This window comes from Phaenicophaeus curvirostris, chromosome 1 (genome assembly GCF_032191515.1).
Source record: "Phaenicophaeus curvirostris isolate KB17595 chromosome 1, BPBGC_Pcur_1.0, whole genome shotgun sequence".
NCBI classification, from domain to species: Eukaryota; Metazoa; Chordata; class Aves; order Cuculiformes; family Cuculidae; genus Phaenicophaeus; species Phaenicophaeus curvirostris.
This window is the reverse complement of record NC_091392.1, coordinates 206,068,175-206,205,931: the sequence shown is the minus strand read 5'-3', so window position 1 is coordinate 206,205,931 and position 137,757 is coordinate 206,068,175. Positions and strand designations below refer to the sequence as shown.

General features: G+C 42.5%; 2 protein-coding genes across 9 annotated transcripts in view; both read left to right on the top strand.

The window, feature by feature from the left end:
- CFAP300 (cilia and flagella associated protein 300) overlaps positions 1-16,892 on the top strand; it is a 22,565-nt gene extending 5,673 nt beyond the window's left edge. Inside the window, exons 4-7 of the mRNA XM_069883545.1 lie at positions 2,229-2,395; positions 4,634-4,806; positions 11,241-11,307; positions 16,559-16,892. Coding sequence (XP_069739646.1) covers positions 2,229-2,395; positions 4,634-4,806; positions 11,241-11,307; positions 16,559-16,696 — 545 coding nt within the window. The 3' untranslated portion in view covers positions 16,697-16,892. The remainder of the gene's footprint in view (positions 1-2,228; positions 2,396-4,633; positions 4,807-11,240; positions 11,308-16,558) is intronic.
- Positions 16,893-20,597: 3,705 nt separating this feature from the next.
- Positions 20,598-112,630, top strand: YAP1 (Yes1 associated transcriptional regulator). 8 transcript variants are annotated; one of them, XM_069883514.1, is made up of 9 exons: positions 20,602-21,134; positions 26,120-26,367; positions 68,326-68,441; positions 77,008-77,121; positions 90,790-90,983; positions 92,467-92,514; positions 105,281-105,411; positions 107,783-107,895; positions 108,515-112,630. In XM_069883514.1, exons 1-9 carry the CDS (start codon positions 20,847-20,849, stop codon positions 108,751-108,753), a joined length of 1,491 nt encoding a protein of 496 aa, XP_069739615.1. In that variant the 5' UTR covers positions 20,602-20,846; the 3' UTR covers positions 108,754-112,630. The 8 variants fall into 8 exon arrangements, with proteins under 8 accessions (XP_069739620.1, XP_069739621.1, XP_069739622.1 ...); XM_069883515.1 differs by having other exon boundaries at positions 20,603-21,134; positions 90,790-90,971; XM_069883519.1 differs by lacking the exon at positions 77,008-77,121 and having other exon boundaries at positions 20,598-21,134.
- The last annotated feature ends 25,127 nt before the right edge of the window (positions 112,631-137,757 follow it).

Sequence of the window (137,757 nt, the reverse complement as noted above, 5' to 3'; positions counted from 1 at the left end):
TAGATCAGAAGGTGGCATAAAATATGGGGTCCCCAAGGAATGCATTTGATGCATTCCAACTTATGTCTCAATTCTCTTGCTTTTAAATAACTGCAATGAAAACTAAGTAGTATTTTTTCCTTGGAGATGTTACTGGCCTTGCACCTGTCAGCAATCTTGGGGAGGCAGGACTGTGCCTGGTTAAGATCAATTAACACTCAAAAAGTTATCTTCAGAGGGATAGGGTTAGTGTCTTTTTTGATAAATAAAAACTTAGTATTTGCCTAAGAAAGGGTCTTGAGTTGCCATGTGTACTCGAAGCTCTAACAATTGCTCTCTTTGGAATGGGGTTTTAAAATCTAGAAGGTAATCTTAAATCAGCAGCTTGTTAGGCTACTGTTCCAGGATATCATTTGCAAAAACTGTAGATATCATTTGAACCTATAAGTCATGAACCTGCACCTTTTAATTTTGAAATACCAACTTTTTAGTACAGAGAACTGAACTTATAAGATGTATGTTCAATATAAACTGTTCTATAAATTGTAAATTGCAAGAGGTTTCCCTGAGGTAAAAATTGTTCTTCAGCTTTGGGAGAATTCTAAATATACCTAATCTGAGGTTTATCGATACCATACTAGATATGCAAGGTGTTCATTTCATAGAATCATAGAATCATAGAATCATAGAATAGCTTGGGTTAGAAGGGACCTTAAAGATCATCCAGTTCCAACCCTCCTCTCATGGGTAGGGACACCTCCCACTGGATCAGGCTGCCCAAGACCTCATCCAACCTGGTCTTCAACACCTCCAGGGATGGGGCAGCCACAACTTCCCTGGACAACCTGTTCCAGTGCCTCACCACTCTAATTGTGAAGAAATTCTTCCTTATGTCTAGTCTAAATCTGCTCCTTTTCAGTTTATACCCATTGCCCCTCATCCTGGCACTGCAAGCCGTTGTAAACAGTCCCTCTCCAGCTTTCTTGTAGCCCCCTTCAGGTACTGGAAGGTCGCTATAAGGTCTATCCAAGTATATTGGCAGCACTTTATATATATTCCAGAGGTAGCTGTTATAAGAAGGTTAATCTACTTAAGTATCTTTCAGCTCTTTTTTTTTCCACTTGCAGAGTTAGAATCGTTTGAGTTGGAAGGGACCTGAAAGATCATCTAGCTGTCATGGCATTTCTTCTTCCTATTTTACTGCTCACTTTTACAGTGTTATTAAAACCAGTCACACTATTCCAGGAAATTCTGAATCTCCAATATCAAATCTCACCTCTCAAAGGGGGAATAGGAGCTTCCACTTATATTTAAGCTTTTCCATTTATAGTTTGGTTTTCTGAGCTACTGAACAGATTACAAAGCTCTAGATTTTTTTCTTTTTTTGATGAAAGATTTCATAAAATCTTGTTTCAGAGCAAAAGTGTCTCCATTCCTCCCCCAGTAAAACTCTAACAATCTGAAGGCCTATAAATAGCTTAGTTTTTTATACTTTGAGCTTTTTTTTTTTTATACTTTGAAAATGTAAGATGTCTCTTTTTTTTTTTCCTTGGGTCATGTAATTTCTGATTTTTATTAGACTTGACTCAGGTTTTTATTAATATCATTTACAAAAGAATTTCTGCATTGGATGCTGATTTAGTGACGGGTGACAGGACAAGATAAAATGGCCTCAAGTTGCACCAGGGGTGGATCAGATTAGACATCAGGAAAAATTTCTTCACAGAAATGGTTCTCAGGCACTGGCAGAGGCTGCCCAGGGAGGTAGTTGAATCCCCATCCCTGGAGGTGTTTAAAAGACGGGTAGATGAGGTGTTCAGGGATATGATTTAGTAGCAGACAGGTACGATTGGACTTGATCTCAAAGGTCTTTTCCAACCAAACGATTCTATGATTCTATGTTGAGTTTACATGGTGTTTCATCTATTCTTTGTTTCGGTTGATAGTATTACCAACAGGGGGAGCAAACACATGAGACTTAATGGAAGGCAGCATTCAGATGAATTTAGTATTTTCTTGACACTTATTTCTTTCTTAGCTTTCTTTGGTTTTTGATGGACTGTGTGATTGACTCATGCATAGATGAACTGTATTTTTTTATGGGATATGCCACACACAACCCTTTAGAGAAGCTAATTATTTCCATACTGCATTGAATTACAAATGACCGTAAAGCCATTAGTATGTGGAAATTCTCCTGTTTTATTTATTGCAAAAGATTTGGAGTGAAGCCTTCCTATATATTCCAGGTTCCAAAGTGACAAAAGTTGAAGCTACAGAGGTGTCCTGTACGCAGATTTCCATGTCATTTTTTGATCGGCTCTACTCTGAAGGAGTTGTTAGAGAAACCGGAGAAATTGTGAAATGTTACAACGACTATTATGACGACATTCTCATCTCTGATGAATTAAGGAAGGTCAGTATCGCAATGAATAACTTCCTATAACCTTCCATACTCTGTTAGGTATCGTAAGGACACATTTTTCAGTCTTTTTTTTCTTCAATACATACTTTTCATGGTAAAAATAGGCACTGATAGCAATGCGATAGAAATTGATGAGGCACTGCAGTATGTGCACGTGTGAAAGAAATGGCTGTTTTCCAGGTGGGCCCTCTTTCCTATTCACGTGGGAGAAAAAGGTAAAACCTTCTTAAACCCATTCTTGTCACAAGTGCTTGGGTGGGAGGTGATGCAGCTACTCATTTGCCTAGGAAGGAAAAACAAGTGGTACTAATGGAAAGGTCCCACGATACGCAGAGCTGTGCGTTCACCTAACCTTCCTGGTCATTGATGAAGTTAAATGTACTCAGTAGCTACATCCTGAAGCATTCCTGGCTAGGAATGCTGACCATATCATACATGAAGGCATTTAAGGAAAGGCATCTTCATATATTTTCAGTGAAACAAAAGAGAGTAAACTATGAAACAGGAAATTATTTTTCAGTATAACGCTGGAAAAAGGACTAAATATAACTCCTGAACAGGCCTGCAAGGTAAAACCTGCTTGCTATATTCCAGTGGAGGTGTTAAAGAGCAAATTATTCTGAAAAAAATTCTAACAGCAGCACCTTCTTAATCAACATATGTCTTCATTGTGTTTCTTTTGACTTCATAAGCTAAAGCATTTTCTTTTTTTACTTGTGTTTGTTTAGCATTAGCAAAGCATAGTGTGGGAGAACTGGATTTTGCTCTTCCTTGTATGTATAATCATCATAAGTACTTAATAATTATAGAGTTGCACTCATTTGCACTTGGCAAATCCTTTGAAGGCTATGCATTTGAACCAGTGACACTGGTTACAGGATGTGGCCTGAAATACTGGTCTGTCTTGTAAAGTTCTGGGAAAAGGAGACAACTCAAGCTCAGGTTTGAATTTCAGATGTGGTTTGTAGCCTAGCAGTTCAAAATACTGTGTATTTATTTATAAGCCGGGTACATGAGAAATGTTTTCTGAAAATCAAGTATATTGGATGTAGGAAAGTTAGAGGCAACATTTAAAATAATAAATCATTGGAGTATCACTCTCTTTCCATTTCCCTGCCCTCAGAAGGGATGTCTGTGTCTGTATTTGCAAGCTGAAGGATTCACATTTGTTTGAAATGAACGTGATTCCTATTTTTAAGACCTAAGATGGCAGAACGAAATAAGAATCAAAATCTCCCATAAACAACATCAAAACTTCAGACTGAACGAGTCAGTGCCCCAGGATGATAGATTGCAGGGGGCAGCAAACTGTCTGTCACCTGGTGTCAAAGGCTGGCCCTCTGCTGCAAAACTCCATGTTTCTTTTCCAACCTGCCAGTTCATCTTCTTGCTTCAACCAAGAGGGAGGTTGGGATACGTATGAGGTGGCCACCAGCAGAGTTGCTGCCCTGATCCATTTTTACTCAGGTTGTGAAGTGACGTTATAAAGAAAGCCAGAGAGTGATAAGCTCCTGTCTGGCTTTGACTGGTTTGCCTGGGTTGGCCCCTGCAGTTTGGGTGATGCGGTTCAAACATCTTATAGCCATACTGAGTTACAAGTCCTGTCCCCCCTCACAGACCGTGGTGTTCGGAGTAATCTAGCAAGTCCTCTGTATTCACATAATATTGCAGCAAAAGGTGGGTGAGATGCAGCTGGATAGCGTGGCTGGTTTATCCAGGCTACAAATGAAGGCTCATTAGAGTTGGCAGTAAAGAATGATGTGGGTTTGAGTGATCTTCTCTGGGAGATCTTTGGGACTCCTTTACTTATATAAGATAACTGTGTAAACTTAGAGTTAAAAAGTAAATGTAGGCAAAGTTAGTAAACACAAACTAATTGGCAGTGATCACTATATCAAATATAGCTGGGTTATTTTAGGATTACTGATTGTTTCATTACCACGATGAGCAATTAAACAGTGAATAGGACACCACTGAAAGATCTTCCCTTATGTCTTGTGCACACAATTGTGACAGTGATTATGCTTTATATTGTACCTATAAATTCTGAACATAATTGCATCATTGGAAGAAGGATTTCGAGAAAAGTACTTTTTTATTAACATCCCTAGTTTAAATACTTTATATAAATGCAAAATGTGACATACAGCAAATTAGCTGCATTGTTTATAAACTTAAACAGGGAATGTTCATCTATTTGATCTGTTTGTTGTTTTCTTTTTCCACAAGGTCTTGCTTCTGGAAGATTCAGACCATTATGACATATTCAGTCAATTGGATCGCAAGGAATTTCTGTTCTGTATTTTTAAGCATCTTTGCATTGGAGGAACACTTTGCCAGTTTGAAGATGTGGTTGGCCCATACTTAGAAACAACGAAAGCTTTATATAAAGACTTGGTGAGGTAAGGATTTTCCAGTTTATACATTTGTAGATGTATGTGCTGTGCATAGATATTTGGTGTCTGTGTAAGCAGCAACGTGCACTCAGAGCCCAGAAGGCTAACTGTGCCCTGGCCTTCATCAAAAGAAGTGTGGCCAACAGGTCAAGGGAGGGATTCTCCGATCTTGTGAGATGCCACCTTGAGATCTATGTCCAGGTCTGAAATCCCCAACATATGAAGGATGCGGAACTGTTGGAAGGGGTCCAGAGGATGGCTATGAAGATGATCAGAGAGCTAGAACACCTCTGCTATGAGGACAGGCTGAGAGAGTTTGGGTTGTTCAGCCTTGAGAGGAAAATGCTGCAGGGAGACCTTAGATCAGACTTCCAGTACTTGAAGGGGGCCTCCAAAAAAGCTGAGGAGGGACTTGTTACAAGGGCATGTAGTGATAGGACAAGGGAGAATGGCTTTAAATTGGAAGGGGGAAGATTTAGATTAGACGTTAGGAAGAAATTCTTGTTGCTGATTGTGATGAGACACTGGCACAGGTTACCATGAGAAGCTATGGATGCCCTCTCTCTGGAGGTGTTCAAGGCCAGGTTGGATGGGGTCTTGAGCAGCCTGGTCTCATGGGAAGTGTCTCTGTCCATGGCCGGAGGGTTGGAACTGGATGATCTTTAAGGTCCCTTCTAATCCAAACCATTCTATGATTCTATGATTTTGAAAATTTATTGTGCACTAATGCTTCAAAAATAAGGCTGTTATTTAATCAATCTGCAAGGTTATTTGTGTTCTGCAGTCAACATACCATGTAACAATGGTATGTTGGTATGTATTTAAATGGCAAAATATATGCAATTTTAATGGCACCTTTCCCACATAAAAAATTGTTTTACATTACCTACATGGACATTTATTTTTTATAATTCGCTGCCACGTAAAGATTTTTGTTTCTGTATTTGTTTACTGAAATCAGATCTGTTCCCATTGCCATTGATGTCATTGATCAACAAGTCTTGGATGTATGGCTTTGGACTACTTTGATAGAATCATAGAATCAGAGAATGATGGAATGGTTTGGGTTGGAAGGGACCTTAAATATCATCCAGTTCCAACCCATGTGACATAATGTATATACTCAATACTGCACTACAATGTACACAAAAAATCCTAACCCTAACCTTCCTTCCTTCTCAGCTCTGTTTGGAATGGTGTGATGACCAATTCCTATTTCATCTCCTATTTTAACTATATTAGGAAAAAAAAAAATTAAGGTATATTCATAGTTAAGGCATTATTAAATAAACTTAAGAGTAAAATTTTTATGCCTGAACAAAGATACACTGAAAGGATTAGACCCTGTGATTCTTAATAACCTGAATATTTCTTTCCTTATGTAGCACTTGTGCACAGATTGCTGTATCAAAATATTTAAAACAAAATATTTTGCTGTTTTTTGGATTTTTTTGTAATACTTAAGCAAAGAAGCTTACAAATCTTTAATAACCTCTACGCAGCTTTCAGATTTCCTTCCAAATGGTTTGTACTTTTCAGGGTGCAAATTGATTTAGTCGGGTGCTGTTTCCCAGGGTCATCTAAAATAAATTATTAAACTAGCAGCAGAATAGTTGATAATTTCAGAGAAAGCACTGAAACAGAGAAAACAAGTGTTATCAATAGTCAAAGAAGGTTTTTAGAAATAATGAACTTAGATGGCTGCACATATGAATTGGAATACTATGATTGGTCACCAGAGCTTTCTTCTTACTATGATCAATCTGGATATTTTTGCATCATACATGGATGGAAATCAAGTGGGTACTTCAAAAATACTGACTTCAGAAATATGACTTAAAGGGATCCATCTGTGCTTCAGTCTACTCTCCCTTTTCTTTTAAATTGTTCACTTTGCACTTGAAACAAGCTGTTTGTTACTCTAATCCTTGGCCTTAGTTGACTCTGCATTGACTACAGCTGCTTCTGTTCTTGTGTTGTTGAACTGACCTAGGACAAAGCACAAATCCCATCAGTTCCTTCACCTTATTAGTTCCCTTTGCTGTTCAGTTGTTTTCTCCTAAACACATTCAAGTTTTTTGTTCTAAGCCACTTTTTTTTTTAACTTATCTTAAACCTTTACCCCTTCTTTTTCCTTTTCGTGCTATAAAGGAGTCAAGTAGCTTTTGTTACTTAAAAATAGAATAGAATCATAGAATAGAATCATAGAATAGAATCATAGAATAGAATCATAGAATAGAATCATAGAATAGTTTGGGTTGGAAGAGACCTTTAAGATCATCCAGTTCCAACCCCCCTCTCATAGGAAGGGACACCTCCCACTAGATCAGGCTGCCCAAGGTCACATCCAACCTGGTCTTCAACACCTCCAGGGATGGGGCAGCCACAACCTCCTTGGGCAACCTTTTCCAGTGTCTCACCACTCTCATAGTGAAGAAATTCCTCCTTGTATCTATCTTAACCTGCCCCTCTCCAGTTTTTACCCACTGCCCCTCATCCTGGCGCTACAAGCCTTTGTAAACAGCCCCTTCCCAGCTTTCTTGTAGCCCCTTCGGGTACTGGAAGGTCGCTCTAAGGTCTCCTCAGAGCCTTCTCTTCCTCAGGCTGGACAAGCCCAAGTCTGCCAGCTGGCAGCTTGCTTTGTATCTTCCAAAGTTCCTGTGACAAAACTGATCTTCGACATTTATGTACCATGTATCTCTCAATTTCTGTGCCTATAAATGGCTGCTGGTTTCTCATGGCCAGTGCAGCTGGTGTTAATGCTGACAAGCATTTGAGACAGAAAGTCACAATTTGACTAAATCTTTTGTCTTGCTCCTTTGATATTAAGTTCTCTGTCAGTCCGGTGAAAACAGCTTTTGATCTTGACATTTCAGACTTTCCCTCTCTCTTTACAATCACAGTTGGCTCCTGCTTTGTCTCATTTCTCCTCCTGCCTCCAGTTTATCCAAAATGACCTTGCTGTTTGGTCACCACTATCTTTAGAGAGAAAACACCAGTGAAAGGATAAGAAATGCAGCTTGAAAAGGGATATTCATGCCACAGTCTTGATCTAATTTCTAATTTCTAGTCCATGCTGTGCACTGTTTTACTTCATTTTTGCACAAATTACACCACAAAATAAAGCAATAAAAATTACTTTCTTATGGCCTCTTATTTTCAGTAAACAATTGTTAATGAGAGCAGTGGTCTCTTAAATTCTGTTTACCAAACAGTTCGCCTTCAAATTCCTGTTGAAAACCATCTATTCGTTGAATTCTTCTTTTCTAGACTGCTATCCTCCATCTGGTTTCTTTTCATCTTGGATTGCAGTCATATTGGATACTTTCTACTCTTTGTAAAATGATATTAAAAACTTTTTGTGGTATTAAAATTTCTGTAAACTGTACTCTTCTTAAGCTTTAATTTTTACATCTTGAAGACTCAGAAGGCTTTGTGAAAAACAATGGATATTATAATAATTATTAGCCACTAGAACCACAGAATCACAGAATCATAGAATCATAGAATGGTTTGGGTTGGAAGGGATCTTAAAGATCATCCAGTTCCAACCCCCTTACCACGGGCAGGGACACCTCCCACCAGACCAGGCTGCCCAAGGCACCATCCAACCTGGTCTTCAACACCTCCAGGAAGGCGACAGTTCTGCAAAAGGGTCTTCAGTGTCGGGAATGGCAAACCTAATATGAGTTTTTCCCCACTTCTCTTTCTTACAGCCTTTCTTTTGGCCTTTCCTGAGTTCTAACTCCAAAGCACTAGCATTCAAAAAACCAAAAGGTTTGAGGTTTCTTTTTATTACAGTATTTCCGTGTATACTGCTTAATTATGAGAGAATGCAATAATCTTTTGAAAGTAACCACTCTCCTCACTCTAGATATTTTACAAGCGCATCTAGGGACTTCTAAATACAGTTGCTAGATGGCAGACATTTTCTCCTTTCTAAAAAAAAGTAATAATTACTTCGTAACGAATTAACAAACAACTTGTCTGTTCCTAATCCAGCAGTAATTAGTCTGTGACCAGTTGAAACCATCCATAATTTTATCATTGTGTCCTATCTTGTGTAACCTAAATCATTTAGAATTCCTTGTTATAGTATTTTTGGTTTAGTTAAATACATTTACCTCACAAAAACTTGTTAATTAAAATATAATCTATGAACCTTTGTTGCTAAATCTTGTCTTCTATATTTAAGCCCTGATTTTTCTGACAGTGTCTCTCCGTGGTGACAGCTGCCATTGTAGCTTGTAGTCATCATTCTCTTTTCCTTCCTTTTTTGCCATTTCCACGCTTTCCCCCAGAATGAATGAATTGATGCAAAAGCATTGAGTTTTTCTTTTAATGTCTGGAAAGCCTAATAAAATATTGCCAGTAAGGTTAGGATATAAATAGAACCCAAAGTGAATTGAGAGAGTATGAGGAATTTAGCTCTTCTTAAAAAGAGAATAGATACATATTAATGTGATGAAGGAACTACAATATACAATGAATAGTTTAAAAGTTAACAATTTGAAAGAGCAAAGATAAGGTAATACCCTGTTCAAGAAGAAAAGGTAGGTTTTTTTCTAAAACCTTTTAGGAAATAGAGCAAATGAGCGTGTCAAAGGCAACCTCCTGGTCTCTTTCAAGTCAGCAAGGGAAGAATCTCATCCGACTTTGGCAGATACATTATTTTGCCTTAAAAATTAACCAAAGTACTAGAAATAAACACTCGGTCTGAAAAATTACTTACAGGAAGCTAACCACAAGGAGAAAATTTCTCAAGGCAATGGAATAAATAGGAAGACTTATTCTCTGTCACCCTTTATTTTGATATCTTAGATATATATAACATAAAAACTAAGAAACGAGAAACTGAAAGCATTGTTTTCAGACACAAGACTATGAAGCCAGAGTAGCTTAAATACAACAAGCTTTTGGGGTGTTGATATGTGGCAGAAAGTGCTAACCTTCTATAACTTTTTTTGAAACTTGTCGCTCTCTGAAGCAGAGACGGTCAAACAGTTTCTGAACGGCTACACTTCACAGCGAGTACGTTAGCATAAACTGACGTTCACTTCAGTTTATCTTAATATGCTGGTCTGTAAACTGCAGTGGTTCAGAAGCTGAGTCATGAACCAGTTGAGCTGTCCTGCTGGGAAGGCAACAGTCTCTAGGGGGCTGGTAAGACGGACAACTGGGGCCAGTACCAGTTTCAGCAATGCCATCTTAATCCTCTGTTGAGCATATCAACATTTCAGCTGCAACAAAATATGCTGAGAAAGCCTTGCTACTGAGTCACGACCGGAAAGATCAACTTCACAGCATAGTCTTAATTCATACACAACTATGCCAGTCCTCTACAGATGAAATCAGTTAATTGGAGAGCTGATTTCTTTTATTGGTTGGAGAGATTGAATCAACAAAGATCATATTGGTTGGGTTGGGTTTGTTTGTTCTTATAATAAGAAGCTTTGCAAAAGCAGTGGTAAGAGTGGACTCAGAGCTGGTGCTGCGTACAACTGGGCTTTGTTTAAAATGCACCTTCTAGCAACTCGCCTATATTGGGACCTCTCCCACGAGCTGATTCTGTTTGTAACAGGCAGGTTTGGAGCTTTGCATTTCTTGGAACTGTCTAAGTATGGAATTGATAAGGCTCAACTGCTCCACAGTGAGTTAATGTAACTAGGAATCTTTTAAATCAGATGAATAGGAGTTACATGATCGAATTTATGAAGAAATGTAAGCATTGCTTAAAGCAGACCCAGGGAAAAATGACACATTTAAAAATACCTGGATTTAAAATATGTTGAGATGCTCGGGTGCTTTGCAATAACATCTTAGTGTTGTTCGTAAATGTGACAGAAAAGAAAGCAGTCTTCACAACAGTCTAGAAATATAAAAATTCAAAAGTAATATGATCCTAAGTTGTGCAGCTGTCTATATATGTAGCATTCCAAACGAGGAAAAATGAACCTACGCTATAATTCTATGGTAATTTAAAAGGAGCCAAAGTCCATATTTCTTCACCAGTACTGCTGCTGCTTCTTGTAGTCTGTATCGAGATGCAGTTCACTTCACAGGTTTTTTTTCTCAAAGAATATGTGCAAGTTTTTTACAGAACGTTCAGCTGAATAACATCAAAATGCGGACTTTATATTGGAGTCATCTAGGGCTTGGTAATATTGCTGTGATTTAGGAGTTGAAAAAAGTGAATCCAACTCAGATGAAAAGATGCCTATAATAGTTTTCAGTAAAATGTCATAATATAATGTCATAATAGCCAATGTCCCTTTCCATGGTCACTGTGACATCAACTGAATTTTAACTATTGAACCGAACTTGACCAAATTTGAGTGAGAACACAGTACATATATTAAAAATGTGTTCATAAAATGAACGATGCTAATAATCGGTGCTTACTGTATGTATTAAGTATGTGTTATTCCCCTGTATTTCAGTGTTCAAAAGAATCCTGAAACAAAAGAAATACATATTACTTCTACAGTCTTCAGAGTGTCCGCATATGTAAGTATGAATAATTTTGTGGTACAGGATTTTACTGCCAGTAACATGCATAACATAGAATCATAGAATAGTTTGGGTTCAGTTGGAAGGGACCTTAAAGATCATCCAGTTCCAACCACCTTGTCATGGGCAGGGACACCTCCCACCAGACCAGGCTGATCAAGGCCCCATCCAACCTGGCCATGAACACCTCCAGGGATGGGGGAGCCACAGCTTCAATGGGCAACCTGTGCCAGTGTCTCACCACCCTCATCGGGAAGAATTTCTTCCTAATGTCTAGTCTAAATCTTCTCCCTTCCAATTTAAAGCCATTCCCACTCATCCTATGACTCCATGTCCTTGTAAAATGTCCCTCCCCAGCTCTCCCGCAGGCCACTTTCAGGTACTGGAGAGCTGCTATAAGGTTTCCCTGGAGCCTTCTTTTCTTCAGGCTGAACAACTCCAACTCTCTCAGCCTTTTCATAACTATGAAAATAAATGAATTGACGTTTACTCAACGAAGGCATAATATTCCATTTTAAAGGGTTATCTTTCCACAGTCATCATCATTTTTTATTCATTAACTCTTTTCCCTGATCTCACCCTGATTTCTCATCCTCTTTACTAACTCTTCATCAATAACCAAAGTTTTATTTCATAGCTCACAAAAAAAAGATTTACTGGATTACATTTGAAGTCATCATAGTCATCCAGAAACTAGTTTATGAAGAAAATATATGTTTAGGTCAGAGTATCCTGGTGTGTTTATGTATAATTGAGATAGCAGTAGGAATTAAGAATCCACTCTTGACTTTGTCTACGTCTGTTCCTAGAAACGTTGCTAGAGCTTTCTGAGTGGGCTTGTATTGCATCTCTTTCTGTAAAGACTGCAAGGAAGTTTAGTACCCAAAAAGGCTGGGGTGGTAAGACGACTGCTAAACTCTTTTTCCCTCCCTTGTCAATCGTCACACCCTGCTGTTACTCTTACAAAATCATACATTCATCGTCAAGATAAATATAGGAACTAGCTGCGTGTTTACTAGATTCAGCGTATCTGTCATTTAATTGCTGCAGTAGGATGAACTACTCCAAATTCTTCTTGAGTAACCAGAATATGTGATAATTAAATGTCAGGTAATGTACCCACGTTCAAAAGAACCAGCTGATGTCATTTCAGCTGGTGCTTAAACTTCCCTGTATGTTGCCTATAGCCCAGTTGTTCATCTGTGGGTCACCACCTTTTAAGTGCTTCGTGTGATTCATAAAAGGCTTTTGAAAGGTTTTTGAACCTTGGATACACTTTATGGGTGTATCAAAATTTACCTTTCTAGTGGGCTGCAGATGTGGTATTTGGATGCTAAGTGGTATTTTATCATCACTAAAATAAAACAAAAAATCAAACCCCTGATAACCTGATGTTGTTCTGTTATTGCGGTTTCCTCCCATCTCTGAATCAAATGTATTGATGTGAACTGTCCGGATTTCTGTTTAGGTAGATTCATGACATTTAGGACCTCCCTTAATTGTCTTTGCCACATAGGGAAGGGAAGGGAAGGGAAGGGAAGGGAAGGGAAGGGAAGGGAAGGGAAGGGAAGGGAAGGGAAGGGAAGGGAAGGGAAGGGAAGGGAAGGGAAGGGAAGGGAAGGGAAGGGAAGGGAAGGGAAGGGAAGGGAAGGGAAGGGAAGGGAAGGGAAGGGAAGGGAAGGGAAGGGAAGGGAAGGGAAGGGAAGGGAAGGGAAGGGAAGGGAAGGGAAGGGAAGGGAAGGGAAGGGAAGGGAAGGGAAGGGAAGGGAAGGGAAGGGAAGGGAAGGGAAGGGAAGGGAAGGGAAGAAGGGGAGACTTAAGCAACATTTTGAAAACAAAGAAGTAAACGGATTAAAGCAAATCCAGTGTAAATACAGAGTGTGCTACTCTCCCTGGAACCTTGGGGTTTACTGTACATTCTAAAAATTTGTGAGGCGGAGGAGATCTGATATTCTGGTTTCCATTAAAGATGATCCTGATGAATTTTCTCTCAGAATAGAGAAAGGATAAATGGGCTTGTCTGGATCGTTTGATGGTTCTAAACGCTTTAAACTCTACTTGGCAATTACAGGAAGGGCGCCTGCTGAAGCAGAAATGCCTTGTGCTTGCACTGAAAAGTTTCTCTCAAGGAGATAACAACATTTCTACAGTACATTTAGTTTCTGAATTAATTTGGTAAACAATCATAGACTGTGTTATTATTATCTTAATGTCGAGCTGACAATTTTTAAGCCATGTTTTCTTACTTGGTATCTAAAAGAAAGGACATAACCTCTTAGCCTGATATAAATATTCTGGTAAAAGTGACTTGAAGAGCAGTTGAGAAGTTAGGACGTGTGCTATTGTGAGCTGGATTAATAAATGAACAAACAAATATACTTTTATATCTGCACAAGTACAAACCAGAAATTAAGAACTTTGTATGACACCATTGTAACAACATCCCTTCCTTTTTATTTGGTGTTTAAGATGTCCTAAGAAGCCCTTGTTTTGGTAACAATATCTAAACCCCCACACTATTAGAAATGTAAATATTTCCAGGTATTAAAGCACAGTTATACATGTCTGTAAATCTTTTTAGCATCAAAATTCACTATACCTACGCATCACAAGAAAAATAATTTTAAATCTTGCAACCAAGTACTCTGTTGAACTCCGAATACCCTTGAGAAGTTTGGGGCTTGCATGTTATGAAAAGTTGTTACAACAGAAGTATGTGTAAGCTAACTGGTATTTTAGAACTTTCTGTACCTGAACCTGAGCTATGGCAGCATTAGAGCCAGTGTAATACATAGTTTATTCATTTAAAAAAGTTGTTGATTAAATGATGCAGTTTTGAGAGATGCTCAGAAGTATCTTTATTCCTCTGTTATGCTCTGCATTATCCTACGCATATGCACTCTTAAACCATCAGCTGATGACCTACAAAGGAAAAATAAAATCCTCCTACTCTAACATCAGTAAATCAATCATGCCGTGTCTGAACCGAAGTCCATGCTGCAGATGGAATTGGTATCATTCTTAATTCATGTCCGTGGACCTTATTGCTCTAAAAACTAGAGTAAATCTGTGTAAATCCCAGAGCCTTTATGCTCTCATATTTTAGGGTTTTAATGACCTCTTATGCCAATTAAAAGAAATTTAAGAATCCTTTTAATTTAATTTAATCATATTTATTATTATTTTCCCAAACCCAAGTCTGGTATATTCTGGAGTATCTTGAAATGCCTCATCACCAGAACTTCATCCATTTTTTGTTCCTGAGTTGTTGAACAAAGTGTTAGTGTGCTAACACTGCCTTTAAACAATCAAAATCTCAACTGACTCCGTTGATCCCATAAAGACTGCAGGAGTGGGATCTTCAGTAGCAATGGGAAAAAAGTTTAACTAGAAACCACATCTAATGTTGGTCTTCTAGGTTTTGGTTTCATGCGTGAGCCTAGGTTATCTTTGGATCAGACTCCAAAGGCATTGTGATGTTGAGTACTGTAAAATCATAAAGCTTGCTCTCCTTACTGCAATTGAGGATCCAGTGTTTATTACACATGTATCCCTAAAAAAAACACCTGAAGAGAGCTAGGCATCTTAAAATTGGAGCTACAGAACTTGTCTGCTGCGTTGCTTAAAAATAGAAGGCTATTTTTAGCCTTTGGAAAATGCTATGAATAAACATTATCAACTCTCTACCTGTCTCGAGCAATACTTTTATGGTGGTGCTTGTCTTAGTTTAAGATTGATGGTGTTGAATAATCCCTCAAAGAAAGACACCAGAACATATAGTAGAGGCCTCATCCTCTTAGAAATAACGAGAAAAAATGGGGTGTCAGTAACAGCTACTGGATAAAATTCACAGATGATCCTTGGAGTAGAAATTGGAACCCAGATCTTTTCCTTCTAGGCTGACTGCTTTCAGCCACTGAGAGAGGTTACAGTTTTCATGTTTCCCTGTTCCAAAGGAAAAAAAAATTATTCTTTACAACGGAAGACAGCTTCAACAAAAGAATCCTGTGAGAGATGCACCTCTAATCTGGAATAGTTTGGGAGTTTAAAAACTTTCCTGAAGAAAATGGGCAATATATGAACTACAGAAATTTTCCTCAGACAAGAAAGTGGAACAGAACCTACATCTCTTTAGCTGATGTATAAAAGTGATGGAGAGCAGGAGGAAACTGTTGTGTGTTGTACAAGAAAGAAGGTGTCAGCTATGCATTTGTTGATCTTTTTGCACGTTTAAATTACCAGACTGAACATATAAAAAATCAGCCCTACAAAAATCCTATCCCCCCATCTGGTTTCTGGATCCCTACTGGATTTGAAGCACATGTCAAGCTATGCTGCCCTGTCAATGCTGACACTTTTATTGACATGGGCAGACGCAGGATGTTAAATTGAAAAGCCCAATTCTTGTAGTGGTTGTCAGCTGAACGTGCTTCATCAGAGTGGAGATTTTGGAGCTGGGTGCCTACATTCCCTTCAAACCCTTTCTGAGGATTGGCACACACACTGTTTCCACTAACAGTTCAAAGTTGTTAGTTAGAATCGTAATAAGGGTTTTCCTTAAAAGTGAGTATTTGAAACTGAACAGATGCATTAACAAATGGTAAGAGAAAAAGAATTACTGACAGAACAGCTTTATGTATAGTGTCACTCAATGTTTTTCTGTTTCAAAGGAAGTATGAATGGACCCCTGTATGTTTCATCATCTGTATGCTAGGCTGTAATTGTATAAACACATGCTTACGTGTTTAACTTTACATTTTATATTAGTAGGACATTTACCTCGAGGTTATTGGAACTATTCAGATAGAACTACTGTGCATGTCATAGCATCAGGATCCTCATGGAGACAAAATGCTGCTTAAATAAACTACGGCATATTTGTTCTATTTTGCCACGAAATAAACTCTTACAATTGGAACAAACGAGGGGGAATGGCTTCAAATTGGAAGGGGGGAGATTTAGATTAGATATTAGGAAGAAATTCTTCATGATGAGGGTGGTGAGGCACTGGCACAGGTTTCCCAGGGAAGCTGTGGCTGCCCCATCCCTGGAGGTGTTGAAGGTCAGGTTGGATGGGGCCTTGGGCAGCCTGATCCAGTGGGGGGTGTCCCTGCCCATGGCTAGGGGGCTGGAAATGTATGATTTTTAACGTCCCTTCCAACACAAACCATGCTATGATGTAGTTTTTATTAATTCTCTCATGGGTATCCATGTTGTCACTAATACTGTGGTTTTTACTTCCTCTCAGGATAACAACGGCCTCTGTTACCCTTCGAGAAAAAGCCATGATCAGAGTTTTGCCTACTTGGTCGTGGATCCCTGCAAGCGCCACGTGAACGTTCTGTACCACTGCTTTGGTGGAAGCTTGTTTACTGACCAGTTATAAACCTGGCTGTTCTCCAGTTTTATAGAAAAGGTGGCCTTCTCTCTGCGCAAATTGAGGTTTTTCTGAATTCCTACTTTCCTTAGGATGTGCTCCTCGATTACATACACTGAAAAGCTACATGTCCACATCAGTCTGACTGCGTGGTTACAGTTCCATCTCCCTTCTCTGTTCACCTTAATTCAACTGATTTGTTACATTTTTGTGTCATTTCTCTGTTGAGGTTGATGTTTTGCATCCCTTCTCTGTTCACATCAGTTTTGTGTCCCTTTTCAGTCCACGTCAATGTGACTGTGCGGCTACAATTTTGTGTCCCTTCTCTGTTCAAACCATTCATGTTGATGTGACTGTGTGGTTAGAGCTTTGTGTCCATTTTCTGGCCACATCAACGTGACTGAGTCGTTATAGTTGCGTGTCCCTTTTCCATTCACATCGATGTCACTGTGTGCCTACAGTTCTGCGTCCCTTTTCCATTCACATCAATGTGACTGTGGTTACGCTTTTGTGTCTCTTCTCCATTCTCGCTGATGTGACTCTGGTCACAGTTCTGTGTCCCTTTTCCATTTACATTGATGTGACTGTGTGGTTACAGTTCTGTGTCCCCTCTCTGTTCACCTTGATTTCACTGCTTGCTTACATTTTTGTGTCCCTTTTCCATTCACATCGATGTGACCGTGGTTACAGTTTTGTGTCCCTTCTCTGTCCACGTCGATGCGACTGTGTGATTAGAGTTTGTGTCCCTTTTCTGGTCACATCGACGTAACTGTGTGGTTACATTTTCGTGTCATTTCTCTTTTCACATCAATGACACTGTGGTTACAGTTTTGCATCCTTTCTCTGTCCACATCGATGTGAGTGCGTGGTTAGGGTTTTGTGTCCCTTTTCTGATCACATCAATGTGACTGAGTCGTTACAGTTTTGTGTCTCTTCTCTGTCCACATCGATGTGACTGGGTGGCTACAGTTCTGTGTCCCTTTTCCATTCACATTGATGTGACTGAGTGGTTACAGTTCTGTGTCCCCTCTCCGTTCACCTTGACTTCACTGTTTGCTTACATTTTTGTGCCATTTCTCTGTTCAGGTTGATGTGACTGTAGTTACAGTTTTGTGTCCCTTCTCTGTCCACGTCGATGTGACTGTGTGGTTAGAGTTTGTGTCCCTTTTCTGGTCACACTGATGTGGCTACGTGGTTACATTTTCGTGTCATTTCTCTTTTCACATCAATGACACTGTAGTTACAGTTTTGCATCCTTTCTCTGTTCACATTGATGTGAGTGCGTGGTTAGAGTTTTGTGTCCCTTTTCTGGTCACATCAATGTGACTGTGCTTACACTTTTGTGTCTCTTCTCCATTCATGCTGATGTGACTCTGGTCACAGTTCTGTGTCCCTTTCCCATTTACATTGATGTGACTGTGTGGTTACAGCTCTGTGTCCCCTCTCTGTTCACCTTGATTTCACTGCTTGCTTACATTTTTGTGCCATTTCTGTGTTCACATCGATGTGACCGTGGTTACAGTTTTGTGTCCCTTCTCTGTCCACGTCGATGCGACTGTGTGGTTAGAGTTTGTGTCCCTTTTCTGGTCACATCGACGTAACTGCGTGGTTACACTTTCGTGTCATTTCTCTTTTCACATCAATGACACTGTGGTTACAGTTTTGCATCCTTTCTCTGTCCACATCGATGTGAGTGTGTGGTTAGGGTTTTGTGTCCCTTTTCTGATCACATCAATGTGACTGAGTCATTACAGTTTTGTGTCTCTTCTCTGTCCACATCGATGTGACTGGGTGGCTACAGTTCTGTGTCCCTTTTCCATTCACATTGATGTGACTGGGTGGTTAGAGTTCTGTGTCCCCTCTCCGTTCACCTTGACTTCACTGTTTGCTTACATTTTTGTGCCATTTCTCTGTTCAGGTTGATGTGACTGTAGTTACAGTTTTGTGTCCCTTCTCTGTCCACGTCGATGTGACTGTGTGGTTAGGGTTTTGTGTCCCTTTTCTGATCACATCAATGCGACTGAGTCGTTACAGTTTTGTGTCTCTTCTCTGTCCACATCGATGTCACTGGGTGGTTACACTTCTGTGTCCTTTTTCCATTCACATCAATGTGACTGTGCTTACACTTTTGTGTCTCTTCTGCATTCACTCCATTCACGCTGATGTGACTCTGGTCACAGTTGTGTGTCCCTTTTCCATTCACATCAATGTGACTGTGCAGTTACAGTTCCGTGTCCCTTCCCTGTTCATGTCAATGTCACTGCTTGGTTACAGTTCTGTGTCCCCTCTCTGTTCACCTTGATTTCACTGCTTGCTTACATTTTTGTGTCCCTTTTCCATTCACATCGATGTGACTGTGGTTACAGTTTTGTGTCCCTTCTCTGTCCACGTCGATGTGACTGTGTGGTTAGAGCTTGTGTCCCTTTTCTGGTCACACTGATGTGGCTACGTGGTTACATTTTCGTGTCATTTCTCTTTTCACATCAATGACACTGTGGTTACAGTTTTGCATCCTTTCTCTGTCCACATCGATGTGAGTGCGTGGTTAGGGTTTTGTGTCCCTTTTCTGATCACATCAATGTGACTGAGTCATTACAGTTTTGTGTCTCTTCTCTGTCCACATCGATGTGACTGGGTGGCTACAGTTGTGTCCCTTTTCCATTCACATTGATGTGACTGAGTGGTTACAGTTCTGTGTCCCCTCTCTGTTCACATTGACTTAACTGCTTGCTTACATTTTTGTGCCATTTCTCTGTTCAGGTTGATGTGACTGTAGTTACAGTTTTGTGTCCCTTCTCTGTCCACGTCGATGTGACTGTGTGGTTAGGGTTTTGTGTCCCTTTTCTGATCACATCAATGCGACTGAGTCGTTACAGTTTTGTGTCTCTTCTCTGTCCACATCGATGTCACTGGGTGGTTACACTTCTGTGTCCTTTTTCCATTCACATCGATGTGACTGTGCTTACACTTTTGTGTCTCTTCTCCATTCACGCTGATGTGACTCTGGTCACAGTTTTGTGTCCCTTCTCTGTCCACCTCGATGTGACTGTGTGGTTAGAGCTTGTGTCCCTTTTCTGGTCACACTGATGTGACTGCGTGGTTACATTTTCGTGCCATTTCTCTATGATTCTATGAGTGCAGTTACAGTTCTGTGTCCCTTCTCTGGTCACATCAACGTGACCGGGTACAGTTTGTGTCTCTTCTCCATCCACCTCCATGTAACTCCGGTTTCAGTTCTATGTCCCCTTTCTGCTCCCAGCGCTGTGACTCTTGGCTACAGCCCCGTGTCCTTTCCCTGTTCCACCACTGCTCGCTCCCGGTTCCCTGTCCCCTCTCCGCCTTTCAAAGCCACATTTCCCGGAGCTCCTTTCCTGGCAGTTTGGCCTCCCCCTTCCCTCTGGCGCTTTATCCAATAAAAGCCCAATTCTCTACTTCTCATCCCTTTTTTTTCAGCCGGGTTTTCACACCCACGACGCGTGAAGGCAAGGAAAAGCCTCTTAATTCGAGTGAAATCCCTGCGGAAGGCGGAGAACCCGCCTCGCTCCCAACCTCCATCCCGGCTGGAAGTTGGGAGAGAAGTTCGGGACGAGAGAGAGGGGGGTGGGGTAAATCTTTTGGTTGGCGGCACCGCTTTCCGTCACTAAGCAGTGCGGGCGGGCGGGAGCCGGGAGAGAGGCGGAGAGGGGGCGGCGGGGCGGGCGAGCGAGTCGAGGTGACCGCGAGCTGAAGAAGGGGGAGAGTCCGGGGAGGGGGGGGGGAGGGGGGGGTCGGGAGGCACCCCCGCCCTCGTGTCGCGGGAGGCGGTGCGGGCGGGCGCGCGCAGGAGGGCGCGCTCGGCCGGATCCGGTGCGGGCGGGCCCGGCGGGGGCGGAGCCGGCGGCGGCCCGAGAGTGATTCGGGCGGGCGTAACTGCGAACTTTTGTTTGCAAAGTGTTGTGCGAGTTCGGTTTCCGCCGCCGGGACGGAGGCGCCGGCCGGGCTGGGCCGAGCTCAGGGCGAACCCCCGCGCGGCTCCGCAGTCGTTTCAACCCCCCCCCACCGCCCCGGGGCCGCGCTTTTTCAGGACCGGTGATTTTTGCGGAGCGGGGTATGCGGGGTCGCGGATCCGCGCTCTGAGCCCCGCGAGGAGAAAGAGCCCCGGGGGGGTCCCGGCGGAGCCATGGATCCCGGGCAGCCCCAGCAGCCGCAGGCAGCGCAGCCCCCGGCCCCGCAGCAGCCGCCGGGGGCTCCGCCGGGGCCGCCGCCGCAGCCCCCGGGCTCGGGGCCCCCCCCGGCCGGGCACCAGGTCGTGCATGTGCGGGGCGACTCGGAAACCGACCTGGAAGCGCTTTTCAACGCCGTCATGAACCCGAAAGGCGCCAACGTGCCCCACACGCTGCCCATGCGGCTCCGCAAGCTGCCCGACTCCTTCTTCAAGCCGCCCGAGCCCAAGGCGCACTCCCGCCAGGTGAGGGGCAGGGGCCCTGCCCTCCTCCAACTCTCCCCTCCTGCCTCGCGTTCTCTTCCTCCCTCTCTGCCCTCCCTCTCTCCCTCCCGCATTCCTCCTCCTCCTTCCCCCTCCTCCCTCCCCCCCTTCCTCTCCCTTCTTTCCTTCTTTCCCTCCCTCTCTCCCCTCCTTCCCTTATTCCCTCCCTCCCTTCCTTCTACTTCCTCCCTCTCCCTCCCGTGTTTCCTTCTCCCTTCCTTCCCTCTCCCTTCCCTCCCTCTCCCTTCCCTCCCTCTCCCTTCCCTCCCTCTCCCTTCCCTCCCTCTCCCTTCCCTCCCTCTCCCTTCCCTCCCTCTCCCTTCCCTCCCTCTCCCTTCCCTCTCCCTTCCCTCCCTCTCCCTTCCCTCCCTCTCCCTTCCCTCCCTCTCCCTTCCCTCCCTCTCCCTCCTCCCTCTCCCTTCCTCCCTCTCCCTTCCCTCCCTCTCCCCTTCCCTCCCTCTCCCTCCCTCTCCCCCCTCTCCCTTCCCTCCCTCTCCCTTCCCTCCCTCTCCCTTCCCTCCCTCTCCCTTCCCTCCCTCTCCCTTCCCTCCCTCTCCCTTCCCTCCCTCTCCCTTCCCTCCCTCTCCCTTCCCTCCCTCTCCCTTCCCTCCCTTCTTCCTTTCCCTCCTCCCCGATTCCCTCCCTCTCCTCCCTCTCTCCCCGCTTCCCTTATTCCCTCTCTCTCTCTCCCTCTCTTCTCACTTCCCTTATTCCTTCTCTCTCTCCCTCCCTTCCCCACTCACCTCCCTCCCTCCCTCTCCCCCTTCCATCCCCACTCACCCCCCTCCCTCTCCCCCTCCATCCCTTATTCCCTCCCTCTCCCTCCCTCCCTCTCTCTCCCCCTTCCTTCCCCACTCACCCCCCTCCCTCTCCCCCTCCATCCCTTATTCCCTTCCTCTCTCCCTCCCTCTCTCTCCCTTCCTTCCCCACTCACTTCTCTCTCTCCCTCTCCCTCCCTTATTCCCTCCCTCTCCCTCCCTCCTTTATTCCCTCCCTCTCCCTCCCTCCTTTATTCCCTCCCTCTCCCTCCCTCCTTTATTCCCTCCCTCTCCCTCCCTTATTCCCTCCCTCTCCCTTCCTTCTCCACTCACCTCCCTCCCTCTCCCCCCTCCATCCCTTATTCCTTCCTTCCCTCCCTCTTTCTCTTCCTTCTTTTATTCCCTTTATTTCCCTTCCTTTCCTACTCCCCTCTCTCTCCCCCTCCTCCCAGTGGAGGCTCTTTGGGGCTGGGGGAGCGCCCGACTGGGGCTGCGGCGTGGTCACTGCCTTCTTTCTCCCCTGCATTAGAATAACAGCCCCTTTTTTTAAGCCATAATACACGGTAATTTTGCATAAATCATGGGATCGTAGAATGGGTCGGGTTGGAAGGGACCTAAAGATCAAGCTCATTGCTTATTAATTTCATCTCATGTGCATTTCTCCAAAGTCACCCTATGTTGTGGTAAACATCCTGGAAAACCACCCTCAAGTTTCCTTCTGAAATGGAATTTTCCTTTTTCTGCACGGAAATATCTTCTAAACTCCTCAAACACAGCATCGCTCTCTGTAAAGGCCTCAGTACTCGCTGAATTTTGTATTTGATAACCCCAAAATGGAAACTCTGTACAATCCCATTTGATAAGAAGAACGGCCAACGAATACAGAAACATAGAATGGTTTGGGTTGGAAGGGGCCTTAAAGATCATCCAGTTTTAAGCCCTTTGCCATGGGCAGGGACGCTTCCCACCCGACCAGGCTGATCAAGGCCCCATCCAACCTGGCCTTGAACACTTCCAGGGATGGGGCTGTCACAACTTCCCTGGGCAACCTGGGCCGGTGTCTCACCACCCCTGGAATCAAGAATTTCTTCCTTATGTCTCATCTAAATCTTTTCCCTTCCAGTTTAAAGCCATTTCCCCTCATCCTGTCACTCCACACCCTTGTAAAAAGTCCCTCCCCAGCTTTCTTGTAGCCCCTTCAGGTACTGGGAGGCTGCTATGACATCTCCTTGAAGCCTTCTTTTATCCAGGTTGGAGAAGGGGGGGAGTAGTGTCCTGTGCGCCCCTGACTCCTCAAACTTTGTTCTCGCTTTGCTTTGGAAATTGGGATGGATCTTGCTGTGGGGTCCCAATCCTCTTGGCTGCCTGTTGAGGAGGGGGAGTGTGTGTAACCATGGAATGGTTTGGGTTGGAAGGGACCTTAAAGATCATCCAGTCATAGAACTACTGTCACTGCTGTTCCCTGCAATGTCAAGTCGTATCGTTGCCTTTTCCAATGGATTCTACATGGCTCTGTCCTGGGCAGCTTCAAACAGGGTTTGATTTATTTGTATTGTCTGCAATAAGGAGTGTTCTTCTGTTGCTCGTTGCAAACAGATTCGTTGTGATTATCAAACGCAGTCGTTCCAAGATGTTATGCCAGTAATAAGGCGTAAAGTTTATTCTTGTCTGCCTCGCATTCAAATTCTGTTCCTTTTGCTTTTTCAGTTAATCTCTACCCACACCACAGCAGCTGTGATAATGCTCAACAAAACTATTTAATCTAAAATTCAGAGTCGATTGCAATCCTCGAGAAAATACGCATTAAAAGTCTATCGTGTTCTAGAATCGTAGAATGAGTTGAAAGGGACCTTAAAGCCCATCCAGCTTCAACCCCCCCGCTGTTCCAACACCTCCCACCAGCCCAGGCTGCTCAAGGCAAACCTCCCTCCCATCCCACAATATGGATGTGGCTTTTCCACCATTTCATCACTGCGCTGGGTTGAGGAGGATTAACCACCTCCTCCCCCTCCCTCCACCACACACACATCTCTCAGAACTGAATTCTCGAGTCGAGTTCACCCCCCCCCCCCCCCTTCTCTCCCCCCCGGGAGTGGCATGGGACGTCCCGGGGCCACACAGGGCATGGGGCTGGCGAGACCATTCCCCGGGACTAGGGGGGAACGAGGGGGGGGGCTGAGGTTTTGGTCTCTGAGCAGAGTTTCTTGTGTGCCAAGCCCCAAGTGTTGGTGTGAATACGGCTGGAAGTTAATGTTTAGGCTGCTGTTCCCAACTTTTGGAAGGAGGCTGTGCCTACTCGAGCGTTTTATTAAGTAATGAACTTTGTTGCGAAGCTATAAAGTAGGTTTTATTATTGGCTATTGTCACTGTATCTGCATAGTCAGTAGGAGTGAAACTTGCTGGTGCCTGGTACTCTTGTTGTTAAGGGTCTGTCAACATTTCCATTAATAAACTTCTCTTTTGAAGGATTTATAACTTGGCTTCAGAAGTTCACTGCAGGCTGAACCTTGGCATACACTCCTTCAGCCTAGGAGTTAATTCATTTTCCAAATACTCAAAAAAATCGACCTGGCCTTCGTATTGCAAGACTGAAAAGAAAATTGAAAGGGGTGGGGCTGAGTTGCTTCTATACTTTTGTTTGCTTCTGACTTGCAGACCTTCAACTGAAATCTAGCAAGGAATAAGGTTATTGTGTGTTTCTGAGTTCAAGTTTTATCGCAGTTCCATTGTGCGCAAATGCAAGCTGGTATACATTCAGCTAGCGCTTGGTACCGTGTCTTGTTCAGTACAGTAACTGTTCTGAAATGCACTTTACGTGGGTCACGTTCATACAACTTGTACTTCTAAACTTAGCGTTATCTTGTTTGCATGTGTTATTCTTCATCTGTAATGCATATTCACTTGGATCACCTTTACTTGTGCTGGTCAGTGATTCCTAAAACGTAAACTTGAAATCCAGCTAAAGCCAGAGAATCATTCGCCTAATTCTGGACTGATTTAAAATAAAACTGTTTTCATTTTCCTTTTTGTTTAGTTATGCCACAGCAATATTCTGTTTAACAGAAAAGGTCTTTAAGTTTCTGTAATTCCCTGTTTCTCAAGAATGAAGCTGTTTCAAATTCAGTTGATTTACAGCTTGAGTATTTTGTTTAAATCTAAATGTTAAATTAGTTATTTCTAATTCAATAGATGAAACTGTGTGTGCTTGCATACAGCCGTAGTGAAACAGAATTGTCGGTCTCCATGGGGCTGTATAAATGGGGCCTCATGTGTGGTGCAATGCCTCGCGTACAGAGGTGTGGCAAGGGCTGATAGCTGCATCTTATTACAGGTGTCCATGTTTGGGTATATCTACAAAGTCAATTAATCCATAAACACATAAGCTAGAAGTCAATATTGCCTTAATCCAGTTTTCGGAGCTGCTTTTTCTGTTTCACAGCAGACACGTATTTACTACTGGCAAAGACGTTCTGTGTACTTGTGACTGATGAATGGTTTTGTGAGTCATTTTTGATTGACTGGTTCAACAGTTTGTTGAAGCTTTGCTTTGGATAAAGTACAGGCAGACTCTTCATGAGCTCCTGATGCGCTTAAGAACGATTGTGTGTGGGTTAAGAAATCTCGTGTGCAGTCTTGTAAAAGGTTTTTTTTTACGATTGATTTCAGGAGTCTTCCTCCATTGGAAGTCACCGCTGTTGGCTGGCATTTCTTTGTTGCTCTTCTCGTTGTGTAATCATTTAACCCCCTCAGGAGGGTGTATGTGTGGTGTCCTTGCATCCCCACACCTCCCATTTCTAAACGAGAGTGGGAAATTATGTCCTCTTGCAGAAAGTGTGATGGCAGTGGGTGGGCACAGTCCAGCAATGAACCATGCGATTTGCTGTGTGAGGTCTGCTGACAGGAGACGTGGTTTTTGTTTTTTTTCTTAACCCTACACCAAGGAGTAATAACTTTAGTTTTGAAAATAAAACTGAAGGCATTTAGCGCATACTTGTAGTTAATATTTCTTGACTTACACAAGGGCTGTTGCGATGCTAAAGTAACCAACCTACTTGGAGGCCCTCTTGAACAGCAACAACTGGAAAGCACGCAGAACTTTAGAACTTCTGAATTTCTTCTGAAGGATTCATTTAAAGTGAAATGTCTTCTGACAGCTGTGTTTCTGCTGAAATGTAAGACTCTTAATGGGAATAATTTCACTCCTGACAGGCCAGCACTGATGCAGGGACAGCAGGAGCCCTGACCCCTCAGCATGTCCGAGCTCATTCCTCTCCAGCATCGCTGCAGCTCGGAGCTGTTTCTCCAGGGACGCTTACACCCTCTGGAGTAGTGACTGGACCTGGAGCTCCATCCTCTCAACATCTCCGCCAGTCTTCATTTGAGATCCCTGATGATGTACCTTTGCCGCCAGGTTGGGAGATGGCTAAGACACCATCTGGACAGAGATACTTTCTTAAGTAAGTACAACTTGTTAGCTGTGTGTCTGGTGTTCTTTGGAGAGTGTTTTTATTTTTGTTTTTTTTCTTTTCATGTTATTTTGTTTTGGTTTTTACAGTCTTTGAATGTTAGTAAATTTTGTTGTGCTTAAAATGCATATTTTTAAGAACGTGCTCCTGAGTTTAAGTAGGAAAGCCTAGCACTTCAGTATTTCTCCCATATCAACTCTCTGCTGTTTCTGAAAACTGTATGGTACTCTGTATATTTACCCTATCTTCATCTTGGCTGATGAGTGTTATCCATTAGATTGTATACTGAAAATACATGAAATGTGCATAGTGATTTTTAAACAATGTGACTTTCAGATTTGCTGCATGTTGCCAGAGTCCTCATGCAGGTTGAAATACATTTTACCTCATTTATATTATACAGATGTAGAAATACGGAATAACTTCAGAAACAATTGCAGTGAGAATATATCAGGACTTACTATTTTTTGAAGAGGGACAGTTGTGAAAGCACACAATCAACATTTTTGCCTCCTCTCTATGAGGAAATTAACATCTGTGTTTGATGGCAGCATTTGAGTCAATAACTCTTAACTCTTCTACATTCCCTGCAGTGAAAGGGAAATTGCAGAAGGTCTAACATTGTTTCTTGTTCCTCCAGCTGTAGCTTTTTCACACAGTGAAATTAGTATCACCTTTTCTATAACTAGAGAGAGGCTACGCATGCCAGCCATCTGACACCTAATCCATCAGAGTGCAATTTCTTTTATGCTCTGTAGTTTTCTAAAACAGCAGGACCTTGTCCTTCTTTCTGAAAGTGTGCCCACCAAGACACATAATTGGCCCTCAAATATTTTGATTATATTATGAAGATTTTTTTTAACTGCAAATCTCTAAATTACCCATTGAATGTCATTTTTGGGGCCAGGAGAGGGGAGCGGCAGCACAGTGTCTTATTTATGTAAAACTTGTTTCTGCCAAGAGAAACATCTTTATCCCTACCTTTATTGCAAAAGCATAGTCACTAATGTGCGCATTTGATTGAAGAAGTTGAGTTTGTGGCTTCAAGAACAAATTTACATTGTCTACAGGAAAAATGGAACTTGCAGAACTACTTAAAACTCTTCCTTGTTCCTATAGTGATGGCGTTTCCTTACAGAGAAGTTAGCACCGCTTTTTTAACAAAAAAGAGGTTACAGCAGTTGTCTGACGTGGTTTGAGCCTGCAGGTTACTTAGTGAAAAGAATCTTTCTGTATTAGGAATGTGAAAATGAGCACTAGCTATAGATCTTGAAGATGTGGTATTTTCTTTGGAGAAATGGAACAAATCAGGGTATTTTAGAATGTGATCTCTTCAGTGGGCAAAAATGGAATTGGTTTTGAACTGTGTAAGTTTATGCCACTTGAAAGCCGTAGCTCGTTGGACCTTGAGGAAAGCACAGGCTGAGTTTTGAAATGAAAAGCAAACTTTGTTTTGACTGTGCTCGGGAGAGCTCTTGCAGAGCAGCTTATGAAGCATGAAAAATCGATGCTTGATTTTTAAGTTTTAATTCTTAAGTGTGTGTTTTTGATAACACTGTCAATTTTACAGAAGATAGAACAGATTGAGATGCAAAATGTCTTCACGATCCTATAATTGATTTTTAAAACTATGCTCATTCAGGTGAAATCAGAGTGAAAGGTTTGTTCTTGGAAAGTTTTTCGGCAGTTTCATTATTGCCACAAAAGAATCTCTTCGTTGTTTTTTTTTTTTGCAAGTTTTTTTTGTCCTTTCTTGCTGTCCTGGTATCCATTTCAAAGGGTCAGGTTTCAGCGAGAACAATAAAGAGCCTGAGACTGGAAAGTACACACAAGTCTGGCAAACTCATCTGCATGAGCAAGATCGTTTGTTCTCAACTAGACATCCAAAGTAAATGATTGAAAGAGCTGCTAGCTGTGAAGGATGTGTCTTGAAGGGGAAAGGAGTGGAAACAAACCAGGTTGTTAGGAAGAAAAATAAAGGCTGTACTTTTTGAACCTCTCCCTGCTGGGTCACATGCTGACCTTGGGGGATTTTAAACAGCTTAATGGGCTGTTTTCTTTTGGCTTTCCTTGGGTGATACTGTGGTATGGGAGAGTCTAATGAGGACAGTTGTGAAGGCTCTATTCACACTTGGAAGAACATTTGTCGTTCTTAAAAGATGGTTTAAAACTACAGGTGAGATCCATTAGCTTTGTTTGAGTTCTTGAACATTTGTAAAGAACGTTTTGTGTACTAGCAAAGTGTTTGCTTTGTATGTTTAGGAAATCCAAAGAAATATAAGAATAGCAAGTTTCTATTTCAGAAGCTTTTTTCAGTGTTGAATGATTATTTTTAGATCATATCTACAAACTTGTTAAAACTCACATCTTGTCTAGTTATACCTTAAACTATTGCTTGAAGCATGAGTGCTAAGATTCCTGATGCTAAATACAGTTAATGAGATTGCTCCTACTATATATTCTGTTAGTAGTATATATTCTATAATATATTCTAGCATGGCCACGTGGTTGAGAGGGGGCGATTCTCCCTCTCTGCTCTCTTGTAAGACCCCGCTTGGGGTACTGTGTCCGTCGTGGAATCTCAAGCATAAGAAGGATATCAGGCTGTTGGAATGGGTGTCAAGCTCCGTCAGGGGAGGTTCAGACTGGGCATCAGAAAAAAATTTTTCACAGAAAGGGTCATTGGGCACTGGCAGAGCCTGCCCAGGGAAGTGGTGGAGTCCTCATCCCTGGAGGTATTTAAGAGACAGGTGGATGACGTGCTCAGAGACATGATTTAGTGGTTGATAGGAATGGTTGGGCTCGATGATCCTGGAGGTCTTTCCCAACCTAGTGATTCTGTGGGTCCAGAGGAGGGCCACAAAGATGATGAGAGGGCTGGAGCATCTCTGGCACAGGGACAGGCTGAGAGAGTTGAGGTTGTTCAGCCTGGAGAAGGCTCCAGGGAGACCTTATAGTGGCCTTTCCAGTGCCTGAAGGGACCTACAAGAAAGCTGGGGAGGGACTTTTTCCAAGGGCATAGAGGACTAGGATGAGGGGGAGTGACTTTGAATTGCAGAGGGGCAGATTTAGACTAGACATAAAGAAGTTCTTCAGGATGAGGGTGGTGTGGCACTGGCACGGGTTGCCCAGGAAAATTGTCGCTGCCTCCTCCCTGTAGGTGTTGAAGGCCAAATTGGAAGGGGAATTGATCAGCTGGTCTGGTGGGAGGTGTCCCTGCCCATGGCAGGGGGGGTTGGAACTGGATGATCTTTAGGGTCCCTTCCAACCCAAACTATTGTTTGATTCTCTGTGCAGATTTTTGGTGTCTCTTCCAAGTATTCATCCTTTTTGTTGGGTTGAGTACATTGCATTTTGTTTCCATTTGCTCTGTTCTGTAGCCACTCCATGAACAGTCTGGTAATCAGGCTCTAGAAATATCTTTGCAGAATAGGTAACAGTAATAGATTTTTTCCAGATGTCAGTAAGCCTTATGGTTATATAATATGCTTATACTACAGTGCAAGCAGAATAATGTAAAATTGAGTACCATACTTAGAATGGCTTCCATTCGTCAGTAGGTCAAGCACTGCAATTATAGTAGTTTGCGCAAAGAAATAGAAGTAGTACGTATGGAAGAGAAAATTCTTCTTTATATGTAAAGATACATGCACAGAGTTATTTGGCATATATTTTATATACGCACACCATACAGCTATCCATGCATATTAACAGAGGGTGAGAGTGGTAGTGTAGGGTCTGAACCAGAACTACTCTTGTAAATCAGTCTTTTGTCTAGAAAATAGAGTCTTTTGTGTACGAATACCCAACATATGATTTGCCAGAATTCATAGAATAGTTTTGGTTGGAAGGGACCTTAATCTAGTTCCAACACCTCCCACCAGACCATGGTGCCCAAGGCCTCATCCAACCTGGCCTTCAACACCTCCAGGGATGGGGCAGCCACAACTTCCCTGGGAAACCTGGGCCAGCGCGTGAACAATTTCTTCCTAATGTCTAATCTCAGTTTTCTCCCTTCCAATTTAAAACCATTCTCTCTCATCCTATCAGTCATTAGCGTTCATCCCACAGTTACGAGTAGGACTCCGAGGAGTTGTACTGATAGCAGGACTAATCTTCCGTTAGTGAAAATACAGGTGATTTTGGCCAGTGAGGTAAGACATGCTTGCTGCACAACTAGTTAAAATAATTCTGGTTTCTACTGAAACTGCTATTTAAATAGAACTCATTAGTTAAGTCTCGTCTGGTTAGTAAGTGGTCACGTCTGAGTCATCTCAGCATTGCAGTGCAGTAAGCTGGAGCCCATTCTTAAACATGCCTGGCTTGGTTTGTGTGGCGATGTCAACTGCGTCGCTTTTTAACCGCTTCCTGTCAGCCAGCTGCTGGTTGACATTTCAGTGAACTATGGAGAAAGATAGGAGATTGCTCTCCAAGCAGAAGATAATATGGCATGGGAGGGGCAGGACAACAACTTGCAGGAGGAAAAAAAAGGTTTTGCTCAATTTTAGAATTACTTTCATATCATAACTTAGCGTTGTGCTTTTAAATCTTACCAAGCCTTTGTAATGCCTCTTCTCATTTTGTAGTGTGAGGAAAAGTTATCTGATTGTCCAGCAAACAAGTCTGGTAATTATTTTTCCCACAGGAAGTAGTTCTTGCAAGCAGTTTATCAACAACTTCCTATTTTTTTCTGTGAAGTGTTGAATGACTTCCTGAAGGAGGCCAAGGTGGTTTTCATTAGTATCTCTGGGTGTGTTTGAGGTGTTTACCCATCTGGCAGAAACCTTAAAAATAGATTGCTGTTAAATGTTTCTTATATGCCCTATACAAAGATATGGCTTTGGATGTTATAAAAATGAATCGTTTTAAGATAACGGGGAGGTTTGTTGCTGTGCCTTTTTTTTCCCCTCATGTCACACATGAAAAATACGCAGGGATGCTATTAATTTTCTCTTGCATCCCCTTTTTGCCCCTGATTGGAACTATCCACTACACCAGTATCACATAGAATCATAGAATAGTTTGGGTTGGAAAGGACCTTAAAGATCATCTAGTTCCAATCCCCTGCCATGGGCAGGGACATCCCACTAGATCAGGTTACCCAAGGCCTCATCCAACCTGGCCTTGAACACCTTCCTCCTCTTCTCTTCCCCACCCTGCCAAAGTAATCTTAGTCTTCCAGAGCAGATGATGTTTATTGGAAAAACTGCTCCTGCAGTTGCATATTTTATTAAATACCTTAATTTACTGCAGAAATGCGTATTCAGGATCACCAGGCTGAGACAGTTGGGGTTGTTCAGCCTGGAGAAGAGAAGTCTGTGGGGAAATCTTAGAGTGGCCTTCCAGTACCTGAAGGGGCTACAAGAAAGCTGGGGAGAGACTTTTACAAGGGCATGGAGTGATAGGACAAGAGGGAATGGCTTTAAATTGGAAGGGGGAAGATTTAGATTAGATGTTAGGAAGAAATTCTTCACACTGAGGATGATGAGGCACTGGCCCAGGTTGCCCAGGGGAGTTGTGGCTGTCCCATCCCTGGAGGTGTTGAAGGCCAGGTTGGATGGAGCCTTAGGACACCTCCATGGTGGGAGCTGTCTCTGCCCATGTCAGGGGGGTTGGAACAGTATGATCTGTAAGATCCCTTCCAACCTAAACCATTTTATGATTCTATATTTATGGTTCTGTTAGTTCAGGCTAGTTTGCTATTAAAAGAGCTTTTATTGTTGGGAGCAAAAACTGCACCCGCTGCTTTTTATGGGTTTGTCACTTTTTCATGATTTTTATACTAAAAAGCAGTTGAAGATTTTTGTTTGCAAAGTTTTCTATTTAATATATCACATTAATTTAAATTTCATATTGAGGAATTCTGAATATTTATGAAAATATTTGTAAGATCAATGATTTGACAGAAAAAATGCCGTCAGATTTGTATAGGAGAAAAAAGGCATTGTTGGTTTTGGAACCTAACTGGAATAAAAAGGTGTTAGTTTAAATGCTTTTAGAGTAAAACACACTGTGATATGTTTTTGGCAATTTAAGATGTTTTGTCTTGAAAGACAGTCATGGTACTACTAAGTGTGCATCTTTTCTGAATCCTGTGAATGATAATACAAACTACTTGGAATATGGAATCGTTCTAAAGATTTCTGTATCTTTAAAAGGGCAGAGGAAGAGTAAGTGCAACCCTGCCTTGTTTGTGTTAGCGCTGTGAGGAGGAGTACATCTTCAGCCCTCTGAAGTCACAGAACTTGCAGCCAACTTAGTGGGTGGGCATCATGGATGCAATGGCACATGATGCTTTTCTTTTGTTTAGTTTCACTTTACTTAAGAAAAGTTGCAAATGGTGGTATCCATACATTCAGTACCCTGGCCTGCAAGGTAATTCTAGAAGACTATTCCAAGAACATTAATAAGTTTGAGTTCAGGTAAACCAAAAACATCCTCTGTGGTTTTCGCTATAGTATTTTCCTTGTATTTATAACCATACTGGCATTTATTATCTTCAGAAGAAACTAGAACTGGAGAAAAATACTGGATCTGTGACAGTTGTAATTTAATAATTAAATTATCCCTAAGGGTTTTCTCATTTATTTATTTATTTATTTAAATTTGCTGTTGGTCTGTACCTTCTTTCCCTCCACAAGTTTTGTCTTGCAATATCTCTCTCAAAACCAGTCTTTGTGCCTTATAGGGTGCCTGCTGAAGTCTTTCCATTACTCTAAAAAGTTCTGGATTAAAACTTCACTGAGAGCTTCTACTGCCAGCTGTAGGAAACATAATGTGAATATAATTCTTACAAATCTAAAGAGGAGCTGAAAATGCGTGCAGTGGAGAGATATAGCAATGGCATACTTGGAAAAAAAAAGGTTGTATTAATGCAGTGCTCATTAAGGAGTAAAAATGCAATTGTTTCAGGTGGCAAATACATAAACCTAAACCTCAACTTCTGTTATGGAATGGGTCAGAATTATTGTTGAGAACACTGGTGTAGTTTTGATTTATATGCGTTAAATGCCTAATGCTGTTTTACAGCAATACTTTCTTATCTCCTGAATCAAGTTTGAGATCAGTTTTATCTTCTTGTGGTCTGAAATCTTCATATTATATTGAAAGCTATAATTGTGACTGAGATCTTTATTCACTAGTCTTTTATAATGAGAACTCTTAGAGTCTTTCAGATCAGTAATAGGGTGCTTCTGATAGAGGTTATCAGAATTTCATGTTTAGAAAGATTTTTTGTTCTTAAACTCTCCTCATGAAACGTTTTGTCAGTCTGTGTTTGGTTAAAAGCAGGAGCATCAAGCTCTCTGGGAGCAATTACACTGCTATGGAACCACTTCTGTTTTCTCAGGTCTTGACCTCTTCTAGAGACAAACAAGAATTTGATATAAATCAAGATGAGTGTCTTCTGGACTCTGCTATCCTTTCGCCTTTCTTCTTGTGAACAGCAAAGAAAGTAAAGAATTACAGTTGTGGTTTTTTTAGTAGTCATCTGCTTTGTAGCATAGGGTAATCTGTAACCCATCAGTCACATTGTGGAAATTCCCACTTGATAGAAAGCAGTAAAATAGAAAGAGGATGTAAATTTGAAAGTTCCCTTGAAAGTAAGAGAGCTGCTACTCCACCAGTTGTTGCAAAACATACTTGTAATGGGGAAATGCAGTTGAACTGGTCGGTGGCGTACGTGGGCAAAATCATACCTAATTTCACCAGATTCATCTAAGTCTCTTTGCTCTGTTGGGCATGAAAACAAATCCATAGCTTTAAACGTCCAAGTATAAAATCTCAATTTATAGTTTGCTTCGTTTCTGTCTGCAGTCATGGCACAACAGCTGTGTGAGAGCTGACACAGTGCAAACAAAGTATAATTTTCACTCAGTTTATCCATTTTTACAGTGGGCTTTCAGAGAAAGTAACTTATTAGCACTGGAAATGCTAAAAAATTTAACTGCAGGACCTATATCAGGTCACAGGTAAAATTAAAGCAGAGTTCCTAGTTTTCTCCCAAATAAACATTTTAACATATTAGATGTAAACAGTTACTGGATGGTGCCTGAGAGAGCATAATGTGTTACTCAAGGCTGAGATACAAGCTTAACTGTTAAACCTAGTCTGATATTAACACCAAGCAGTTCCTGTCAGAACTGGGGTTAGAACTGGATGCCTTTCCCCACAGCCAACCAAGTCACAAAATAAAAAATGAGGTAAACAGCCATAGAGAGCTTTCAGCCAAAACTAGAGATGTTTCTCTTCTTTTTATATGCGGCCAGACCACTGCATATGTTTATCTTCATAGCTGGGAACAAATTCAGATGATGTCATTTGATTTAGTTTAACCTTTTGAAAGCGATAGCTACTTGGTTCTCTTGATTTTGTATCTGTGTGTTTTTATAAATTCCAACATCTTTGCATTTATTGTTTGTACAGGCCAACTCTCTGCTTTCACTGTTTGTGTAAAGGCGATCCCCTCTTTTTAAAGTGTGGGTTTTTTGGTTTTTTTTTTTTCAATTTCTTTTCTTTCCTCCAAAAACGCTGCTCATGATTATGTAAACCGTAATACTTAAGATGACTTTTTTTTTTTTCATTTGTAAATTCTAATTAAATTTTGTAGAATCATAGAATGGTTTGGGCTGGAAAGGACATTAAAGATCAACCAGTTCCAACCCCCCTGCCATGGGCAGGGACACCTCCCACCAGACAAGGCTGCTCAAGGCCCCATCCAACCTGGCCTTCAACACTTCCAGGGATGGGGCATCCACAGCTTCCCTGGGCAATCTGTGCCAGTGTCTCATCACCCTCATTGTGAACAATTTCTTCCTAATGTCTAATCTAAATCTCCCCCCTTCCAATTTCAAGCCATTCCCCCTCATCCTATAACTTCATGCCCTTGTAAAAAGCTTGAGAGAGCTCCCTGGCTTTCTTGGAAGCCCCATTCAGGTACTGGAAAGCTGCTCTGAGGTCTCCCTGCAGCCTTCTCTTCTCGAGGTTCAACAACCCCAACTCTCTCAGCCTGTCCTCCTAGCAGAGGTGCTCCAGCCCTCAGATCGTCTTTGTGACCCTCCTCTGGACGTGTTCCAACAGTTCCATATCCTCCTTCTGCTGAGGATTCCAGAATTGGACACAATATTCCAGCTGGGGTCTTAAGAGAGCAGAGTAGAGAGGGAGAATCACCTCCCTCTCCCTGCTGATCACGCCTCTTTTGATGCAGCCTGGGATATGATTGGCCTTCTGGGCCACGAGCACAAATTGCTGGCTCGTGTTGAGCTTCTCATGAATTAGCACCCCCAAGTCCTTCTCTGCAGGGCTGCTCTCAATCACATTGTCCCGCATTCTGTACTGAAACCGTGCATTGCCCTGACCCAGGCGTAGGAACTTGCACTCCACCTTGTTGAACCTCATGATGTTCTCACAGCCCCACTTTTCCAGCCTGTCCAGCTCCCTCTGGATGACGTCCCGTCCTTCTGGTGTGGCAACTGCACCACTCAGCTTGGTGTCATCTGCTGACTTGCTAAGTGTGCACTCAATCTCGCTGTCAATATCATTGATGAAGGTATTAAACAGCACTGGTCCCAGTATGGATTCCTGAGGGACACCACTTGTTAGAGATCTCCATCTGGACATCGAGCCGTTGCCCACTACTCTTTGAATGCAACCATGCAGCCAATTCCTTATCCATTGAACAGTACACCCGTCAAATCCATATCTCTCCAATTTAGAGAGAAAGGTGTTGTAGGGGACCATGTTAAAGGCTTTACAGAAGTCCAGATGACTGACATCCATTGCTTTTCCTGTGTCCACTGTTCAACCCATCATAGACAGCACCTGTGAAATTTCCACTTTGAAATCTTCAGGAGTTTTCTGTGAGTAGCAGTCCTCTGGCAGTTGGCTCCAGGATGTGGTCAGGATGGCATCTAGTTGTCCCAAGGCGAGAGAAGGCTCTGGGGAGACCACAGGGTGACCTTTCAGTACCTGAAGGGACCCTCCAAGAAAGCTGGGGATGGACTTTTTATAAGGGTATGGAGTGATAGGATGGGGATGAATGGCTTTAAGTTGGAAGGGGGCAAGATGGCAGGGGATTTGGAACTGGTTGATACTTAAGGTCACTTCTAACACAGATTATTCTATGATTCTATGTAATGGCAGGACATCCTCTTACAAACCACTTGCCTAACCCTCCTTTTGATGCAAGGTCATAGTCGGAAATTAAGTAGGAATCTGTAGCATGGAGGAAATGTGGCTTTATTAGGAAAATGATACTTAATAGCTTTTTTTGGTATATAAAATTAGAGTTTTATTTGGAGAAGAGGACTTTTATGAAAGGTGCGACTAGGCTGTATCACTGTTTCATGGCCTCCTGAACTAGAATACTTCTTGGAGTATGTTTTTTGGGATTCACTGTGCTGGTGTTTTATTTGGCTTCTCACTAAGTTACTTCAGGCTGTGTTTTAGGTGAGCATAGGTAGGTTTGCTAAATTGCTGGTTAAGTCAAGCTACCTTGAAAAGCAAAACCTTTCCCACTGCAATGCCTGTCAGTCACACCAGTTGCTACAGAAACAAAGCAATCTTGAAAACAGTTTTGGACTTTGCTTTAATATCACTGCTGAGACTTTGCTGTGTCATAGTGAAAGCCCAGCTCTTTGTTGTTGGGTCTCTGTCTCAGTAACTTAGATTAGTGGTTTAGTTATTCATTATTACCTTGAGGTGTCACTGTGTTTTTTTCTGCTGATCTGTTTTACAGGAAAGTCGAGTGAAGGTTATTTACTGATGCTAGTTTATCTCTAATGGGTTCTGATTTATGGAGAGCTTCGTTGGAAATCTGTCTGCACTGCACAAGTTTATTTAAGTAGTGTTGCTGCTTTAAGGACGCCTTTCCCTTTCTAATTGCCTGTTGTAACTGAAATGTTAAGTAAACTTTTTGCCTTTTTCAGCTATGTTGTAAAATTAGACATTTATGACGTAATAAAACCTTATCTGAAGAAAACGAGCATAGGTTGTATAGGCAAAATGGAATTCTTTGGATAAAGAAATGTATTTCAATCGCAGATATATTTTCTTATATGATCTCGCTTCTCAACTTTTGGTTTTCTAATTTGTTCTTGTTTGAAAACCTTAGTGGGCAAGGCCTCTGAAATTACTTTCATCCCAATGTTTATATTGTGAGAAGTAGAGTAAAAGAGAAATTTCTTTCAATAGTCCCTAACTGTTGATGGTATGGTTCATATAGTTGGTAGACCTAGATATCCGACGCATGCGTAATTCAGTGGTGATGTTCTTTTTAATTACAAAATATTTGTCATTGTCAGAGTAATCAGCTTTGTATGAATTAAGGCTATTTAATATTATTGTTGATGGTATAGACAGTGAGATGGAGTGCACCCTCAGCAGGTTTGCAGGTGACAGCAAGCTGATTGGTGCAGTTATCACATCAGAAGGATGGGATGTAATCCAGAGGGACCTGGAGAAGTGGGCCCGTGTGAGCCGCATGAGGTTCAACAAGGCCACATGCAAGGTCCTACGCCTGGGTTGGGGCAATCTCCAATTTCAGTGCAGTTTGGGGATGATGTGGTTGAGAGCAGCCCTGAGGAGAAGCACTTGGGGTGCTGATTGATGAGAAGCTCAACGTGAGCCAGCAATGTGCACTCGCAGCCCAGAAGGTCAACCGTGTCCTGGGCTGCGTCAAAAGAAGCATAACCTGCAGGGCGAGGGAGGTGATTCTCCCTCTCTACTCTGTTCTCATGAGGCTCTGCCTTGAGTATTGCGTCCAGTTCTGGAATCCTCAGCAGAAGAAGAATGTGGAACTATTGGAACAGGTCTGGAGGAGGCTCAGTGGGCTGCAGCACATCCTGTATGAGGACAGGCTGAGAGAGTTGGGGTTGTTGAGCCTGAAGAAGAGAAGGCTGTGGGGACACCTTATAGCAACCTTCCAGTACCTGAAGGGGCCTCCAAGAAAGATAAGGAGGGACTTTTTACAAGGACCTGGAGCGATAGGATGAGGGGGAATGGCTTGAAATTGGAAGGGGGAAGATATAGGTTAAACATTGGGAAGAAATTCTGTGATGTGAAATGAGAGACACTGAAAAAGGTTTCATCTGACGTACAAATGGCTGTTATAAAGAAAAGGTGAAAGGACTTGGCAGGATAGTCTCTGGCCAACTTCATAGGCCCTTTTTTTTATACATATGGAAAACATGTTTGTAGGAAACCAAAAAAAGTAATGCTGTGCTTTTACTGGGGGTTTGCGTGTCCATTGACTTCTGTGCTGGTCTTTGGGTCGGAATGAATTATGTTCTTTTAACAGCAAGAAGTTTTAAGTACTTTCAGCCTTCAGTGAAAATCGTTTATAGCACGTTTCATGGTTACAGGGCTTTGTTTGCATGAGCCTAAACTAACACTGCCTGCGATCTGGTTTGTATATGGATAGATTTTTGAGAGCTTTTTGTTACTCTGCTATTGACATGATTATACGTATGTTGTTATTGGTGTAGAGTTATGTTTCATTTTCTTACCTTCTGTCCCTAACCACGTGCATGCTTAATTTCCATCTGTGTATGTCACTTCAACTCCTCTTGCCAGGGAAGTTTAACATTTAGACTGGAGTTGTTCTGCTTCATAACTGGTCTGTCAGGTTTTCACTTTTTATGTGAGACTTACTCTGAAACTCTCCCAAAGCAGGCTTAAGATATTGGAACCAAATAATTACTAACAGAGTAGTGTTAAGAGAAGTCTTACAGTCTTAATCACTGTAGTCTTTTGTTTTAGTTATTCACTTTTTTAACCATAATGACTGATAACTGGAAAAAATCTATTGGTTATTTCACAATATCCTGATTATTTAGTCACTGGCTGGGCATATGGAAGAGGAAAGCCCATGAAGTTTAACAAAGGCAAGTGTCAGGTTTTGCACGTGGGACACAGGATCCCTGGATATACAGAATGGGGAGCAATAGGCTGGAGAAAAGCCCTGTGGAAAGGGATCTGGGGGTTCTGGTCCACAGCAAGTTGACCGTGAGCTGAGAGTATGCCCTGGCACCCGAGAGAGCCAACCGTGTCCTGGAGTGCATCGAGTACAGCATTGCCAGCTGGTCGAGGGAGGTGATTGTCTCGCTCTGCTCCACGCTGGTGCAGCCCAGCTTTGAGCATTGTGTGCAGTTTTGGGCACCGCAGTATAAAAATGATATCAAGCTACTGAGAGTGTCCAGAGGAGGGCCACAAAGTTGGAGGAAGGGTCTAGAGGGAAAGTCATATGAGGAGCAGCTGAAGGCGCTTGGGTCTTTTCATCCTGGAGAAGAGTAGACTGAGGGGGGACCTCATTGCAGTTTACTGCTTCTTCACATGGGAAAGAGGAGAAGCAGGCACTGATTTCTTTTCTTTGGTGACCAGTGATAGGACCCAAGGGAATGCCAGGAATCGTAGAATCTCACCAGGTTGGAAAAGAACTCTTGGATCATAGAGTCCAACCATTCCTATCAAGGAAGATGTGCCAAAGGAGGTTTAGGTTGGATATTAGGAAAAGATTCCTCACTCAGAAGGTGGTGGAGCACTGGAACAGCTCCCCAGGGGAGCAGTCATGGCACCAAGCCTGACAATATTCAAGAAGCATTTGGACAATGCCGTGGGATACAAGGTGAGAATGTTGGGTTGTCCTATGCAGGGATAGTAGTTTAACTCTATGATGCTTGTGGGTCCCTTCCAACTCAGGTCATTCTGTGATTCTGTGAAGAAATGTGAAACAGAGCTTAGCGTATACAGTTAAGAATTAACACTTTTGCATCCACTTTTGACAACAAGGTCAAAGAAAATCATAATTAAATTATTTTAAAACATAGCTTGGAATTCAAATCTGTGCCCCTATTTTGTTGGACTGTTAGATGGGTCTTGACACGATCAGCATTTTATTACAGAGATTTGGTGAAGAACTTGGATAGTTTATTGTTTTCTTAATGAATTAAATGTGAGTTGTACATGGTATTGTCTCCAGGAAAAATGAGTCTTAATTCAGTTTCATAGTTGTGGTACCCATTGTCCAACTTTTGCTTTTAAGGTTGCGTTGGAATAGGGAGGGAAGAAGCAAGAGGGAGACTTTTTTTTTTTCTTCTGGTGCAACTATTTGTGTGGCTTTTGCTCAGGGCTACAATTTGAATCATGTTTATGCTGTGATGGTGAGCAACTCTGAGATTGCGTGTGAACTTTAATTTCTCCACTCTGTAATCCTGTTGGAGTAGGAGTGTAGACCCTGGTTTCTGCCAAGTTTTGCACTCTTAAAATGGCCTCAGATGCTCTGTGAGCCTGAAGGTGGAGGGAGGATTTTAAGTGCTGTCTAAGACGAGGTAACAGCTGAATTAGAAAGAGTTGAGGGAGTTGCAATAAAGTGAAAATTGTTGGGTTTTGTAATGGATTAATTTTATGTAAATAAATCTATGGGAAGAAGCCTTTGTGTTCACACAAAGCCATTGAGCTCGTCTTGTGCACATAGAACAAGTTTGTTTGTATGGAATTAATTTGAAATGCAGGAGATTCTGGTGCCAATACTTCTTGCCTGGCCAGGATCTGCACATAATATGCCTGTAGCTTTGCAAAATTCTTGATGTGAATGATATAAGCAAGCCTACAATTTTGATAATGCATGATGCTTAGACTTCATTAGTAGTTGTAATAACTCTCTCCTGTCCCATTTCTACAGGTAAAATGTATTTGGTCTATATTGCCCTTACCTGCACTTGTGATATGAAGTTTTGAGAGCTCAGGATAAGAACCATACATTTCCATAGCCACTGTTGATTAAGATGTTCCAGCCCCACCTCCCATATGTAGATAGATATGTGTCTCTTTATGTATCAATATACTGTGTAGATCAGTCAGCACCTGTAAGTCCTTCTCTGCAAAGCTGCCTTTTATCTTGTGTTTTAAAAAAAACCAACTTGCTGTTCCTAATCAGATATTCTGCTGTTTCTGGAACTTGATGCTTACTCTGATTGTTATGTCTCCAGATGCTGGGTCTTCTATATGAACTTTGGGATACAAATACTTTTCTTGGTACATTCACCTCAAAAGGGAAAGGTTGTCACTTGCTTGTGGCGTGTGTCTGGTAGCTACTCTAACAAACTTTTATGATCAAATGATGCTTGTGTATGCCATTAAAAAAAATGTAGAGTGGTATTCATTTCTAGAATAAAATACCTTGTGGCTGATACTATGAATGTGTGTGGGTTTTCAGTTGAATTTAGAGAAATAAGCAGTGCCAAGGTGTTACCTCTGCTCTGAGGACAGGCTGAGAGAGTTGGGGTTGTTCAGGCTGGAGAAGAGAAGGCTCCAGGGAGACCTTAGAGCAGACTTTCAGTACCTGGAGGTGCTACAAGAAAGAAGGGGAGGGACTTTTCACAAGGATATGTAGTGATAGGACCAGGGAAAATGGCTTTAAATTGGAAGGGGGAAGATTTAAATTACACATTAGGAAGAAATTGTTGATGCTGAGGGTGATGAGACACTGGCCCAGGTTTCCCAGGGAAGTTGCGGCTGCCCCCTCCCTGGAGGTGTTGAAGGCCAGGTTGGATGGGGCCTTGGATCACCCTGGTCTAGTGGGAGGTGTCCCTGCCTGTGGCAGGAGTGTTGGAACTGAATGCTCTCTGAGGTCCCTTCCAAGCCAAACCATTCTGTTTGGAAGGATGGTTGTGTTTCTTCATATACTCAGTTCCAGCGCGTATCGATCTCAGCCTTAGTTTGGAATTGTCATGTCATATTCTTCTTCTAAGGTTAGTTACAGACTCGATTCTGTCAATACCGTGCCTTACTCGCTAGCATCTCGGTACCAGATGCTCACACCATACTTTTCTGTGGCATGCAGTATGTCTACATATCACAACAGTTCAGTAAGCAACAGGAAGGTATTGGCTCTCCATATTTGTGAGTTTAAGTTTGTCAACCAACTGTAACTGATTTTGTGATACTGGTATTTGTGATATCGATAACCAGTGATGTTGTGATAATGTTGTTTCAAATGTAGCTATTGGTAAATAATCCAATAATAAGGGACAGTAGTCTGAGTCTAAAAAGATATTTGTATGGTTCGCATGAAAGCTTTCTTCTACCAGCAGAAGAGACTGAGAAATTCTGCATAGGAGCTTCAGGACTGTTAGCATCTTAAGTTGACTGGAAGATTCAAAAATCCATGAATTTACTGGGGGATCTAGGCATGTTTTTTTTCAAAGTTCATAAAGACAACTGTTAGTGTCTTTATTATTATCTAGACAGCCTAGTGTTTAGTGAGGATTGGTCATCCGGCCAGCCTTTTGCTGAAAGCACAAATGTTGCCAAAACTAAATGAGGTCAGAAGTGACTGTTCCTGCAAGTCTGGAAAACCTCCAAGGATGGAGATCCTACAACCTCTCTTCCTCCTATGAATATGTGCATTTAGAAAATGGTTCTCTGCAGCAGAGCAAAACATCTCGTGTAGTTCCTGATGGGCAGCTCACACCTAATGACTTTTTTTATGTCATCTGTTGCTTCTCTACTAGCCAAAAAACCCATGCTTTAGGTAGGATTCTCTTAGGAATGAAAAAAAAAAAACAATTAAGAAACTTTCTGAGTCTATAAGATAGTCAAGTGTGGTGACATCTTGTCTTACGTTGAATAATTTGTCTGAGTGACTGTGCTGTGCTCTACAGTTTCATATGTTTTCAGTTTTGTGTGTGTTCAGTAGTTCATACAGGAACTTGCCATGCTGGAATGGTGGGTTGGCGTGTATCAATGATGTGTATGATGACACCAAGCTGAGTGGTGCAGTTGTCACACAGGAATGACGGGATGTCATCCAGAGGGACCTGGGCAAGGTGGAGAAGTGGGGCTGCGTGAAACTCATGAGGTTCAACAAAACCAAGTGCAAGGTCCTACACCTGGGTTGGGGCAATCCACAGTTTCAATACAGGGTGGGGGATGATGCATTCGAGAGCAGCCCTGAGGAGAAGGAGTTGGGTGTGCTGGTTGATGAGAAGCTCAGCACGAGCCAGCAATGTGCACCCGCAGCCTAGAAGGCCAACTGTATCCTGGGCCATGCTGAAAGAAGCGTGGCCAGCAGGTCAAAGAAGTCGATTCTGCTCCTCTACTCCGCTTTTGTGAGACCCTTCCTGGAGTATTGTGTCCAGTTCTGGAATCCTTAACAGAAGAAGGATATGGAACTGTTGGAACAGGTCCAGAGGAGGCTACAAGAATGATCAGAAGGCTGGAGCGCCTCTGCTGTGAGGGCAGGCTTAGAGAGTTTGGGTTGTTTAGCCTGGCGATGAGAAGGCTCCAAGGAGACTTTATTTCTTCCAAGGGTGTGTAGTGACAGGATGAGGGGGAACGGCTTTAAATTGGTAGGGGGTAAGATTTAGATTACACATTAGGATGAAGTTCTTCAGAATGAGGGTGGCAAAGCCGTGGCACAGGTTACCTAGGGAAATTTTGGATGCCTCCTCCCTGGAAACGTTGAAGGCCAGGTTGGATGAGGCTTTGAGCAGCCTTGTCTGGTGGGAGGTATCTGCGTCTGTGTCCATGGCAAGAGTGTTGGAACTGGATGATCTTTAAGGTCCCTTCGGATCCAAACCATTCTATAGTTCTATGGTAAGTAGAATAACTGGATAAGTAAAACGCTTGGCTGTGGTCCGGTATGCAATTCTGTAGCTGATGCTTCAAGGTCTGAGCTTGGTTTTAAAGAGTTCTAACAATATGTGTCATCTTGGCTTTGCTGCAGTTAAAAATTTGATGTGTGAACTAAAGTCAGCAAGGTGTGTGTGTGTGTGGTGGTTTTGTGGTTGGAGTTGGTTTTTGTGTTTTTGGGGGTTTTTTTGTTGTGTTTTGGTTGCTTTTGTGTTTTGGTTTCATTATTTTTAGTTTTGAATTGAAAAAAAACCCAAACCATCTTGGGCTTTGACTTGAGTTTATGTCACAGTTTAGCCCTGGCCTGGCTAGTTTTGGCAGCTAAAACTGAGCAATGTGGCTTCCAATTCCCTTCTCTTCCTCCACCCATGGGGGAAGGGAAACGAGAAGAAGAGACTTGCAAGTTGGAAATTAAAACTACTGCTTTACTGAAATAATAACAACAACAATGATAGTAATAATAATAAGAAAATAAAATACATACAAATATATGAAATCGCGCCTCCACCCCTCGATAACTCTACATCACCACAAATGCTGTAGAGCAGACACAAGGGAAAGGTCCAGGCTAGGAGGGAGCTGGACTCCAGGACAGGATTCAGGAATGCAAGGATCCGAGATCAGGGGCAAATAGATGGGTGAGGTCATCAACTGGATGTTGGCCATCAAAGAAGAGAGCAAGACCCTTGTGATTGCTCAGTTTAATCCCAAGTGCGATGCATCTAGTCTTTGATAGGAATGGTTGGACTCGATGATCCAGTGGGTCTCTTCCAACCTGGTTATTCTATGATTCTATATGGGATGGAATACTCTGCTGGTCAGTTTGGGATCACCTGTCCTGTCTGCTCCTCCCTGCAGGTGTGATCTTTTTCACCTCTCTGTCTTACAGCTCCACCAGCTCAAGGATGCCCTTGGTTACTATAGGAATAAATACAAGCAGTGGCCTTTCTGATTACCGATGTCCCGTGTTATCACTTCTAGAGAGGAACCCTGCCGAAAAACATGCAGTTAACTTTCAGAAGATGAAGTCATTTAGACGAGACTGAGCTGAAGTTAGAAAACCGACTCTAATTTAGCTCAAACCACAGCAGCTCATAGCTGGTGTGATGCATTGCACTATCACGGCTAACATGGCAATAAAGCTGTTTTGAAACCGAATGTTATTGGCTTTGTATAGAATCCTTTTTTCTCCTTGTAATTTTGTCAGAGTGAAAAACCTGCAGCTGAACCGGAAGATCTGAAATTGTGGGGGTTTGGGAGGAAGCAGCTTGGGTTTTTGTCACTGTAGTTAAGCGTGTAATTTTTAAGGCTAGAAGCGCTCAGTGTTGTTTCAGTTTGTTCAAGATTTAAACAGTGTTTGAAGTCTGCACAAAATCAACGTCTTAGTGTAGAAAACTTTTAATGACTTATCAGAATGTTAAATTTAGTTTTTTAACAGTGTAGATTTCGTACACTTGGTTTTCAGAAGTCCCAAGAAAAACGTGCTTAGCTACTGACTGACGTACAAGTGACTTTTAACATTCCCACGGAACCATTTGTAGTAATAATTTGATCAAAGCATGCTAAAACAGGATGGAGGGAAAAAAACCCAGATGCTTTCAGTGAAAAAGCGTGGTTTAGATCTAAAGTTGAGGTATTGATAAATATTCTGAGTTGACCTGGTTTTAAGTGGGATATTTAATGCTGAAGCTAGTGTACTAGTTATGTAGTAGATTTGTTGTGACCGTGGTTGTTATTGGTCCAAGTAAAATCAGAAAGAACGCTCTTCTGTCCTCAAAGGTTTTATAGGTACCTCCTGTGCAAGCAAAAATCTCCGATGTTCTGGTGATCTATATCAGTAGAATAAATCATGAGCAGTGCAAGCTTTTTTAAGAAAGGGATAATCACTATTTTTGTTCTTAACAGTATCCGCACCAAAGTTCTAGGGTTTTTTCTGGGGGGGGTGGAGGACCTCTATGTCTGATAGTGCTTGCAAGTTGTTGAAGCCCAGCTACGTGTAGAGCAACATAAATATTTGTATAGCAGTTATTGTGTGGACTTAATCAAAAGAAGTGTGGCCAGCAGGGCTCTACTCTGCTCTCATGAGACCCTACCTGGAGTCCTGTGTCAATTCTGGAATCCATAACAGAAGAAGGATATGGAACTGTTGGAACGGGTCCATAGGAGGCCATGGAGATGATCTGAGAGCTGGAGCATCTCTGCTGTGAGGACAGGCTGAGACAGTTGAGTTATTCAGCCTGGAGAAGCCTGCGAGGAGACCTTAGAGCAGCTTCCAGTACCTGAAGGGGGCTACAAGAAAGCTGGGGAGGGACTTTGTACTTGGCCATGCAGTGATAGGACGAGGAGAAATGGCTTTAAATTGGAGGGGGGAAGATTTAGAGTAGACATTAGGAAGAAATTGTCCATGCTGAGGGTGGCGAGACACTGGCCCGGGCCACCCCCTCCTTGGAAGGGCTGAAGGCCAGGTTGGGTGAGGCCTTGATCAGCCTGATCTGGTGGGAGGTGACCCTGCCTACAGCAGGGGCATTGGAACTGGGTGATCTTTAAGGTCCTTTCCAACCCAAACCATTCCATAATTCTATGAAGGACGGATCATAGGGACACTGAAAGGGAAAGGAACTGAAAAATAATGCAGAATTGACATTTCTTCATTTCTCCCTTGTGTTGAAGCAAAGTTGTTCCACAAGTAATAATTTAACTTAGTTTCATGTAGCAATGACAGTTTGCAATGCTAATTGCATGCCTATATACTCCGGTGTACCGTGCTTTTCAGGGACAGACCTAGCACTCTACTTTATTCCCTGTAGTCAGGTTAGCCTAAGAGAAGGGATAGGCTTGTTTTGTGCTGTGTTTTTAGCTCAGGAAATACAGGTGGCTGTTCTGTTTGCCATGGGCAAAGCAGGGTGATGAAGAATACTGAGCGTCTGACTTACAGCAATTGATGGGGGAAACAGGAAAAAAAAGAAACATGTAGGTGCAGGTCTGCTAGTAAAGGAATTTGTCGTGGTTTATTCGTGGAGGATCTGATGCTAACAAAGAAGCAAGACCATACCCTTGTCTATCTTCAGATAGTCTACTAAACATTTAAAAATGTGAATAAACTGTAATATTTTGCAAACTTTCTAAAGTTCAGTGCTTTTAAAATCTGTTTTTCTCTGTTCCATATGCAAATAGTTACTGCGGTTCATCTCAAACACCAGAATAAAAAATGAAATTATTCCTCTCTACGCACAGCTGCTTTTTGATATGACTTGTTCTTCTAGTTGACCAGCTTGGTTTAACTGCTGTGCTGTGTAAAATTAAAGTAAACTTAGAATGCTTTAATTAACTTTCCTACTATGTGATGATAGAGCAAATAGTTTTAGTGTAACATGTTCATTACAGAAAGATGTATCCAACTCATCTGTGAATCTTTTATTTGCTTATATGTATACAATCGTAGACTGGTTTGGGTTGGAAGGGACCTTAAAATCACCCAGTTCCAACCCCCCATGGTTGTCCCCAATGGGCAGGGACACCTCCCACCACACCAGGCTGCTCAAAGCCCTATCCAACCTGGCCTTGAACACCACCAGGGAAAGGGCATCCACAACTTCCCTGGGCAACCTGTGGCAGTGTTTCACCACCCTCATTGTCAAGAATTTCTTCCTAATGCCTAATCTAATTCTTCCCCCTTCCAGTTTAACGTCATTCCCCTCATCCTGTCACTCCATGCCCTTGTGAAAACTCCCTCCTCAGTTTTCTTGGAAGCCTCCTTCAGGTGCTGGAAGCTGCTCTACGGTCTCCCTGGAGCTTTCTGTTCTCCAGCCTGAACAAGCCCAACTTTCTCAGCCTGTCCTCATAGCAGAGGCGGTCCAGCCCTTGGATCGACTTTGTGACACTCCTCTGGGTGCATTCTAACCATTCACGTCCTTCTTACATTGGAGATTCTGAAACTGGAAACAGTACTCCAGGCAGGGTCTCATGAAAGCAGAGTAGAGTGGCAGAATCCCCTCCCTTACCCTGCTGGCCACGCTGATTTTGATGCAACCCAGGATTTGGTTGGCCTTCTGGGCTGTGAGTGCACACTGCTGGCTCATGTTGAGCTTCTCATCCACCAATGCCCCCAGGTCCTTCTCTGCAGGGCTGGTCTCGATAATAGAATTGTATAGTAGTTTGAGTTGGTAGGGACCTTAAAGATCTAGTTCCACCCGCCCTGCGTGGGCAGAGACACATCGCACTAGTCCTTGGAAAGTAATAGAATATGTGTAAGATTTCTGGGAAAATTTATATGTGTGCATGTCAGTGGGAAATATATCCTGTGAGCAGCTTTTGTCTCGCAGCACACGATGGATGGAGATCGCTGCCTGCTGTTGCCCAGCCCTGACGAATCACGTCAATCATGTTATCCACCATCCTGTGTTGAAACTGGAGATCACCCTGACCCAGGTGTAGGACCTTGCACTTGGCCTTGTTGAACCTCATGAGGTTCCCAGAGGCCCCCTTCTCCAGTTTGTCCAAGTTCCTCTGGATGACATCTTGTCCTTCTGGTGTGACAGAGAAATTATATGTGACTTTATTCTAATCAGAAATGAGAATTATAACACATAGGCATGTTCTGAAAAATAAAACCCCTTAAAATTCTCAATGTTCAATATAGAATTTCAATAATAGGAACATCTTTGGAATGAAAAGATGTTAGGAATTCTGTGTAAATCCACTCAGGGACTTTGTATAGCGTGAAATTTCTGTTCTCTCAAAGTAGACATCATCTGGTGTGCCTGTGATCTAATTCTGATACTGGGATTTTTTGTATTTGAAGTGTTTGTGTGTTTTTAATAGCCTTTACAGAGTATCTTTATGTTGTTTAGCCAGTATGAGAAAAATAATGAAGAGAGGGAAGAAATATTGGTTGTGAGTTACGTGATTGTTTTATACTCTAAGTTGTGACCTATTTTTTCATTTTAGTAGCACTAGATACGCCATTGATGGAAATGTTACCTAGTAACAAGAGGAGAGAAAGACAGTAAAAACGATGATTTTAATTTTCTTTTCCAATGCTGCTCTGTATCAAGGTACAAGCTTTTTGATTGTGCAATTAATTGAAGCCAATTTATAGTTTTTCAGAGGCTGAACACTTCCTTCTTTAATGATGATTTGGTATTAATAGTATTCAGTTTTCTTCTGTTTGATGAATCCATTTTCATTGCAAGGTTCTGTTTGGCTTCATTGCAAGAAACAGCGGGAGCTGAGCAATGTAGTCAGGCCTCTCCTTAAAGAAGAGTAGAAGGGTAAAATGGGTAATTTCTTTAATCAGTGCTTGTAGTGTGCTGTTCAAAGGCAACCAGCAGATTTTTAGTGATTGTGACAATTCAGCCACTTTTTGTAAAGAAAACCTGTGTGCTTAATGCTTTTTATTTTGTTTGGCTTTGACTTTTCTGATTAAGTCCATCAGTAGTTATTGCTGGGCAAATATGTCAGCGGTGCAGAAGAAACTGGTAGTTAAGGTTGCAGACAGTTAAAATTGTGGGTGGTTGAGTCTAAAAATAATTACATACACGCAATTCCATTGTTTGTGTGTGTATAGGAGCGATCTTCAACTGTTTAAATGCAGTTTATACTAAATAGTTTCATTTTCTGTGATGTTGCAAGCCTTAGAATTCTTCCACTGTTGCTTTTGCAAATCAAAATCACACAACTTGGGAGTTCATCAGATCTTAGACTGCTCAAACAAGACTAACCTGGCTAAAAAATTCGAGTGGTGCCCTTTTAGACAGGTACTACTTCCAGAAACAGCAGGATAATTGGGAAACAGGAGATATGGCTGTCACCTAGTTTGACCCTCTTGATAAAGGCCAGATAACGTAATCCATGAATTTTGCTGTTGACAATACGTGCGTTTATTCTTACCAAATTCCATTCTATTTAAATGTTTACTTTCAGTGAAGTCATGCAAAGACCATGCTGGAGAATATGAAGGTTGTTTCTGCATGAAATGTGGAAAGGATTCAGAAATTCATTTCCCTTTTGAGAGTTCAGACAGAATATTATTTTTGTTTTATTAAAGTAATAATAAAGTAATGGAATATGGAGTCAGAAAATGGTTTGGGTTGCAAGGGACCTTAAAGATCATCCAGTTCCAACCCCCTTATCATGGGCAGGGACACCTCCCACCACACCAGGCTGCCCAGGGTCCCATCCAACTTGGCCTTCAACACTTCCACGGAGGGGGCATCCACACCTTCCCTGGGCAACCTCTGCCAGTGTCTCGCCACCCTCAGCATGAAGAATTTCTTCCTAATGTCTAATCTAAATCTATCCTATTGCTCCATGCCCTTGTGAAAAATCCCACCCCAGCTTTCTTGGAGGCCCCTTTGGGTACTGGAAGGCTGCTCTAACATCTTATAAAAATGGAATTAATGTTTAACTTTTCTCTTTGTTGAAGATACAAACTTACTATTGCTTTTAGTGCTTGGACATGGTGGAAAACCAAGCCTAGTAAAATTTAGGCACTGCTTTAATTTAAAAAAAAAAAAAGAAAGAAAACTTGAATACTCTAATCAAGTGAGATTTGAATTTTAATTTTTCTTGAATGTGGTCAGAGAACGTGGCAGATAAAAATGGGTTCCTGCAGTCTGCAAAGGCAGCAGCTTGCGTATTGACTTCACTTTTCAAAGTTAGTGCAGTCTATCCAAACACCTTGTAAAGCCAATTTTAGTTTGCATTTAAGAATTGGTTTGAAACTTCCCACCTTCTTGTGGAGTTAGACAGTCACATTTTATTAATTAATAACATTTAAACCCAATGTGACTTAGTTACTTTACAGCTCTTTGTGTTAGAGGGAGGCAGTGGATTAAATTTTAGAGGATTTCATAACATTTCATAACATTTCTCACACAGTGCTGTTCTTGTCTTGGGCTTTGGATAAATATGTGTCTAGATTTCTGCGGCTTCAGTAGTTGCCTGTTTGTTTGCTGAAGCTCTGGCTCGTAACTTCCTTCAGTGAGACTTTTCAAATTTGAGAGATGACTTATGCAGTGGATTATAAGAATAAAAGCTGCACTTGTTTTGTTTGCGGTGGGTTTTTTTGTTGTTGTTGTTTCATTTTGCTTTGCTTTGGTTTGGGTTTTTTTACCGAGGTTTAGCGATCAGTAAATGTAATAGAAGATCAGCAGGTTATGGCACTTTGACAATGGCTATAACACTTTAAAAGATAATATACTAAAAGCATTTTTCAACTGTTTGAAGAGAAGAAAGATGTGTGTGCCCATTCCTGAAAATGAAACTGGGACATTAAAAGGAAATTTGGTTCTTTTGTGGCTGTGCCAGTTTGATAGGCATGTAATGTTCTTTTCTTCTTGAAGGAAGCAGAGGAAAACAGTCATACAAAGACGTGTTTTAACAGCGTCATGCTATATTTTGAAGAATTCTGGGAAGTAAGGCTTGGGCGTTATGTGTGAGGCCAAATGATGAGAAATTTTGACTAAATGGTGTGGGGAAATACGTGCTCCATACTGAAATTATTATGAAACTTATTACTGCCCGAGGGTACACTTCACAACAAAAGCATTAATTAAAAGCAGTATTATCCTGGCAAGATGTAGAGAACAAGATCTGTTCTCGTAACAGAAGCGTAATTGCAGTCTTGTCAAAATATCATTAGACGCTGGCGATTGGAAAATGATCTTTCCAACATGGGTTCACTTTTTGGAGTCCATTTTTTATGCTTTAAGTAATTTAGCACTCGTCCATCTACAACTTTTAATTTTTGCAATCAGTTTGAATAACGGTGGCTTTGTGAAGATGAGAAAATAGTGAAGCGAACAGGACGAGATGCCCTTCAGCGTATTATTAAAGGAAGTAAGACATTGTGTTTGCAAAGCTGTTTTATCCTCCTGCACCTCCCCCTAGATCAGGCTGCCCAAGTCTCCATCCATCCTGGTCGTCAACACCTCCAGGGATGGGGCAGCCACCACTTCCCTGGGCAACCGGTTCCAGTGCCTCACCGCATTCATAGTGAAGAAATTCCTCTTCATGTCTACTCTAAATCTGCCCCTCTCCAGTCTGTAGCCATTGTCCCCAGTCCTATCACTACAAGCCTTTGTAAACAGTCCCTCCCTGGGTTTCTTGTGGCCACTTCAGGTACTGGAAGGTCTCTATAAGGTCTTCTCGGAGATATGATGGTTGTTAACTGAATTATAGAATCTCCTGATTAAAAAAGACCTTTGACACCATCAAGTCCAACTGTACCCCTCCACTACTAAACCACATCCCTGAGTACTTCATCTACCTGCTTTTTAAATACCTCCAGGGATGGGGACTCAACTACCTCCCTGTGCAGCCTCTACCAGTGCCCGAGAACCCTCTTTTGTTTTAGAAGGTTTCAGCTTGAATTAATGAAACATAAGATAGGGCAGACTATCTGAAACAGGTTTATTACCAGTGTGCTGGATGCAACATGCTCAGCAATGTCACTTGTGACCGCTACACTCAAGAAATGTTGTGTGTAGTTGAATACAACCTTTTGAACGATGTCTTCACAGTGAGGCAAAGACATTTGAAAGGGGAAGTCTGCTTTCGTTCTTCAGTGCTAGTAACAAAGAGTGAGTTCAAATAGTATCTTCGTTATTTTGACTAAAACAATTTGAAAGAAAGACATTGAGGTTCTGGAGTGTGTCCAGAGAAGTGCAAGGAAGCTGGAGAAGAGGCTGGAGTCTTATGAGAGGCGGCTGAGGGACCTGGGGTTGGTAGCCTGGAGAAAAGGAATCATAGAATCATAGAATCACCAGGTTGGAAGAGACCCACCGGATCGAGTCCAACCATTCCTACCAAACACTAAACCATGCCCCTTAGCACCAGGAGGCTGAAGGGAGATCTTATCACTTTCTACAACTGCCTGAAAGGAGGTTGTAGTGAGGTGGGTGCTGGTCTTTTCTCCCAGGTTTTGGACCTTGCACTTTGCGTTATTGAAACTCTTCTTTAGTGCCTTCTGTCTTGGATCTCTGAAATAGGAACTTAAAGGACCTACTGGCTCCTGTGTTCTATAAAGTGCTTGGACTTTGTGATGACTCAGTTTGCAGGTAGCTATGTGAATTTTACTGGTAGTTAATACAGTATCTACCCAAATACATACTCTGTGCATGTGCATGTGTGCATTTTGAATTTTTCTGGTTTTGGAACTGCTAAGAAAATTGAAATCTATAAAAGCATTCACAGTTTAGAAACTGTAGCCTGTAGGAAAAGATTAGTCTTGACAATGCAGCATTGTCTATTGAGTCAATTAAGCATGTAGGTTTAGCTAGCTTGGGAACAAGTTCCAGCATGTGACATTATAAATAGCACTCTCACATGACAAATGTAGGCTTAGCAAGTGGACCATAATTTCCCCTGCCACTTCACCAGGTTCTGTTTTGAGTTAGCTGTACTGATGCAGAATTTGAGTCTGATGACTGTCTTGAGGTGGTACTACTACGTGCTTGGAGAGAGTTGGAGCAGATTAAGGCTAGGTTGGTCAAAGTGTTGTCCCTCCTCTTGGTTTCCTGGGCACATGCTTCTTTTCTGTTTAACCATATGTAGAAATGGGAGTTGGTGACCCAGTGACTCAAAAATCCTGAAGAATTGTGCTGAATCTCAAACCTGTCCCATTTCTTGTTAGCTTGGATACTTTCTGAATAACTAATCATTTGATCTAGCAAAAAGTAATAATGTTAAGAAGAAATAAAAACCTGTATAGATGGTCATAGCTCTGTTTTCTTAATAGAGCATCAGCCAGCCTGACATCAGCATCCTCTGAGGTGGTAGTTTTCAAGAGACGATCAGTGACTGGCTGATCGCCCTTTAGGTGTGAGTTGGTGATACTAAAATTGTTGCAAACTGAGGAATACCTTCTCTGCAGCAAACGCCGAAGGGAAGCCTTGTCTTTGTGTAGCTTGTGTCACCATTAAAGAATTACAGCAATCTGAACCTTGACATAAAAACTTACAAAACCATAGCCCTGAACTTTAGCCTTCTTCCATGGCACAGGTTTGGGTGGGGCCTTGGTCTTGTTGCTTATGGAGCATTATTTTCTTGATTTATTCATGTCTCCTGTTGGGTTTGATATTATTGGATGTTTTAGTATTTCTAGGTTTTGTTTTGATTTGTTTTTATTTTTTTTCCTTTCCATTTGCTGTGGTGTCTGTGAAAATACAGGAATTGTGGTCAGGCAATGTTGCTCCGCTTTTTCTATGTGCTGAACTTAACTAGTGGCTTTCTATGATGGGGTGACCACGTCAATGGACACGGGAGAAGCAATGGATGTCGTCTATCTGGACTTCTGTAGAGCCTTTGACACAGTCCCCCACAACATCCTTCTACCTAAATTGGAGAGATATGGAATTGGTGGGTCGACTGTTCGACCAAGGAATTGGTTGGATGGTTGCATTCAGAGAGTAGTAGTCAACATCTCAATGTCCTGATGGAGATCTGTGACAAGTGGTGTCCCTCAGGGGTCCATACTGGGACCAGTGCTGTTTTGTTTTCATCAATGGTATAGACAGATCAAGTGCAATCTCAGCAAGTTTGCAGATGACAGCAAGCTCACGTGAGAAGGATGGGATGTCATCCAGAGGGACCTGGAGAATGTATGAACCTCATGAGGTTCAACAAGGCCAAGTGCAAGGTCCTGTATCTGGGTCGGGGCAATCTCCCATTTCAATAAAGGATGAGGGATGATGTGATTGAGAGCAGCCCTGTGGAGAAGGACTTGAGGGGGCTGGTTGATGAGAAGCTGGACATGAGCCGGCAATTTGTGCTTGCAGCCCAGAAGGCGAAATGTGTCCTGGGCTTCATTAAAACAAGTGTGGCCAGCAGGACAAAGGCGGTGATTCTCCCCCTCTACTAATTTAATTCCTTGGATGGGAGTGGGTTAATGCAGCCATGAAGTAAATACTTCCCAGAAGATGAAATTACATCAGCAGAGCCCCTAGTGTGGATTCAGTAGGTGGTGGCCTTACAATTCTCTCATCTGAGTAACAAAGGCAGGGCCCGACTCAGCGCAGCATAAACTGTGGGAGGCTTTGCCTGCGAAGAAACATCAGCCAGAAGAACAAGGATTTCTGTCCTATATTGGGGTGGTCAAAGGTGTGCCTGCTAGCAAACCAACATGGGTTACTGACTCGTGAGTCAGTGCTTTCTCATCTTGGGTTTTACTCTCACGGCAAGTTTGAAAGATAAGTGCTCTGGTAGCATTATAAATGTTTCGAGTCATCTAGTGACCTTGCCTTTTGCTGACCTGCACCTGGCATGTCTTTGGGAGCTTAGGAGGTCTTAAGTTTGGTCAGTGTTAGGTGTGCTGGCCTTCATAGCCACCTCCAAAGAGGCTTGAAAAGTTTGGTAAGATCTTTAGGAAGAAATGCTGTCTCTTATTACACCAGCTAAAAAAAAAGTGAACGTGGGTCATAAAAGCCTTCCAGCAAAAGAGGAAGACAGGATTCTGATAGTGTGGTTTTGTGCTTTTTTAGTTTCTCCAGTAAATATCTACGATGATCAGGTGTAGCTCCTTCCTATATAGACCTTTTGCTTTCTTGTTATGGTATGGCTATTGTGCGGATTTCTCCTTGATGCTTCTGCATTTCAGTCTGGACTTGTAGGTGAAACAGTTCTGGAGACCTCTTAAGGTGACTGTGCTTTGTCCTATATATTTTTGCAAGTGAATAGATCACAGAATCACAGAATCACAGAATAACCAGGTTGGAAGAGACCCACCGGATCACCGAGTCCAACCGTTCCTACCAAACACTAAACCATATCCCTCAGCACCTCGTCCACCCGTGCCTTAAACGCCTCCAGGGAAGGTGACTCAACCACCTCCCTGGGCAGCCTGTTCCAGTGCCCAATGACCCTTTCTGTAAAGAATTTTTTCCTAACGTCTAGCCTAAACCTCCCCTGGCGGAGCTTGAAGCCATTCCCTCTTGTCCTGTCCCCTGTCACTTGGGAGAAGAGGCCAGCACCCTCCTCTCTACAACCTCCTTTCAGGTAGTTGTAGAGAGCAATGAGGTCACCCCTCAGCCTCCTCTTCTCCAGGCTAAACAACCCCAGCTCTCTCAGCCGCTCCTCGTAAGGCCTGTTCTCCAGCCCCCTCACCAGCTTTGTTGCTCTTCTCTGGACTCTCTCCAGAGCCTCAACTTCCTTCTTGTGGTGAGGGGCCCAGAACTGAACACAGGATTCGAGGAGCGGTCTCACCAGTGCCGAGTACAGAGGGAGGATAACCTCCCTGGCCCTGCTGGTCACGCCGTTTCTGATCCAAGCCAAGATGCCATTGGCCTTCTTGGCCACCTGGGCACACTGCTGCTACAGATCAAAGTAACTGGGTCAAAATCAAAGTTTTTAAATGAACTGTTATATTCCCTCTTTAATAATGCATTTTATTGCTTTCAGTTGAGTTTCCTGTGGCATGGCCAACAGGTCAAGGGAGCCTGATACAGTGGGAGGTGTCCCTGCCTATGGCAGGGGGGTTGAAACTGGATTATCCTTGATGTTCCTTTCAACCCAAACCATTCTTTAATTCCCTAAGATTCTGGCATTGTCTGTCGCTTATTGCCGTCTCCCAATACAGAGGGTTTGTTTTCCTAGGAGTTTTGTGAGCAGAGTACCTAGGGAGGAAGAGAAAGCCTGTTGGTTCCTGGTAGGAAGAACCAGATGTAGTATGAGTTTCTCTGTAACTGGATATTGTTAAATATTGAGAGTGTTTAAACAGACTGAAATACCAGGTTAGTGGGGCTGTACAACTTGACTGCTTCTGGTAATACTTTTGAGTCCTGGTGACATAATGAACTCAAAACAGCTGCAGAGGTGGGTGTAACATCAAACCATGGATGGTTAAGTTTTAATTAGCTTCACCTGTCCAAACGTTTGGGTGATGGCACTGGAGGCAGAATTAAACACCTCCAGCGTTACAGAGAAGAAAGAGCCTGCCCTGACTTTCAGGGTGGTATGAAACCTTCTTGAGTAATGCCAAGAATCAAAGTTTGATTTGTAAAGTGATAGGAAATTGTGCTCCCAGAATATGAAGTCTCATAAAGCTTCTTCTTCAATATACAAAATTTATGCTGCTTTCCCTTACTTGGACCAATGTAGAATCTGTTTCCTAGGAGTAGATGCTTTGAAGCGGATGAAGCTTTCAGTGTATTCACTGCAGGTTAGGTTTTTTATGTTTAAGAAAAACCTTAATAATTGTGCCTCCCTGTGGATTGGGAGGTTTGAATTTATAGAAAATGGGGAGTGTATTTAATCAGCGATCTGAAATGTAATGATTATTTTGCTGGGTATTGCAAGACATCTTAGAATCATAAAATGGTTTGGGTTGGAAGGGACCTTAAAGATCATCTAGTTCCAATCCCCCTGCTATGGGCAGGGACACCTCCCACCAGCCTAGGCTACCCAAGGCTCCATCCAACCTGGTCTTGAGCACTTCCAGGGATGGGGCAGCCACAGCTTCCCTGGGTGACCTGGGCCAGTGTCTCACCACCCTCTGCATCAAGAATTTCTTCCTAATGTCTAATCTAAATCTCCCCCCATCCAATTTAAAGCCATTCCCTCTCATCCTGTCACTCTGTGCCCTTGTAAGAAGTCCCTCCCCAGCTTTCTTGTAGGTCCCCTTCAGGTACTGGAAGCTGCTCTAAGGTCTCCTTAGAGCCTTCTCTTCTCTAGGCTGAACAAGCCCAACTCTCACCCTGTCCTCATAGTAGAAGTTTCCAGCCCTCTTATCATCTTTGTTGCCTCCTCTGGACCATTTCCAACAGTTCCATCTCCTTTTTCTGTTGGCGATTCCAGAGCTGGAATATTCACTGCTTAACTTTAGAACCTAAAAGTAATTGGGGTCTGACACCTATAATAAGGTTTCGTATATTATGTAAGATTTTAAAAACATCTCTAGTGTGATACTGCTCAGGTGCTGGAAGGCGCTGCAGATCTGAATCCTGATCAGTTGGCTTCGTTTCAGTCTTCATTAAGAGGGTGTGACCTGTGGGTTCCACTTGATTAAATCCAGGGAAGGGACAAGTAAACATCTTAAGAAATAACTTTTTCCAGACCAAGGCAGAGCAATGTGCTTTTGCTTGTGTTCTGAGAAAAAGCTAAAATCTTTTCTTTTCAGATTTTTGGTTTGAGGGGGGAGAGTGGGAGGGTTGATGCTGATTTTTTTGGGTTTGATTTTACCGGAAAGAAATAAGTGTGTTAGAATGCTCGATTTTCAGGCTGCTCAAACAAATAGAACTTCTCGGTGTTTTCGACTTTGTCTCCATAGAAATTCTTTCCTCCCCCACCACGTTCTTTCATATTTAGTTTCCATAACCAGCGCACTATTGTGAAGGAGGGGAAGTGCAGGGTAACTGCAGGGAAGCCAGCCAATCACTCCAGCATCAGAGCAGACTCCAGGGCTTGTGGAGCTAACCTTTGTGACCTTCACAAGGGGCCTCTCCGAGGAGAGCCATTTTTCCTGCCTTGTAACGGTAAAGAAAAAACTTGGCAACTCCTTTGATCAGCAAAGCAAAAACAAGGAGAGCAAGAAGCAAATGGGCAGCTTTGTGCACAAAACTGCTAAGTCAGTGCTGGCTTTTTCTGCACTGAGACCACTGTTAGCACCACCTTACAAAGAACGTATGCGGGTTTCTGGAGGGTCTTGGGATATTTGCTGCAGAGTTTTAGAAAAACCTTCTGTTCGAAACTAAGGGAAAGTTTGCATTGTTGCCAGTTAGAGTTTCATGGAGTAATTTTGAATGTGAGAGTGAGAGAACTTTTCCTTCCTTGGTTATTTTGGGCAAGATTTTCAAAAAAAGAAGAAATTGTATGCGTGTTTAAGAAAATAATTCTAGCATTGAGAAATGGATATTCCTTCTGTATAGCTGGCATGTATTTTACTGTAAATCTTACTGCTTTGCAGCTTATGATGAAGTATTTCTCAGTTGATGCCTACAGTACATTTCAGATGATGAATAGAAAGAACAGTGCTTTCGCTTTTCGAGTATGTGAAGTTTTATTTTGGCTTGTACAGGCTTAAAAAAAAATCTATTCTTATATTGGTAAAATTTTATATCAGCTTTTATCTTCTTCCTCATTATTGCCAACATAACAAGGATATGGAACTGCTGGAATGAGTCCAGAAGAGGCAACAAAGATGATCCCAGGGCTGGGTCTATGTTCTTTTTATTGTTCTTCAGCTGTATCCTTCTGTTACAGTTGCTGGTCTCCGACAAGTTCCATTGCTCCTCTGTGATAATTTTCTGCTCAATAAATTGAGTTAATTCTTCCACTTGAGCTGATATGCTCTGTGTTCCTGCTTCATAGTCCTTCATAGTGTTTTTATTCAGTACTTCCTTCCATTCCAGTCAGAGTCCGCCTCCCAGTTTAATCTCCCAGACCAATATATTTCTGTTCAGTAGACTCAGAGTTTGCTCGTTCTCAGCAAGAATCCCTCCTGTGGTTTGTAAACTTGCAGATTTTGACCTCCTTCCTTGGCTACTTCAGCTTCTCTTCATGAAGCTTGGCTCCTTAGGAGATGTTGATATTACCGAATTGCCAGATTCCTCTGCAAGTCATGCTTCCTCTTTTAGACTTGCACTGTTCACTTTCTTTTGATGTTTCATCTTTTCCTCTGCCACTCCCTAATTAATCACAGTGCTGTGCTGGAGTGGATCACAGTGATTTCCTCCTTTATTTATTCTCAGTCATGCAGGAATCACCTCCACAGTTAAGGAGGCAGGTAAAACGCACTTTCAGGTTTGCGTTGTTTTAGAGTACTGCCCTTCAATTTTATGAAAATTCAGAGACTGCTGTGAATTTTATGAAATTTATGAAATGCAGGGCCACAAAGGTGATTCGAGGGCTGGAGCATCTCTGCTGTGACGACAGGCGAGAGCAGAGTAGAGGGAGAATCATCTCCCTGGAGTGGCTGGTTTAATGTGTTTAAATTCATCTTTTTCCCTTGAAGGAGTTATGTTACTACATATACAAATTGTGTGGAAAAATTCATGTACAGCAGTAAAACATTGTTCTGGGAAAAGGATGCAATTTGTTTAATATGGTCCAAGTTTTAGGCTTTATCTGTAACGGTTTCAGAAAAAATGGGAACCTCGGCTATGCGGTCAGAGAGAAATCTGGAACCCTGTGCTTTTTACATGTTGCAGCTAAGACTTAATTATTCGTCCTTTGAGGGACATCCTGCTGATCTTGATTTACTCTATTTTGTTGTCTGTGAATATCTGAGTCTATCTAAAATGCAATATCTTGGTTTCTCCTTATCTGCAGTATCTTGATTTCTTCTCAATGAGGGTGGTGAGGCACTGGAACAGGTTGCTCTGGGAAGTTGTGGCTGCCCCATCCCTGGAGGTGTTCAAGTCCAGGTTGGATGAGAGCAGCCTGATCTGGTGGGAGGTGTCCCTGCCCATGGCAGGGGGGGTGGAACTGGATGATACTTAAGGTCCCTTCCAACCCAAACTATTCTATGATTCTATTAAATACCTGAAAATGCAAAGGAGGTTTCTTGTGAAGAATGACGTGGTATTGTAAGATCTGTAATAGTGCTTTTCAGTTCTCATTTGAACCTAAATATTTGGTGACAGTTTTCTGAAGTAATAGAGTTATGAAAAATACATTTAAAGAAAAACAAGGTATCAGAGAAGAGTGTCTGGAAGGTGTAATGGGCCAGTTTATAGGACTGGAGTCACGCTATCTAGAAATAGATTTATTTCTTTTTAAAGTACAGTTTACTTTTAAAAAGTTTTGAGATAAAGCTTAAAATTATGACCTGTGTAGTGATATAAAGTGATTGCAGAATAAATTTTAAAGATAACACTAAAAGAGTGCATGTTTGCTACTGAACTTTGAGTGATAATTTCTGGAAGGAAGTTACTAGGTAACTACCTGGAACTTTAAAGTGTTAAACCACAGCTCAAAAGCTTTAGCCAAGTTAATGTTTACTTTTTCAGTTTATTCAAGCCTCTCAGTTCAAAACTAAGAAACTGGGGCCTGAGGAGCAAAGTGGTTTGCTCCCTTCTTCCATAATTCTGAATACAAAATGTATGTGAAAAAATGACATGTGTTTTAAAAAGTTTTCTGCACGTCATAACCAGAAGTGGTAGATTATGATTCCTAAAAACAGAGCTGGCATTTAACGACAGTGTTGAAAATTACTGGAATAGGGCAGAGCAGAGGAGTTCTCTCATGTCTGTGTTAGATTTTAACAGGTTAATTGTGGGTGACTATAAAGACGTATTAATTAGAAAGATATTGGGTGTTTCACTCTCCCCTTGATATTTCCTCCTTTTTTTTTTTTTTACCTGAAGGTACTGGTTTTACGTGTTCTGATCTGTAGATTACAGTCCAGATGGCTGAGTTTAAAGGGCAAGAGCATAGGTGTAGTGAAGTTTGCAGTAGCACCAAGTCCTTGTGATGGAGCGGCGTTGTAACCGCGTGTTCATTTCCAACTCACGTAGTTTGGCTGCACGTTGAGAACCCTAAATATAAAAGGTTGCTTACTGAGAAGGTAATATGAAATTGCGATGAAAATTGTTCCGTTAACTGTGTTCTCCAGTTCGCTACTGAAAATTCAGAAAAGCTACGTCCTTTTTCTCAGCTGTTGAAATTACTTATATGTGATCAGAAGGCTCGGGCATCTCTGCTGTGAGGACAGACTGAGAGAGTTGGGGTTGTTCAGCCTGGAGAAGAGAAGGTTTCAGGGGAGACATCAGCGCAGCTTCCAGTACCTGAAGGGAGCCTCCAAGAAAGCTGGGGATCCCTCCAGTGCCTGAAGAAGGTCTCCAAGAAAGCTGGGAAGGGATTTTTTACAAGGGCATGAAGTGATAGGTTGTGGGGCAATGGCTTTAAATTGGAAGGGGGGAAGATTTAGATTAGCCATTGGGAAGAAATTGTTCACAATGAGGGTGGTGAGACAATGGCATGGGTTACCCAAGGCAGTTGTGGCTGCCCCATCCCTGGAGGTGTTGAAGGCCAGGTTGGATGGGGCCTTGAGCAGCCTGGTCTGGTGGAAGGTGTCCCTGCCCATGGCAGGGGGGGGCTGGAGCTGGATGATCCGAACCAGTCTATGATTCTCTGATAGCGCGTATTGACTCTTCTGAGATCAGTAGCAACGTGTCTTCCAAACACACATTATGAAACGTATAGATTTTGTCTCCAGAATGTTATGTGCTGAGCGAAACCCAAGCAAACAGATAAAACCTAAGCAACCTTCAGAGTTTGCACTTAGAATTTTGTTTGAATTGAAGGATTTGAAACAATTTTGGCCGCTTGTTTGGTGAGCAAAGTAGCCCTGTAGAATGGTGATAAAACGACATTTAGGTATAGAAAACCTGTATTATAGAAGACTTCAAAGGAGCTCAGTTTCTCCAGGAGTTCAGAGTAACTTGGTACTGACTGAAAAAAGCTTCTGTGCCTTCAAGGGAATTTCTAAAACAATTTGTGGATTTTGCAGGTAAAAAGGGAAAAGCTGGAAGCCGATAACGGCCACATTTGGAACTGAAAGTGAGGGGAGGAAAGGGATGGGTCATAGGGATGTGCTGACTAGTGGTCAGCAAACACTGTGAGAGAGTTGTTTTAGGAAGAGCTGGCCTCGCTTCCTAAAAGGAAAATAAACCATGTACTGTTCAAGCATAAAGTTTGTGTTGGGGAAGTCGCTAAGCTGGACTGTTAGGAAGTGGGAAGGGGCTTTGCTGGAAGGAAAGCTTGATTATAATGATGTTCTTAGCCATTAAAAAAGACATGCAACTAACTTCTGGTGTGACTTGTCTTCTGATCTCTTGTGTGGGTAGGATCCATTCATGTCTTTATTGTATTTGACAGGCCTGTGACTGGTATGCATGGTTTTAAATACTAGACATATACCTTATGAGTATGTGTTGGGGATGGAGTGTACCCTTAGTAAGTTATCCCCCTTCTTCCCCTGCAGCAGCACACTCTCTCTCACCTCCCAATGGCTGAATGTCGATTTTCATAACTAACAAGTGAAGACTGCAGGAATTACAAATGTGGAATTAACTAAGTCTAAGTTAAGGTGATAATTTTATGTTATTTAGGATTTCCTGGGATTTCAGCTCTTACAAATCTCCTGCTGAAATTCAGTGAAAGTTGTTGATCAGTGATTTTTATTTTGTGATGTGTTTTGCATCTAAAGTTAGGGTTGAAAAGTTTCCAAATAAATACTTCACTGTGTTTATTGATACAACATAGGAGCTGCTAATTTTGGAAAAGACTAAACTGCTCTATATCTCTGAAAGAAATCTGTACTTTAAGAACTGTTAGTTATTTCAGTAACGTGCCTCTAAGTCCTGTGCCTAACGCATTATATAATCACAATTTTTGATTCTCTCTATAGCAGAAGATACTGAGAAAGCAAATCAAATGTTTAAGAGTTGAGGTTTTGTATTTGTTGTGTTGATTTAATGGAATAAACTAAAAATTAAGACCTATAAACAATATTTGTGAGGTGATTCTCCCGCTCTACTTCGTTGTCATTAAATCCCACCTGGAATACTGTGTCAAGTTCTGGAATTCCCAACAGAAGAAGCATATGGAACTGTTGGAATGGTTCCAGAGGAAGGCCATGAAGATGATCTGAAGCCTGGAGCACCTCTGTTCTGAGAACAGGCTGAGGGAGTTGGGCTTGTTCAGGCTGGAAAAGAGAAGGCTCTAGGGAGACCTTAGCGCAGCTTCCAGTACCTGAAGGGGGCTACAAGAAAGCTGGAAGTAACTTCTTACAAAGGCATGTAGTGATAGGATTAGAGGGAATGGCTTTAAATTGGAAGGAGGAAGATTTAGATTGGACATTAGGAAGAAATTCTTGATGCAGAGGGTGGTGAGGCACTGGCACAGGTTGCCCAGGGAAGTCTTGGCTGCCCCATCCCTGGAGGTGTTGAAGGCTAGTTTGGATGGGGCCTTGATCAGCCTGGTCTGGTGGGAGATGTCGCTGTCCGTGGCAGGGGATTTGGAACTGGATGGTCTTTAAGGTCCCTTCCTACCCAAACCATTTATGATCCTTTATTTTTTGTTTCTGGAAAGAAGGTAGAGTGTGATTTGCTGCTGTTGATTTCGCTGTCAAACTAATTTTCTCTTACATCTCCAAGTTCTTAATAATAGCTATTACATTTGAGTATATTATACATTTAATTATTATAGCTATCTTTTTAAGTGATATATAACTCCCTGCCCAGGGAAGTGGTTGAATCACCATCCCTAGAGGTATTTAAAAGACGGGTGGATGAGGTGCTCAGGGACATGGTTTAGTGGTTGATAGGAATGGTTGGACGTGATGATCCTGGAGGTCTTTTCCAAACCTAGTGATTCTGTGATAATCTAAGTAGTTTAATTTCTTCTCATGCTTTTGCTCTGTATTGTCTTTGCTGCTCTAGGTGAAATGGGTAAATAACAATGACTTTTCAAAGCACACCCTGTGGAACATGTGTTGGATCTGGGTGTCGAGAAACCTGTTGCTTCTGGTGCATTACAGCTTGGGAGATCTGTCTCCAGGGAGCTGAAGCGTGGGGGATGGAAATAAATAATAATCTTCTCTTTAGTATGTGAGATTGCCTAGAGTTGGCTGAGTAGGAAGCTCGCAAGTACTGACTCAGGCAGCAACTTGCTTTTGGAAGATTTTCTTCTTTGTTTTACGTGGCAATCTGCAAAGTCTTCAGGGATGAGAATAATTGCCTCCAACCTCAGCGGCACGTAGTGTTCGTCTGAATTGGGAAAGGAAAAAGCTCTCCCTGTGACATGGTCATGAGGAGGAGTCAAAAAGCAATGAGAAAACCCTGCAGTATGGGAAGTGGAAGTTGGAAAAATTTAAGAAAAACATTAAAAAAAAGTGTCAATATAGAGAAAGGAAATAGGGGAGTTGGATTTTTACTAAGCTGCAGTCTTAAATGAGGGAAAATGTAGTCTTCAGGACAATTTGTATGACTAAAACTGAGAACATCTAAACAGCTGGTCACTTGAAGGTGTGAAGTGTCCGTTCTGAAGTGGTCAATATTAATTATTTTAGTGGCAAGAAAAACAGATTCACTTATTCTTTGCAGCAGAAAGCCATTCATTCATTTCCAGTACGTCCTACCTGATGGTTTCTTAATGTTCAGCTCATCCTGTCAGGGCCAGCTGGGAGCAATCATGGTTTGAACACTGAAACAACCAGTTTGAACTGCCCTCTGAGACTTCCTACTTAGAGCAATAAGGGAACAACCTAAAGAATCTTTTTATCTTAATGTTGTGTTTTCCTTGGTGGTGGCTGCCCTCAGGGTTATTCAGCAGGATTAACTTATTCAGTTAACTTAAGTTATTCAGCTGGGATCCCCCTTAGATAGGAAGGCAGCTGGTGATAGCAGCTTTTATTGCAGCATGCTTAGGCAAGCCTCTCCGACTTGAAAACCTTCAGGCAACCAAAAATAAGGTATATGGAAAGGGGCGTAAAATTGCCTGGCTCCAGTTCATGTGAAAAGGCATTTGGTTTCCCTTTTGCTGTCTTTGTCTCCTTTTAAGCGCGAACTAGGGAGAGAGGAATGAGATATTGCTTTCTTGTCCTGTTATCTCTGAAATTTTAAAGGATTCTGTGGGCCGTCACTTCTGAAAATCATCTGCCCTTCCCTTAATAATGTGAAAGTGCTGGTGTAATCTTGTTGTTAGTGGGTTAGAGGACATAATAGTTGCACCTTGAGAAAGTCTTCTCTGTGTTTGTTAAGCATGGGCATAGGAGAACATCTGTAAGATTCCACCCGAAATTCCAGCCGAGTTTTTCCTTTAGTTTTCTCTCCTTTGTGATATACCTTTATCTCTTTCCTTTAAAATTATGGAGAGGAAGAAAGATGAGATGTGAATATGCTGAGTGATTTAGCCAAGGGAACTTCTTAACTTTGGGGGCAGGGTAGAGAGAAGGCAGAGGTTTTCTTTAAATACAGCCTCTCTTTCTGCTGTGGAACCAAAAGGGCAAGTTTCCAGTTAAATAAATCTGGTGATATAGAATGTGATGACAGCATTTAGTCCTTTGTGGAATTTGGGAAAAGACCGAAGTGGTACAAGGACTTGTGAGAGCAAGGACTTTTCTTCTTAGTTTCTCCATTACTGCTATTTCTTATATTTTTCAAAGTAATGGAAAGAAGTAAAAATGGCCCCTTACTACTTTCATTCTAGAACCGAGAAAGTAATCCTATTTGGGAAACCCACAGAGGAACTGAAGTATCACCTTTTTGAGAATCAGTTTCATGAAATCATAAAATCATAGGATCATTGGGTTGGAAAAGCCCTTTGATATCATCAAGTCTGACTGTGCCTGTCCACTACTAAATCATATCCCTAAGCACCTCATCTCCCCGTCTTTTAAATCCCTCCAGGGATGGGGACTCAACAACCTCCCTGGGCAGCCTCTGCCAGTGCCCGAGAACCCTTTCAGTGAAGAAATTTTTCCTAATGTCCAATCTGAACCTGCCCAGGTGCAGCTTGAGGCCGTTCCCTTTCATCCTATCACCTGTCACTTGGGAGATAAGGCGATCTAGAATGGTTTGAGTTGGAAGGGACCTTAAAGAAGTCTTGGCTGCGTGTGGCACATTTCTCAGTGGAGCTGAATATTGGAAAACACACGTAACCGAAGACACAGCGCTCTTAATAGTACCTCTCTTAAGTGAGCTGTATCATGGAAATTCACGTGGCAGTGGCACTGTTGTAATTAACGCTGTAGTAACGAGGAGGGGTTCCTGTTCCCCAGGAGAACTGGCAGTAGCTGCTGTGTGCAGATGAATTAGAGCTTGGTTTATGATTGCATTTTTGTACAAATAACATCCCTGCTTGTTTAGTGACCCTGCCACAGCGTGGCTGTAACTGTTTAATCTGGAATTGTTTATTTGTGTGTTTCGAGAGGGCAAAATGCACATCTCTTAAAACAAAAGTGTTTTAAAAGCCACTTACGCGAAACCTTCTCCCTTATAAAAGAATGTCCCTTCAATTATTAGAAGATGATAAATAATTCTACCTACTTAATTACTTCGGTGACTGCTGCCCCATTTTATAATCTGAATTTGTATCTGTTCATTCTTACTTGTGTAAAATGATGAAATAGTTACAAATTTTACTGTTTTAGGGAGGAAATACCAATATCCTGAACATCAAGGAACGTGTTATAAAATTTACTCATGCATTGGAGCACATTTTTATTAATTGGAGCCAAGAATTTCAGTAGTAATTTCTAGGCATAGCATTTAGTTGCTTAGGGCCAGGAGAAAATAACTATTTTGTTTTTCCAGTTTGACCCGTGATGAGGTCTTCATTTATAACCAGAACCTCTTGGATGTTGTAGTCATGCAAATACATAAACGGAGTTTGGGATTCATCTCTTCCAGTGTCAGTGTATTTGACCTAGTTTTACTGTTGGTTTCTTTCTTGAGTGAGAAAAGGGGCCTGATTCACCTTCAGTACGTTCCTAAAATTGATCAAATTAATTACAACCCAACAGAGCTTATTTAGGTTCCTTACTCATTGGTGGAGAGCAGGGTGACCAGGTCAGGTGTTGGTACTCCAGGTGGGGTCTCATGAGAGCCGAGTAGGGGAGGGGAATCATAGCATCATAGGATAGTTTGGGTTGGAAGGAGCCTTTAAGATCATCCAGTTCCAACCCCTTTGCCATGGGCAGGGACAAGTTACACTAGATCAGGCTACTCAAGGCTCCATCCAAAATGGTTTTGAGTCACCTCTCTCAACCTGCTGACCACACTTCTTTTGGTGCAGCCCAGGATGTGGTTGGACTGTGATGATCTGAGGGTGTAGTTTATTCACAGAAGATTTGGGAGCACTGATGGTTACTCTCTAGCCAGTTCATTACAACTCCCTGGGCAGAGAGTATGAACTCATCATGCCAAGTTGCTGGACTGTGCTTTAGATTCTAGACATAACTGGCTTGATTGGAAGGACACTGAAATCCTGTTTTAAAATGACAAGTAATCAATCGGTGAGAAAATGAAGAGAATGTTTTGTTCAAAGGTGCAACATCAAGTTATGGGACAGCCATCTGGGTTAAAATATTCATGTTAAGCCTGATCTCACCATTGCTCAAGCTCTCTTTGCTGCAGGTATTTATTGGAAGGTGGTGGTGGCCAGGGTCAAGGTTTGAGAATCTGACATACTGTGATGCTTGGAAAGAATCCAAACAGTTCTTGCTTGATTTTGGATGTGGCTGTCGTTGGCAGGCTTAATGTTTTGTTCATAGAATCATAGAATAACCAGGTTGGAAGAGACCCAAGTTGTTCAACTTTCTGTGCTAACAGGTCATTGTTGTGAATTCATTACTGTCCTGACTCTCGCTTTGTTTTGTCTTAGTCACATTGATCAAACAACAACATGGCAAGATCCTAGGAAGGCCATGCTTTCCCAGATGAACGTTACAGCTCCCACCAGTCCTTCCGTGCAGCAGAACATCATGAACTCTGCTTCAGGTAAGCAAAATCTGTATTTTTGGAAAAGGTTGTACAAATTAAAGATACCATTAGGTATTTTAATTGGGGAAGAGAGAGTCCAAATTGTACAATTGTTCTTCTAATTACTGTGGTTTAAAACTTTGAATTTGTTGATGCCTGGTGCATCAAGGAAAAAGCTGATACTTGAAGTGAGAGAATTTGTATGATATTTATAATGTCAACACAAAGTACCCTGTAGTTCTTTGGTTTGTGTTTGTTTTTTTCTTCAAGTGGATAATTCAAATATTTAAATAATCACTTTTTTAAAATTACTTCTGGCTAAAAATGCTGTTAAATCAATGAAGATCATAATTTCAATTAAACTAGTGTCGATTTATCGTAAAGGTATTGTGCTTCTGGAATGTTGTTCTGTTTCCCCTTGCTCAACTTGGTGGAGTCCCATTCATTTACATATCCTACATTTGTTATGAACATCTCATTTTTAATGTCTTCCCTAAATGAATAAAGCATACACCTGGCAAATCTTATTTTAGAAGTAGAGATGTTTTGGTTTTCCTCTTATTTTCCTATCGTTTTCAAAACCCTGTATCATGATGATTATTCCCCTAGCTGAGGAAGTCTGGCATTTTTTTCCTGGAATATAGAATTGGTTTTTGGCTGGTCACAGAGGGCTGTCAGTAAACAGCAGTAAAACATGCTTGTTCTTGCTATAGAATCTGCTGTACGTTTTCAGAGCTCTCTTGTCATGATGGTGCAGAGAGCAAGCAGCTAAATTTGGTGCCATGCTAGTACGCCTGCTGCGCTCGTCCTTGTGCTTTGTCACCTTCTGTCTGTCGCTGAGGTTCATGTTTTATTTATTTTCTCACAGTCCAATTGTATTTTGTGGATGTCTGCTGTTCCTGTATTTCACAAAGGTTATTCTTTGGTGCTGCTTTTTGTTGTCCGTTTAGACAGCTTTGTTTCATGCTGCAATTCATATACTGTAGACAATACCAAAAGATTAACAGGCATGACCAAGCTGTGCTGTTCATGACCGAGTATTAGAGGGGAAGCGAATGGAACTTTTTGCTGGGTAAGCCAGGAGGTGGGATTATCCTGAAACAAATGAGAGTCCTGTTCAAGTTCAGGAAGTCATGATTCAGAGCAATTAAGGTCTCAGGCCCTGATGTGAAAATATAATATCTGTGGTTGTTTTTTCTGTAAACATATCCCAGGAAACCTGCAGCAATAGAGATGACCTGTTTTTCCAGGGACGTGTCGGAAGAACAGGGAACAGGAGCATAACAATTCCCTTGGTCTTTCCTGCCTTCTGACTTACCTTATTTGTGCTAAAGCTAGATGCTTGCTGTTTGAATATTGACTTAAATTCTGGGGTTTGAGATAAGTCTACAAACATTTTCTACCGAGAATCTTCTGCTCTACTCCACTCTCTTGACACCCCACCTGTGCGCAGTTCTGGAATCCCCAACAGAAGAAGGCTATGGAACTGTTGGAACAGGTCCAGAGGAGCCATGGAGATGATCTGAGGGCTGGAGCACCTCTGCTATGAGGACAGGCTGAGAGAGTTGGGATCATTCAGACTGAAGAGCAGAAGGCTGTGGGGAGACATTAGAGTGGTCTATCAGTACCTCCAAGGCTGGGGAGGGACTTCATATGAGGGCATAGAGCAATAGGACTAGGGGGAATGGCTTTATATCAGGAAAGAGAAGATTTAGATTAGCCATTAGGAAGAAATTGTTCACCCTGAGGGTGGTGAGGCACTGGCACAGGTTGCCCAGGGAAGTTGTGGCTGCCCCATTCCTGGAGGTTTTGAAGGCCAAGTTGGATGGGTCTTTGATCAGCCTGGTCTAGTGGGAGGTGTCCCTGCCCATGCCAGGAGGGTGGAACTGGATAATCTTTAAGGTCCTTTCCAACCCGAACCATCCTATGGTTCTATGAATTAACTAGAAAAAAATATTGTTAGTCAAGCAGGATTCATTTTATGTACTTAGAAAGAAATTAAGGCTTCTTGGCAAAAATATAAACTGCTAAGTTGCAAGAGGTGAAAATCTAAAAGGGAACTGAGTTATCAGTACATGAGGACTACTCTTAAGAGAAAAACAAGCATTTATATGTAATTGCCCTATGTGTGCAAACATGTGATCCTGCATAGATATTGTTGCTCATGCAATAGAGTTGAGACATTCAAGTGGGTTGCCTTGTGCCTTGAGAAAACACTAATTTGGAAATGAGTTCACTGGTCATTTATTTTTAACTTAATCTGATGCTGTATTAAATGTGAACTAAAAATCTTGTAAAGTGTTTCCCCCAGTGCTCTGAATTTGATGAAGTACATGTAGAATTTTAAACTACTGTGTATTTGGAGTTGTGTGTTCACATAGTGTTGTTTTTTTCTGAGTTAGATAAGTTGTATGTCTTAGAACTGGCTCTTTGGATGCACCTGCTTACTTTTAATTTCCATTTAATTTGAATTAAATAATATCAAACCTGCAGTTATCGTATATGATTCTGTTTCCGATACCTGATTTGGCAAAGTTTTATGTACTGACTGTAAATCATGACTGTATGTTTGTTTTGTTACTGAAGTTTCTTAGATCTGATTCTGTTACTTTTTTTACTACTGAGTTCATAGTAACTTATACTTCCTCGGTGGCCTCATAAAGAATGAGAAAAATGGAAAAATCAAGTAACTCTGTACTACTTCAGCACGGTGGAACTTAAATCTGAGTGCTGGTGTCATAAATGTAAAGCTACTTCATGTTCTAATTTGGATGTTCATCCTCAAGAACTAGGAAATAAAAGTTGAGACCTTTGAGGTAGACGTTTCCAGTTATGAAATCTTGATGGCGGTGAAACGTGCCCTAGTGGTTCGAGAGCATTTCATGGTGGGAAGACCCGAGTGTAAGTATCGTGACAGCTGAGAGTCACTCACTGACTTGCAAAAAAAGGTTCAGAATGACACAAGGGAGAATGTTTTCCTTTCTGTGCTGTTCATCCTTGTGTAGTGCTCGTTAGTTGTAGCCCTTAATCAGAAGTTACTGTCCAGATTTTAGTATATTTAATTATAGGCTGCCATAGGAGCCTGTGATTAAAATTGCTGTGGTAAAACGTAAGAGTGAAGATTTATAGGAGCTGTCTTGGAAGCCATTGGAAGCTTTAGCCATTTAGCCAGAAGTGAAAAACCGGCGTATTGAGGCTAAACCTGTTGTCTTTTCTGAATAAAGAGGATGAGTGGAGCTTCAGGGAAATAGGAAGAGAGCAGAACTAGAAGGTGTGGTAAGGGTGAAGGCGAGTCAAATGGTGTATAAAATCAAAACTGGCACATGGGAGATGGAGTTAGCATGGGCTTAAGATTTTTAGGTTGTTCTTAAGCAGTTCCACCTCTTGAGGCAGCCAAGATGGAAGGAGAATCCAAGTATCTTGCTGCAAGTTCTGTTTCTTTAAGCAAATCGGTGAGCACCTGAACCAGCTTCATCAGTTCCCACCAGGATTTGTGAATGAACTGTGTTGAGTTTTAATAAGTAACATCCTTTACAGGAGGGCATCAGGTGTGAAAAGTGAGGCTTTGTGTTTTTCTACTTGGATTTGGTCTTATTTGGTGTTTTTAGTCTCGGTCTCGCTGGACTTCGCTTACTACATGTAATCAACTAAACTGTCTGGTCCATATGGATGCGGAGAAACAACTTTCACAGTGAAAAATTGGGAAGGTTCTTAGAGATCAGTGTTTGTATTAGGTGAAGGTGATTCCTGCTCTTGAACACAGGTGTTTGAGTTCCTAGGTTGCCCATGCATATTCTTTTAATATCTACAACACCCTCTAATATGTATTAACCTTTGTGATAAAATACAGTGTTACTTAACATTTTTTTCTTTGAATATGTATTAAATTGTAGAATGGCTTGGGTTGGAAGGGACCTTGACAATTCCAACCTCCCTGCCATGGGGCAGGGACACCTTCAGCTAGATCAGGTTGCTCAAAGCCTCATTCAGTCTGGCCCTGAAAACCTCCTAGCAGACCTTGAATCTATACTAGATTTTTAGTTTTCGTTACTCTTTCCATTGCTTGCAGTCCACCAGCAGTGAGCTCTGCTTTGTGTTCAAGACTCTGTGTTTGCATGGGAAAAATGGTATCTTGAGAAAGTAGAAACTCACAAAAAATAGAGATGTGGACCAGAGACTTTTAAAATTACATGTATTTATGTTAAGTCACAGAATTATATAAATATTTAGTTACAGAAGTTTGCCTTATCAGCAGTTCTGCAAGGACGGCTTACATTTGGAAATTGGAATCTAGGTTTTGGATAATCTTGTCACAGAATCACAGAATGACCTGAGCTGGAAGGGCCCCACAAGGATCATTGAGTTAAAGTCCGATCCTTGCATAAGACAACCCAACATTCACACCATGTATCCCAGGGCATTGTCCAAACGCTTCTGGAACGCTGTCAGGCTTGGCACCGGGACTGCCTCCCTGGGGAGCTGTTCCAGTGCTCCACCACACTCTGAGTGAAGAGCCTTTTCCTAATATCCAACCTAAACCTCCTCTGGCACATCCTCCTGCTGTTCCCTCGGATCCTGTCGTTGGTCACCAGAGAGAAGAGATCCTCCTCCTCCTTCCCTCGTGAGGAAGCAGTGAACTGCAATTAGGTTCCCCCTCAGTCTCCTCTTTTCCAGGCTGAACAAAGTACCGTCAGCTGCTCTTCATATGACTTCCCCTCTAAACCTTTCGCCAGCTTTGTGGCCCTACAAGTCTCTTCTTTAAAAGTACCACAGTGAATGGCAAGTTCCCAAGACAGATTGTCTCTCCGTCTGCAAATAATTTCACAGAATTGGAAGCTTCTGGCTGTGATTGTGTTCATTTAACCCTGGAGGCATCACTGAACTAGCAGGAGACTGTGCCACAGGGATATTGTTGGTTCTAAATGTTTGTGAAGGTTTGAGGGGAGGCTGGAAAAGTGCTTGAGACAACTTTTGGCACCTAGTAAGTAGACAGGCTGAAGAAATCGCTTGAGGGACTTGGAGGCCAAGTCTTTGTGTGTATTCAGTGCTTCCATAGAGTCTGACAGTCACTAAAAGGGCTGCTTCCAGCAGTAGGATCTGTCCGCCACCCCAGGATTGGTGCCTAGGCTATAAATGGAGTTTTGGTTAGCATCAGCATGGCTGGTTTTGTACAACATGGGCTGCAGTAACGATGAAAAGATTTAGTGAGAAGGTCTGAAGAGCAGTGATATAGAGCTTTTATAACTCAAGTCACTTAAGCATAAGTTAATGCTGGGAATTTTGCTCCTGTTGATCCTTTTTGGGGAAAAGGGCTGTGTGATTGCACAGGAATTTTCCTCCCTGAGTGAATGTCTTCTCTTCTTCACCATGGCTTTCCATTTTTCCTCCACTGCTTGCTTCTAATACAGAGTTTATCAGTTACAGAATCAGACTTGACAGTCTTCTGGTTTTGCAGCTGCTCACAAAAACAAATAGGAATTACGGAAAGCAATACTAATCAATTTTTTGAACTACCATTTCAGCATGTAGGGATGACAGCAGAAACACGAGAGCCATTTACAGGCCAAGGAGGAAAGCAACAACATGTTTAATGCCAAGAGTTTCTAGATAGAAAAGTTCTGTTTCTGCAGCCGTTGATGGCACTTAGCAAGGACGACTTGCTGCTATGACAGCTTTGTGAGCAGATAGATCTTTCCTGTCCTCTCCACAGCTCTGTGTTTTCCAGATCCTGAAGGGAGCCTCCAAGGAAGCTGGGGAGGGCCTTTTTACAAGGGCATGGAGTGATAGGATGAGGGGGATGGCTTTACGTTGGAAGGGGGAAGATTTGGATTACACATGAGGAAGAAATTCTTCAGGATGAAGGTGGTGAGACATTGGCACAGATTGCCCAGGGAAGTTGTGGCTGCCCCCTCCCTGGAAATGTTCAAGGCCAGGTTGGTCTGTTGGGAGATGTCACTGGCCATGGCAGGCTGGTTGGAACTGAATCATCTTTAAGGTCCCTTTCACCCCAAACCATTCTATGTTTCTGTGACTTCATCTAGAAAGAGAACCTTGCCCAGGTCTGTCTCCAGTAGCTGGTCCTCATCAGTTCATCAGATCTAATAAGCAGCCTTCTCCCAACAGGTAGGTGGACTGATCAGCTCCTGGCATCCTGCTTCAAAGGCTGAATTTCTTATTTATTACAAAGGAACATGCTGGACCAGTAGATGCTTTACTCAATATGCATGAGGTCTGACACCCCAAGGCTAGTTTTGTTTTTTTCTAGAGACACCTGGGAGTTTTTGCCTTTAAAGTTCAAAAGAGAAGTTTTTGCTGAGTTTCATCTCTGAGGTTTGTGTGGCTTAGGACTCTGAGGAGAACAGCAAGAAGATCTGCCCACATGGCTAGGGTGTTGGCTTAGCAGTCAAGGAAGACTTTTCACAGAATCATAAAACCCCCTGCCATGGGCAGGGACACCTCCCACTAGATCAGGCTGCCCAAGGCCCCATTCAGCTTGGCCTTGAACACCTCCAGGGATCGGGCAGCCACAACTTCCCTGGGCAACCCGTGCCGGTACCTCACCACCCTCATGGTGAAGAAACTCTTCTCATGGTGGAGAACTACTGGTTCTTCAGTGCCTCAGTGTTATAAAACAACATCTCACTGATTAGCTGGTTGGTCTTTGGGTGTGGTCACAAAGTACAGGGTTCTTTGCACTTGAGCTTTCAGTTCTGTGTGAGAGTCATGTTAAACTGTGAATATAGTAGGATTTATTAATGTTTTGTGGTGTTGTTGCTCTTTCATGCCTGTTCTGCTCCCTAGCCTCTGGTAAAAGCTGAGATACTCGTTACTTGTATGTAGCATCTAAAGCTCATGAGCACTAAGGATGGGAAGGAAATGCCCAATGGTTACATCGTTGTTTTTTCTCACTCAAAACCTTGTGGCTGTAATGGGGGAGTAGTGCGGTTGCTAGAGAAAGACACAGTTTTCTGAGCCACAGTGAAAGAGTTTAAATGTGAAATATAGTTTGCAGAGGATCTTCAAAGCCCACAGCAGAAACTCTTGTCCTGGTTATGCCTTGGGATATTACTGGGATGCAATCACATAATTACTGTATTCTTTTTGCCAGTTCTTCAAGAACATCTTTTGAGATTAAGCAAACGATTCTATCCTTGCTCTCCCTCCCCCCTCTCCAGCTTTAGACAATGAATTCATCAACAGGAGCACGAATTTAGGACAAAATGACTGGCAAATGTAGTTTGAACATGGATATAGTTGGGACTTCAGGCATTTCTTAGATATACGTACAAAAATATGTGTGTGTATCTGAATCTTGTGTGAGAAATCATGATGTTTGCTCACACTTAATGTATCTTACATTATACAGAAGGGTTGGTTAGTCTGAAAGCCAGGTGGCTTTTCACAGAAACATTGGAAGAGTGAGGAAGAGTGGAAGAAGAGGCTGAAATATGCTGGCTTCCTGCAGCAGGTCTTGTTCCACTTTCTTTTACGTTCTTAACATTTGCAGTGGATCTTTTGCCATATTATCATAGGATTGTACATAAATCTAAAGAAATACAGGCAAGTCTTCCTGTATCTGATTTAGATATTTTCAAAAGTCAGTGTCTAAGTGTGTGTAAGAATTCAAACCCATACATTTGTAAAGCACATGCCAGATAAGATCAGATGAATGTGACTTTAAGGGTGGTTTTCAGTCTGTACAAAACACAGATGAACATACATGGATAGAGATGGGAAAGAGCAGTTTATGAACAAGATAAGAAAGATGGGAAAGAGTGGTTTATGAACAGCATAGCCATGAAAGGTGGTTTTCTTGAAAGCTGCTATTTGTAACACAAAGGATGGAACACATTTGAAGACTCTGTGTTCAGACATTAGCTCTGCACTCCAGAACACTATCACCTACCTCCCTTTTAGGTTTCCCTGCTTGTGCCTTCCTGCTCGTAGAGGTGTAGCACTGCTGTTCGTAGCACTGTCTTTATGTCTGCTCCTGGTGTTTTCTCACCTTCACGTTTTGCGTTTCTTGTTGCCTCCTGTTCTTCAGGTTTTGTCGTTTTGCTTGCTTAAGCCTTGAACGCTTTTGCAAAAAGTTATGGTGTGAGGTAAAGGGAAAATAAGTTTTGTCACTTTTTTAATTGTTCGTGAAAGAGAAAGGAATATTTTAGGATCTCGTCAGTGTTAACTTGTTGCTGCTGCTGGGCCTTCATTGCTAGACGAACTTTCCCATGAAAAGTAGACTATCTTTATGCTTCTTTTTCCTGGTGCTCATGCTGGTTTCATTCTGGCAGGCTTGACTTATTGCTGGTTTTGTACCGTAGTGCTATCGCAAAAGGAAGCGTCGAAAGGACGTGAAAGAATGTAAACAAGTTATAAAATTAAAATCCAAATCCTAAATCAAAGTGATAGAAGTGCTTTCTGTTCTTTGATTTCCCACCCACCACTTCTTTGCCCTTATCCCAAAATGTTAGACATGAGCTTGAAACTCTTGTACTGTTATATATGTAAAATGTTGGAATTTTTTTTAGAGCAATTTCAGCTGGAGCAAACAAGAGCCCGCCATCAACTCCTTCCTTCTATATTGCAGGCCCACTCCCCGATGGATGGGAACAAGCTATGACCCAGGATGGAGAAATTTACTACATAAACCATAAGAACAAGACCACATCTTGGCTAGACCCAAGGCTTGACCCACGCTTTGGTAAAAGTTCATCTCACTTCAGAATTTTTGATTCACTTCAATTCACTCAGCGTTAAGTTTGCAGGCGTATTTGGAAAACTTTCTAGAGCACAGTTTAAAATATATTTTAATTTTAATTTGAAAGACCTTATTTAAATCATTATTTCAAAAAAATAAGAGATGAAAAGCACATATCCTGTAGGAGCGTAAGTCACCAAAGTTTCTAATACTCGGGGTTGGGATTTTGCCTTATGATCCATGCAGTTCCCAAAATTAACCTAGAGATAGTTTCAGGCAAGCTCACTCTTCCCTTTAAAATTGCAAAACTTTACCACAGACAGATCTTTTAATTCCCAAGGAAATATTTTCCTTCACACTGTCCTGAAGAAGGCATTGTCAAATAATAATTTATGCTGTTCAAATACACTTGAAACATATACCAGCTTATAATTCCAGCTTGTCATAGTGATGATCATGACAAAACTTTCTGTTTTAAATAATATAGAGAGAAATGATTACTTTCGTTGTTTCTACTTTCCTAGTAATTTTGTGCAGCAAAGACTATGTAATATTGGAAACAGAAATAGTAAATCAGGGATCACAAGATCTAGATGTAAAAAATTGAACAAAATAGAACTGATACCCCATTTTTTTGTAATTATTTGTAAGAAAAGTAGAGCTGCAAATGTTTAAGTATTGGCACTGATGACTGTGAATAGCAATAGTAAATGATATTGCAAGGCTTTCGACCAGTTTCTTAAACCGTCCAAGTGATTGTTCTGATATATTTAAGGTGGTTTTACAACTTTAAGCCGTGACCTCTGTGTGTAAGCTTTTAATTTGTTCTTGATTGGGTTTCCTGATAACTTATTATTTTCAACACCTTTGGATTTTAGTTATTTTTCCAGAGACGTGGAAAAAACAGTAGGGGTAAAAAAAGGAAGAGATCATTGTGGTTTTCAGGCTTTAGATTTGGACTCTGTGCAACTAAATGAAAACAGTGTGCAGATCACCGAGTAGGTCAGGCTGAGGGGATACAAAGCCTTTGAAGCTTTACAGGGGTTGACCTAACAACAACTGTGGGCCCCTTTTGGGAGAGGCATTAACTCCATGAATGCCATATAAACACAGAGCTGGAAAACTCAAGGGGCGCTGTTCTGTTTTGGTTTTTTTTCTGAAATGACGGTTAGGAATTTCAGTGGTTTTTTGTTTTGTAGGCTTGAGTGCTCGCTTGAAACATCCCGTTGCTCTTGGGAGAACACCAGGTTGTCACCCTTTGTTTATAAACCGCTCACCAGTTTGTAGACAGGTAGAACCACTGTGCAACTTGAGCCTGAAGGTGGGGCATATGCTGAAAGTTGTCAGCTTTGGCACATGCCCGTGCTGGCTTTAACACCGGCCGGAGTTGCCAACCTGTTTGTGTGTTGCAAGAGAGTGTGGGGGTAATTTGCAACTTCACAATTACTTAATACGTGAATAAGTCTGAAAAGGAAGCAGTCATTTTGCAAATCAGGGTTGCCTTTAGTTAAAAGAGGCGGGTCAAATATATTTAATTAAGTCATCTTGCAGGGTATGTGTTTTGCTATTCTTTGTATTACTTTATAGTTTCCAGTGATGAGTTGGGAATAAAAAGGAGTGTTGAAAAGGCTTTAATTGACAGGGGTCGTGAATGAGATGAATCTTCTTTCTCAGAACTATTTTATGCTCCAGTAAAGGGTATGGTCTTAACCGTAAGGGCAAAAGCTACTTTTTTTGTGTGCACTGAAACTCCATCAAATGATCAGGCTGTGCAGTTAAACTGAAAGAAGTTAGAAATGTCCAAAAGGCTGCATAAGGGTTTCTTGCTGCATAGCTTCCCTTTTTGGGCCCACTGTATATGTGTATCCCAGACAGGCTTGAGTACATGCCAAGACTCTTTATTTTGTGGTCGGACTTTTAATCTGTTCCAGACCTTTTCAGTCAAAGAGCTCAAGTGTAACTGAAAGGGGCAGGAAAGGAAAAAAAAAAGGGGGGGGGGGGGAAGCGCATGTGGGCTTTTCTGATCTCAAGTGATGGCAAATAGAGACAAGCTGCGAGCTGCTGCTGAGCTTGAAGGAGTTTCCCTTGAAATCTTAAGTTGTACGCATTGTATTGTGGTTTATGTTTTTATCATTTGAGCCAAGAGAATACAAAATCTTATTCCTGTTGCTTTCTCACTTGTGACCTTCTTATGTCACTCCAGTAAAGAAAAAAACCTGTTTGACAGAGCGAACTCGCTGAGCCTTGCATTTATTTATTGTGGAGATCCTCAACAAATATGTGCTATGACCCTAAATAGAATGAGAATGACTCAGAAGTTTACCTTTCTGCATTTAATATATGTTGAAAAGCCTGTGGTTCTTCCCCCTGAGGGTCACCGTACTCTCTTTTCTCTTGCTGTGTTTTAGTATATGGGTTTAGGTTTCACTATTTTTTGACTACTACCACTTTAAGAAGAAAACCTAGATGAATGTGTTATTGTAATGTTGATGTTTTTGTTTATAGCAATGATACTAATGTGGATTAAAAATGAAAGAGAAATTAATTTCTTCCTTGATCCTGCCACTTTGACCAATCTGAAGGACCACTGAAAACAACGAAGCTGTTGAATGGTCTGTGCAAATGTACACTTCTGTTCCACTATTCAGAAATAGAAGTTTTGAGGAGTCATTCCACTTACTGCTTCTGAATTCCCAACTTCCAGGGACTTGACCCTTAAGGCTGTGTGTTTTCTTCATCAGACTGAAGCTTTGCGTTCATCTTTATTTTCATAGAATCATAGAATGGTTTGGGTTGGAAGGGACTTTAAAGATCATCCAGTTCCAACACCCCTGCCATAAGCAGGGACACCTCTCACCAGACCAGGCTGCTCAAGGCCCCATCCAGCCTGGCCTTGAACACCTCCAGGGATGGAGCAGCCACAACTTCCCTGGGCAACCTGGGCCAGTGTCTCACCACCCTAAGCATGAAGAATTTCTTCCTAATGTCTAATCTAAATCTTCCCCCTTCCAATTTCAAGTCATTCCTCCTCCTGCTGTCACTCCATGCTCTTGTAAACAGTCCCTCCCCAGCTTTCTTGGAGTCCCCCTTTAGGTACTGGAAGGCCGTTCTAAGGTTTTCTTGCGACCTTCTCTTCTCCAGGCTGAACACCCCCAACTCTCTCAGCCTGTCCTTGTATGGGAAGTGCTCCAGCCTTCATATCATCTTTGTGGCTCTCCTCTGGACCCGTTCCAACAGCTCCATATCCTTCTTCTGTTGGATATTCCAGAACTGGACACAATACTTCAGGTGGGGTCTCATGAGAGAGGAGTAGAGGGGCAGAATCCCCTCCCTCCCCCTGCTGACCACACTTCTTTTGATGCAGCCCAGGGTATGGTTGACCTTCTGCGCTGTGAGCAGTCATTGCTGGTTCATGTAGAGCTTCTCATCCATCAGCACCCCAAGTCCTTCTCAGGGCTGCTCTCAATCATGTCATCCTCCAGCCCATATTGAAACCACAGATTGCATATTTTCTCTAGTTAGTGTGCATATACCTCTTCTCTTTATTTGTTTTCTTTATTAGTGATGGGAATTTTCCATTAATGTTGCTAGAAAAGAGGGAGGAAGGCAAATGAGTGAAGAAATTGGTTTAGGTGGACACACCCTACTGATTTGCTTGTGAAAGGTAATTCGGGTATTGCAGTCATGCCTTTAAACAGAAAATAAAAGGATTCGGTTAATATGGATTCCTTCTTGGAGCAGGCTTTTAGGAGTGATAAGAGCCCCTGGCAGAATACCTGGCTGTGGAGCAGGCTGGTCTAAAAACCTGGGTGCTCCAAGTTGAAGATAAGAACTCACATCTAACATCTCTGACGTGGGCTTAGGTGTGGATCCTCCAGATATTTGTGTTCGACTTTAGAACACGTTTGTGTTGGGAGAATTGAAAAGCTAGGAAAGAACTAAGTATGAAAGGAGGGTCATCTCTTGCCAAGCAGAGGCAATTGCAGGCGATTGCCTGGGATCAAAGGAATGGGGGCAGGAGGGGGTCCTTAGGCCCGTGTCAGCAGGATTCTTGTCTAGTGGAGCATCTGGTGAAAATATGGTCTCCTACCTTCTCGATGCCTTTGCAGGTCTGGTAGTAAAAGGCTTCAAATTACTGGGTTGGGTTTCTTTAAGGTTATTTCTTGCAAATTGGACTGTCAGGTTGAGCGTGTTTTGGCTTGTTTCGTCTTTTACCAGGTTCCGCTATTGTCCATCGGTCATTCTTCACGGATCCTACTGTTTTTCTTAAGCCTTCCAGCTAAGTTAATATGTTTTCTTGATAGTCAAAGAACACCTGGGTAGAAAGCGGGTCAGCGATGCATTCCGAGTGGCTGGAGATGGTGAAGCAGAACAACATCTGCTTTTTCTATACAATGGAATTTCCTAGAACCAGTTGAAGTTTGGAATCATTCAGCTCTTTTTGCTACAGATTTCCAAGAATTAGCTTTTGTATCAGATACCATTAAGGGGATTTTAACTATATTTTAAGTCTGTAGATGATGGAACTTTGGTTTTGAAATGCAACTTCAAATAATTTGCCTTTTATGAATACTGAATTTGTTAAATTCAAGGATAGAGCAGTGCCCTTGAAGTGGGAAAATACCAGAATCTGTCAGTGGAGATTTTGTGTCTCATTTGGGTTAATGTGTCTTGTGTTTAAACAGTAGTACTCTATATTAGAGTAGTCAGGCAGTCTGACTGCAGGAGTTGGAGTGTGCTTCAGTTTTCTTGTTATTTTATTCCAGAATTCAAATTTTGGGGTTTGTTACCGGTGGTCGTTGCTGTGTTACATGCACCCAGTTGTTTTCCTTCTATTCTTTCAAATGTTGAGGCTGTCGAGTGTCGTATGAAGCAAAAGATGTGACCTCAGATTGAAATCCTTGCCACAACTTTCTTTTTATCGCTCCTACTTAGAGAAGATGTTAATGGTTTTTGACGATCTGGATGAATTTTGGGTGAGGGGGAAAGCAAGATAAGACAGTGTTTATTCTCATTACAGAAACTGTACAGTAGTTGTTTGAAATACCCAAGTAGGAAAGGGGAGAAGAGTGCTAACAGTTGGATCATAGAGAATGCATATCAGGATTTTCTGCTTCTTTTTTTTTTTTTTTGTAATGCAAGAAAATTATACCTTTTGAAACAAGGAAAACCACTTATTCCAAAATACTGAAGTAAAACGCACCTGTAGATTTCATTGAAACATGTATTTATCATTTCCATGTTAAACAACCCCACCAAAACAACAACTGCAAAACCAACTTGAAATGTACTTGAAAGCTTAATCTTTGAAACATCTGCTAAGTTTTAGGTATCAGAAATGAAAAGGAAGCATTTCATAGTGTTGCTTTCTTATCCCTTACGTGTATGGCGCTTTGTTTAATATGTGTTTCTTCAAAGGAGTTTGTAGGAGCCTTGCCAGAGGCAGATTTGTGGACAAGATAGAACTAGAACCCTGGAGTGGAAAGCTTTTGCTTTTTTTTTGGCCTTTGTCTGGTCAAAAGAAAACCCCTCAGACCTTATGTCTGGTCACAGTGGCATTTCAGATCTTTTTGATTTCCAGATCTGCCCTTCATTTTTGCACAAAAGCAGAGCCTGAGCCACAGTTCAGTGGCTTATCCTCTTCACATGCTCTCTAAAACAAAGTGGATTGACTCATCTGAAAGGTCTGTGCATTAGATTTTTCACTTCACCATCTCTGTTTTTCCGGAAGAACAATTTTGGGAGATCGCTTAGGATGGGTAAAAGATCTTGGGGCCTCCAAGAAAGCTGGGGAGAGACTTTCTGCAAGGGCATGGAGTGATAGGACAAGGGGGAATGGCTTTGACTTCAAAGGGGGAAGATTTAGATTAGACATCAGGAGGAAATTCTTCATGCTGAGGGTGGTGTGACACTGGCATAGGTTGCCCAGCACAGTTGTGGCTGTCCCCTCCCCAAAAATGTTGATGGCCAGGTTGGATGTGGCCTTGAGCAGCCTGGTGTGGTGGGAGGTGTCCCTGCCCACGGCAGGAGTGTTGGAACTGGATGATTTTTAAGGTCCCTTCCAACCTAAGCCATTCTGTGACTTCTCTATGTTGCTATGTGTGTGTCACTGTGTGCAGATGGAGCAGCATCACTTTTCAGCAAACCAGTGACTTGTGTCGAAGTGAACTCCTTGAGAATCTGCAGAAGCAGATGAAATTCCACTGGTAACCATCCCTTTGTAACGGGATGCTGTTATGGTAGTGTCAATAAATGCTTATTACTTGTTAATCATCCTAACAGAAAGAGAAATATTGTTTTGTTCAAAAGCAGAATGTATTTAAATCTCTTTTCTGAACAGAGTCAAGTGAAGAAATTGCCAAGTATATCTTCAGGTATTGTGTTGGGATCGAACTATAGAATCGTAAAATAGTTTGGGTTAGGAGGGACCTTAAAGATCATCCTGTTCCAATCCCCCTGCCATGGGCAGGGACACCTCCCGCGAGATCAGGCTGCCCAAGGCCCCATCCAACCTGGCCTTGAACACCTTCAGGGATGGGGCAGCCACAACTTCCCTGGGCAACCTGGGCCAGTGCCTCACAACTCTCATTGTGAAGAATTTCTTCCTAATGTCCAACCTATATCTTCCCCCTTCCAATTTATAGCTGTTCCCCCTGGTGCTATCACTACAAGCCTTTGTAAACCGTCCCTCCTCCCTGTTCTTGTAGCCCCTTCAGGTACTGGAAGGTCACAGATACCTGATTTATTTAGACTGTGTTCTAATAAAAAGGGGAACACCCCCCACTTCTATTAAGGATTTGTCAGGGCAGTGCTTTTATATAAGTTTATACTTGGTTTGGGTTTGGTTTGTTTTCAGAATAATTTCATCCTGCATGAGAAAGGAGGTTTGTTGATAATGCTACCTTTATGTTTTTAAAAGTGATGTTCACTCCCAAGTGATGTTGTGCTGGAACAGCTGTGACTGAAAGAAAACTACACTCCTAATAGGGCCATTTTTGCCACCACATCCATCGAACATCAGAGTTTGCTTGTCTCTGTTAACTTGCACACAAAAAGCATCATTTTGCACACATTGTTCACTATCTGTAATTTACATTTTTATATATACACACACACAGAGAATAATTATATTCTCTATATCGTGTATAATCTCAAATTCAAAGAAGATTCAGCTTTTTTCTGCTTGAATTCAATCACATCAAAACACAATTCCAGTTTCTTATATACAGAAAGATTTTGCTCTCTTTCTTGAGCACACTTTTTATAAATTACAGTGGTTTTACTCAGTTTTTTAAATCCTGTTGAACGCTTTCTAATAGGAGTATGACAGATTTAAACAAATAACGCAGATGTACACATGCATGAATACAGGGTTTGTTCCCCTCAAAGAAAATCAAGGAAACCTGCATTAAATAAAATTCATATTATTTTAGAAGCAAATGTACAGCAGTTTGTATTTATAGCCCTATTAACCCAGGAAGCACTATGTAGTGATTAAGCAGAGAAACTCAGCAGAGACCTAGACTCGGTTACTTATGTAGGCTCTTTGATGATTAGACCTTGGTCTAAAATGCAGACTAGCTTTGCTTAAATGGTGATTGCAAGCTGAGTGGTGCAGTTGTCACACCAGAACAACAGGGTATCATCTGGAGGGACCTGGACAAGCTGGATAAGTGGGTCTGTGTGAACCTCATGAGGTTCAACAAGGCAAAGTGTAAGGTTCTATGCCTGGGGTGGGGTAGTTTGTGATTTCAATAGAGGATGGGGAACGATGTGATTGAGAGCAGCCCTGCAGAGAAGGACTTGAAGGGGCTGGTTGTTGAGAAGCTCGATATGAGCCAGTAGTGTCCACTTGCAGCCCCAAATGCCAATCGTGTCTTAGGCTGCATCACGAGAAGTGTGGCCAGCAGGGCGAGGGAGGGGAACCTCTCACTCTACTCCTTTCTCATGAGATCCCACCGGGAGTATTGTGTCCAGTCGTGGACCCCACAAAATAAGAAGGATACAGAACTGTTGGAATGGGTCCAGTGAAGGGTCACAAAGATGATCAGAGGGCTGGAGCACCTCCCATACAAGGACCGGCTGAGAGAGTTGGGGTTGTTCAGCCTGGAGAAGAGAAGGCTGCAGGAAGACCTCAGAGCAATGTCCCATACCTGACGGGGGTGTACAAGAAAGCTGGGGAAGGACTTGTTACAAGAGCATGGAGTGATAGGATGAGGGAGCATGGCTTTAAATTGGAAGTGAGAAGATTTAGATTAGCCTTTGGGAAGTAATTGTTCACCATGAGAGTGGTGAGACACTGGCCCAGGTTGCCCAGGGACGTTGTGGCTGCCCCATCCCTGGAGGTGTTGAAGGCCACGTTGGATGAGGCCTTGGGCACCATGGTCTGGTGGGAGGTGTCCCTGCTCATGGCAGGGGGGTTGGAACTGGATGATTTCTAAGGTCCCTCCCAATGTAAGCCATTCTGTGATTATTAAGAACAGTAATTTATAGCATGCTCAGATCCTGAGCTTCTGTTGTTGTAGTTGGTTGAAATAAATGACACCTTTGAGTTTGCAGATTAAAATTAGTTTTAGTTTTGAAGGATGAAATTATACATAGCAAAGAAAAGCCATGAAACATCTGCTGTGCCTTGTTAATGATGAAGGGGGCTCTTACAGGAGTCTTTGTGTGTAATTCCGCATAGGGGGAAGGTACTGAGTTCCTGCAAACTGCCCGTGCCCTGGGATTTAAATTGGCGTAGCGTCTTCGGAGAGAATTAGCCTTTTATTTTTGAGTTGTTAACAGTCCCTCTAGCACCAGTGTCTGGTAATTGTTTCTCTCCTTGGTTTGATTTTTGGATTTTTTTTCTGGATTTTTTTCTTTTATTTTCCATTAAGGATGTAGATAGCAGTGTTTTTTCAGTGATTTGCACGTATCATCTGCTGCAGCACAGAACTGGCATTTTGCTGTTGAGTTTGAACAGTAGAACATTTCATTTGTAACATTTGAAGACCACAAACTCCCTCTGTTCTCAAAAGCATATTGCAGCTATTACAATTGACTGCATTCTGCAGGTTGTGAAGCCATATTATAGGACGGCAAGATCATTTTTATTGTCTTAAGTTGCCCGTGGTTTTTAACTTGTCTGCCCCTCCTCCTCCTCCCTCAAATCCCCCTCTTGTAGAAACAAAGACTTGTTTGTTCCTTCTCTGCCTGTGAGGTCTTTGCAGCCTCTGCTGTGTGGGTGCAGAGCCCCTTATTTAAACGTTTTCCATATCCAGGGAAGGTAAGGAATATGATGTATCCAAAAACTGATAACTCTTAACTCTAATAGATAAATGAAGTACTTTAAAAGAGCTGTGTGTGTCGGGATGTTCACAAACCCATGAAGTGTGAAAGAAAGAAAACGTGCTTATCTGAGATCACATTGATAAGTCTGTTCTTTAGAGTGCAGATTTCTGTCGTGACTTCAGTAAACAATGGAGAATTGAGAATTTAAAACAACAAACCACAAAACAACCCAAAACAAACAGAAAACCCACCCCAACAAAAAAGCCCCAACTTTAAAACCCTCTGTTTGTTTCTTGTCACTTGAAACAAGATGTGTTTTCTTCTTTTCATTAAATATTGTGTTGGAAGTTATAGAAAATTACATTCTTCTGTTTCACTTGAAGATAGCATGCTTTTTTTAATCATTCAGTGTTATTACTGTTGGGTTTTTTCCACTGGTTCTTCACTTGAATATGCTGTGAAGTCAGTAAAATTCAGTTAGCGATGTCTTCGTTTAATATCCAGACTTTCAGTTTAATTTCAGTGTGAAATTAGTTCCTTTATGTGAAAAAGACCTCCATGGTCTGGTCTGAGGACAGTTCAAAATCTTGACACTTTGAAGTCTTTAGCATTTGCATCCTTGAAATAGTAAAAATGCTCAGAAAAATCCTTTTAGTTGGTTCATAGAATTGCTTGGTTGGAAAAGACCTTTGAGATCATCGAGTCCAGCTGTACCTGTCTACTACTAAACCAGATCCCATATGCACTTTATCTCCCCGTGTTTTAAGTATCTCCAGGGATGGGGGCTGAACCCCCTCCCTGGGCAGCCTCTGCCAGTGCCTGAGAACCCTTTCAGTGAAGAATTGTCTCCTGATGTCCAATCTGAACCTGCCCTGGTGCAACTTGAGGCCATTTCCTCTTGTCCTAGTGCCTGTCACTTGGGAGAAGAAACCAACACTCACCTCGCTACAACCTCCTTTCAGGCAATTGTAGACAATGATAAGGTCTCCCCTCAGCCTCCTATTCTCCAGGCTAAACAACCCCAGGTCCTTCAGCCGCCTCTCATAATTCTTGTTCTCCAACCCATTCACCAGCTTCGTTGCGCTTCCCTCTATGTGCTCCACACCTCAATGTCTTTCTTGTAGTGAGGGACCCAAAGCTGAACTCAGTATTCAAGCTGTGGCCTCACCAAGGCCAAGACCAGGGGCACAATCACTTCCCTGGTCCTGCTGGCCACACTGTTCGTGATACAAGCCAGGATTTCATTGGCCTTCTTAGCCACTTGGGCCACTGCTGACCCACATTGAGCCAGCTCTCAACCAACACCCCCGGGTACTTCTCTTCAGCGTTCCTGAATAAGAATTTAGAAACTAGATTTTTAGGACTGGTTTCTGAAGAGTTACCAAATTGTATAATTAAATTTCCTCCCAATATTTCTTGGTGAATATGAAGTACACACTGAAGTCTCAATTACTTATGATATTCCTGGTTTAGATACACTTCTAGTTAGAAACATTACTTTAAAAGTGGGTATTAGAAGGCATTTTGGTGATCTAAGATCATGAAATAAAATGAGAAACACCTGACAAACATTTGTTTAAGAAAGTTTTAATTTGCTAAGTCAGTAGATGGGAAGAAGAGAGCAGACTGTGATCAGAGGGGACAGGGATAATAAAAAAAAGCAGCTGTCAGAAGGACACAGGTATATAAAATATAAAGAGCTTGGCATGAGAAGGAAATTATTTCCAAAGCGTACGTGTTAGTGGAAAAGAGCCCTGGGGAAGTAATATTTGTCCAGTGCACGCAGGAAAACCAAATCCATAACACTTTAAAGGAATGCTAGTGATACTTCACTTAAGTGTTTAAATAAGGTTAGAATCATAGAATGGTTTCAGTTGGAAGGGACCTTAAAGATCGTCCAGTTCCAACCCTGCTGCCATGGGCAGGGACACCTCCCATTAGATCAGGCTGTTCAAGGCCCCATCCAACCTGGTCTTGAACACCTCCAGGGATGGGGCAACCACAGCTTCCCTGGGCAACCTGGGCCCGTGTCTCACCACCCTCAGCGTGAAGAATTGCTTTCTAATATCTGATCTAAACCTTCCCCCTCATCCTGTCATTGCATGCCTTTGTAAAAAGTACCCTCCCAAGGTTTTTTGTAGGACCCCTTCAGGTGCTGGAAGGCTGCTCTAAGGTCTCTCTGCAACCTTCTCTTCTCCAGGCTGAACAACCCCAATTCTCTCCCAACTGCTAAATTTACGTGAGGTTATCTGGAACATGACTTGGCCACACAATGCATGAGGTAGGGACTCACACAGTTGTGTGATTGGAGACTGGATCACAAAGGCAGCCTTTTTAACATAAAGAAAATTGTCATTCTTCAGCCCTGGGTCCTTCATTTTTGAAGTAGTTTGCTTTTAACTTAGATGTGCTCCTTTTGGGTGACTGTAATTTTCTTACCTTTGTCTCTTTTTACTTTCCACTGGAATCGACCTTCCATCTTGTTGAATAACAGGGTTTGAATCCTGGAACTTCTGAAGAGTAGCACAGACTTCTGCTTTGGTTGCAGAATTACCCAACAGCAGGAGAAGGCTGTTAGTTTCTGTTGTCCCCTGCTAACCCTTTTGTTGTCAGCTTTGAAGGAGAAAGAGGGTAAGATATAAAAAGCAAAGGCGTGGTCCTGGTTCCAGACTTGGTAGGATTCTGGGTAAAAAGAAAGAAATGAGGAGATACGTTCCTCACTCCAGCACTGTCATATCTAGCTTGTCTAGAGCTGCTTTGTGAATTGACTTTCTTTTTGCATTACTGTCTACCTTCAGCTTCATCCTGATGTCATAAATGTAGGTAGTTTAATTGCTGCCAGTCTTCCAGCAAAGATTGCCCAGTGGAAGTCCTAGAGCTTGTAATTATAGTTCACGGCTCACATCCCTTCAGGACAGTTGTTGGTGCTGTTAAAACTTCTACTTAACAGTTCCTGTTGTCTTGGGGCCTACAAACCTTCTGTGTCTGTGTGGCAAGGTGTCCTGTCCGCCTCCTGCTGCAGGTGAGGGACCACAGCTCACATCTCAAAGCTGGTTGATTGGCTCATCCTGGCCACCTTCTTCCTGAAGTTCAGTTTTGATACGTGGTGCTAGATGTCTCATAAGGTGAACTGGTTGATTTTAAGCTTTAATCCACAGCAACGTCATCTTCCCACTGTTCTTTTTCTCTGCTGAGTCAGGATGGGACTTGCAGGTTGAAGTTGAACCTCCAGCCCTTTGCACTCACTTTGTTGTTTGTACTTGGTGTTGGGGTTCAGTTTTTATTTCTTGTTCACCTGTTCACTTACTTTACAGGAAGTTTAATCTAATTTGCGATCATATGAGTGAAGCTCTCTCACAAGTAACTACATTAAAGGTTATTTCAAATTACTTCAAACTATTTGACACTTCATTTTATTTTCATAGAATCATAGGATGGTCTGTATTGGAAGGGTCCTTAAAGATCATCCAGTTCCAAGCCCACTGCCATGGGCAGGGACACCTCCCACCAGACCAGGCTCCTCAGAGCTCCATGCAACCTGGCCTTCAGTAATTCCAGGGGAAGGGGCATCCACAAGTTCTTTGAGCAACCTGTGCCAGGGCCTCACCACCCTCATTGTGAAGAATTTCTTCCTAATGTCTAATCTAAATCTGCCCTCTTCCAATTTAAATGTCATTCCCCGCCTCATCCTTTCACTCCATGCCTTTGTAAACAGTCCATCCTTAGCTTTCTTGTAGCCCTCTTCAGGTACTGAAAGGTCACTATAAGGTCTCCTTGGAGCCTTCCCTTCTCCAGGCTGAAGAACCCCAACTCTCTCAGTCTGTCTTCAGAGCAGAGGTGCTCCAGTCCTCAGATCATCTTCGTGGCCCTCCTTTGGACCCACTCCAACAGTTCCATATCCTTCTTATTTTGCAGGTTCCAGAACTGGACCCAATACTCCATGTGGGGGTTTCATGAGAGCAGAATAGAGGGGCAGAATCCCCTCCCTCACCCTGCTGCCCATCCTTCTTTTGATGCAGCCCAGGACATGCTTGGCCTACGGGGCTACGAGTGCACGTTATCTATATTGAGAATTTATTAGGAAGAAGAGATAGGTTCTTCTAATAAAACTTGAAATATTTTATTACCAATTCTGTATTTTTCGGCAAGTTCCTCATTAAACTGTTTTCATGAAGCTTATAGAGCGTTTTATACCTCTGTACATGGGACTGTTGCATTGATATTGCAGGAATAACGTGTGAGCATACGTTTCATGCTGTACATGAGTGTCACTGCATGTTTTGTACTGTCATGGCTTGTCGTTTTATGAAGTTTTAATGTAAGCCTTCTAAGGATACTTTCCTTGCATGTATTTGTTTGAATTTCATTTTTTTACTGTTTATTGTTTCGGTTCTTTAGCCATGAATCAGCGAATCAGCCAAAGTGCTCCAGTGAAACAGCCACCTCCTCTGGCTCCTCAGAGTCCCCAAGGTGGTGTGATGGGTGGGAGTAGCTCCAATCAGCAACAACAGATGAGACTTCAGCAGCTACAGATGGAGAAGGAAAGGCTGAGACTGAAGCATCAAGAACTGCTTCGGCAGGTGAGGCCACAGGTTAGAGACCTACTTCCACTATTTCTTTGTGTGTGTTATGGGGTGTTTTTTTGGCTAAGTTGTTGTTTCAGTGAGTCTTAAAGACCAGTGACTGCACAAAAAGCTTTGAGACCTGAAAAGGTCTGAATTAAATTTTGGTCTTACCAGCTTGGTAGTGAAAGCATCCGACTTAACACACTGGAGGATTTTGCTTTCCTCCCTCACTTCTTTCTGTAGCAAAGCTCTCCGAGAAAAGTCTTGTTTATTATTAGGACAACATCATGGACTGTGATCTGATTGGATCTTTCTCTTGAGAATATATTTCATATTGAGTTCTGAGTCACGCCAAAAGGCAAGAAGTTGGTTCCCACAGCTGCTTTAATTCTCCCTTTTAAGTTCACTTTTAGAACCTGTTGAAGTTTGTAGGATTTTAAAGTACTTCTAAAGTTTAGATACCATACATTGAGGAGACACCTCGCTGCTAAAATCTTATCTGTTAAACAGTGGAGTGGAGCGTGGACAACTGAATCACTCGTGCTGCGTTTTGAACCTGTGATTTTCTTATGCTGAAGAATTTCAGACTTCATAATGAAGCTGTAAGCTATTTCTATCAGTATTTTTCTGCTCAATGAATATAGCTCTACCACGTGTGGAAGTGCAGGACCGGACACTGGAATCTCTGGATTGTGAACTTGACTTCCTTTTGATTTTAAGCCACCTTCTTCGATTTTTCCATCTGAATGTTTTAAAAGTTATTACCATCTGTGCTAGATGCTTAGGATATTCTTTGGTTTTTTGGCACCGCCAGAGAAAGTACTAATTTTTTCTTTGAGGAAAACGTTGCAAAATCTTACCCTGTTCCCTTCTCACTTTGGGTGATGGGCCTTGTATCTGGAGAGGAGAATGTCTTACTGTCCTCAAAGACAGCTTTTCTCTTTCTTCGTCACCTGCAGTATTCTGTCCTGAAATCTGACTCCCTTTTGCAGTCAAGGCCTGTTTTGTAGGACTCTTCAGCATCTCTTGGTGTAAGACGGGGCATCTTTACAGCTGTTACTTTTTATAGTGCTCTAGGCAAGAATACATCACAGAGGTGGCATCAGGGCTTTCTCTCTGCTTAAGCACCTGGACTTCTGCTCTTCCTGCTTTGCAATTAATCCAGCAACAAACATTTTACCCTGTGCTAGCATGCTTCTAGGTAGGCCTTCTAATTGTCTTTTTACCTCAGTTGTCATTGAGAACTTGACTAACTTTGGATGAGGTGACAGCCAGTGCCCTTCATGTTGTTCTCCCTGGTCATTAAGCTTATCTGTCAAATACGCATCCTTGGTGAATCTGTGAGTTTTGTTTCACTGTGTCATGATTTTCATAGTTTCTCAACTCCCTTATCCTGTCTCATCTGGCCTGTCTTGGGGACTTGATACTACAAGATGGTGTTAATAAGACAGACTGCATAGGCAAACCATGCAGCTAAAGTAATTTTTATCCATCTTATTTTTACTCTTAGGCATTGCGGAATATCAATCCCAGCACAGCAAATTCTCCAAAACATCAGGTAGGCTCTTAACTGATGTTTCAGCATAATTAGAAAAATGAAAGCATTAAATTAGGCCAGCAGAGGAACTTTTTGCTACATGAAGGCATTCTGGAAAAGAAAAACAATCAAAGAAATCCACTGAGCTTTGCCTTACACATTTTTGAACCCCTTCTCTGGTCACGATCCTAACATTATTTTTAAGAGTGCTGCATTGCCACAACTTTAGATAGATGTTTAAGAGCAAATGAGGAATTCATTGCACATTTTTCTAGATTGAAAACAACCTTCTTGTTTAGCATTCTTGAGGATATTGCTGTTCCAGTCCTGATGTCATCAAGATGTGTATTTAAAGCAAAACTCCCATTAGATCTAAGGTAGTATTTTGTGCCTTTTAAGTACTGCTCATAAGAATGTTCTTGTCAGTCTGTTTAAACAGATATGATCTCAAAGAAGGATATCTGTAATCTGTTAATACAAAGTCACTTGAAATATTTGTGATTTTTAAGCATGCACAGTATAACAGGATTATTTAACAGGTTAGACTTACAAAATAATGGGGATATAACATGTAATTATTCCATTTTGATGTTTAACAGGCTCCTGCAAAGATACTTTTTCTGTATAGAAAACAAGAACTCTGAAAAGCCTCCCAAGCTCAGACCAAAAGAAAATTGGTCAAAATGTGAAGCATAATAAAGAGTTTAATGCAGACTTCTTTTAGGCTCTTAAGAAACTGAATATGGAATGAATCCCTGAAAGAGTGGATTTATAGATATGTTCAGAGGGCTTCTTACTTGCTGTTGCTCACAGTGTTCTTAATCTGCTGGTTCTTAGGACAATATTTCTATTGGCTTGTACTCTACTTTGTTTTTCTAAGAGAAAACACTGTATGACCTCGGCAAGAGAAACAGAATAAAAGCAAATGTCCTGTGTTTGGAAGCCAGGAGTACTGATGTACTCTTGCATTCTGAAGAGTATCACAATATTTGTACATTACTAGTTTTCCTGAGAAAGATCATCTTCAAACTAGGAGCCTTAGACCTTAGAAACAGAACTGGCAGCCTGGAAAAAACCCACTTTTTTGTTTGATAGTATCTGTGCAGCTGTAAAGCTGCAGCGTTGTAGTTGAGATGTAATAATTTGACTCATTTCAGAGCATTAACCACATAATGATCTTGTTGATCAATATTAGATCTTATTATGGGAGGGTAAAAAATTCCTATAGAATTGCTGGTAAACAAGGGGAAAAAAGAGAGAAGCACGCTCTTTCACACTAGTTGGAAACGCGTTATCTTGTGCCACAATTAGGTCATTCAGAAGGGATGTTTTTCTTACTGAATGCCAAAAGCATACTCTATTTTTCTTGTATGCCTGAAGCCCTGTCATACAATTGTTCGCTCCTCCACAGTAACTTCTTCCTGTTGCCAACTCAGAAATGTGCAGCAAGTGAAGAACTTTGGGATCAGTTGCTTACTTAACTCGATAAGATCAGATTTTTGAAACTTCTTGAAGTTCTGACTTAAAACACTAAAAGCTGCAAAAAACTCCAAAGGGACCTTATTGGTAGTTCATTACATGTATATGTAGTGGTCACTCTATTTGGGATGGGAACTGATGGAAGGATTTATGCAAAAATCAGGATTCCAGTTACATTTAAACTGATGTTTTACCAGAACGTGTATTCGTTCACCTATATCCTCATCTGCCTGGGATCAGTTTTATTAGTCTGCACTTGCTAATGGTTCAAGCTGTTATTGAGTGATCTGATGGATAGAAAAGGAAGCAATTGGGTCAACAACTTCAGTAATACTAGCTTATTCATGTTGTATCATCTAAATGTGGAGGTTTAGGGGGTTACGTGTCACTTCAATAATGTAGTGAACAGCCACACGTGGAAGAAGGTGCTCGAGAGAGAGCTGCTTCAGGAAACTGGTCCCTAAATGCTTCTTGAGGTCTTACACTACAGAGGCAAATGTCTGTCTTCTCCAGTGATGCTGTCATTGAAATCCTGGTCTAAATATCCTGTCAGGTCATATTCCGCCTAATAAATCTGTGAAAAATCTGTAGGAAGAATGAACATTTTTTTGGTCAACTTTTTCTTTTTGACAGATCTTTTCTTTCCTTTCTGAATGAAATTAATGAAGTTTAGAGGAATTATGTGCTTTCAGGATGATAAAGCTGTGCTTGGGGAAGAATAACGGCTTCTCTTGCTCAATTTTAGGTGTTCTTTTAAGGAGTATTGAAAATCTTCCTATATCCTGTGCTCTTAATTCTGGGAAGACTAAGTCTGTTTTAGAGAGCGTTTGTAAAGAAATTACATGACACCAGCGTCCTTGAAGCTTGCCCTTAAGGAATTCTCTTTTATAGGGATAAAAAAAAACCCTGAGAAATATTCCTTAACTTTTAACCGAGTCTCTAAATCACAGAATCAAATAGGTTGGAGGTCATCCAGCCCAACATCCTATTCCTTCTTGCCATTTTTGTCCAGATAGCCTGGATACGGTGCTGTGGTTGTAGTGATACCTTTGGTCAGGTCTGCTTGCTTTGGAGTGAACATTGTGCCCTTGCCAGCTTTTATTCTCTGCCATTATACTGTAGCATCCTGTAGTGACAATAATTCTCAAACTCTTGATATGCCTTAGCACTTCTTTACTTCCTGGAACAACTGAACAGTTCATCAGCTTCATCTTTTGTAACAAGCGTTTGAATGAGGAGAGATTTTATTATCATTCTAAAAATGTCCAAGTCAAAGATATTTGAAACAAAAATTACAACTTCTATATTTGCTGTGTATAAACAAGAGCTATTGATGCTTCTAATTTGAAAACACCACGCATCTGTCAAGTTACTTAGGCTCATCATCATCAATTATCTTGTCATATCAATTTTACTATCTTAAAGATGCCTACCTGTCTCAGTTAAGAGATTGAGTGACTTCACTTTCTCTCTCTCCCCAGTACCTCGTCTTCCATTTCTCTGCAATTAGCATCCACTTGTCAATGATGTCTCACAGCAAGTGTCAATCAACCTTGCCATTAATCATAAAATTGACTCAGTGTTAGGTAAGAGTTCTTACCTTCCAGTATACGATTGGAGAGATAGAGTCAAATAATGTTGAGGTATTGATGATGTTATTCTTGGATGTCGTGCTACTTTCTTGTGCTAAGGCTGGAGGAGTTCTTATTTGTCTGCCACTAATATTCAAGTATTTGTTTATTAGATCAGCATACTACACAGCCATTTACCTGATTGGTTCCTCTGTACGTGCTTGCTCATCCCATATCTGCTGCTTGTTTCTAGCCCTGAATGGTGATCCTGTTCCAAAAACCAATACAACCCTCCTTCCTTGCTCCTCTGCTCAGTTACGCTTTAGAGTTTTCCCTGTGCTACTTTCTTGGTAGTTTGGCATATTTGGCTTGTGCTCTCTGTTCATTGCCTCCGTTCTCTTGATCTTTATATTTTATGTACTTCTTATGTTCTCTGAGAGAGTTGCAGTTGTTGAGCCTGGAGAAGAGAAGGCTCCAAGCAGACCTTCAAGCGGCCTTCCACTGCCTGAAGGGGGCCTCCAAGAAAGCTGGGGAGGGACTTCTTACAAGGGCGTGGAGTGATAGGACAAGGAGGGAATAGCTTTAAATTGGAAAGGGGAAGATTTAGATTAGATGGTAGGAAGAAATTATCCACATTGAGAGTGGTGGGACACTGACACAGGTTGCCCCAGGGAAGTTGTTGCTGCCTCATCCCTGAAACTGTTGAAGGACAGGTTGGGTGGGGCCTTGAGTAGCCTGATGCAGGAGGACATATCCTTGTCCATGGCAGGAGGGTTGGAACTGGATGATCTTTAAGATCCCTTCCAACCCAAACCATTCTATGATTGTCTGTACTATTGCTCTGGACTTATTTCTTATCAACTTTTGAGTGACATTCTGGAAATTCTCCCACTCAGTGAAGAATCTGCAGAGACATATGGCCAGTCTGTCACTGTTTACTGAATCATTTGGGTTTGTTTCATATTTTTTTTTTCTTATTTGGTCTTACTGCATAAAATATAAGCACTTACAGTACTGAATAGTTACTGGATTTGAAATGTTTTTGACGTCTTTCATCAGCTTAGTCCATATTTCCTGTGTTACAGGAAAGTATTAATTTCTCAGGACACTATTACTATTTTTCAGTAAAAGATTTTTTCAGTCATATTGCATCTGCACCAATACAAAGCTGTGTGGTTGTCAAATTTGTGGCCTTTTCCAGAAGGCAAAGAAGGCATTGTTAAAAGCAATTGCAGTCTTGAATTCTATACTCTTGAACTTCCATGATGTTAGTGAAGCTGGAAGTTTTACTGAAGACTTAGATTTTGGCTTTTTCCTGTTCCATATAATATGTTTTTAAATAACAGAATATACTTGTGTTCAAATCTTACTGAAAATAATGAGCGATAAATATTTTAATTTCTTAGTTGATGCCAAATATTGTTGTCCCTTGAACCTCTTCTTTCCTGTCCCTGTGTGGGTTATCTGACCTAGATTAAACATATAAATTACTTGTCTTGGTGTCATCAAGAACGTTCATGTTGAGGGGAGTGGTTGATGTTGGTTTCTGATTGTTACTTTGTGGGTTTTGGCGATGCCTCTTTTTTCATTAACAGAGGAGGGCTGTGAAATGATCGGAGCGTTGGGCTTGTTCAGCCTGGAGAAGAGAAGGCTCTGAGGAGACCTTAGAGCAGCCTTCCACTGCCTGAAGGGGGCCTCCGAGAAAACTGGGGAGGGACATTTTACAAGGGCATGGACTGATAGGACAAGGGGGAATAGCTTTAAATTGGAAAGGCGAAGATTTAGGTTAGATATTAGGAAGAAATTGTTCACACTGAGGGTAGTGAGGCTCTGGCACAGGTTACCCTTGAAGTTGTGGCTGCCCCTCCCTGGAAGTGTTGAAGACCAGGTTGGATGGGGCCTTGAGTCACCTGTTCTTGTGGGACGTGTCCCTGCCCCTGGCAGTGGGGTGGAACTGGATGATATTTAAGGTCCCTTCCAACCTAAACTATTCTATGATTCTGTGAGTCAAAGTGCTGAAGCCAGTCATTTGGTATTTGAACGTGGCCACTGATACAAATGACTTTTACAACATATAAGAAGAAAATGACAAATGACTTGTAGCAAATTCATATCTGTACTGTGTCCCTTGGTTTTAATTTGTCCTAGCGCTTGATATTTGACGCAGAAAATTACCTGTGATATGTCCTATTCTAAGAGATTCATTACATGTAAAGTTTTGAGGAGGGCTAGCTGAGACACAGTAAAGAGCCTTTCCAACAAAGTCATTTTCCCTTTCAAAATTATTACTTCCAATTGTTTGGGTTTTTTAATTAACTGTCACAAATAATACCTGAAACTTCTCATTTTAGTGGAAGTAAATATCGTATTCCCTCCTTTAGTTGTTTTACTCACTTGATAGCTCTTTTTTACCATTACTAAATTTTGCCTTGTCCCTTGTGGTTTAAATTTTCAGTTAGCTCTTTTGCACAGTGAGCAGAAAACATGGAATGGTTTGGGTTGGAAGAGACCTTAAACCACCTCCCACCAGACCAGGCTGCTCAAGGCCCCATCCAACCTGGCCTTCAGCACTTCCAAAGAGGGGGTATCCACAACTTTCCTGGGCAACTTGTGCCAGTGCCTCACTACCCTCAGCGTGAAGAATACCTTCCTAATGTCTAATCTACATCTTCTCCCTTCCAATTTAAAGCCATTCCTGCTTGTCCTCTCACTCCAAGTCCCTCCCCAGCTTACTTGGAGGCCACTTCAGGTACTGGAAGGCAGCTCAGACAACCCCAACTGTCTCAGCCTGTCCTCATACCAGAGGTGCTCCAGCCCTCAGATCATCTTCGTGGCCCTCCCATGGACCCCTTCCAACAGTTCAATATCCTTCTTCTGTTGAGGATTCCAGAACTGGACACAATCCTCCAGGTGGGGTCTCACAAGAGCAGAATAGAGAGGGAAAATCGCCTCCCTTGACCTGCTGGCCACACTTCTTTTGATGCAACCCAGGATACAATTTGCCTTCCAGGCTGCGAGCACAAATTGCTGGCTCATGCTCAAGTTTCTCATCAGTGAGCAACCCCAAGTCCTTCCCACAGTGCTGCTCGTAATCTCATCATGCCCCATCCTGTATTGTAACCACGGATTGCTTTGACCCAGGCCTTGGATTGTGCAGTTGGCCTCATTGAACTTCATGAAATTCACACAGGCCCACCTCTCCGGCTTGTCCAGGTCCCTCTGAGTGACATCCTGTCCTTCTGGTGTGACAACCGCACCACTCAGCTTGCTGTCATCTTTATTGCAATCCATAGATCTAAGTGTAACTTTCTTTATTGGTTTGTGTGGCAAGAGCTGTAGAATTTGCGTTTCACACTTGGTTTGTTGGTGTAGGAAATGTTGAGCATCAGTTGCTATAAATTACAAATTATGAATTAGGAAAACTACTTGTGTTATATGAATAACTTGAAAATTCAGAAGCTCTAATTCCACTTGCAGCACCTAAGCTTCCCTGGAAGTGTTGAAGGCCAAGTTGGATGGGGCCTTGAGCAGCCTGGTCTGGTGGGAGGTGTCCCTGCCCATAGCAGGAGAATTAGAAACAGATGATCTTTAAGGTGCCTTCCAACCCAAACCATTCTATGATTCTGTGATTCTTTACAGATCAGCAAACATTTTATTGTTTGGTTGTGGATGTGGATTTATGGATAAGTGTGGATTTATGGATAAATACCCTGTCTAAAGCTCTGTAGTGTAAATCAGATCTGCATTCATTGTGTCTGTTTGGGTTTTTATGCCCCCAAATGCTTCAGGACGCATTTTGTGTCTGTATCGGAGTTGTAGCTCCCTGCAATAGATTTCCTGGAGTCACTGGTGCTGCTTGCAGTTGCAAAACTTAATCGCTGTAGTACAGCTAAAGCAATTGGTCAGCAGAAGATATGAGTCATGTTGACCTTAGTACATGGCCGTGATTAACTGCTTTTGCTGAAAGCAAACAAAAATTGGCAGAAGGAGGCCATCCAGCTCGTCACGGCCTTCGTGATTGCTGACTCCTGATTGCTGACACATACTTGCCTTACTGGTGCTCTGAGAAACCTCAACTGGGCAGGTGCAGTGCTGGAGCTGTGAGCAGAGGTTGCAAGAGGAGTAGGAAGTAGTGGCACAGCAAAGGACTGCAAAACCAGACAAGAAGCAAGGCTTTATTTACAAACATCTATTCCAATTTATGCTGCCTTATCTCTGCTTGCAATGGTTTCTGTAGCATCAAGTTCTCTGCCAACTGTATACAACACAATTAATTATCACTCTATCACTATCGCCTCTTAAATTGATTTGGCTGGTTTTCGTGATTGCAACACTGAATGATTTATGTTTCCCCCTTACTCTTCACTAATTGCGTAACTCTTCATTGCTGAATTCATTTGTCTTCATTTGTCCTTGCATATTCCCTCTCTTTTGTGTGTACGCTGTAACTTTGTGGCCCTCAAACAAGAACATACATACTTAGTCTGAAGAAATAACTGGTGCTGCAAGTCTGACCATTGTTTTGTGGTCTTCTCTTTCTCCTGACACTTCTTTCCCATCACAGTGAAGCCCATGGACCATTTGGTAGTTCAGCAATGTTACAATTGGACATTTTAAAGTAAATTTACCCCCTAGGAGCCCCAGTTGTGTGGATATTTCAATTCGAGTAGCATGTCATGTGTTTAATACAGTAAGAATATATGTGAGTCGTTGAGGAAGTCTTCTACCTTTCCTCAAAAGCATGATGAAGATAAAAATGCTCCGAGAAGAGTAATTTTATAAAGTTAATTTAGACATGGTGTTAATCATAGGATGGTTTGGATGTGAACAGATCTTAAAGATCATCCAGTTCCAACCCCACTGCCGTGGGCAGGGACACCTCCCACTACACTAGGCAGCTCAAGGCCCCATCCAGCATGGGCTTCAACATTCCAGGGAGGGGGAACCCACAGTTTCCCTGGGCAACCTGTGCCAGTGTCTCCCAAACCTCCCTGTGAGGAATTTCTTCCTGATGTCTAATCTGAATCTTCCACCTTGCAATTTAAAGACATTCCTTCTTGTCCTACCACTCTGGGCCCTTGTAAAAACTCCTTCCCCAGCTTTCTTGGAGGCCCCCTTCAAGTACTGGAAGGTTGCTCTGAGGTCTCCCTGGAGCCTTCTCCATGCTGAACAACCTCAACTCTCTCAGCATGTCCTCACAGGAGAGATGCTCCAGCCCTCAGATCATCTTTGTGGCCTTCTCTGGACTTGTTCCAACAGTTCTATATCTTTCTTATGTTGGGGATTCCAGAACTGGACACAGGAGTCCAGGTGGATTCTCACAAGAGCAGAGTAGAGGGGCAGAATCCCCTCCCTCATCCTTCTGGCCACGCTTCTTCTGATGCAGCCCAGGACACAGTTGGCCTTCTGGGCTGCGAGCGCACGTTGCTGGCTCATGTTGAGCTTCTCATCAGTCCGCACCCCAAGTCCTTCTCCGCAGGGCTGCTCTCAATCACGTTATCCCCTGTCCTGTACTGAAAACACAGATTGCCCCGACCCAGGTGTAGGACATTGCGCTTGCGTGTCAGGTGTTTAATACAGCGAGAAGATGATATTTGAGTTGCATGTGGGACTCTTTCACCTTTCTTCACAAGCATGATGAAGGTAAAAACGTTCTGAAAAGAGTAATTTTATAAAGTGAATTTGGACATGGTGTGAATGACCTGAAAGTTCATATAAAATGCAATCTGTGTGCAGTTATGAAAAAAAAACCATAGCTATGGCCAGCCACATAGATTGCACAATTCTGGCCTTATTTTTATAATCGCTTTGCTTAAGGAGATGACAGATCGTTCTGGTCTTTCTGGGATAACCCAAAGTCAGTTTTTGTGTTAACAATAGGAATGATAAGATTTTCTTTTCCCAGAGGTACCTCAAGAAAGCTTGACATACTTACAGAAATAGGATGAGATCAAGTTGTAGAAATCTAAGCCAGGATTTTGTCATGGTTTTATTTTTGCCTCCAGACTTTAAATACTTCTAATAAAGGATATCTTTTAAAGCATGAACTAAAAGCCTAGAGTTCACATTGCTCTGTTTGGAACTAGGCGAGGCTTGTACACTCCCATAATTTTTTTTTTTTCAGTATAGGAAACACTTAAAGTCCTTATTACTGAAAATTAGCTTTTTAAGGAAGAACCGAAAAGACCGACACAACTATACCTTCCATTACACGTGCCTTTTAGGAAAAGTAGTCTTAATACATTCCTTAGGGCTTGTAGAAAACTTTGCTTATCTTACGGAATGATTAAAAATTGCTCTGTATTTGTTTCTGAATAGCTCGTCTTTTTTGGCAATTCCTTTCTCTTTCAGACTCCCAGACTGACATAAATTTATTACTTGAATGAGTAATGGAATAACATTCTTTCCAGGGGAAGTGCTGTAGTCGTGGCTCCTGAATAAGTAGCTGTAATGCTTCTTAAAAATAGTTACAAATAGCTGTAGTTTTACACTTTTAGCAATGTTGTTGTTGAAACAAGGATAAAAGTAGTACCGATACTAAAGAGACTTACTTCACTATGTTGTACCAGCCAAAGAATAGGCAAAATACAGTTCTTGGTCCAGCTTTAATACGTAACTTTTTAGTGGGCTTTCAGTGAAATGTGAATTTTCTTTCTTTGCTGGCAGGATCTGAGCGACATTTATTTTTACCATACTGTTTAAATTAATAGATTGATGACTCTTCAATCTCTCCTGCCTTCTAAGGAAGACAGAAAGGGAATCATAGAATCACTGAGTCGTTTGGGTTGAAAGGGACCTTAAAGATCATCCAGTTCCAACCCTCCTGCTACGGGCGGGGACACCTCCTGCCAGACCAGGCTGCCCAAGGCCCCTTCCAACCTGGCCTTGAACATTTCCAGGGATGGGGGAGCTACAACTTCCCTGGGCAACCTAGGCCAGTAGCTCACCACCGTCATCGTGAAGAATTTCTTCCTAATCTCTAAACTATATCTTCCCCCTTGTCCTTTCACTACATGCCCTGGTACAAAAGTCCCTCCCCAGGTTTCTTGGAGGCCTCTTCAGGTACTGGAAGGCCACTCTAAGGTCTTCACGCAGCCTTCTCTTCTTCGGAGTGAAGAACCATAACTGTCTCAGTCTGTCCTAATAGCAGAGGTGCTCCAGACCCCGGATCATCTTTGTGGCCCTCCTTTGGATCCATTCCAATGTTTCCATATCCTTCTTAAGTTGCAGATTCCCGAACCAGACACAGGACTGCGGCTGAGGGTCTCATGAGAGCAGAGTAGAGGGGCAGAATCCCTCCCTTGCCTTCTTGGCCATGTCCCTTTTGCAGTCCAGGGGCCGAATGGGCTGCGAGTGCACTTTGCCAGCTCATGTCAAGATTCTCATCAATCAGGACCCCCAAATCCTTCTCTGCAGGGCAAAAATGCAGAAATAACTTTCCTCTTTTTTAAATTGCTTATTCCTTTCTGCTGCCTTTTTTTGTTAAGTTATAGAATTGAAATTTATGGGGTTTTTTTTCTTTCCTGATGTCAGTAGCTCTTGGAAAATGGGACCTGAATGGATTTTTTTTCTCTCTTGTTTTTAAACTATTGAATGAGAAGGCAGTGCTAATTGGAAAACCAGGCCTAGCACACAACAAGATATAATGTCACTTTTCTGCTTTATGTATAGAATTGACTCCATCTATTATTTTCCCTTTGTCCATTTTCACTGGGCAAAGAGCAAGATTAGTTAAAAGTTGCTACATCACATGAATGCAGTTTCTCAGAGAATCATAGAATTACTTGGTTGGAAAAGACCTTTGAGTTCATCGAGTCCAACTGTACCTGTCCATATCCCTGAGCACTTCATCTACATGTTAAATACCTCCAGGAGTGGTGACTATACCCCCTCCCTGGACAGCTTCTGCCAGTGTCCAGCAAGGCTTTTAGTGAAGAAATTTTTCCTGCTGTCTAATCTGAACCTCCCCCGGTGCAACTTGAGGCCATTTCCTCTCATCCTGTCGCTGTCACTTGGGAGAAGAGACCAACACCCAGCTCTCTACAACCTCCTTTCAGGTAGTTGTAGACAGCAATAAGGTCTTCCCTCAGCCTCCTTTTCTCCAGGCTAAACAACCCCAGTTCCCTCAGCAAACTCTTATAAGGTTTTTTTTCTCTACCCACTTCATAAGCTTCATTGTCTTTCTTTGGATGCGCTCCAGCACCTCAATGTCTTTCTTGTAGTCAGGGGCCCAAAACTGAATACAGTATTCGAGATGCGGCCTTACCAGGGCACAGTCAGATTCCTAGTCCTGGTGGCCACGCTGTTTCTGATCCAAGCCAAGATGCCATCGGCCTTCTTGGCCACCTGGGCCACTGCTGGCTCATGTTCAGTCGGCTGTCAACCAACACCCCCAGGTCCTTCTCTGCCAGGCAGCTTTCCAGCTACTCTTCCCCAAGCCTGTAGCTGCACAGGGTTGTTGTGTCCCAAGCACAGGACTCTTGGAAGGAAACTTATTAAAGGAGTACGTACAGTAATAGTCCACAGGAAAGGGAGTGAAGCATATGCAGATTAGAAAAGCATGGTAGGGAAGCATTCAGTATTGAATTGAAGCGTTCAATATGCTGGAAAATAAAAACTCAAACTCAGCTTTACTAAAATAATAATAAAAATAGTAAAATATATACAAATATATGAAATCGTGCCCCCATCCCACCCTTCGGTGACTCTGCTTCAGCACAAATGCTTCAGAGCAGACGCAAGGGAAAGGGTCCAGGCTAGGAGGGAGCTGAGCTCAGGAACTGGATTTGGGAATGCATAGATCCAGGATCAGGGCAAACGCACAGATGAGTTCTTCACTGGATGTTGGCCATTGAAGAAGATAGCGAGACCCTTGCGATCTCTCAGTTTTATCCCAAGTGTGATGTATATGGATGGAATACTCTGCTGGTTAGTTTGGGGTCACCTGTCCTGTACACCCTTCCCTGCGGGTGCAACATTTTTTGCCTCTTCGACTTGTGGCTCCACCAGCTCGAGGATGGCCTGGGTTTCTATAGGAATAAGTATAAGCATTGGCCTTTCTGCATAACAATACCCTGTGTTATCACTTCTAGAGAGAAACATTGTCTGAAAAACACGCAGTTTACTTTCAGAAGATGAAGTTACTTAGACCAGAATGAGCTGAAGTTAGAAAACCGATGCTAATTTAGCTCAACACTAACAGTTGTCTTAGCTTTACGAAGAAGGTTCTGCGGATTTGAAGGCCGTTTCAAAATGCGTGCCGCAAACAAGACGAGGGAGTGGGAACTTGTAGGGAAAGACTTTAAACTTTGCGGAATGAAACAGGGAAGATAAAAAGGAAACTAGGAGCTAAATCGGAACTTAAAAGAAATAGGTGGAAAAGTGCCAGTCAGCAGAGCTAGACAGACGTATCTTAGAGGTCAGATAGCATTAATTCTTTTTTTGATCTTAAGAATAGACTTTGCAAAAGGATGTTGACGTGAACTAGAAAAGATTTATGTAAACATACAGATATTTGTATCCATAAATATGCTTACAGTGAAGTCTGTGTAACACTGGGCATTGACTGGTGAATTTAAGCCAGTAAAAATTCTTGCTTTGTTTTCAGAAAATTCATTTCATTTAAATCTTGTAACTGGAAGCAGTAAAAGTATCAATTACCTCTAATGTCATGTGTTTATGTATCTGAAAAGCACATTCAAATGCCTAACATCATCTTTTTTCTCCTCCTCTTCTAGGAATTGGCTCTGCGTAGCCAGCTTCCAACAATGGAACAAGACGGTGGATCTCAGAATCCTGTGTCATCTCCTGGAATGTCTCAGGAACTGAGAACAATGACTACAAATAGTTCCGATCCCTTTCTTAACAGGTTTGTAGGAGTAGCTACTAGAGGGAAAAAATTGATTTAAAATTGTCTTTGGTGCGTGTAATAGTTTATTTTGAACATCTGTCTGTGCCAAAAGCCACAGCTGTAAATGAATCTTTCCTTAAATGGCAAGTCTAGTAAAAGTTAGGATTAAAAGCTGTCTCCAGTGGGAGGAAGTAGTCTGTTCAGACTTGTAGGAAGGTTCTTTATTCAAAGTCATAACATGTTTGCCTCTGCATAATCTGTTGACTAGCAGTCATTTCAAATTACTGACTCAGAAGAATTTGTGAATAGCTTGCTGTGAGATCAAATGAACGGTGAGGCACGTTTAGGACTACACCTTGAGGTTCATTTTAAGGTTTCTCCATTCACCCCTCCCCTCCATTTCAGGTATTTAATTTAGCAGTATTTTTACTCTGTTAATGTTAGCTCTGCAAATAGTTGGATATTTCATTTAAAATGCTGCATTATTTTGAAGTGGGTCTTGTAATTCAAGATGTAGCATTTTACAGCGTGTAGACTAGTCTTTCTCATATAACTTTTTCCTTAAACCTTATGAGTTGGAGTGTTTGTTTTGTTGGAAATACTGTTCTAATTACAGCTTGCAAATGCTTTAACCTAACCACTACGACTTCAGCGAAACTGCTGCAGCTTGACAGAAGTCGTGTCTGTATTTTTTGCCTAGCATGCTGGAAAGAAAAGATGTAAATGGTAAAACAGTCCAATCTCTAAGCCATACAAACTTTTGATTAACAGGCTAAAAATCAACTGTTTCAGCAGTATCAAGTAGTTAACGTTACACTCTATTTTGTCAGTAATTTAAACTGATAGCAACTCAATGTTCCCTACTACAAAAAAGGATAAATTATGTATTCTGTCAGAGTTCATCAATACTTTTCTGTATTACCTTGAAATGTTAGTCTAACGTTAGGATGATTCCTTGGATGCTCATGAAGTGTAACAACATGCTTGTCCTTCTCATTAATGATACATTATTACACTGCTGGACAACCCCTTAAAATTCATCTTGATTCTTTCAATGTAAGTCAGTCTTAACTGCCATGAATTTTGCCACCATGCAGTTTAAGACCTGCTCAGAAGGTAAGATATCCACATCATCTTAGAACTGACATGGTTTTGGAGTAAGCAGGCTTAAGTAAGCACTGTAATTTTAGGTACTGCAAACTGTTTAAATCTTTGTAAACCTTTCCTGTAATTGTAAATACTTTCTTGTGTTCTTTTAAATAACTTAATGTTTCTGATACTCACACTTAGTTTCTTCATTGCCAAGAGAAGTTGTGGCTGCCCCATCCCTGGAAATGTTGAAGGCTAGGTTGGATGGGGCCTTGAGCAGCCTGTTCTGGTTGGAGGTGTCCCTGCCCATGGCAGGGGGGTTGCAACTGGATGATCTTTAAGGTCCCTTCCAACCCAAACCATTCTGTGATTCTACAATCCCAGATTTCCCACTGCAGCTTTCTTAATCTTGCTCGCTCTACTGGCAGGAAGGTAGCAGTAAGAAACCAAATGCGCGTAGGACGCTGTGCCACCACTGTTTTGTTAAATATGTTGTCAGCATGATCGCTCTGAACAGGGCTTGTTGACGGGATGGCTTCTGTAGCAGCATTTGATATATATTAGGGCACTTTCTGGCCATGACACGTGTGACTGAACGAGTAGTAATGCAGCAGCGGGAAGCAACCAAGAATCACTGAAGGAGTTCCAGCTATAGCTCCTATTTATAACAGCAGTGACATAAAAATACACTTCATGGGCTGATTAAACATGGAAGCATTAGTAGTTAGAAATACTTCATCCTTATAGAAGCCTGAAAGGCTACACCATCATGTGATAAATGCTTCCAATGACTTTTAGCAGTGGATGGGCACGCAAAGCTGAATACTATGCAGAACACAGGTGAGCAGTTTCCTAAAGCCACTTTATGCTCTCATCAAGTTAAATTGCATCGGAATAGGATGCTTTTAATTGTAAAAGGTCTGCATAAAATAAAGCCCAGGTATCTCACACAGCCACAGGCTTCAGTTTTTGACTGGAGTAGAGCATTTTAGGAAAAATTTCTTCACTGAAAGGCTTCTTGGGAACTGGCAGAGGCTTCCCTGGGAGACAGTTGAGTCCCCATCCCTGGAGGTATTTAAAAGACAGGTAGATGATGTGCTCAGGGATATGATTTAGTAGTGAACAGGTACAGCTGGACTTGATGATCTCAAGGATCTTTTCCAACCTGGTGGTTCTATGATTCTATGATTTTTCATGACAGCAGTGTTTTCAAGGCCCTTGAGTTGATTCAAAACCAAGCATGTATTTTAGTTTCTTCAGTACTTTACCCTCTTTTTTTTCTCCTTTTCTTCTGTTGCAGTGGAACATATCACTCCAGAGATGAAAGCACAGACAGTGGACTTAGCATGAGCAGCTATAGCGTACCCAGAACCCCCGATGACTTCCTCAACAGTGTTGATGAGATGGATACAGGTCTGTTTTTGTGTACATCCCTAATGCATGTTTTACAAACACACTTGTGTCCTTTTGCAGTGAAAACAAGCAATTCTGAGAAGCTGTGCTACTTCTTGCATCGGTTCTTTACCTTCTGTTTCTGTAACAGAAATATTGTAGTTAGGTTTGTGAAAACCATACTTTGCAGTCAGCTCTTTTGGGTTGATGGGGGATTTGTCATAAATAGTATCACTCCTGTTGTTATATGGAATTTCTGTGTCCGTTTGCTTTTTTTAGGTAATATTATTTGTTCAGAGCTGAGAATAGTATTTCATCCAATGTTGCGAATACTGCTCCAAAACTATATTTTGCTCAGTATTGCCTTTTTCCTTTAAGTGTAAAAATTAAAGTATGCTAAATGACATGAAAGAGCTGTGGAGATTTGGGTCAGTAGGTGAAAAGGTTGAAACAAAGGCATATTCTTTGTAACTCTGCATGTATTCAAATAATCTGTGGGTTTTGTGATGGATTTCTAAGAAACATATTGCTTGTATGATGCAAGAGATACAAGATTAACCTTTAAACAGTTTTCCTGATAAATCGTGGGTTTGGTACTTCCAGTATATTTAATATCCATCTTGCTTTGTGTTATAACTAGGTGACAGTATCAGCCAAAGTAACATACCGTCCCATCAGAACCGTTTCCCAGACTACCTTGAAGCCATTCCAGGGACAAATGTGGACCTTGGGACACTGGAAGGAGATGGGATGAATATAGAAGGAGAAGAACTGATGCCAAGTCTGCAAGAGGCTTTGAGCTCCGACATCCTTAATGACATGGAATCTGTCTTGGCAGCCACCAAGCTAGATAAAGAGAGTTTTCTTACTTGGTTATAGGGGCCTCAGGGAGACTGAATTCTAAATCTGTGAAGGATCTAAGGAGAATAGGACATCTGTATCTGAAGTTCAGACCAAGCCAGTGCAGCACACGTTGGCTTGTGTTCAGAAAAAGTAAATGAACAAATATTCAACAAGATTCTTTCGTTTTGCTCTTCCTTGTCCATCGCTGCTGTTATATATTGCTGACTTTTTTTCCACAGTTGACTCTGAAGAACAGACATCTTCTTGATCTTTTCTATTGCTGTTGCAACTACTGTTCAAGGGGGGTGGGGGAGGGATGATGAGCCTGTTTGGATGACGAATGCCATTCCTTTTGTCCTAGTGTGCGCTTGCATATCATTTTATCTAAGTACTCTGATTTGAGAGTTAATTTCTGCATGTCACTGCTTGTAGTTTGCTCAGCTAGTTGTCTCCTGCTGCCTGTGGCAAGTGGTAAAACATGACATACTGGGGTGACAAGCCAAAAATGATGTATCTGGTCAAAAGAAGTCAATACTGATTTGGAGATACGACTTAAAGGAGGGCTGAAGACAGTTTGGCATTAAGTGTTTCTACTAGTAGCTCTTTTATTAGTCACGAAGGGCTCTTGTTCATATTTTATAGTAAATCATGAGACATTTTACATAGAAACATATATGAACTTTGATTGTTGCCGCATATTCTAGCCTAACTTTTGTTTGTCAAAAGTAGTTTGATTATTTTTGTTAGTTGATTTAAATGTAGCTGTAGGATGGGAAGTAATTATAGGTGTTCTTTTTTTTTAAATAGTGAAATCTAAGGGTTTTTTTCTGATTTCACATAGTCTTATTTAAATCTGAATTGTCTGCTTTTTTATACTTAAAAACATGCCTATGCCTATTGTAGCCTGATAAGCTAGTGAGTACATAAACCAGTATGTTTTGCCTGTAACGTTTTAATTTTTTTAAAGGCTAGCTTTGAATGTAATCATTAGAATTCATGACCAGTGGCTTATTTTTCATGTTTATTTGCAAGATTTTGAATTGGAATCTGATTGCAGCAATTTAAAGTTAGACTCCCAAGTGTCACATGTACAACTTTTAAAGTAGCAGAAACCATTTTAAAATGACAGATGCATCTAAATCTCTCTTCTGGTTTTCAGTTTTGATATCTAAGCGAGTTTAGATTTTAAAATCTGTAATAGAAATAAAACCTTTTCATAAAGTTTCTCTAAGTTCGCAGGGAGAAAGTCTGAGCTATTGTTGTCTCTGAGTTGCAGTGAAAAGTCTGAAACACCAAAAAAACCAACACTCCTCAAGAAAAAGAACACTTTAATAGTTATCAGATTCTATTTGGTGAAAAATAAGCCCTGGACAGTATATGTAGAAGAATGTAAAGATATGTGTTAGACGGTGACATGAGCAGGTAATGAAGTGTATATTAGTCGTAGAGCTTAGCGTGGGGTAGAGGTGAACATGAATTATCTTTATTTTAACAGGAAAAGACGTATCACTAAGTTGTCTGCAGGAGTTGACACAGTTTCCAAAGAGTATTTTTTAAATGAACAAATGAGCATGAATCAAACTTTTGAGTATAAGCTATGAAGTTTTGTGGGGCTTTGGGTTTTTTTTTTCTGATGAAAACCAGTGTCACTAGTTAACACCTCTGTAATTAAGGGCCTGTCACCGTTCTCAACATGAGCCTTTATTTTTCAAGGGTGTAACATGACTATAAAGATACTATAAGCATGAAGCTTGGGTTTGAAAAGAATCTCAGCTTGCAGAGACTTCTGGGGAGAGATTTTCAGAGGGTTTTTTGTTTGTTTTGTGCTTTTTTAAAGCAATTGATTATTTTTCAAGTTAGGAATGAATCAGCAAAACAAAACAAAAAAACCTTCCCATATTATTATTATTATTATTACCATTTGGATTTTTTTATGCTTCAGAAATAGTTGTGTTTTAGAAGAAAGAATGAAAACTGAAGCAAGTCTCATTTTAAAAACTGAAGCAGCAGAGGCAGAGATTTGAAATTTGCCACTCTAAATGTACATTTACTGCTTTGTGTAAGGATTTTAGTGTTTGAAAGACACAAAATTGATCGTGGCTTGTTATGGGATACAGGCGGGTTTGAAAATACCTATTTTTAAACCACATGTCTTCTGCTACACCAGTAATTCGGCGATTAATAGGCCACTTATATTGTGCAATGACACAGTAGCTCCTAAAGCAGTATATTGTGTCCAAGATAGGGATTTTAGTAGCGTTTTTACAAGTTTTTCCATTATGAATTCTTCCCTCTTCTTCCCTTCAGGAGCAAAAGACACTAAGTTGTTATAACTTGAATGGTCTGACATAAAACCAGAACGGCAAGGAAATTCAGAGTTGACTCTGTCAGTTGTCTTCCACGGTTGTACGCGGGTCTGAGCGCACGTACGATGCACTGAGTGCGAACTCCCGACGTGCCGTACCTTGCTACAACAGGGATGAGTACAGAACAAATTTTCTTTCCTTGCTTTTGTGTGTCACAGCTTTAATATTTGAATGTTTTCTTCTCATTGTAGAAACACTAAACGGTTTTTACTGTATTTGGGTAGCACTGCCTAGGGTAGATACTGACAAACTGGGAATCCTTGAACTGCTCTAACATTAATTCTGTTTTGTGATACTTATTTTAATTGATTTTAATACATTTCCGTTCTCTCATTTATTAGGAAACATACCATAGAGTGCTGTACTGTTGGCAATCAACGTTAATTTGGATTCTTTTTTTTTTTTTTTAATTCTGCAAATGCGTTGTTTGATGAAGTGGTTAAAATTGTTTGAAATGCGAAGGTGTTTTGGGTAGTATTTTATACTGATGTATATATTGAAACAGAAATCATTGTAATAATTGTAATAGCTTTTAGTTATAAATACACTACACGCAGACAGATGGGGCTGTACAGTACCGTGCTGTTCAATACCTGGCCGTGGCTCCTGCTTTGAAACAGGTTGCAGTGTCAGTAAACCATATGGATCAAATACTCTACCATTCAGTGTTGGCGCTCACCAATGCAATAGAGAGACGATTTCGACATGATTAACACTACGTAGCTATCACACTTCTGGAGACTTAGTACTAAAGTGACCTTTTCACTTACAAGCATGTTTTTTTTATACAAATTAACAGGTGTGCCTGTGTAAAATAATTTGTTTTCTGTAGCTTGGAACAAATACTCTCCACATTTAGAATGTTGTATGTTAGAGAACTCTTAAATGCACCCTTGTCAAAAATTATATATATTAGTTACCAATGTTACTTTTAGATACGAGCATGACTGTAAGTTAGGTACTTAAGTATGTTCTGTTACATTATTTTTCTTTATGTAATACTTTTTCAGTTGTTTTATTTGGTATAAATATATACTTTGTGCTTAAACATCTTTGTTTGTTTTTAACATTTGATAGCGTGTAACGACAACTGATTTCCTTCATTAAGATGGATGCATTGGATTGTTGGAATTCCTCTTGTAGTATGTCTGCTCTCGTCCCCCTTGTCGCTGCTTTTGTAATCATAAACTGCAGTCCTGCAAACATTGTGTGCAAGCTCACCTCAGAGAAAAAGGAGTCCCACTGAAGTCAACAAAGGCTAAACGATAAAGTATACCTCTCTGTGTGTTTGCAATAATGAAGAGACAGTGACTCTGCTGAGCCTCGTACAGCTCACGTAGAACAATACTTTAATTGCATGTGGCACTACAGTGAGAACCGCTCACAGGACATCTGTTATCTACTCTAGGAAAGCATCCGCTTGTTGCTGGTACACTTGCAATGTTCAGGATCTTCCCACGTAGCAGATAAATTTTTTTGGCTAACTCTAAGTTTATACAATAATTTGTGGCAGACTATCAATAAAGACACACTATTTTCATTTCCAAGTTTTGACTTATGAAATACGTGATGACGTCCCTTGAAAGTGTCTGAAGATTTTAGTTTAAGAACTACTGACAGGATTCATTAATTTTTACTTTCTGTAAAACAAATTCTGAAAGGTGTTTTTTTTAATGTAAGACAGTTTGTGATGGCTGAAGTCATGCACTGTTAGCATTTTAGCAGTTCACAGTTCCTACTGTTAAGCGCTGCAATCCCACAACCCTGTGAAATTCTGTGCAGTTGTGTGTTTGCTCAGTTAAAGATCCAGGCCTCGATGCTTTGATCAGTTTGTCTTTCACTCATGAGGTCATAGAGAGGTTTGGGTTGGAAGGGACCTTGAAGAGCACCCAGTTCCAACCCCCTGCCATGGGCAGGGACACCTCCCACCAGACCAGGCTGCTCAAAGCCCCATCCAACCTGGCCTTCAACACCTCCAGGGATGGGGCAGCCACAGCTTCCCTGGGCAACCTGGGCCAGTGTCTCACCACACACAGCGTGAAGAATTTCTTCTTAATGTCTAATCTAAATCTTCCACCTTCCAGTTTAAAGCCATTCCCCCTCATCCTGTCACTCCATGCCCCTGTGAGAAAGTCCCTCGCCAACTTTCCTGTAGCCGCTTCAGGTACCAGAAGGTGCCCTAAGGTCTCCTTGGTGCCTTCTCCAGGTTGAACAACCCCAACTCTCTCAGCCTGTCATAGCAGAGGTGCTCCAGCCCTCAGATAATCTTCATGGCCCTCCTCTGGACCCATTCCAGCTACGTTTAGTCACTCAGATCCTTTAATTCTAACATCACACCTTGTGCCTGGAAATAGAAAGCCAGTGCCAGGACATGACAAGGCACCCATTTTATTTGCCCGTATCACTCTCTCCCATTTATAAGGTCATGACATTGCAGCAGTTGTATGAGTGAACTTGTGAGGCAGCCCTAAATCGACTCTCTTACAGCAAAGCAGGGTATCTGCTCCAGGTGTTCCAGGCCCGCTTGGCAATCCTTTTTAAAATATTCTATAGAATCATAGAATAGTTTGGGTGGAAAAGGACCATAAAAATTCCAACCCCCTGTCACCTCCCACCAGACCAGGCTGCTCAAGGCTCCATCCAACCTGGCCTTGAACACCTCCAGGGATGGGGCAGCCACAGCTTCCCTGGGCAACCTGTGCCAGTGCCTCACCACTCTCATTGTGAAGAAATTCCTCCTTGTGTCTAGTCTAAATTTGTCCTTCTCCAATTAATAGCCATTGCTTCTAGTCCTATCACTACAAGCCTTTGTAAACAGTCCCTCCCCAGCTTTCTTGGAGAGGCCTCCTTTGGAAGCTGCTCTGAGGTTTCCTCGGAGGCTTCTCTTCTCCAGGCTGAACAACCCCAACTCTCTCAGCCTGTCCTTGTACGGGAGGTGCTCCAGCCCTCTGATCATCCTTGCAGCCTCCTCTGGACCCATTCCAACACTTCATTTCAACCCTTAGTTCAAAATAAAAAGTATTGGTTCCAATGAACCAGAAGGAGTGTGCTTCCAAGTAAGCTTTTGGTTCTTGTGTTTCTCAGAGCAGATCACTGAGAAACAGAAACTTCTCTTTGCAGCTTAGAAGTAAGAATGGTAGGAAACCTGTCACCCAAACGGGACCATCAATATCCGAGTTCCTCTCATCACAATCACATATTTGCTGTGGCACAGAAAATAAGCTGCTTTTACAAGAAAATCCATGGGTGCAGTAAGGCTCAGGTTCCTTACAGCTGTTACTTCTCCCAGTGTTTTATTGTTGCGATAGGTGGAGTTTGCTTCATCATCACCTTGAAAATAATGAAGTCTGGTGAGGTCCATGAAAATAGGCAGGAAGCCGACCTGTGCTGCTGGATGAGTTTCTTCAAGGCACGGGTGGATGAGGTGCTGAGGGACATGGTTTAGTGTTTGATAGGAACGGTTGGACTCGATGATCCAGTGGGTCTCTTCCAACCTGGTTATTCTGTGATTCTTGGCGGCTCTTACTGTCTAAAGAAGTGAAGACATCTGGTGGGCTTGTTTCTTTGCAGCAGCTGGCTTCGCATTTGCTCGCCTTTTGTTTTCAGTGTCACTACCCGAGAGCAGCGTATTGAGGCGAGTGCATTGCTGACAACTGAAACAAAGAATAAAGATGGTTTTTAAAATGCAGATGGGGACACTCCATCTGGGTACATGTTGCCCTGGAGAAACGGGCTCCCACCTTACAGAGGCACATGCTGAGGGTACTGGCCCAGGTTGCCCAGGGAAGTTGTGGCTGCCCCATCCCTGGAGGTGTTGAAGGCCAGGTTGGATGGGGCGTTGAGGAGCCTGGTCTGGTGGGAGGTGTCCCTGCCCATGGCAGGGGGGTTGGAACAACAGGATGACTCTTAAGGTCCTGTCCAACCCAACCAAACACGTTCTATGTTTCTATGATTCTAATCATGTGCTGGTTTGGGGGTCTTCTACAAAGAGGTATTACCATGAAGGAATATAATGTTTGCAATGTAATTTCATAGAATCATAGAATGGTTTGGCTTGGAAAGGACCTTAAAGATCATCTAATTCCAAGCCCCCTGCCATGGGCAGGGACGCCTCTCACCAGACCAGGCCTTTAAGGTCTACATCTGATCCTACTCCCTAAACCCATGAATAGATTACAGAAAGGTTGTTTGTGCATATCGAAAGATAGTCCTTCACCGGCATGCGAACGCTGAGTAGGAAGGGTGAGCTCATTCAAGTTAGCCCTGCTCTGCCGCTCATCAGTATTGGGTGGAAGAGAAGAGAGCACGGTTGCCACTGACAGATTAATGTGCCCTGGTTCGTCCTTCTCTGAAACCTTCTCTGCCCAAGTCCTTGGGGTTTTCACTGTTTTTCAGTTTCAATTTGCCTGTTGAGTTTCCAGTTTTCTTTCTGTGAAGCAAAAGAAACCATTTGGGTGTAAAAGTAGGGGGATGGGAATGTTGCATCATTATACATCTATACCCATAGAGTAATGCTGCATGCAGTTATGTGCGCGTCTATATATAGACACGCTATATATAAACACTAATTTCCTGCCTAAAGACAACTCAGATTCTCATGAGCATTACAATATCTTTTCCTAGGCTCATAAGCTAAGCAAAAACCCAATAGAAGTGCCATCCCAGTTATAAAGTCTGCTTGGTTGTTGCTCATTTTTAAATCTTAGGGATTTTAGGTGTGATGTGGGAGCATTATAGTCAGAAAACCAAAATAATAGTGGCAGAGAATTGTGCATGGGTGTGTTATTCAGCTGTAACCCCTCTCAAGAAACCATGTTGAGTAATTGTGTCGCTATTTGTGACTTAGTTTAGCTTTTGGAGACTTAAAGGCACCTTGCACACAAAAAGACTCCGAAACCCCAAAAGCAACGGGGTGGTGTACGAGAAGCTGGGTTATCAGTAACTCCTCTCCTGTGCGAGTGCATCTGTTGCTTTTAAGCTGCGACTGAAGGGCAGTCGGCTTCGTGTACGATCCGTCTACACTGAAGTTCACATTCAAGTTTAGCGAATGCTGTGTGGTTTTAGGAGAAATTTCTTCACTGAAAGGGTTGTCAGGCACTGGCAGAGGCTGCCCAGGGAGGAGGTTGAGTCCCCATGCCTGGAGGGGTTTCAAAGACGGGGAGATGAGGTGCTCAGGGATATGATTTAGTAGTAGACAGGTACGTTGGACGCGATGACCTCAAAGGTCTTTTCCAACCAAACAATTCTATGATTCGATCCTGGCATATGCACATTCTGTAAGTGCAGAATCAGATCTGTGCAGACATCAACAAAGAGATGTGTCTGGCTCAGGATACAGAGAATTCATACATTATGGAGCAAACTGTTTACTCATGGCAGGGATTAAACTCCTAACAGATGCCTAATACAACCGAGTGCCGTGGTCCATTGATACACAGCACATACTATGCTACAGTTCTGGAATCCCCAGCAGAAGGAGGATATGGAACTGTTGGAACGAGTCCAGAGGAGGCCACAAAAATGATCAGAGGGCTGAGAGTTGGAGTTGTTCAGCCTGGAGAAGAGAAGGTTGCGGGGAGACCTTAGAGCAGCTTCCAGTACCTGAAGGGGGCCTACAAGAAAGCAGGGGAGGGACTTTTTACAGGACATGGAGTGATAAGATGAGGGGCAATGGCTTTAAATCGGAAGGGGGAAGGTTTAGATTAGACATCAGGAAGAAATTCTTCACACCGAGGGTGGTGAGACACTGGCACAGGTTGCCCAGGGAAGTTGTGGCTGCCCCATCCCTGGAGATGTTCAAGGCCAGGTTGGATGGGGCCTTGGGCAGCCTGATCTAATGAGAGGTGTCCCTGCCCATGATAGGGGATTGGAACTGCATCATCTTTAAGGTCCCTTCCAATCCAACCCAACCAAACCATTCTACGATTTGATGACTCTATGATACTTGCTTGAATTTCTTTTTAGGAGAGATCAAGATATATTTAGCTTACCCATCCCCCAGATCTCATGACAGTTGCTGGGTTTTCTTTGTTTTTGAAGATTTAAGCTGCCTCCATGGGTAGGCCCTGAACTGTTTTAAAATGTATTAACGTGTGGATTTATTTTGTCCTTGAGTAAAACTGTTTCTGTGCTACAACTTTTGTTGCTAGGTATTTCTTTGGCTGCACACTGGAATATAAGATGACGAGCTGATGTCCAGGCATTTGAAGTGGATTCAGGGTGTTTTTGAAGTCAGAAGTCTTTGACCTTAGGTTTTGAATTATAGTGTCATAGAATCATAGAGTAGTTTGGGTTGGAAGGGACTTTAAAGATCAGCCAGTTCCAACCCCTCTGCCATGGGCAGGGACACCTCCCACCAGACCAGGCTGCCCAAGGCCCCATCCAACCTGGCCTTGAACACCTCCAAGGATGGGTCATTTGAACTGTGTTTTGTGCTTGCATAGGACCTAGTCTTCTACTGGCACAAAAAAAAAGATTTTTTTATCCCATAAGTATTGGGACCACTGTTAGAGCTCAAGGTCTAATGAACTTCAAAATGCAGGTTAGAAAATGCAGGTTCCTAGAGTTTCCGATCAGCGGACTGATCTGAAGATCACAGATCTATCTGTGGTTCAACTTCTAACCCCTGTTGCTTTTCTAATTTGTTGTTATTGAGGGTAAACAACTCAGAAAGGCGTAGTTTTTACTCTACCACTTTGTCTGGCAATTCATAGTATTATAGAATCACTAGGTTGGAAAAGGCCTTTGAGATCATTGAGTCCAACTGTACCTGTCCTCTACTAAACCAGATCCCTGAGCACCTCATCTCCCTGTCTTTTAAACACCTCCAGGGGTGGGGTCTCCACCACCTCCTTGTGCAGCCTGTGCCAGTATCTGAGAACCCTTTCAATGCAGAAAATTTTACCTAATGTCCAATCTGAACCTGCCCTGGTGCAACTTAGGGCCATTCCCTCTCATCCTGTCCCCTGTCACGTGGGAGTAGAGACCAACGCTCACCTCTCTACAACCTCCTTTCAGGGAGTTGTAGACAGTGAGAAGGTCTCCCCTCAACCTCCTTTTCTCCAGGCTAAACAGCCCCAGTTCCCTCAGCTGGTCTGCATAAGACTTGTTCTCCAGCCCTTCCACCAGCTTCATTGCCCGTCTCTGGATGTGCTCCAGCACCTCAATATCTTTCTTGTAATAAGGGCCCCAAAACTGAACACACTGGTTCTTTCTCTACTAAAGAAGTCCTTTTCTTCTGCTCTTTTCTTCTCCTCTTCTTCCTGCTCTTTTCTTCTCTTGAAAATATTTACATGCTTTAATTAAGCTCAACTGCTTTAATAAACTGGACAAAACATTTCCACTGTGGTAAAGGGCACTTGAGTGATGTCTTCGAACTAAACATAGTGCATGTGTTCAATTTGTCTGTGAATTATCCCAGCTAGGCAAGCCTGAGTGTGGCCAAGATACAATAGATTGAGCACAGCTCCCACTTAGTAGGAGAAAAACCTCCTGCAGAGAAGTAAAATCATCCTGAAAATCATCCAGCCTTTGTGGAAAAGATGTATTTCTGGCTGAAACTCTAAGGGAACTACTGATGAGCTTGAAGCTAAGCCCAGATACCAGTCTTGGCAAAAACAAAAGCATCAAACTGGGTAAGAAGGGAAAAAAATCCAGCAGAAGTAGTGTGTGGTCTTTTCTAGTGGAACAGTCTTTTGCACGTTCTTCAGTGCAGAGCAGTGTGGTAAAATTGATGGCCTGCAGACTTAGACATCATTTGTTTACTGGTATATATTTTCCTTATGGGAGTGGCGTATTTCCCACCCCCTTCACTCCAAACTTTCTCTTTACGATATACTTTTCTCTTTGTTTTCCTACTGACAAAGGTCATCCTTGTAGTAGACTTTCTGCTGTTTGCTATTCTGCCCTTGAATAAATAAGCTTCATGAGACTTGAAAGAGAGTTTTTTTGGACTATAAACCTGTTTGGGACTCTGGAGCAATTTCAGTAGGTTAAGATGAAATGATCTGTGTTTGGCTCAGGGTCATTAAATAATTCACTGCACTTAGTGCCAACCAAGGACTATTTCATACGCTGTTTTCCTGGCTAAACTCCAACCTGGCTAATTCATGTGCCCACCTAAATTCCTCCTGCGTGTTTGAAAAGAGAAGAGGAGAGTCTTCACTTGCCTCTTTGAAACGCTTGTGCCCCAGCTGGCCTGTGCCGCCTGCCTTCCACAGGTGCCTGTTTCATGGGTGGGTAGGCAATAACTCCTATTATGTAAAATATTCCAAGCTCTCTCAGGATGAAAGGTGCTAAATGTATGCAAGTCATTTATTATTTTGCTCAGAGCCTGCCAGTTCTGCCTGAGCTGGAGACGTGCACGACCTGTTCTGACTTTTCCAAAACAGGTTTGAATGTGCACTAAACTCATTTGCCAGCCCTGCTGCGCTTGCCTTTTGTTTCTAAATTTACTCTCTTGCACAGCTGATTAGGGAGGCAGGAAGCAATGCATCTTGAAGCTTTCAGGAGACAGCCCCTCCCTGAAGATGTACTTTAGTGAACTAAATGTACAGCGAACAGCAAGCAAGAGGTGGAGTTTCAAGCCCGGGCACGCCAGTTGAGGTGATTCCATCAAAGAGTTTGTCACTTCCTTCAGAAGTTCACTAGCATTTCCCCCCTCCCCTAATTATTTTATTTTAAAATGAAGACAGCATTGCTGCTTCTTTCCGACCCGTAGTGAAGGAGTGGGACTTCGGAGAGGTTGGGATCAGCACTAGAATAGGTGAATCATAGAATCATAGAATCATAGAATAGTTTGGGTTGGACCTTAAAGATCACCCAGTTCTGACACCCCCCGCCCTCCTTATGTCTAGTCCGAATCTGCCCCTCTCCAGTTCATAGCCCTTTCCTCTAGTCCTCTCACTACAAGCTTTTGTAAACAGTCCCTCCTCAGCTTTCTTGTAGCCCCCTTTCAGGTACCAGAAGGTCGCCCTAAGGTCTCCTCAGAGCCTTCTCTTCTCCAGGCTGAACAACCCCAACTCTCTCAGCCTGTCCTCATTGCAGAGGTGCTCCAGCCCTCACATCATCCTTGTAGCCCTCCTCTGGACTTGTTCCAATCGCAACTTCTGTTGCAGATTCCTCAACTGGCCACAATACTCCAGATGATGTCTTACAAGAGAGGAATAGAGGGGCAGGATCACCTCCCTCGACCTACTGGCCACACTTCTTTTAATGCAGCCCAGGATGCAGTTGGTCTTTTTGGCTGTGAGCCCACATTGCTGGCTCATGTTGACCTTCTCATCAGTCAGGGTGAAGCTGCATTTTGGTGAGCTTAAAGTAGAGCTTTGGAGCTGGGGGTGTTTAAGGTTCCTCTCTCTTATCATTTGGCAAAGACCTAAACAAGTATTGTCGCTCCCTCTTCTATTTTTGGATGGAGGGATGGGAACACTTTGTTCCTTTCAAGAGTCCAGTTAGCAGAGAACTCCTCAACACGTGTGTGCTTCAGCCTCGCACTGAAGACAACACACCTGAGGTTAACTGTGTGGTACTCAGCCTGCATCTCATGCCAGCAGTCAAGCTGCCTGATCTACAAAATGCACTGATTTTCTTGATTCCTTGCTATGGAAAATTAAAATTAGAGATTAAAAATTGAGTCATCTCACACAAGCGAGCTGCTCTAGTTTGCTTTGTGTGGAGAGCAGCTCTTACGAGGAGTGGCTGAGAGAGCTGGGGGTGTTTAGCCTGGAGAAGAGGAGGCTGAGGGGAGACGTCATTGCTCTCTACAACTACCTGAAAGGACGTTGTGGAGAGGAGGGAGCTGGCCTCTTCTCCCAAGTGCCAGGGGACAGGACGAGAGGGAATGGCCTCAAGCTCCGCCAGGGGAGGTTTAGGCTGGACATTAGGAAAAAATTCTTCACAGAAAGGGTCATTGGGCACTGGAACAGGCTGCCCAGGGAGGTGGTTGAGTCACCTTCCCTGGAGGTGTTTAAGGCACGGGTGGATGAGGTGCTAAGGGGCATGGTTTAGTGTTTGATAGGAATGGTTGGACTCGGTGATCCAGTGGGTCTCTTCCAACCTGGTTATTCTGTGATTCTATGATTCTATGAAAGGCAAAGAGCAAAACCCGTAATTTGATACTTCCAACTAGTGACGTAGTCACTTGGGACTGGATTGTAGGGGTGTTGCACAGGATCACACACTCAAGACCACAGACTTCTAGCAAATCTCCTCCCTCCATGTGCCTCACCCGTGAAATGGGGACAGTTACTTTGCCACCATGAAAATAACAGGATTTATCCAGTACCTGAAGGGGGCTACATGAAGGCTTGTAGTGAAAGGACGAGGGATAATGGGTATAAACTGGAGAAGGGCAGACTTAGACTAGACAGAAGGAGGAATTTCATCACGATGAGAGTGGAGAGGCACTGGAACTGGGAAGCTGTGGCTGCCCCATCCCTGGAGGTGTTGAAGGCCAGGTTGGATGGGGCCTTGGGCACCTGATTGGGTGGGAGGTGTCCCTGCCCATGTCAGGGGGGTGGAACTGGATGATCTTTACGGTCCCATCCTACCCAAACTATTCTATGATTCTATGATCAAGTAATTCCAAGATTTCTTTCCCTTCACAAGCTAACATGCCAATCTTGAAAGGCAACCACAGAAGAATCATAGGGTTAAGAACTACCCAAATATTTCCTTAAAAGTGCAAAAACCAGGCCCAGAAAGGCTTTCTTGGGAGCCAAGGTGCACCTAGCCTGCTGTTCTTCAGAGGTATTTCAAGTGTCTTTTCCTGGAGCCCAACTTGTCAGTGGTGTCACCTTTGTGGGCTTGGCAATGAAACTCTGGTGTGCCAGAAAACTGCCTCGAGAAGGCAGGCATCTCTCCTTTGTACCACAAGGTGCCTGGACTCTATGCTGCCTTAGATACTTCCTAGTTTTTTCTATAAAAAGCAGGAGCAAAAAGCCACCAAGTCAAATCACAAGTCTAGAAATGAATTCTCACAGCTAGTAGAGATTCTCCTTGGGATGATCTTCAACGGCATTCACTGTTCAATATTAACCTGCTAATGTCATTCTGTTTAGCAAGAGGAGAGAAACAGAAATCAGTAGCCAGGCTCCCTGCTGAAAAAAATGGTTGCAAAGGTGTAAGTAACCATGAAGTCACGCCCAGGGTAATTACTTCAATGAATGCACAGTCATCCATCTGTTACTTCCTCTGACTTTTACTAATCCTGTAAAGCTACCTGAAAATGTTCCTGCTGAAAGATAAGTTGCTTGATTCATCCATTCAGTAGTGGATGAATCCATTCAGGAGTGTCTACAAAATAAATATTGCGTTACCTTCGCTGTGATTCCTCAGTGGAGGCTGTGACGGCCAGAGGTCAGAAATGGGTGTAAATCCCATTCCCAGGGTGGAGTTCATTTATCAAAGCGTGACCAGAGTTAAAACTTAAGGAAGACTGAATTAAGTGAATCCTTCCAGAGTGTGGATAGAAAAAAAGCAAATGTAGAGCCAGCGAATCCAGCTTCCTTTTGGATAGGTGTTGCTACGCTGTAAATTGCAAATTAATAATCATATAATCATAGAATAATGCCATCTTTGGTTTACATTCTATTTTATTTTTCTGTCTTGGGACAAAAAAAATAAGGAGAACTGGGTGATCAGGCCCAGTTAACACGGGTTCACAAAAGGCAGGTCTTGCCAAACTAACCTGATCGCCTTCTATGACAAAGTGACTCGGCTGCTGGATGAGGGAAAGGCTGTGGATGGATCTTCCTGGACTTCAGTAAAGCCTTTGACACAGTTTCTCACAGCATTCTGCTTGAGAAACTGTCAGCGTCTGGCCTGGACAGGCGCACGCTCTCCTGGGTGGAAAACTGGTTGGCTGGAGGGCCCAGAGAGTGGTGGGAAATGGTGTGAAATCCAGCTGGAGGCCAGTGACAAGTGGGGTTCCCCAGGGCTCAGTGCTGGGTCCAGCCCTGTTCAATGTCTTTATCAATGATCTGGATGAAGGCATCGAGTGCACCCTTAGCAAGTTTGCGGACGACGCTAAGCTGGGTGGAAGTGTCGATCTGCTGGAGGGTCGGGAGGCTCCAAAGGGATCTGAACAGGCTGGACCGCTGGGCAGAGTCCAATGGCATGAGGTTTAACAAGGCCAAATGCCGGGTCCTGCACTTGGGGCACAACAACCCTGAGCAGCTACAGACTAGGAGAAGTCTGTCTAGAAAGCTGCCTGGAGGAGAGGGACCTGGGGGTGTTGCTTGACAGCGACTGAACATGAGCCAGCAGGGGCCCAGGTGGCCAAGAAGGCCAATGGCATCTTGGCTTGGATCAGAAACGGCGTGGCCAGCAGGTCCAGGGAGGTTCTTCTCCCTCTGGACTCGGCACTAGTGAGACCGCTCCTCGAATCCTGTGTTCAGTTCTGGGCCCCTCACCACAAGAAGGATGTTGAGGCTCTGGAGCGAGTCCAGAGAAGAGCAACGAAGCTGGTGAGGGGGCTGGAGAACAGGCCTTATGAGGAACGGCTGAGAGAGCTGGGGGTGTTTAGCCTGGAGGAGGCTGAGGGGAGACCTTATTGCGCTTTATAACTCCCTGAAAGGACGTTGTGGAGAGGAGGGTTGTGGCCTCTTCTCCCAAGTGACAGGGGACAGGACAGGAGGGGGAATGGCCTCAAGCTCCGCCAGGGGAGGTTCAGACTAGATATCAGAAAGAAATTTTTCGCAGAAAGGGTCATCAGGCACTGGCAGAGGCTGCCCGGGGAGGTTGTTGAGTCATCCCTGGAGGTGTTTAAAAATGGGTAGACAATGTGCTGAGGGACATGGTTTAGGGGCAGATAGGGATGGTTGGACTTAATGATCTGGTGGGTCTTTTCCAACCTGGCAATTCTATGATTCTATGATTTTCAAATTACTCCTTAGTTTTGGCTTTAAATAATGTAAGAGAAGAGCTGAAGTTTATCCCAGCAGACCTCAAGCTGTGCCCATGCCCCGTGTAGGCCACAGGTTTTCGTGTGGCTGAGTGAATCACCCTTATCCTAAACATACAAATTATACTTGTCTGCTACGATTTTAAATCAGCTTGGAGCTCTGCACAATATAATTAAGAACCCTGACAGGAAACTCTAAACGCTGCTTCCAGCCTAAGGTAAATCACCGATCTGCATATGGGACCTCCAGCGAACTGAATCCAGTTTTGCTGGATGAATACTTCCATGTTTCCAACCTTCCTTATGCAGTGTAAATTCCACCTACGCATTAAAAGATCTGCGAGGAACCAAAAAGTAAACTGAATGCCATAAAGCTGATCTGCTTTCAACTATCTGTGCTCCTGCCAGCATGCCAGGTATTCCAACAGCCCTCTGTGCATTGTACTTCTTTCAGTGGAGACCCTTCAAATCATAGAGGACTACATATTAAAGCCTGGGATCTCCTGTTCCACCAGAAATTCCATGACTCAGGCCCCAGCATCCTTGCTTAAGAAACCCACAAGTCTTCAAAAACCCAGACGTCTGAAACATCCTGTGCCGAAGGGACTAGCACACCTGAATACCCTCTTGCTGATGTTTTGAAAACCAGAAGAGATTCTCATCAAAGATTTTATTTAATTGTGTGCTTCACTGATATTATTACAAAGTGTGAAGTAAATAGCGGTGTATGATTCTTGTGTTTGTTTAAAAATTTCATTACTCATATGAAAATTCTCTTATGCAGAGCAGTTCTTGACTTTTGAACTGATTATGTCTTAAACTGAAGAACTTCCCCTTGTCCTCAAAGCTTTGTTTCCTAAAAAATAATCTGGCCATAACAGTCAATCAGGAATGCCTGTTTCTCAGTGGTTAAATGTTTCATAAATGCCTAAAGTTAAACATTTGCAAAGCCCAGAATCTCAAACAGAAAGAAATATAGAGATGACATAAAAAAAAATCCCAGCTCAGTGTTTATCCAAATAGTGTTTATGATCCCGAAATAACTTTTTTAAGAGTTGTAGCAAAGCAGGTTTTTTTTAGCTTAAGGTTTCCTGGATCTTAATATACTTAATCTCTGTTAAATTTAACTTTAGCTTCATTATTTTTGGATTGTGTTTGCTTTGGAACGGTCCTAGCATCCTAAGCTATTTTTATTTTATTCACAGTGCATGCTTACCAATTTAATGTTGTTACTTTAGTTTTTCGTTTAATCATTAAAACTTCCATGCCACCGGTGTTGAAACCGCCAAAGGATGTGTCAGTTGTAGTGATATAAATAAAAACATCATCCTTCTAGGTCAATCTTTTTTTTTTATGATAGATGAACCAAGTCACAGAATCACAGAATCACAGAATAACCAGGTTGGAAGAGACCCACCGGATCACCGAGTCCAACCGTTCCTACCAAACACTAAACCATATCTCTCAGCACCTCGTCCACCCGTGCCTTAAACACCTCCAGGGAAGGTGACTCAACCACCTCCCTGGGCAGCCTGTTCCAGTGCCCAATGACCCTTTCTGTGAAGAATTTTTTCCTAATGTCCAGCCTAAACCTCCCCTGGCGGAGCTTGAGGCCATTCCCTCTTGTCCTGTCCCCCGTCACTTGGGAGAAGAGGCCAGCACCCTCCTCTCCACAACGTCCTTTCAGGTAGTTGTAGAGAGCAATGAGGTCTCCCCTCAGCCTCCTCTTCTCCAGGCTAAACAACCCCAGCTCTCTCAGCCGCTCCTCATAAGGCCTGTTCTCCAGCCCTTTCACCAGCTTTGTTGCTCTTCTCTGGACTCTCTCCAGAGCCTCAACATCCTTCTTGTGGTGAGGGGCCCAGAACTGAACACAGGATTCGAGGAGCGGTCTCACCAGTGCCGAGTACAGAGGGAGGATAACCTCCCTGGACCTGCTGGTCACGCCGTTTCTGATCCAAGCCAAGATGCCATTGGCCTTCTTGGCCACCTGGGCACACTGCTGGCTCATGTTCAGTCGCTGTCAACCAACACCCCCAGGTCCCTCTCCTCCAGGCAGCTTTCTAGACAGACTTCTCCCAGTCTGTAGCACTGCACAGGGTTGTTGTGCCCCAAGTGCAGGACCCGGCATTTGGCCTTGTTAAACCTCATGCCGTTGGACTCTGCCCAGCGGTCCAGCCTGTTCAGATCCCTTTGCAGAGCCTCCCGACCCTCCAGCAGATCGACACTTCCACCCAGCTTAGTGTCGTCTGCAAACTTGCTAAGGGTGCACTCGATGCCTTCATCCAGATCATTGATGAAGACATTGAACAGGGGTGGACCCAGCACTGAGCCCTGGGGAACCCCACTTGTCACTGGCCTCCAGCTGGATTTCACACCATTTCCCACCACTCTCTGGGCCCGGCCATCCAACCAGTTTTCCACCCAGGAGAGTGTGCGCCTGTCCAGGCCAGAGGCTGACAGTTTCTCAAGCAGAACGCTGTGAGAAACCGTGTCAAAGGCTTTGCTGAAGTCCAGGAAGCCCACATCCAGCAGCCTTGTAATTGTCCACATCCAAGTCCTTGTAATTGTATTTTATTCTGCAGTAGTAAATAAAGAAGAAATCTCTCTGATAGCTTGAATGGTATCTTCAGCTGCTGCATCCCCAGAAACTCAGTTTTCTTCTTCTCTCCCCATGTTTGCTCGTTTATGAAGAAGCAGGAGGGAATGAACTGCTGGAGAGCATTAGAAGACCTGCTCCCCTCCTGACTCCCAGGCAAACCACTGCCTGACTATATGCAAAGGGGAGAAAAAGCCTTTGAAAGGACTTTGGAAGGTTGGTGATGTGCATGAAGGTGTAATATTCCTCCATAACAATGGACCAATGCTGAGATGCAACAGTTCCCGTGCTTTATGTTCAAGATGCATGCAGAGAAGAACTTGCAGAGCCCTCACTTTCAGGTGATGCTGTTGCACAGGGACCTTCAGGCTCTTGGCTTTGTGATGTGTTCCTTGCAGCTCTCCTTGAGCATCATGTCACCTATTAAACCACTGGACTGAAGGAGCTCAAGAGATGTTAAGGTCATCCAGAGATGCTGTTGCAAGATGTGACTCAGGGCACCACAATGGCTTTGTCTCCCTGTGGAAATTTTCAGGAGACCTTGAAAAGTTGCAATAGTTTTTCATATCTTTGTGAAAAATCATTGCCCCCACCCCAATCATCATGAAAGACGTGACCTCCCCTTTTTAAACTAAACAAAGATAATTTGCAGTATGAAAAAATCATATGGATTGAAACTTTGGCACTCTGACAGCACTTGGGACTTGAATAGAATTGAAAAATAAATACACTCAGTGCCATGTAGGCAATGAAAGTCTTACCTCCAGTTTATTTGATTTTTAATCTGTCCCAAAGAAACAGCTGTGTTAAGATTGCCAAGTTAGCAGTACTTGGGAATGACAGATTGAAGGCTGCCAGGCAATCCTACTCGATCTTCTCATATAAATTATTTATGCTGATTCACTGTAATATAGTCTTCAAATGAACATGATTACAAATCATATTCCCTGCAGAAGCAAATACTGAAATTATTCAGTGAATGAGCAACCAACCTATACTATGTAAAAAGAGCTTGGAGCCAAGATTCATTTTTGAGGTTACTCCAGATTCTCTCGTTTCAATGCACAATGAAACATCATTTTTAGTCCTTTGGTTGTAAAACATTGAAAAGAACTGTTCACCACTTTAATTTGGAGAGATCAAGATTTAGATTAGACATTAGGAAGAAAATCTTCATGATGGGGGTGGTGAGGCACAGGTTGCCCAGGGAAGCTGTGGCTGCCCCATCCCTGGAGGTGTAGAAGGCCAGGTTGGATGGGGCATTGGGCCTTCTGTTTGAAGTCCAGAGTATAGAAGTATTCATACAGACTGCACTCTGTGGGTTTAATGTAGAAGCCCTGAGTCTCCATAACGGTGAAACACTGGAACAGGTTGCCCAGGGACTAGATGACCTGTAAAGTTCCCTTCCAACCCAAGGCATTCTCTGATTCTATGAATGCTCCTTGGACAGATAGTAAGCATTTCAGTATTCACCACATCATGTGTCAAAGAATTACAGACTTCTTTGCGTAACTAACTATTGTGCAAACAGCCATAGCATCTTGTCTTGAGCCTGGTCTCTGCAAATTTCATTTTATGTCATCTGATTTTTCTAACAGAAGAGAGGGTGAGGAGTAGCTTCCTGTACACTTTCTTCCTATTTATAGTTAATCTTTTTCTTCTTAGTCCTCTCTGGCTTTGAGACGAAATACTGTACTCGCTGTGTGAAATTGGTCCCAAACCTTCATGCCCTTGGAGCCCTTCCTGGAGCCTTTCCCATTCTAAGCTATCATTTTCAATAGAGAAACTGCCCAGAGATTTCCAGACGTGAACCTACCCTGGATTTCTCCAGTGAATAATGTTGTAGTCTCCGCTATCGTCTAGTCTCTATAACTTTCAAGCCATTCTGGTCAGGCTGATCAAACTGGAACAAACTGGAATATTCAAACAATATACTTGCAGCCCAGAATACCAACAGTATCATGGCCTGCATCAAAACATCTGGACATTAGGAAAAAATTTTTCACGGAAAGGGTCATTGGGCACTGGCAGAGGCTGCCCAGGGAGGTGGTTGAGTCACCTTCCCTGGAGGTGTTTAAGGCAAGGGTGGACGAGGTGCTAAGGGGCATGATTTAGTGTTTGATAGGAATGGTTGGACTCGATGATCCGGTGGGTCTCTTCCAACCTGGTTATTCTATGATTCTATGATTCTATGAAAAGAAGCATGGCCAGCAGGCGAGGGAAGGGATTCTACGCTCTGCTCTGCACTTGTGAGACTCCACCTGGAGTATTGTGTCCAGTTCTGGAATGTTAACTAAACATTGACACTCAATTCTGCAAGGAAAGAGTAATTAAAATGGTTTGTCACATGAGTCTACCAAATTTCAGACCAATAGGAGGCACATAGCAGGAGCAGAAGATAGAAAAAGGTCTTCTGTCTCTCAGACTGAAGTCTAGCACTACCCCAAGCAACTGGGGAGGAGAATACAGAACAGCTGAAGGGACCTGCATTGATCATCTAGTCATCCATTTGCCTGACCATTTCAGGGCTGACCAAAAGCTAAACCGTGATACTAACGGCATTATCCAAAACCCCCTTAAACGCTGACAAGCTTGGAGCATCTATCACCTCTCCAGGAAGACTTTTCCAGAGTTTGACAACCCTCTCTGTAAAGAAATGTTTCCTAAATAAAATCCTTTCCTCATGGAAATCTCTTCCAAGTCATTTCTCTGGTGATTAGTTATTCTAAAACCAATCACAAGTTTATGATCTGTTTATAAGGTCGAGGGAAGTGATTATGCCTCTCTATTCCTCTCTTGTGAGACTTCATCTGGAGTATTGTGTCCAGTTCTGGAATGCCCAATATGAGAAAGATACAGAACTCTTGGAACAGGTCCAGAGGAGGGCTATAAGGATGATCAGAGGGCTGGGGCACCTGTGCTATGAGGACAAGCTGAGAGAGTTGGGCTTGTTCAGCCCAGAGAAGAGAAGGCTCCAGGGAGACCTTAGAGCAGCTTCCAGTACCTGAAGGGGGGCTCCAAGAAATCTGAGGAGGGACTTCTTACAAGAGCTTATAGTGATAGGATGAGGGGGAATGGCTTTAAATTGGAAGGTGGAAGATTTAGATTAGACATTAGGAAGAAATTCTTCACGCTGTGGGTGGTGACGCCCTGGCACAGGTTGCCCAGGGAAGCTGTGGCTGCCCCATCCCTGGAGGTGTTGAAGGCCAGGTTGGATGGGGCCTTGATCAGCCTGGTTTGGTGGGAGGTGTCCCTGTGCATCGCAGGCAGGTTGGAACTGGGTGATCTTTAAGGTCCCTTCCAACCCAAACGAAGCAAGCTCACAATGCAGGACACTCCCCTAAAACTTGAAATGCTGTTTTGTAGGAAAATAATGACCATCGCTGAGCATGAATTAAGAAATCAGAGTAAATATGTGATGTTGGTTGGTGTGCAATCATCTCAACAAACTTTACAAGTCGACAAGGGACATCCAAACTGAGCTAATATTTGTCGGCACTGACAGTGATTAGAGAGATAATGGTACTTTGAGGGCAGCCAAAGTAAATATCTAAACTGAGTTAGATCAACGGTGTCTTCAAAATGTCCAGTTATCTCCACTCACTGTAATGGAGTGACAACTTGGTTGGATGCAGGTGTCTAAAGTCAGCTCTGAGGAACCCCAGCCCTTGGAATGAAGTTGACTGTATCTAGAAAAGACAAAAAAATCATTGAGCTGCTTTGCTGGAGAGGTCTCCACATCCAACTTGCCTCTCATGGAGAGGAGGAGGCAGCTGGAGAAAGTACGCAGGATGACACTGGGAACTAGACTGTGGAGTGTTAGGCAGCACTAAGGATGAGGGAGTTGTTATACGAATGGTCATTTGAGATAATATGGATAAATCTGAAGGTGAGCAGGGTCATTCGTGATGTGGGGATGACTGGGGAGTGAGGGTGTAGAGGTTACCATGTAACAGAGTTTAATGCTAGAGGTAGAAGGGCTCCAGGGCAAGTTATCAGGAGGATGCTGGGACATTCAGATGACACTGGGGCTTAGAGGCCTGAGGGATAAGGGTCACCAGGGGACATGGCATTGGGAAGACTCTGAGGTGCAAAACGAGGACATGCTGGCATGACTGGGGCAGAGGATTAGTTTTATGGGGACTGAAAATAGTGGGGTGAGGAGCTGATGGAGGTGTGAAAGGAGAATGGCTGTTGGCTGGGAAAGAAAGAGATTGTTAGGACATGCAGTGAAGGATACAGTTAATGGCCATTGCTTCTCACCTTTCTTCAGGCAACACTGGTATTAGTGCCTTTTATCTTCCCTGTGCAGGCCAGACTGGCAACAGCAACTCTTTCTTTCTCCCCAGGCAGCAAGAGAGGGGGCACTACACCTCCCTTCTCATCAGCCCCACAACACCAGGGATGTGTGTGGGACAGATGGCAGAGAAGCCTGACCCGATCCCAAGCCGAGATGCTTCACCAAGGAGACGTGCTAATTCGTCTCCCTGGTAGAGAACTGAAGCTTTAGACCTAACCAAGGAACAGGAGTAACAGGTTTTCAGCCACTGCAGGAAGTCTTTTCAAGCAGGAAGAACCACATAGAATCATAGAATAACCAGGTTGGAAGAGACCCACCGGATCATCGAGTCCAACCATTCCTATTAAACACTAAACCATGCCCCTTAGCACCTCGTCCACCCGTGCCTTAAACACCTCCACATGTGCCAGGCGATTTCCAGATTCCTGCTGGTAAGAGAGGAAGGGGGTGACCTTCCTCTGGTCATATCTGGAAAGGATATGATAGCTATCACCAGGATTATTTTCTTCCCTCTGCCTTCCATTGTATTTCCTCCTCCTCCTGACCACCCTGTTCCTCTTGTCCCACCAGTTACCCCACTTTAGGTCCTGGTCTCTTTTCTAGGCTGGGGCGCTGGTGTTTACCTTCACGGTTCCTTGTGTCATCATGGTTTTCTTCTCACTGGTTTGTAATCAAATGCCTTTCTACCTTGCTAACTCAGCCTCACTTCCCTGCCCGCACCCACTTTCAGCCTTGAGCCTCCGAATGCAGCTGCAGCTGCCACCACCCGGGTCCAGGGCAGCGCTGGGTGCAGGCAGCATCCAGCTCTTCTGCCTGCTGGAGACAGTCCTGCCAGGGCCTGGATGCTGGCAGGGGACACAAACCGTCTGCGCATTCATCGGCCAAGCTGACAAGTCTCGTCTAAAGTACGTGAGCTGAGACTTTTTAAAGACACATTTATAACTTGGCTACGTCTTCTGGCATTGGGGTGACCTCCCCCTTCTTTTGCCAAATTTCAAGCTCTTGCTCAAATAAACGGTTGCCTAATCTTGTCCTGAGAACCACAGAACCATTTTTACTGAAACTGCCCTCCCCTTTTCCTCCTGCCTAAAAGAAAATGGAGGAGGGAAGAATCAGCTCGAGGCCAAGCCTTGGCAGAAGACGTTTCAGCCTGGATGAGTAACATCTAACAAACTTACCAGCAACAGAAAGCAGGAGCTTATAATGAGACCTGTCAGGTGATGGTAATTACAAGCAGTGTTACCAACTCCTTCTGCAATGTGCATCACCCAGAAAAAGAGGGAAGTGCATAAATGGTAAAGATAATTTTACATAACCTGAAGAATTGGATACATGCCTTGGAGCGTCTGTTTCTCATCCTACTTCATCTATCGTTAGCTTCCCTTCACTGCTTTTCACAGTTGTGCTCTTTCTCCTGTGCAGATCTTGCCATCTGGAACAGCCTTCTTGTATTCTTCTATCAACTCTCCAAGATCAGCTTTCAGTTAAATATGTATCTGGGATCCCTTGCCTTCTGCTCTTACTTTTCTGCTCATTCTGCTAATATTAGTCTCTGGAAAGGGTTACTCAACTCAGCTGAGAATATTTGGGGTTTGCTTTAAAAACGATTATTAAAAAGGAGGCAAATCTACAAATACATGTGATCCTGAATACATTAATGTTTATGATACTGATTTTTTTCACCGGACAATGTATGTATAGCTATTTCATGATCATAAACCATTATCTAAATTAGAAGGAAAAAATTAGTAGGGGAAAAGCCATGGGCATGTTAGATGAGATTCAGAAGACACCTTTAGTAAAAGCTAGTCTGCTCACAAAATTAGAAATATTTATAGATGCTCCACTTCATTCACTGCCTATCTTTCAATGGTGAAAAAAAAATATCTGCCAATGCTGAAAAAAATCTCCACAAGAGAAGCAAGAAAGAAATATTAACCATAATTTAGCATAGGAACAAGCTTCAGAAAAAGCCAACTAAAAAAACTGATAGTCTGTAAATTATAAGTGTAGAAACTGAATCTTATTTATATAATCTTCAGATAGAAGCTTAAAAATAACCTGATAGATGAGTGGCATATTTAGGAGAGCATGTTGCTCACCAGCCACACAGGATAAACTATCCACAGGTCAACCTGCTCCACCAGCTCTTCCTTGGACTCACGGGGGTTACAATTCTGCCCAGTCAGTTGTGGGAAAGGTTCAGCTATTTCACAGCTGGGAAGCCTGGAGACAGGTTTGTTATCTAATCTGATATCTAGCTTAACACAGGCTTTGGGGCTTCCTTGGATTGACGTTTACTCAACCAGACCATAATGTTCTTGAAAAAGGAATACCCAAGCACAATTTTATAGTAGCTCTTGGTACTTCACACACTGATCCCTCGGTAATGAGCCCCCAGGTTTTTTGCATCTGTAATGCTTTCAGGTTAACTATGGGTGTAACTTGTGAGCACTTAAAGTTACCTACATAGCTGGCATCTTCTTAATGGTGATGAATCCCTGTGATGTGGAGTTAGCCAACAACTAGGTAACATCAGCAGTTTAATCACGTTTAATCACAGTCAGACTACTGGACATCTCTGTTACCCAACGGGAAAACCTTTTCCTCACTGGGATGTGAAGTGTTTCACCAACCGTGGATGTGAAAAAGGAACATTTGTTTTTGAAAATAGTCTAACACATTCCAATTGCAGGCTTGTTTACATAATTTGTTGTTAAACTAATTTACAACCTACTAATCAATGCAACTACCTGAGTTTTCTATTTGTGAAAGATCTCTTTTCCCACTAGCATGGAGCAAATGGAGCACTGAGGAAGCATTTGCCTTTGCACAGCTATTGAATCCTTCTCCAGAGGGGTTTGCACATCCGAAAGGCGACTGAGACAGAATGATCAGAATTGCAGGAAGTTCACATTTTTCTTTATTTATGGGGTTTATGATTCAAAACTCTCTGTAGACGCTTTGCCTTTCTGGTTTCTTCATTTGTTATCTTCTGGAGAAGGCACATGTGGTGGTTTGGAAGGTGGCACTGTAGATTAGAGGGATGCAGTGGGAGGGAGATGATGTGATGCATCTGGGGTGTGGGAAGCTGTCGGCTGGCTCTTGTCCTGTTTCCTTTCCGTGGCTGCTTTCTGTTACCCAATTATTGCACGGTGCTTGTGAGAAACTCAGAAGGAGAACGGTTAATTGCTTGTTGATGCCTCCTGGGGAGGGTTAGAGCCCAGAGAAGACAGGGTGGCAAGCTGGTCCCCAGAGGAAAGGAAGGGGCAGGGAGACAGTGGGTGCTGATGAGCCAGATAGGCTTTAGGCTGCATTTCCATTGAAGTTCAGCTGGGAAATAAACCACATTGCTACATCTCGGAAAAGCACTGCACTACGTAAATCAGCCTGAGGGCTTGAGCCAGCCTTGTGTCAAGAGGGGTGAGAGAGACCTGAGCAATACACCGTATCTGTGCTTTTTAAAGCCTTTGTACTCCTAGCATGAAAATCATAGCACAAACTTTTCAGTTTTCAGCAATGTCATTGCCACAGCTGGGTGAGCTGGAACAATATCTTCATTGTATTCAAATGCATACGTGGTCCTAGGTTTCTGTAACCCTTTCCCATTACTGTGAGGTATGGGAACAGCTGTGTAATAGTACAAGCTCTCCTTTAATCAGCCTTGTTCCAAGGGAGGCCTGGGAATTGCAAGGTCACAGATATCAGCTTGTGAAACTGCTGAATGAATCCTGCAAGAGCAGGTTTGTTTACACAGAAAGCTGGTACATAAATAGCTGGGTAATGCCGAATGAGGAGAGACAAAATGCAGACACTCCACTCCAGCCAGAACTGAGATCAAATATACTTTCTAAACAAGCTCGGTAATAGATCTCCCAGATGTTGAGAACCAGATGCAAGAGATGATTTATGTGCTTACAAATTGAATGGTGCAAAGCTGGACTTTAAGGAGCTTCCCATGTGGAATGGAAGCTGGGTCGTTTTTTAGACACCTTCCCTCCTTGCAAGCAAAATTTAGGAGGACTCAGATGATCTCAAAGGGATCCAAAATGCCAGCATGTACAGCAAGAACCACCTCATACTAAGCTGTTTTGTGGGAATACTGCTTGGAACGAACAAGCAAGAAGTTCTAGGGGGATGAGCACAGTTTAAACTTTAGCCTTTCAGGGTTTTCTTTGCTTTGCCATGAGGATCCATAGCTCAAAAGCTTCCCTTGAGCCCATCTGTTTTTGTAATTCATTTCTTTCCCACAAGAAAGGCTCAGGCTTACTTTAGAAGAGAGAAGGTAGTTGAGGTTGTCATAGAATCATAGAATAACCAGGTTGGAAGAGACCCATCGGATCATCGAGTCCAACCATAATGTCATGATAGGACACGTTGCACTAACATGCGTATTCCATATCCCTGCTGATTTTCAGTAATTTCTGTCCATGTGTTCAGGTCTCCAGTCCCATGAGGTGCACAGTGCCCATGAGCAAGTGAGAAGTTGTGCTCTTGAGACCACATATCAGTGCTACCAGCTGAAGAAGGTGACTCAACCCTGGCACTGGGGCCATCATGCTGGCCCACCTGACCTAGTAAACTGCTGCATGGCTCAAGTGCCCGGGATATGGAGGACCTGTTGTTAATTTGCTCCTTACTCTGAAGGGTAAAACAAGTACAACCAATCCATCTGGGTTGTAGACAACTTGGAGTAACACCACAATTTGCCTATCTTCCTATAGATGCTTGGACTATCAAGCAGCCAAGTATTATAGAATGCTGGGGCTGAAGACACGAGGGCTTCCTATGGTGCAGAACAGTGGCAGGTAGGAAGGAGGTGGGTTTTCCTACATAAAATCAGCTTAACAAGTGAAATAATAGTCAGGCTTCTTCTTGCTTTCTTTAGACCCATGACTAGTCTTTGGCTGTGTTTTTTTTTTGGTCTTATATGTCCCGATGTCTAATAAGCAGCTGAAGAAATCTACTGCCAGACCTGGCTGGGAGCATTTGCTCGTCCTTCAGAGGTGTCTGGATGGGACAAAGGTGGAGAAGTACAGGACAAAGATTAGCAATAACTAGAACTTGTGGCCTTTGAAGGGGATTTTTTTTTTTTTATCCTTCATTCAAAGCTGAGAGGACGTGAGACGTCAGCTCGCCCGCAAGTGCTTCTATTTTAAGCAGGCTGTATGTGATAAGCAAGCAGCAAACATGCTGTTAACTGTGGAATTTGCAGAAAGGGTGTGCGTAGTCTTGCCTGCGCTAGTTCCAGAAGAGCTCTGTTGGCTGCAGCAGTGCAGTCTGGCATCCCAGAGGACGAGTTGTCCAAGTTTTAACCTTTTATAGGGTGTATTTCTCCTTGTCTCCCTCTCCTACACCAGCACGCAGATCTTCTCTTGGAGAGCAGCCATCTCTCGGTGGGGGAGGACACCAAGACCCCTTGCACAACGAAGGCCACCGCGAAACCAGGACATGCCTTCCATTTTCTCCCTGGCTTATCTCAGCAGACAGTAAACGCTTCGGCACAGAGACGGCGTATGCACTCGTGGGGTAGCACAAAGGGCTCTCCAGGCTGAAGTGTAATCCAAATAACAGATCCATAACAGATAAGTCACAGGAGAAAGAGCTGGCTGAAGCTTTAGGCAGAAGTATGCCAATAAAATATGGAGCGTATAGGTGGGGAGTGAGTGCATTTTTATCTCGTTCAACAAACTATCTTATCTGGTGCCAGGGGAAAGCAGTTCTTATGTAGCTACAGCTGCTACACGTCTTCATATATCTTCTGTGAACAGTATTAAAAGCTGTGCAATGCTAACCACCCACGAGAATTACTGTCCAAAGCCTCACAGAACAGCTGGGGGTCTAAGAAGCACTTTGAAACGTTACATTAAGGTTTTTTTTTCCTGTGACTTAGGGAATGACCCACTCATTCACCTAACAGGGCATTGATTTCAAGGGAGGCATAGAACTGGTAGAAAATACCGGGAAATGTCTGAGCTATTTCTGAAGCAACCGAAATTCTGTTTTACAAATCACAGATTTTGTTTGGGTTTGTTTCTGTAACAGTTATATGTATTGCAGATGTTGTGTTTGTCTTTCTAGAGCTCGTATTATCTGGAGTGACTTTCCAGACTCTGGGACCACGTGCAGAGTAACAAAAAATAAAAAGCCTGATTTGGTGACAAGATGTGTGAAAGCTTCCTGAGATACTTGTTGATGAGAACATGGGGGTGAGGGTTGGGCACTGCTTGGGAGCATCGCCTGCCCAGGACATCCATGCACCCAGACTCAAAAATGCACTTTTTAAAAAATTTTTTTTCCCCTTATTTGTCCACTCGGTGGTGCTAAAACAACACCAGCACTTTTTTTTGGCATTCCTGCTTCCGAGGGTGTCTGTGCTTTCCGGGTATCTTCAAGTCACTGCTTTAAGAAATTACCTTTGCAAATCCCACAGCCAGGAAACCTGGGTCACTGCTTCATACCCTGGTGCTATTTCAAATGGAATAGAGACGAGCAACACAAATACTGGCCATGCCTAATTACACAGGAAGAGATTGGCAAACCCATGATTTTTTTCCTCTAATGTTGATTATAATTTAATTGATTTGGGATTCTCTGTTGTTTTTGGAGAGAAAGTGTTTGGATTAACATCACTGTCAAAACTACTTTTGTTTTCAAAAACAGTTAACAGAGAAGAACTGACGTTGCTAGGCAAAGATTGTGAGAAAAATAATTTTTTCTCTTCATCAATTGATCTGGGAGGGACTATTTACAAAGGCTTGTAGTGACAGGACTAGGGCCAATGGCTATAAACTGGAGAGGGGCAGATTTAGCCTGATCCAGTGGGAGGTGTCCCTGCCCATGGAAGGGGGGTTGGAACTGGATGATCTTTAAG

Bases quoted from the DNA above. Each gene is read 5' to 3' on its own strand.
- YAP1 (XM_069883514.1), top strand. From the start codon at position 20,847: ATGGATCCCGGGCAGCCCCAGCAGCCGCAGGCAGCGCAGCCCCCGGCC. The intron at 92,515-105,280 runs GTAGGCTCTTAA...CTCCTCTTCTAG, and splicing joins CAAATTCTCCAAAACATCAG to GAATTGGCTCTGCGTAGCCA. The intron at 105,412-107,782 runs GTTTGTAGGAGT...CTTCTGTTGCAG, and splicing joins TCCGATCCCTTTCTTAACAG to TGGAACATATCACTCCAGAG.